General features: G+C 33.0%; 5 protein-coding genes across 7 annotated transcripts in view; 2 read left to right on the forward strand and 3 right to left on the reverse strand.

Annotated features, from left to right (window-relative positions):
• Positions 1 to 29496, reverse strand: part of LOC132701388 (protein draper-like) — a 35414-nt gene extending 5918 nt beyond the window's left edge. The window contains 8 exon segments of the mRNA XM_060669254.1: positions 1008 to 1172; positions 1311 to 1714; positions 1766 to 1977; positions 7532 to 7790; positions 7848 to 8091; positions 8150 to 8445; positions 13823 to 14003; positions 29309 to 29496. Coding sequence (XP_060525237.1) covers positions 1008 to 1172; positions 1311 to 1714; positions 1766 to 1977; positions 7532 to 7790; positions 7848 to 8091; positions 8150 to 8445; positions 13823 to 13914 — 1672 coding nt within the window. The 5' untranslated portion in view covers positions 13915 to 14003; positions 29309 to 29496.
• A 742-nt stretch (positions 29497 to 30238) lies between these two features.
• On the reverse strand, positions 30239 to 31972 carry LOC132701387 (regulator of nonsense transcripts 3B). The gene has a single exon (XM_060669253.1). The coding sequence runs from the start codon at positions 31773 to 31775 to the stop codon at positions 30474 to 30476; it is 1302 nt and encodes a 433-aa protein (XP_060525236.1). The 5' UTR covers positions 31776 to 31972; the 3' UTR covers positions 30239 to 30473.
• A 576-nt stretch (positions 31973 to 32548) lies between these two features.
• Positions 32549 to 35891, forward strand: LOC132700810 (cell division cycle protein 20 homolog). The gene is made up of 4 exons (XM_060668358.1): positions 32549 to 33082; positions 33132 to 33402; positions 34675 to 35348; positions 35403 to 35891. The coding sequence occupies exons 1-4, from the start codon at positions 32657 to 32659 to the stop codon at positions 35595 to 35597; spliced, it is 1566 nt and encodes a 521-aa protein (XP_060524341.1). The 5' UTR covers positions 32549 to 32656; the 3' UTR covers positions 35598 to 35891.
• A 1272-nt stretch (positions 35892 to 37163) lies between these two features.
• On the forward strand, positions 37164 to 39689 carry LOC132700745 (smad nuclear interacting protein 1). Of its 2 annotated transcripts, XM_060668264.1 has the most exons (7): positions 37164 to 37291; positions 38071 to 38259; positions 38411 to 38514; positions 38571 to 38793; positions 38847 to 39029; positions 39084 to 39304; positions 39364 to 39689. In XM_060668264.1, exons 2-7 carry the CDS (start codon positions 38123 to 38125, stop codon positions 39594 to 39596), a joined length of 1101 nt encoding a protein of 366 aa, XP_060524247.1. In that variant the 5' UTR covers positions 37164 to 37291; positions 38071 to 38122; the 3' UTR covers positions 39597 to 39689. The 2 variants fall into 2 exon arrangements, with proteins under 2 accessions (XP_060524247.1, XP_060524246.1); XM_060668263.1 differs by lacking the exon at positions 37164 to 37291 and having other exon boundaries at positions 38034 to 38259.
• Positions 39690 to 39828: 139 nt separating this feature from the next.
• Positions 39829 to 101098, reverse strand: LOC132700530 (proto-oncogene tyrosine-protein kinase ROS). 2 transcript variants are annotated; one of them, XM_060667909.1, is made up of 24 exons: positions 100834 to 101098; positions 83743 to 83802; positions 56544 to 56603; positions 55996 to 56316; positions 54847 to 55104; positions 52542 to 52683; positions 52373 to 52489; positions 52005 to 52317; positions 51743 to 51952; positions 51010 to 51688; positions 50813 to 50953; positions 50554 to 50743; positions 49998 to 50497; positions 49665 to 49942; positions 47795 to 47909; positions 45181 to 46471; positions 43211 to 44053; positions 42933 to 43157; positions 42386 to 42879; positions 41945 to 42177; positions 41699 to 41890; positions 41496 to 41647; positions 41278 to 41334; positions 39829 to 41114 (listed from the first exon to the last, which is right to left on the reverse strand). In XM_060667909.1, the coding sequence occupies exons 1-24, from the start codon at positions 100966 to 100968 to the stop codon at positions 40849 to 40851; spliced, it is 7272 nt and encodes a 2423-aa protein (XP_060523892.1). In that variant the 5' UTR covers positions 100969 to 101098; the 3' UTR covers positions 39829 to 40848. The 2 variants fall into 2 exon arrangements, with proteins under 2 accessions (XP_060523892.1, XP_060523893.1); XM_060667910.1 differs by lacking the exon at positions 41278 to 41334 and having other exon boundaries at positions 39830 to 41114; positions 100834 to 101097.
• Between the last annotated feature and the right edge of the window lie 14683 nt (positions 101099 to 115781).

Here is a 115781-nt window from a genome sequence, read left to right on the forward strand (position 1 = left end):
ATATATATAATATATATATATATATATATATATAATATATATATATATATATATATATATATATATATATATATATATATATATATATATATATATATATATATATATATATATATATATATATATATATATATATATATATATATATATATATATATATATATATATATATATATATATATATATATATATATATATATATATATATATATATATACACATATATATACATATATATATATATATATATATATATATATATATATATATATATATATATATATATATATATATATATATATAACTTCAATTGTTTTTCAGTTCTAAATTAGTTTCTAATTGAGAAGCATTACATTACCAAACGGTATTGAGGTATCTAAATATCTAATTTTGTCAGATAATTGAGTTCTCCCATCATACACAAATTAGCATTAATTTGGAAGCATCAATTATCCATTATAGGCCAAAATTTTTAAATATTCAAATATTATCATTATGATCCGAATGATTAGCTGATAAAATTAATTCTATTAAAATAATTGAAACAAACACTGGTCGAGAAGTTTTTGTTTAATCTAAAACATTAGATCTAATACCTATAATAAAACTACTTTTGCAAAAAAAATCACCTATTTGCAGGATGCAGTGAATTAATAACACTTATTTTAGCGGATGGATGGATTTTTTTTTAACTCTTGATTGCGTTTAAACGTTTGCCATATAACACCTTTATAAACGTATCAATGTAAGTTTTGTGATTCATTTTAACTGTTCTGTTACATTAGTTATTGGTTCCACATATACAACCAAATCAGTTTCTAATGAATTAAATATAACCAATTTCACTTAGAAATTAATAACTTTGCACTTATACATAAATAATTAATGATTTGGGTTTCTGTACATCAACCAAAAATAATTAACAACTTTCTCAATTTAACTGCAAATACTCGTCCCACAAGAGATATGTGCTGTTTGTGTATTAGTTCTCACATGATATTACCTACCTTTCCATTCGGGCTTACAAATACATTTTCCGGTTACTGCATCACATCCAACGTTGTTACTGTCTTGACATTGACAAACTTGTTCGCAATTAACACCAAAGTACCCTGGCGGGCATTTATTTTCGCAAAATTCGCCAGTAAAGCCCGCTCCACATGTACAAGTTCCTACAGAGCACAAACATGCAGAAAAAAATCATAACATCCATGCAATTAATGGATAATACCAACAACACTTAAAATGAAAAATGCAAAATATGTTATCTTTTAGTAATTTTACTAATAAACGAAATCGTCCAAGCTTACCGTTAACAGGGTTGCAAGAAGCACCATTCTTACAGACGCATTTCTGATTGCATAGCGTGCCATAAGAGTTGTTGCTGCAGGGTCTATCGCAAAGCTGACCTTCCCAACCGGGAGGACATTGACACTGCCCTGTTTCAGACGAGCATGCAGCTCCATTTTTGCAATGACAATTTTGAGCACAATCTTCACCAAAGCTTCCTTCCGGACATGTCTGACCGCAATCATTTCCCGTGAATCCGGGAGCACAGATGCAGCTGCCATTTAAAGGAGAGCATTGGGCATTATTTTTACACTTGCACAAACCGTGACACCCTTTTCCGTATGTTAATATTGGACAAGGTCTCGAGCAGTCTTTGCTGTTCCAGCCCGGCTTACAATCACACTCGCCCGTCCAAGGATGACACCTACGGTAAAGTTCGAATGAGCCGAGTTAATATCAAATTCACGAAACTTACATTTCTGTGTTCGACGGATTGCACTGACACGATTTTTGACATTTCAGTCCCCACAGACCCTCAGGACATGCTCTCTTGTTACACAATTGCCCGGTCCATCCTTTCGCACAGATACACGCCCCGTCTTTATTGGAACATTTCGCGCCATTATAACAATTGCAATTTTTTGTGCAATTTAGGCCATATTTGCCATCAGGACAAACGTCCAAACACTAAAATAAAATGATATAAAAACTCCGGAAACAGTACACCAGTTAGTCTTATTCTACAATTCAGACTGAATGTTATAATAATGATTTAAAGAAGGCTAGTAGCCAGTTAGAAGAAAGTTTTAAAGATTTTTGGAGGCATGTTGACATAATACAATACAACAACAATACAACATTTTTGCAGATTGATTTTGTGACAGTGGATGTGACATTGTTAACTTAATTGGCAACAAGTTTTTTTCGACCTATCTAGGCATGATATGCAAACTATACCTCAGTTTCATGTTGATAAAAATTGACAAAAACTGACACAACATCCATATAAGTTGGAAAGGATTAGTAAATTAAAATGTAATTATTCTTATGGTCTATTATAGTATAGTATGCAACAAGTGCGGTAAACGGCATTTGACTCACGAGTTTATTTGACACGAGGGGAGCGAGTGTTTAATAAACGAGTGAGTTATAAATTTAACGAACGTGTTACATACTATACTTTTTCTATGACCGTTAGTTTTTGGTTATATTTTCGCAAAACAACATGAATACATTCACTGACATGACTGTCAGAATTGACAAATGTCAAAATTCAAAGCGTGGGAAATGTCTCCGAAAACATCCGATTGCTCCCAAATCCGTGCGGTAAAATTGCGGAATCGTTCGAAGTTGCTCGCATTCATGGGAAACGAAACTGACGTGGTAAAGTGACACTTCCCGCACTCTAGATCGGTGGGTAATGGAAAAAATTCATTGATCTAAAGTAGGTACCTTCGGATACGAAATTCAAAAAAGTAAATTAAAATTCTCTTTTGTAAGGGTTTTTGCAACGTGGGCGTTAGTGAACGTGTTATAAATGGTAGAACCTACTAGGAATACGGTCATAAAACGGTCATTCGCAAAAAAGGCCATGTGCTTAGGTACATATTACTTTGTTATAATAAGATTATGACAAATTGGTTCAGCGGCGTATTTATACGAACCGACAAAATAAAACGCATCAAATATATGCGAGAAAACAAATATCAATTTGATAGGTTAGATGGGTTAACTTCATGTTCATGATTGGTTTTGATGTCTCCAGAAACAAGCTTATTCATTGGTCAACCGCAACACGATACAGTAAGACATAACAAGCACCCACCTAATTAATAATTTTCAGAAACTTAAATTACTCGTTCATAAAAATGAGATGCTTTCAAGTAGGGAGACAGGAAATACTTACATTATGTACAGCGTTTAAGGCTAAAAGCGGTTTCCCCGCATTTTTTTCTTGAATAAAATAATCCACAAGTTTAAATAAGGTCTTGGTCTTTTTCACCAAATTGTTGGAGCATTTTGAAACGATTTAATTAGCAGTTAAATTTTAAAATTTTGACCGCGCCGCGACTTTTGACGCGGATTTCAAAACTAATAAATTCCTGTCAATTTATGACATCCAGTAATGCAACTAGTTAAAGATGTCATGCATAATTGCTCTGACTGGACTTTACAATATAAATCTGTATTTGCAAACAAATGGATTGCAACTCTATAATTAAAAAGTGTTTCAATAGTGTGGTCCACTGGAGTCCGGCCTCTGTAGTCAAGGGCTTGAGTGTTTTATTTGATGCACGAATGACATTTAGGAATCATATTACTAATTTTGTAACAAAGGGATTTGTTATTAGAAATACTAATGATCTATCTCCCACTGGTTTTGTAACTCTATAACATTCCCTTATGTACTCTGGCAACGAATATATAATATAATATAAAATTGATATACTGAAGGAGGTCTCACCGAAGAAACGTAGTTTCTTTAATGTTCCGCAATATTACAAAATGTTGATTTTAATACGGTTAGAACAACCCGGTATTTTTCTTTGTTTTCCATAACAAGTCCTTGCGTCAGAATGATCAGATTATTTAACGCACGTGATATCGATCCATTTGTTGACACCATATAGCTATGAGATAATATAGTGGCTCTACCACGGTAAAAAGTAATTTTTCTGAAAAAATTGACTAATTTGCATAAGAAAGCAAAATCAGTCTCTGAAATTCGAATTTAATTGGCAACGCCGAGCTAGGAATTGCTATTGCCAGAGAATACTAACAGTCTGTGATATTGTTTACATTTTTGGTGATTATGATTCTCTCGGTTCTTATTTCGTGTTTTTGTGAAAAACTTGTTGTTTGTGGTCAAAACTGTAAGGAAAAGAATGTGCTAATATAATAATCACTTATCCAGGTAGTGTCATTCAATTTACATTTTACTTTTTAGTTTACCAAAAGATGAAATTGTAATTAAATAATGGATAACATTGCTTGTCAAAAATGGAGCTGCCAGGGATGCTGATAGCTTTAGAAGATTATCCATATCTGGGGGTCACATTAAGCTATAAAAGAGGTAGTAAAGTCTTGATAAAGTAGGCAGTGCAGTGTCTTTTAGGTAGATATTGTGATCAGTTGTAAATCGAGTTACTTGTTTTCTGGTCATTCTATTTGCCGATGGTACTTAAGAGCCCATATTTAAAGTGTCAAATAGTACCTTTTTTTTTCTAACCAGACTGATAAAATTTATCAAATAATTTCACATTCCTCAAAAATATTTTGTTGATAACGTTACCAACTTTTTTTCAGTCTAAAATATTGTTATTTTTTGAACATAAGAGAAATATTTGTTAATAGACGTGCGTTTTTAAGCTTTATTTCCAACAAGTCAAAATAATAATTTTTTTCCTAGGTAGAACTAGAGCAGACACCAGCAGATCTTTAATCTTCAGTGGCAGTCAAAACAACATAACAAGTCATAGAGAAACCTGGCACAGAATAACCAGCAGTCATCAGTTTTTAAAAATAACTTAAGGCACAGTAACATATTGTCATCAAGTGCTTCCAATTTAACTTTTCTTTCGAATTTACAGTTAATGAAATTTTTGTTGTAGTTATTCTATTAATAATTAACAATATTTTATTGTATTATAAATGAACATTTTTTTTTATTGGTTTCATCTTCTTGTTTGCAATTCTTAAAGGTTGCGATCCTCTCAAATCAAGTAATATAAAAGTTCCTTGAAAAATAAAAAATAAATATTATTATGCTATTAAAAAATGCAGCATATATCTTTATGTAATTTCTTATTGTTCTTATAAGCAACAATATATTTTATTCTCTTCAATAAAGGCCTTATCAAATAATTCATTTATTTATTTGTACTAACCAAAACGAGTTAATAAAACACTATATAAAATGCTATTATAATTAAAGGTAGGTTGTAGTTGTGGCATAAGCATAAATCTTGTTTAAGTAAGTTTTGGTCATTTACATTGATATGAATTAATACTAGTATCTAAAGCCCGATAGACACAATGCAATTTCTACATGTATTTTCAGCATTTAACAATTGCTGTTAAATATTTGTAACGTGGAATTTTTTGCGGTAGTCGCCATGCAATTTTTGCTAGCAAAATGTTTTTTAAATTTTGAGACAATAAACTACACTTTTTAGGGTTTGGTAATGTTAATTCTGTTACATTTAAGGCTAATTGTTTATTGACTTGTTTTATACTACTTTTGGTAGTTTTAATAATTATATGTTTGGGAGGCGGCACTTTCTGCAATTACTAGACTTGCGAAGAAAGAATGAGCATTCTGTCTATATGAGTACTCAGAAAATCCCACAATTAGAGCTGTCAGTGGTTAAAACGAAATTTCAAATCTCTCGCATGCGCATATTGAACAGACCTCAAAATTTTGTTACATAGTTGCTTCGCGAGTTCGTTTACTATTAGCAGGGCCTCTATATGTCTAGTAGCTATATGGTTGACACTATCAGTCTTTGTTGTGATTACTTGTCATTTATCCACTGTAAAAGGAGAAGAGGAAATGTTGAACAGAACCTAACCTAACATGAGAGAGTGTTAATTTAAAATCAGTGTATTCATTATTAATAAAGTTATTCTAGTTTAATACATCCGTGTGTTCGTAAATTCACATTAGGTTATGGGCCCAGAACCACGCAAGACGTTGGCTGGCGGATGGTAGATAGAGAAAATTTGAAAAAAATTTTTTTTGAACACGTGTATTAAACTTGTAACGGCAAAATGAATACGTCGTCGGTGGTATTTCCACAATTAAATGCACAGAATTATAATAACTGGAGGTTAAGAGTTAAAGCATTTCTAGAGGAGAAACAGATTGAAGATACGTTGGAGAAAGAAGTATCAAATTTTGGTGCAGAAAAAGAGAAGACAGATTTTAAAATAAGGGATGCAAAGGCAAAATCAACAGTTTTAAGATTAAATCGAGCTCTATATGGTCTCAAAGAGTCTCCAAAAGTTTGGAATGAAACTTTTAATAATTTTGCTGTTGAAAACAATTTTCAGAGATCAAGACATGATTGCTGCTTGTACTGTGGTAAAAATAACTGGATATTATTATATGTAGACGACATGTTAGTAGTGCGAAAGAATGAAAACAATGAAGAAACAGTATTTTTACTAAAGAAACATTTTCAAGCAAAAGATATGGGAGAAGTCAAGAATTTCTTAGGGATGACAATAAATAGAAAGGAAGATCAAGGTAAACTAGAAATAAAGCAAACAAAATTTATTCCTTACAGGCAATTGATCAGAGGACTGATGTACTTTTCTGTTTCATATGTAAGTAGATTTCTGGACAAGCCAACAAATGATACTTGGAATGCAGGAAAAAGAATATTGTTATTTAAATACTACCAAATTTAAAGGATTAACTTTTGTGAAAAATGAATCAAGTAATGACAAAGTAAAATTAAAAGCTTTTTCAGATTCAGATTGGGCTACAGATAAACATGATCGGAAGAGTGTAAGTGGTTGCTTAATTTTACTTGGTAACAACCCTGTATGCTGGTTTTCAAAGAAACAGGGATGTGTTAAATGATTTTAAGCTTAATATTCCCACACTGCTTTTTTGTGATAACAGAAGTTCAATATTAATGTCAAAAAGTGATGAGAATTCAAAAAGGGCTAAACACATAGATATAAAGAATCATTATTTAAAAGATTTAGTATTACACAAGGAAATATCTGTTGAATATGTACCAACTGAGGAAAATTAAGCAGACATGTTAACAAAACCTTTAAGCAAGGATTTATTTGTAAAACTTAGAGATAAGTGTAATATTGTATAACACTGCAAATGTTTATTCTTGTAATCACAATTTTCATTCATTCAAAACTTCAAATCGAGGAGGAGTGTTGTGATTACTTGTCATTTATCCACTGTAAAAGGAGAAGAGGAAACGTTGTTGACCAGAACCTAACCTAATATGAGAGAGAGTGTTAATTTAAAATCAGTGTATTCATTATTAATAAAGTTATTTTAGTATAATACATCCGTGTGTTCGTAAATTCACAATAGTCCTCAGTTTAATGTTAAACAATCAGTTCTATGTGTTTTTCACATTTTTTTCTGTTACTAACCTTTGTCTTTAGTTGTGCACTTCTGTTTGTTACGTCTACTTGTCTGATTTATCATTTTTAAATGCTTTATTTTGTTAACTCCTAAATATATAATAAATAAATAAATAAATACCCTGTCCCCGGTGAATCCCGGTTGACACTCGCAGGTTCCATGTATATGATTGCAAGAAGCACCGTTATAGCAATCGCAGGGCTTTGAGCAATTAGAACCCCAAAAACCAAACGGGCACCTATTGGCGCAAACAAGCCCGGTCCAGCCGTCCTTGCAGAAGCATTCTCCGGTCTCAGGGTCGCATGTGCCGCCGTTCTGGCAGCGACATTCAGATTTGCAGTTATCACCATGCGTGCCAATGGGACATTGCTCGTCGCATCTACAAAGAAATTACCTTGAAAGGATGTTCCAACGAAGGGTACCCATTTATTCTTACAATGGTCCCATATAGCCCGAGTGACATCTACACTCTCCGGATACATGATCGCAGTCTCCATTTTCGCATCTGCACTTTTCGAAGCAATCCTGGCCGTAGGTGCCCTCATGGCATTTGTTTTGGCAATAAACGCCCTCCCATCCTCTCGAACAATCGCAACCGCCGTTAAACGGATCGCATGTCGAGTTATTTTCGCATTTGCATTGGTTTTGGCATTCGCGTCCCCACAAACTCTGAGGGCAAGCTAAAAACAACACAATAATTTATAGCACCTTTGCACAAGGGTCCATCGGGTGACCTACATATATCACAGTTTGGTCCACCATATCCGGTTTCACATTTACATGTCTCAGGTGCTACGCAAATACCGTGCAAACAGTCTTCGGAACAAACAGGAATGCACTTATTTTCAGCTACGTTTTTCGTATAACCTTTGCAGCAGTCTTCTACCGGTCGCGTTTTGACCAAGTTCTGAGTCTTGTAGACGGTCCTGAATTTTATTTTGTACTTTGAACATCTGGGAGGGAAATTCAAACACCATACGAACTCTCTGACCTGATATGGCTGCTCCTCGGATACTCTTACAGTTACTGTAAATCTGTCGAAAAAACGTTTTGCTGGTACCAAATTAAACATTCTTGCAAAAAAAAAGAAAGAACTGGGACCATCAACAAATTTAATGGGCACGAATTTAACAATTTATGAACTACATCTTCCTGTTTTTTTTGCACTTTATTGTATTCAGTATATGTGTGAGGGTATTCTTAAAATCAGAAAAAATAATCACTGGTGATAAAATATTGGTTATTTTGACAAAAACATGCATCAACCGTAGGTCCTGAAATGTTTAGTTTCCAAAGTACAAAGTATTCAAAATTTCAAAAAAAGGCTTGTGCGATAACCCTTACGTCATAATCTGCTACATGTCTGCAATAAAGCTGATGGTCATATTCATCAAATTCTTTAGTATTATTTTTTTATATTTTCATAAAAAAAAATCCTTGACTTTTTTTTTTTGGCTTGACAGTCAAAAAAGTAAATAGGATACCTCTTGCAACGGGTTTCAGAATTTTAATCAAGTTGAAACAAAATTAGCCCTTTATCATTATAAAGGATGTTGGCAAATTTCAACAAAATCGGGTAACAATTAGTTAGTTCGCCAACTTTTAAGGAATAAACAAACATTATCAAAAATTAGTTGACATTCTTCATCTTCGGAAGTAAGTATTTTCGCACCTAGGGTTATTTCGTTTCCTTTTCTGGATCTGCAGCCGAGCATTGGCCTATATTTCTTGAAACACCCTGTATGTCAGGAATAGAATATATGATTTTAATTATTGGTCAATACTATCGAAATGAGACTAAATGTAGCAAGCAAACCATCATGGTTTAACACAAAAGTTATCTATTTTTCCTAGACTTGTCAAAATTTCAATATTTCGTAAATATTGGCATGAATGTAAAAAACTAATGTAAAAACAATGTAGAAAACAGTCATTAAATTCCAAGTCACATTTCCATTCATGAAACAACACCTGATTAAAAATTGCTTTTATTAAATCCTCGTGTCAGGCAAGCACGGCTTTGAATAATCCGGCCTTGGAGTTTACAACAAAGTCGATTCCATTATTTTAAAAAATCAATTACCCACTCACAGTAACAACAATTACTCGTGATTAATTAATAACTCTAAATAACATTATCCATAGCATTTCGTTAACCAATACCTCTGTAAAATATCACAGTACAATATACCTACCAAATTTTTTATACAGTAACGCAATCATTAAAGAAAATGCCTAAGTATTTGAAAGAAAAACTTTTTCTCAAGTTTTAGGGAAAAAAACTAAAAATTGACATTTCTTTATTTTACAACTTTTGTATTTATTTGATAATTTTATTAATATGTATATGTGTGTATATTTGATCACACACTACTTATTAGAGCTACATTATTCGTTGTAATTTACATAACATTTTCGACATTGTCATGGAAAATTTCGATGATTTTCTGCTCTGGTCTTTCCCTATTTTGCGAGATGTAAAATTTGGATCCTATTGGAGAAGTCGGAAAAAATTGGTAGTATCCTAATAAGTTAGTAAGATTTTTCATCAGCTATTTTTTTCTTACTAGCCTCTAAAAGGTGGGCATAATTTGAGCATACATATCGTTTTAACAACAGCACTGCAATATTTCGCTTTAGATTCTGCGTAAAAATTGTTTTCGTTCTGATTTCTTACTCTTTTAGAAATTAAAATTAACACTTCCGTCATATTTAAAATTCGAGGAAACTAAATTTGTTTCGAAACGTCACGTAGGTTAAACGGCGTAATATTTGCAAATTAAAAGAACATTAAACAATATTTAATTAAAAATTACGGTTCTTTTTTTGCAACAGAAAAATTAAATAAATATATTAATCCGTTATTTGTCAATCGTATGCTAAAAGTAAAAGCCACTAAATATGTTGGTTGCACTCGCGATTTAAACCTCTAATAACAAATATCGCTAAGCGGTAATTATTGCTTACAATTAAAGCAAAAACGCACAAGCATAACGTGCCGTTTATATAAAATGGTTGCATAAATTGCACCACTAAATGGGTAAAGTAAAAGTAGCGACACAAATTAAATAAAAAAAAAGATTACATATTGATATAAACCACATGCTGGTGAACACGGTATCAACACGCTACTTAAGCGCCCACGTTACGTTGAATGCCGTTATTAAGGCCGTTTCTAAGCTACCAGACCTGTTTGGAGAAGACCCTGTTTCCTGTACGGTACTAGAGCAGCGGCCTTTCAGTAAACATAACCGAATAACAACCAAAATTCATTAATATTTTCAACTTATTATTTAAAGGGGGGAATAAAGAATTACGAATGTTGATGGTTTCTTCAACATGAAAATATACAGGGTGTGTCATTATAATTTAAATTCCATCTACAGGATTTATTACAAGTTAGACATATCAATATCTGCATAGGGGTTACATTTACATTTTAATTATTCACTACGGAAGAAATATTTATAGAAGTTTCAACATAAATCTGCTGTATATTAAGTCCACGGTAAGAATATCTACTAAAAACGCATTTGTTATAGTGTTATTATTAATATTATTGCAGGATTTGCCTAGTAAATTAAATAAATGCAGTTATTTTGATATTTTGAAATTATTTAGGTAAAACAAGTACAACTCACACCACAAGCACAGTATCTTTTGTTGAATATGCATTGTGAATCTAATTTTTTGGAAAAAAAAAACAAAAAGCTTTTATTGGATTAACAATCAAGCAATTAGTCTGTAAATAGTAAGTGACTTTGCCATTTTGGACGAAATATTTTCAGTTCCGTTAAGTTGTTTAATTTTACCATCGCGTTTGATAAACCCTTTGGATGATTTATAAAAACAAAATATTCTTCAAATCTTTTCTTCAAAAGTTTCAGAATATGTGCTGTTAAAGTTGAAGTCACCGAACTAAATAGGTAAACCTACTTTATATGATGGAATTTCACAGTATTGGAGATACGTTTAAGAGAGAGGGTTTTTGTTAATACAATCTAAGTATCACATTTCATTTTGTTTGTAAAAAAAATGCCAAACTTAACGGATAACTTAAGAATAATGGTGATATTCAACAACAAACGTATTTCCTAAACCTTCTAACCAAAAAAATTAAAATAAAACCATTATCGTTATAATAGATTATGGTCAATTATCATTATCTGATTAAAAATATTAAATAGGGAACGTAGTTCTATTGTAACCATTTGGTTTATCCCTATTAACAACCCTGTGTGTCATCTGTAATGATTGCGGCTCTCCACAATCTGGACAAAAATTAATAATTTCTTACTTAGAAAATAAACGGAAGTTCAGATACTGCTCTCAGAATGAGTCACGCAATATTTACATGGACGGGAACTGAAAATAATTATTATTAACACGCTCTGGTACTTAGCGTTGTTCGTGATTTGATCTGCTTATTTTTCAGTTTAACACTATTAACGAAAAAAGGAACACAACGATACTTAGCAATTTTGCGACTTTAAACAAGTTACCCTTAAATAAACGTTATAGTTGATTTATACATTATTGGGGGAGATTATTTGTCCGTTAGTAGAAACTCTACATGAATTTAAAATGAATTATTCTTATTAGAATGACAAAAAAACGAAAAATGGGTAAAAAATCAAGTAATATGAAATATTAGTAAATTATCATTTCGTTTTTCTATTTAAAAGTTACAAGTTACAAGGGCAATTGAGCTCAGCAAAATATTAAGATATATAAAAACGCTCCAGCCGATTTTTATTGAAATTTACAGGATTTATTAATTATAATCAAATAGCTGACGCAACGAACTTTTTGTCGGTTGGTTGATGTTTTTTTTTAAAGGTTTGTATATCTATAGTTCAGTATATCTATCTGTACAAAATAAACAAGAATAATGATAAACTAGATATTGACATTGCTTCAGCCATAAATTTAGTATATTGAAATTTACTCATCAGAAAAGAAGAAAAAAGTATGTTGTTTCAACACACTATATTGACATTCAAGATCTTCCTTGCATTTTTACTGACTCTAAAAAAGAGTAAATAAAAAAAAAACAAAGTTTCAATGTACTAAATATACTAAAAACTTTCAAAGGAAAATAAAAAAAAACATCATAAAAATGCATAGCATTAGAAAAAAAAACTTTGCATCCCCCATTCAATCACTACAAATCTAAAAGACCACCTATGCCTTTAATAGTTTGGTATTGTGACACATCGGGCTGTCTTGGAATCGCGGCCGATTGACTAGCCACGAACCAGAGCTACACCACAAAGTAAGCCTAAGTACTTAAAAGCCCTTATAACTAAGGACAACCGCCAAAATTGTATGTATTGTTGGTAGAAAAAACAAATTTATTTGATAATATGCTATCTAATTGTTTGTTATATTTTCCTTCTTCATGGTTCCTGTTATAATCAATATTGATGTTAATATTTGTCTTTGGTTAAAAAAAAAGTTGTTGATTTAGTAATTTAATCAGATCGCTGAAACAACAGAAATGTGTGTAAATGTGTATCAGAGATTCAAGTCTACATAGATATCGTTAAACAAGTAATGCAGTACAAATTCCTGTATGAATCAATACAGGGTGAATGATGTAAAATGTTTTAGACATTTTATAAATCATTGTCAGTTCTGGAAGAAACGCTACAACCTATTTCTATTAATCATGGTCCATAAGTAATTCATATTTTGTTAACAGGAACAGTATTCTATTCTAAGTAGCATAGTAACAATACTGCCTCCTAAATATTAATGAATACGTGTTATTTAGTTCTCGTAGCCTATAGCAATAATACACTTCTTTGGGTCTTTGTCTTAGTCTTTAAACTTCAGCAGAATAATTAACTACCTCTCTATTCAACAATATACGGATACACGCAACTCTACCTTAATAAAGTAAATGGAGATGTATGTTTTGGTATGGTTTTATCTTCTGGGTAGTGCCTTCAATAATTAAAGGCAAATACATGTTTCTTCAAATCAAGTCATTGCAACAATGATCCACTTATTCTAACTAAATTACCCTTATTTAAATATCTAATTTTTCATTCTTTTTTGTTTAGTTTTATTTTTTATTTGCTCAATTTGATCGGTTTTGCCTCTGTAGAAGGTTTCCGAATTTTATGTATATTTTATTATTGTTATGATTGTTATATTATTTTATTGTTAATAACAATTTTTATAAGCTCCACAATAATTATAATACCATGGGTTATAATTTATTGATGACAACCAGAACTCTAAAATTAGAGCAACTTAACTTCTGAAAGAGCAAAATTCAGGTTTAATTCGAAAATTATTATTATTTGGTACAATATTTTTTTGTCTTATTAAAATGCCAATTTTTACTTGGATATCGGGGGTTTCTAAGTGGTGTGGAAATGAAACTTTTTTAAAGGTACTTACGTTTCTTGCCTGATGCATACGTTAGGTCCCTCCAGGGCCGCCAGGCTCGCCAGAAACAAACAGGATAATATAAAGAGGTTGGGAAGGAACATTTGGAGGTTTTAAATTCACAGGTAAATGCATTAGAAAATAAACGACACGAAAATCAATCTACATTGTTGTCCGCTAAACTGTTGACTATCTGCAAAAAAAAACAAAATAATTTTAATTTATGGGCAACAGTTGGTTACAAATCAAATAGCATACAGGACAGGACAATATTTTAAAAATCATACTACACTAAAGTAAATAGTTATACCTGTAACTTAAAGAAAATTTCGGAAAATTTATTTGTCTAAAAAGTCAAAAAAAAAATCGCATAGGTGGTAGTACTATCGTTTATGGGGGCATATGGCCATAACGACTAACCGTCTACAATACTGAGGACAGCCCCTAATAACTTTCAATCTGACGCCCTCTGTTATAAAAGTCGCGATGGTTTTGGTCTAAAACAATTTTGATAGAATATTGTTGAATGCTCCTTTAGTGTCGCGTATTACAGCTCGTACAATATATCCGTTTCCTGGAGACTGAATCATTCGATCGACTAAATGACCTTTCAATTTCACAGATCCCAAAAAAATTGTGTCGGCATCAAATTGTTTATTCTTAGTTGTATGAAACAATGTTATTCTTAATAAAAAGTTCTGAGTGCCTCCATACACCGTTTGTCGACAAAGATGAATTTAGTGCAAGATTAAACTAACTTAAACTATCAATGTAACATTCTTATTAAATTACGCGTACAAATATTGACAAGAATTGACAGAAATGGAAATGGCGATTGCTAGTATGCGGAATATGCGGAAGTTTAGATAAACCGTTCCTAAATTAGAGACACACTAATTTGCATGTAATAGAAAGACGAGTTTGGTGAATGAAAGTAAGGAGACAGTGGCGGTACTACAGGTAATTTATTAAAATAATAAATATAATAATAATGATTACATTTATACATATCGGCAGATATAAGATCAAATAAATAAATAAAAGTACGAATAATATATAAATAAATAAATGTTAATAAACATTATTAGCTTTAACAACTACAATTTTATTTGTACATTTGAAAATTGAACTGTAGTCGTAGAGTCCAGAGAAATAATAAGAGGCTCCGAAGTGTTGCTGCATTATTTCTCCTATTTTCATGCGTTCGATGCACTTAATTTGTCACAATTCATTCCCTTTATTCCCTCATTTTAGAAGTGCCTTATTACAAACCCTTTTACTTGATATGAAACCAGTGATTTGTCGGCGAAGTACCCTCATATTTCATTTTGAAGCGGCATTAATGGCATTGATATCTGCTTGATAGTTTCCACTCCGTTTTCATTGAAATTCTAGTAGGCCACCACCGACAAATCAACTGGAATGAAATGATCCTTGTTCATTTCAGAGATTATTTTGTTCGATATTTCTTTTTTAAGTAATATGAATGTATTATTCTTCTGATGGCAGTCTTTCTCATTTATTGCAATTTCTTTTCTTCCTGCATTTTCCCTTTGGTTTGTTCAGCTGCGTATACTCGTGCACAAGTCGGTATGTTGTTGGCTGTCGAGTCATATTCCTGAGACATTTAAACTATTTTTCGAACTGAAAATGTCGAATCCGTTTCCCACGAAAAAATCTGTCATTTTCAAGAACGAACTGTGCCAACAACTGCTGGAAAGAAACAATAGCTCTAACAATAAGGTTCAGATAGGGCAACTACCTGCCACTCTCGGAACCCTTGACAATCATCATAAGTATAGTCTGTCTCAATCTTCATCGTGCTGGCTTTTGCCCTCAATTATGGCAGTTACCTGATGACGGCAATAGAACTCGCGTCCGGTAGGTATTAAAGGACAGAACATTAGGGGCGGGCTCTCAAAGGTTTTGGTAATAATATCATTTTTTTGTGTTTATTTAGCTGGGTATAATCTTATTAAATTACAGTAAGAAAAAACAATAACAATAAATATCTACAATAAATTCATAGCTGGGAATACCTATACATAATTATATTATTATTCTAAATGTCTAAATCTAATTCTGTTTCCTCAATTCCTCAATCTTTATAATGTGCTGAACTGAATTTTTCCAGCTGTCAATTGGTATGTTATTAATTACATTTTTTATCAAGTTTATAACAATGGGACTTAAACATTTTCTGCTCGGACCTTTGATTTTACTTAGTTCCACAAATGCTCTAGGGTTAAATATGCAATGATATGGAAGACGTAAAACAGTACACCTAGCGTGTTTTGCCAAATTATCGCAGAAATCACATTAATTGCATATGCAATAGCACTTTATTGGAAATATTTTTTAAAAGATTATTTTGATAATGATAATAATGATAATCTCAGCTACAATCCTTAATATTCGTTGCAGACAACAGCAAGCAGTTTAGGACAAATCCGTTTCCTGACCCAGCGTGTATTACAGTGATGCGTTTTCCTTTATTTGAAGGTGCTTTCGTCTGACAGTTTTGTGTATCGAACCACGTTTCATAAAGGTAAATTATGGATCAGTGGTCTAATCTATATCTTATAATTGATTGAAGATAATTAGATCTCCAAGTGCATAATCTGTGCGATTCCATTACTACTTGCTTTTTGTCTATTTTGCGGTACTTAAATCCCATTTTGCAAATAACTCATTGGAGGATGGCACGGCTTATATTTATATTGGTTTCAAATTCTTTTAGCTTCATTTTGAGTTCATCCGAGGTAGGAACAACTTCGCTTTGATAAAGACAATATATTTTCCTTCCTATTTGGTCCTGATCACTATTGCCTTACATTACGTTTATTCCTTTTCTTCACTTCACTATTAATATCCCTTCCTTATCGACGATGTTGGCGTTTTTGTAAGTAGACAGGTTCCTGTTAAAGCTTCTTGTTGAATAAGTGCTCTAGGGATTGAAATTTGATACAATATTTTTCACAACCCGTTTTGCATCAAGCGACAAATGATGTCGACGCGAAATCGTTATATAATATGTATCGTAAAATAACTTTTTCAAAACGCGCAGTAAAAACGATTATTCAACACTGCAACAAATTGTCAACACTCGAAAAATATATCAGAAACAAAGAAATATACCTGGCCCACCCTGTCACTTAAGTAAGAATATTTTTTTTGTTATTAGCTTTACCCAGTAACAATAGGTAATAACATCATTAAAGTTTTATCGGGAAGGGTCCTTCGAAAGGCAACACGATGAAGATTCAGACAGACTATACACTAGGTACACTAAATTTTACATTTCAATAATGATTTATAACTCCCTCATATTGAGAAACAGAGACATAGATTATCAATGCTAATACGGAGAAGGTTATGACAGATGAATAAAATTGCAATCCAACAATAATTTTCAATAATAATCAACTTTCCTTAAAATCAATTCTAAAAAACTTCAAAAATAAAGGTACTTTCTCTTGCATTAAATTAATATTTTTCGATAAACTTTGAAGACAGCTCAACACATTTTGTATTTGATGGTTTCTTTTCATATTTTGAACCATTATAAAATCACCTAATTTTATTATTGAACATAAATCAATTTCTGGCAGTAAAAAAATTTAAAAAATTCCATATGTATATGTCTATGGTTGCTATGTACGAAAACGAGCGATTGCTTCGTAAATTAAAAAAACTGCCCAAGAATTTTCAATTAAAATATTTTTTAAACAAATTTTACCATTTTCTATATTTATATATTTACTTGATAATGAAAAGATATCTCTCGGGTCACACAAGCCTATTCTACATAACAGTAGATTAGGATGGTTCATTTCTGGTCCGTTAGGCATTTCCACCCCAAATCATTCTTTCTGTCATCTCTCCACTTTAGATGTTCAAAAACAGTTAGCCAAGTTTTGGGAAATCGAAGAGTTGTCAAGTGAGCTGATCCTGTCGGATGAGGAATTTCAAGCCGAAAAACACTTCTCTGATAATTTTAAGCGCGGTTCAAATGGTAGATTCACTGTAGCCATTCCACTTAAGAAATCATCAGAAGTTTTAGGGGATTCCAAGTTACAGGCGACAAACCAATTCTTGCAGCTGGAACGCAAACTTTCGAAAAATCACAAATTAAAGGCCATGTACACAGATTTTATGACCGAATACCACGATGTAGGTCCCATGTCAATTTTTGATTCATCCAATTCCAAACCTACATACTATTCATCACACCATGGCGTTCTAAAGGAGAATAGCTCTACTACGAAACTTAGAGTAGTCTTTAACAGCTCAGCTCCCTCTTCATCAGGTGTATCCTACAATTCTATCCAGATGGTTGGGCCTGTGGTACAAGATGATCTGGTTTCCATCATGCTAAGATTTCGGCAACACCAGTATGTCATTTCTGCAGACATCTGTAAAATGTACCGACAAATATTAGTCCAAGAAGAGTATCATCCTTTGCAGCTTATTCTATGGAGAGCAGATCCCATGGATGAACTTCAAACTTTCTTTCTTAATACTGTGACTTATGGCACGGCAAGTGCTCCTTTTCTAGCCACACGCTGCTTAAAACAGTTAGCTATCGAATACGAATCATTGAATCCTCATGCATCTCGAGTCATCAGTAAGGATTTCTACATCGATGATCTGCTATCTGGAGCTGACAGTTTCGAAGACGCAGTACGTTTGTGTCAGGACGTTTCATCAATCTTAAAATTATGCAAAATAAAGTCTTCCAAGGGACATCACAAACCTTTAACAATCTTCGAACTCCGTCATGCAAGGGAAGGTTTAACCAAGTTTTCTCAACACGAAAGCTTTTCAAGGGAAATACATGAACTTTCAAAGTCAAATCAGGTTTCCTCAAAAAGCAGACTTCTTAGTTTGACCCCTTTTCTTGACGATGGTCTAATTCGTGTAGGAGGTAGACTTAAACATTCATTCTACCCATTTCATAAAAGGCACCCAGCACTTTTATGTTCAAAACATCATTTTACCTACTTGTTATTTAGGTACGAACACAAAGTCCTTCTGCATTGCGGCCCACAATTACTTCTCTCCCATATCAGGAAAACTTTCTGGCCAGTCGCAGGTAGAAATCTTGCCAAGCGCATTGTAAGAGAATGCATTGTGTGCTTTCGATTCAATCCCAGTATTCCGACTACAATAATGGGTAATCTTCCAGAGGCGCGAATTTCACCAAGGCCACCTTTTTCAGACACAGGCATTGATTACGCCGGCCCTTTCCAAATAAAAGATCGCAAGGGACGCGGATGTAAAATACAAAAATGCTATCTCGCACTTTTTATTTGTTTGACTAGCAAGGCAGTTCATCTCGAACTTGTCACTGAATTGCCAACACAAGCCTTTCTAGAGACATTTCAACGGTTCATAGCTCGCAGGGATAAACCAACCAACGTATATACTGACAATGGTACCAAGTTTAAGGGGGCTAGTAATCAGTTGAAAGAATTGGGCGATTTTTTAAGAAACAGTTCAGATTCTGTAAAAAATCAGTGCGGATTGGACTTAAATATACAGTGGCATTTTATAGCAGCCTACTCGCCTCACCACGGAGGTCTCTGGGAGGCAGGAGTGAAATCAGCGAAGCATCACATCAAAAGAATACTATCTAATGTACTTTTAACATTTGAAAGTTTTTACACAGTTCTTACGCAGATAGAGGCCGTAATGAATTCTCGACCTCTAACGCCACTCTCTTCTGACCCAAACGACCTAGGGGTGTTAACTCCAGCTCATCTATTAATTGGTCGTTCACTTCAATCAATTTCCTATCCAAATGTACAGGATATTCCTTTGAATCGTCTTTCTCACTTTGAACAATTGGAAGTCCTTAAACAACACTTTTGGAAAAGATGGACGAAGGAATATATTGGTCAATTACAAGAAATAGTTAAATGGAAAAAGAACCAGCATAATCTTGTAGTTGGTACAATGGTTTTAGTTCGCGATGACAATTTACCCCCGTTCAAATGGCGGCTAGGGCGTATAGTTGAACTTCATCCAGGTAGTGACAATATTGTGCGCGTCGTTTCAGTCAAGACCACATCGGGAGTGATAAAACGCGCTGTCCTAAAGTTGTGTCCGATTCCAATTACTGACCTTTAAATTACATTTTTCATTTTTCTTCCTGTCACTTTGTCATCATGTTTAAGTTTCATTTGACCATTGTAATAAGTGTTTAGTTTGAACTTTCTCATTTTGAAACAACTTACATTCTTTCAAGGCGGGGGGTATGTTAAGAACCTATTTGTTTTGTCGTTGCTATATGTGAAACCCCGCTATGTGTGAACACGCCAGAGTCACGTGACTATCATGCATCAATCACGGTCCAAGTGCGTGCCAGACCGTTTGTGCAGCCGAAGGGATGCCGCCCAACGCGCCAGTACAGAACTGACCACCACAAGGGAAAGTGCGTTTGACGGTACGAGTGCAAGATACAGTCCACACACGAAGGTGTATAGAGGTTATATACACTATATATTATATATTATATATACTAATAGGTTCTTAACAATGTTTTTGTATACAAATTATTTACATTATGTAACATATAGGGTGTTCAATTTGAGAAGAAAGTATAAACAACACATATTGCTGTATTTTTATGACGCTGTTACTTTACTTTAAAAAGCCTTTGTGTTTAAAATATGTCGACAGATATTTTAGTTCAGGAAATAATCGGGCGGGTATAAAACGACTGCAATAGACGCCAAAAATAACGGACCTTAGGCGTTTTCAAGATAAATACGGAACGTGCCGAGTGTAAAAATAACTTCGCAAAATTTACACAGACGACGAAAACGAAAAGCATTCAACAAAATGGTTATGATAAAAGTATTACAGTACCAGCGTCGGGAAGAAAATCTCAGAAATACAATTGCACAAAGAACAACAGCCACTCAATGGCCTGCAAGTACTAAAAATAATGATAGTTGTATGTCTATTGCAGTTTTGTAACAATGGATATCTTATCGGTTGCAAAATATTGATATCTTAAAAATGGAAAACACTCAGAAAAATTATATATGGGATTAACGCGAATTAAGCGCGGGGAATACAGAATATGCAGAAAAATGAGGTAAAAACTAACCACATTGATTTTTGTTAAATATGTGTTTGCCAAAAACCCTTAAAAAAATTTATAAAATTTTAACCATGACCACCCAAACCATACCTAATCGGTTTTTTTTTTCATAAAAGATTTTTCTATCTTTCAATCAATTTCGATGACTGTTATTTTTCCTTCACGTTTCTTCTTTGGATATCTTGAATATTGGTACTTATCTACTGCCATTAGTTAAAAGATGGAATATAACATTCGACATTGACCTCATAATTATCCGTTTGTATCATAGTTTGTTTTTTTTTAAATGCCCTTGGTTTTTCTTTGTTGGCAATATTAGGGCAATTCTGCATGACTAATTAGCATAGTTCCCAAATATGAACTCTGGCTCATATTCAGAAATGTCCTATAATCCAAACTGTCAACGTGGATCAAAATTACTAACTTAAAATTTTATAAAGTGTTTTTAACTTTCCACAATGGTAGCCTTTATAAATGACATCAGTAATATATAAAGCAAATAAAATGTAATTAAGAGAGCAAAAAAATTAAATCAAAGCAGGCAGAATTTGCATTCACATACATACAAAAGATGTTGCCACTCGCTTTTGTAAAAATATCAAGGTATCCTATATTAACAGCAGGGCCCATATAAGGACCCTCTCTAACAAAAATTTACATCAGGGACTTTGGGTTAAGATACAACAATAATATTTCAAGAATCCCGTCCTATCCATTATAAATAATTATATCTAGATATCTAGTGTATTGTACCTCTATGTGTATATCGGTGAAGTACCGATTTAGAGGCCATAAACGTAAGGTGTGGTTGGCTCCTGGACAACGCATCGAAATGTTTATGTTATGTGGGGTTTTTTGTTATCCGATATTCACGCTATCGAATGTCTACTTGTTTTTTTGTCTTCTGCTTACAAGGAAGCCCAAATACAGAAGTTATTAACCATACATTTTTCACTCCACTGACTGCTCAGTAGGGATAAAATATCAATCTTCAGTGCGTCATATCTTGCAGGCTAAATAAAATAAATCAAAATCTCAAATATAATCAATAAATGACAAGCGCGGTTGTGGTTAAACATTAATAGTAATCGTAATGTTACTAATATCAGTTTCTCCTAATATTAAGGGAAGGGCAAATAAATTGACAGAATGCTTCAATGCTTCTGAAAAAAGGCTTTAATGAGATAATATCATCTAGAAATTAAATAAAATGAGGTTGAACGTGAAATAAAGAAAACTTTCAAAAAACATTTGGCGTCCCATTTTTTCTACAATTTGTTGTTGTTGTGAATAACTAATTAGTAATTCCTTGAATATAAGAAAATAACATTTGGCATTCGAAAGAAGTGTATTTTGAATTGGAATTTTAAAAAATACTTGGAGTGATTTTAAATTCATAAAAAAAACAATTTTTTCTGTTGAAATTTTCAACAATCAACTACAATTTATCGATCCAGATTTTAATTAAATAAATTAATTTCCGACTGTTGCTTGTCATTTAAATGTTTAATACGGCATATAAAAATGTGAGATTTACACGGCTTGCCTGTTCTCCGTTTCGTTTAATGTTATTGACCAGCATTGTTTCTCTGATACTTATTCAATATTACAATACAATATAATTTTACAATTAAACAAACAAACAATGAAAGATCAAAAATCAAAAGTATATAGCTGCAGAACTTGCAAGAACAATAACATCAACCAAATCTATACTATACTATACTATACTCCAAAATAGACCTATGAAGAGCGGACCGTTTAACCGCAGACGACATAAAGGTAATGGTTTCACGAAAATCATTTATGCTTTTGCTAAAATATAAGAAAAGGGCCGTTCATATATTGCAGTCCTACGTGCTGGCATAGTGAGTTTACCCTTAAACCCTATGAATATGACTGCGAAACCGATTTTTTTTTATATAAATAGGAAGCTTTATATAAGTATTTTATGGAAAAAACAGACAGATGAATAGCTATCGTGGATCGGCCAATCTAAGCCATCGTATGCCGAAAATAAATCGTGTAAGTAAGTCGTATACGTGTAGCTTTCGTATGCGATCAGCAATGTATTAATTAATACAAGATCCATATACGATAGCACAGAAAGTCAGGTGTGAAAGTGTTAGAGCATTACATTTTTAAATTTATATATTTAAAAGTGATGTTCTGAAAATCTGGGATTATGGGTCCCTAAGAGCACCTAAATTTCTTGCAGCCGTTTTAAACTGCAGGGTTATGGAACTAGAAAATTCTCTTTTAGAGTTCTGCTTACCATTAGAATTACCAAATAGCATAACAACAGATGTATTTGAGTTTTGATGCTTTATTATACAGTCTCTTCTGGATCAAAATATAAATACACCTGTGTCCTCAATGTCATCAGCATGCTTAATTTACTTGTATTTAGATTACAATGATCCTCTGCTTGGTCTAGATTATCTATTTGGTAATAAAAGAATGCACAAAAAAACAAAAGGGTTTAAATTACTAACGTTATAACTTGATGTATGAAATCGTCGGAAACTGGTAATTTTCCCTACCCTCATTTCCTTCCACTTTCTTAATACACCCCAATGTTAGTACTTAACAAAGGTCGTTAACTTTAATTATAGCGTCATGTTTTTATTTAATCATACATTAAGTCAACCGACCCTACAGATTTCAAACAGGAATGTCAACAAGAACATGTCTTGCTTTTACCTGGAAAATTTTGAATTATAAATTTCCTAAAAACCTAAGCTAGTTTTATAAATTCAAAATTTTGGTTTACAATTAGGTTGTGAATTGTTTGGTTTCAGACTAAATATTTAGCAAATATATCAATTACACACATACACATATCACAATTACACGCAGTAACAAAAACTCAACATTCTTATTCTATAACAGAATTAGTCGGTCAATCAAGTAACGGAACGTTAAAAATTGGTGACAGACACTACTAAATGATACCACAAACTTTCTTTAGAGTTATTAACCTTTATTAACCATATTCAATGATAACGTGAATATGCGCGACAGATCCATAAATCATATAAGAAAAACAAAATCAATTAAAGACCACGTAACAGCGTATTTCCCAAACTAAAAAACAATGTCAACAAAATTATCCGGACTATAGTTAGTCTTTACATTGTAACAATAATTATCAGTCATTTCCTGTCGGTACTCTTTTACATTACGACACATTTTTTTCATGTGAAGTATAAGATATCGAGGCCCGAGCACGGACATTATTTTACGCGATGCAATTATTTTCCAATTTGAAAAGGCCTTTTCTATATAACTTTTGACGAGAAAATCAAAACAACCACACACACAAACCATGACACCTGCATATAGATTAGTTTGACATGCCCACAATTTTAAATTTAAAAGCTAGAATTTCAAAATAGAAAAAAAACTCGTATCGTAAATTTTCAATTGTTATGTCCATGGAATTTAATATTTTAATTTGACTTGAAAACTAAACACATGCAAATACAAAAAAAATACAAAATCTCCAAGTCTACTGCAGATTTAATTTTTCCCGCTCAATAGTTACACTGACCTTTACTTCTTTTGACGGTGTAGTATTTTAACTATATTTATAAGCAGTTTATGAAACTTTTTATGAAAACTCTTTTTGTGACAGATCTTGCAATGACAAATGAAAATAATGTTATTTTAATTACCACACAAAATTTCATTTATTTGTCAATTTAAGTAAATAATATAAAGTAAAATAATTATTGAACAACAAAAACTAACAAAATTCGCCATTTTGATGTTTTTCAAAGCAATGTTTTTTTTCTTTTATTATACAAAATTTTTGAGGTTTTGTTGGCTTAAAATATTAAATATTGTTGCAAAGAAGGAAAAATAAGTACAAACCCTTTCTTGGGCGTAATTGAATAAAAGTATTAATATAGTAATAAGTTTTTTTTCTAAAGAATAAGTAAAAACCGACTTTTTTTGAAAAATGTTGTAACTATAAATAACACCATTACCAACAAATGCCAACTTTGAACTCGCATACTTCTGAAAATATCCCGAATAAAACAGTCACTAGGGTAGGGTATAAAAGACAAAGAAAAAATAAACTCTTAGGTTTGCATTTCCAATTTTTGGCTGGAATTTTCTCGAAATTTTGCAGTTATTGTGGTCCCATAAGGTGTGGAGAGAATTTGTGACATTCTGTATGAATATTACAAGGAGTATTATCTATTACATTACGGCAACGGTTATTTGAGGTAAACATGCTTATTTGCATAAGCAATAGAATGTCATACTTAACAAGTACCCTCTTAATCAGAGTTTTATCTAGCATGCATAAAGACGATTTCACTTATATCTCGTTTTCGTTGATTTACATATTTATTTAAAAGTTTTGTGGCTTTGGTTATTATAACTTAATTACCTGACTTATTTATAGTTTTGTTTGTACATTTGCAGATAATTTAACAGCTTTTTTACTAATTCATAACTCAGGTTAAATCAACCTGTACCATACAGACAAGTGAAACGGAAGAGAAAAAAAGGAATTGGGAAAACTGTTATTGGGCTTAGAGACTATGCAATTATGTATACAAGTTGTGCAACTCTAGCAGATTCAACAGTTGAAACGAAAACTCCATAGTTTGTCGCGTTGACCAACAAGGTGACAGGATTAAATAGTATCTCACTGTCATTGTCGATAGACTAAGACCTAACCGACAAACAGGCCAGTAAAAAGGACTTTCCCTAATATATGTATCAGTTTACTCAAAAAGTTATATTTTGGTTAGTATCATATCGGCAAGAGCAAGCATAAATATATAACGTACACGCAAAATATAATCGGTATCTACCAATATCACAAGTGCGACAAAGTTACTTCCAGGTTTTAAAAAATGGAAGCAAGATTGAAAATGTTAAGGTATTGTCTTTGACAGATAACAGAGTATCATTCATTACTCCTCTCTTCCATTCCGTTAGTCCCGTTTACCTGCAGAATTTAGCGCTTGTGATTGATTATATAAAAACTTATTAAGTGAATCACAGCAATAAAAACCAAAACACTAGTGCCCCTCAAAAATGATTTATACAACATTATCCCAGTAATAGTAAAGTTTTTGCTTTGGTCAGGGAGGTGGTTGAAGTTGAGTAGTGAAAGCATTGCTCGGGTTTATTGAAAACGTTGCAGAGGGCACGTCTACTATTGAGGTCACGTGCGATCTGACTAAAGAATTTGAATAACACAGAGGAAAATCCAGGTTTGTCACATTTTTATGAAAAACGAGCTATCAGTGCCATTTTGTAGGCAAATCCATAAACTCTATGATATACTCCTAAATTTTATTATTTTTGGTTTACAAAGGAGAAAAACCATGCGTACATGGAAAAAACAAGGTACGTCCACATAATTACAACGCTGGTAAGATAAAACTTTTAAATTTTAATATTTTTTTGAGCAGTCTTAGTGATCGGGTTTGCCTTTCTTTTGTGGTGTTAAATCGTAATTCAACTAATAATTAACAATAGTCAAATTTACAGCAAAAGCTCGATGAGCAAATCGGTTATTGTGATTATATTTTGAACATACCTGATTATTACCCCTGTTTATTTGATCAATTTGACTCATTTTATTTATTACGTCAAGTTATTTGTTACACTCACATTATTGCATTTTTAAGTGTAAGATATAAGTTTCAAACTTCAAAACGGCCTTTTCTCTTTTTGACTGTGTACCTTTTGACCGTCCAGTGGATCTAATGATCTTTGCGAGAAGTTTCAATATGTGTCAGCTGATAACAGTTGTTACCAATAAATAATAAACAATAATTAAAAAGCGGAGTGCCTCAGCGCTCAATACTGGGGTCGTTATTCTTTTTATGAAAGATTTACATATGTGTGTAGATAAGGAATGCTGAATCTAGTTTGCTGATGATACGAGTGTGATCTCCAAATCGACACGCGCTACTGATCTAGTTCAGCAAAAGTCAGAGAAAGCTGGACATTTCGATAAACTGGTTTCCTTCTAACAAATTAAAATTAAATCAATTAAAAACCTAGAATAATTGTAGTTCGGAATCGCCAATTAGGATTCTGGAGGGGGTGCCCTGCAATCCATGTTACAGGAAGCTTTTCCTGAAGCACAGAATCATGACGCTTCCATCCCCCTACCTGTTTGACACTCTCGCAGAAACACATCAAGGCTTGAGTAATATATTTGAGCATTCACAAATTAATGGTCATTTGATTCTCCAGATCCTTTGTCACAAATTTAGCAAACGTTCTATTAAACTAGACCGTAATCCGCAAAAATCCGCTTAGTAACATCGACAAACAAACATGAATCTAAAGAAATTTAAATGCAGATGAGTTTAAAGATGTTACCAGCTAGTTATGTTCGTGACTTCGTTCGTGTATTGTGTTATAAAAGTGTCAAAGTTTTATTTTGTTTTTTTTTGTTTCGGTTGTAGAATTGTAGATTATAGAATAAACTGACCAATTATCTTGATTTTTTTTTATTATAATATATGCATCGGTTACTAAGCCCAAATATTTCTAAAACGGTTGCTTCTAGCGACTTCTAATGCTGACCATTTTCGAGTAAAAACGATCGAGCAATTCTTTTATTTATCAAAAATATAACACTGGGTGGTACAAAAAATTGTGCCTTTCAAACTGAGCAAAGACATGGAGATAGCGCTCCTACAAATAAGAGCTAAATTAAAACTCGGACTCGAAAACGAATCTTTTTAGAACACACATTTATAGTCTTAAAAACACTTGAGAAATCACCACGTGAAATGTAGGACACCCTGTATAGTTAAGAAGAGACCTGTTAAAGCTCAACAAATTTCCTAATGTGACATTTTTATATGAAAATGCGATGCAATAGTAAATACGAAAAAATAACACGCCACCGTAACTGTTTACATCTAGTTTGTTTAAACAAACCAAATTTGTTATAAGAGTTTATAAACAAAACAGCGATGCGAGAGGCGAAATGTAACTTAATCTAACCCAGAAAGGATGTGCTGATTTTAGAGATTTAACATTGTGAGATGAGTCACTGCAATAAAAAATCGTCGCTCGACGTTTTTTATTTCGTTAGTGATAATAACCCCTGTTTTCAGATTTTCATCTCACGTGGGAATACATTTTAAATAATAATACATTAAATGTCTAATAGCAAGTAGTATGAATCGTTGAAGAAAGGAAATTTATAAATATACTTTCTTAAATAGATGTATGTATCATATATCACTAAATAATTTGTATAAAACACCACCTGGCTGAAATTAAACCGCTTTCAAATAATTTAATTTCTTTTATACTTAATTCTTATCGTTTCAACTCAAACTACTGCATTGCTGTTTATTGCATTATTTATACGTATAGTTGCAACAACTTTAAGGAAATTATAAAAATATTATTATTATCTGATGATACACTAAAATTCTAAGTAACTATTCCCGCAACTAGAAACGTATCTTTCTAATTATGGAGTTACGCTAACTTGGTGTGACAACCTAAAAACCAACCCACACATTTGAGATTTTCTATGACTCTTTCACTTCCCATATAATCACAAAGAAATTATGCATAGGTAGGGAAGCAGTTTAAAAAAATGCTTTCTCCATAATTTGGTAATAATTAGTGCGCATCCACAATTGTTTTTGTTAGTTTTCCTTGCCTTTTTTACTAATTTTCGTGAATATATAAACTGGACACCATTGCTAATTCATTTATTATTGGAGCTATGACAATTGAAGGCCGTGCGTTCTAGAAATTGGATATAACTAATCAGAACTTAACCTAATATTTACAAATCTATAATAGCTGCAAAAGAAAACAGGGGATGAGGTGTTTATCGCAGTTTTTCATATTTTCAATGACTTAAAAAAATCAGCAATGGATGTAAAATTGCAATATTTAATACCTAGACACCAATATTACATATTACATTATGAGGTGTGTGGCAACTGAAACTTCGATTAAAACTCTCCATTTTTTTTAAATTCAAATAATTGCTGCAAATTTGTCTCTGAATTCTATCTAGACGCAAACATAAAGAACAATACATTGAAGACCAGTGACAAAAACGTAACTGTCCTCATCAATTAGCATGACACAAGTAATAACAAATAGCAATAGATACAATGACCAGTCCAATGGTCAATGTCTCACAGAGGCTTTCATATAAAGGTTGAATTCCGGAAAGTTAAACCCAAAAACATAATTTCCGTGAAAACCCAAATAAATAATCAGAAAAAAATATTTTAAAACGTAAAATTACCAGCCAATACCAATGGTATAAAATCAAAATCATAAAATAAAATTTAATAAGTACACACGGTTTAATTGAACAAAATGCGACCAAACAAGTAGTGAATTAGCAATTGCAATTAGCTTACCATTTGGAATTTGTACAAAATAATCCCACAATACCCGACGACGTGTGTTGATTGTGAAAGAAATTGTGCAAAAAGCAATTATTGAAATAATATAGCAAAAATTAAAAACAAAACAGATTCAAAAAGAACACAAGATTACACAAAAACGCACATCGCAAGTTCTACTAACAAACTAAAAAATGTCATCGCTTGACAATCCGCACGGGCAGGTCAACAATGTTGCGCGATTTCGGAATAAATTTGTTGTTCAGAAGATTAAAATACTAGGTGGTAATACAATTTAGGGAATCATTTATATCTCTCTACAATATGAATAATTTTTTAAAACCATTCGAAATATTTACTTGTATTTTTTTTTCATTTAAAGTTTTAATAAAGCGACGTTGCCAGTGATGATTTTAGAAGATTTTGAGTGTATTTATACAAGTTTTGTTTACTGCCATTGCGTATACGCACAGACTTGCAACTATATATATACATGCTATATCTCCCAATCCAAAGATTATTTAGTTACATTGTTCTGTAAACGAAATTGTCTTTAATAAACACATCTCTCTTCACAACCGAACTATGACCGGCGAGATATATGCATAGATGTATGTTGTATCTATCCCATAATTTGGTGACTGTGCCCGAAGTACACTGGATATTACAACTCCATCATAAAACACTATAGATTCAAATTTAAAAAAGGTATTGACCTTGATATGATTTTATTTTAGAATCGTTTCGGAACGGTTTTAGGATGCTGTATAAATTTCCTATTAAATTCCCAATGTGTAAATCCTGCCAGTACCATTTTAAAATACAATGAAAAAATCTATTGCTTTCCACTCACAGGCCTTGAGATCTGTTGCAATGGATGGCAACAACGGAATTAAGGAATGTTGGATTGGAATCTTACTCTTAATATTAAAACCAACAGAGATATAGATGCTACTACTCCACTTTATTAGATTACAAGAATCTGCATGAATTGAAGCTGATGAAAAAAAATGAAATAAAACACACAGATCAAGTTGACAAAAAAAAATTTAGTTATTTACAATCAAATTCTTCCAACCAAACTTTACTACCCTCTTTGCCGCAAAATTAATGCTTCAACATCAAAAACAAGAAACAAAAAAATTAAACATAAATTTTAAGCAGCATTTTATAAATAACTTTAACCTTCATTTTGTTTTCTTTTTGATAGCATACCAGGCCTATAAATAGCAATAGTTGGCCTATCTTTGTTGCGAATCCTTTTTGATGATAATGATTCATATTTTTCATCTATATCCTTTTCTAGTTCCTTCTCTATATCTTTGTTAATGCATTCAGCTTTTTCTTTAGGTTCTGCCACAACTGTATCTTTATTAGATTTTTCATCTATTTGTCCTACCATTTGTTCTGACTCCACTTGTTTCTCTGGAGAGATGGATTCTGCTTTAGTTTGAATAACTATGGATGCTTCTTTAATCTGTTTTAATTGTTCTAACTTACGTTGTTCAGCCTTTTGAGCTTCAATCTTTCTTTCTTCTCTCTTTTCACTGTACTTTTTTACTCTTTTTCCTTTGGCTTCTAATTTGGATTCATCATAGAATCTAGATTTAATATTTCTATCTTTAAGCTCCTCCTTCTTTTTGTACTCTGGATACTCCTTTTTCGGAAACCTTGGCTTTATTTCTTTTCTTTTCTCTTGAAACTGGTCTTTATTCTTTTGAGTTGCGTAAACTTTTTCTGATGTTTTCTCAGCAGGTTTAGAAGTCTTATCTTCATCTTTAGCATCCACAAAATCTTTTGATATAGTCAATTTTGAACTAAAAGATTTACTAGCATAAGAATTGGAGGATCGCTCATCACTCTTCTTTAGATCAATGGCTTTATAATCGCGCTTTCGATCAAATTCCTTTCTTCTTCGTTCCCGTTCCTCCTTTCTTACTTCCCGAATTTTTTGCTTTTGAGCTTTTTTGTTTTTAAGATATTCCAATAGAGGGGTAGTTCCCTCACTTCTATCTGAAGCCTTATCAGTTAGCTGAAGTGTATATTCTGGTTTTGCTTCCAATTCCTCAGTTTTATTCAAACTGGCAACAAACTCTATGAAATATGGGTCTGATTCAATGGTGTTACATTTCGAATCAATTCTATTTTTGCCACGTTTCTTAGGAATCTTTTGAAAAGGTGCAAATTCAACAACAGCTGGATATTCGTGGCCCTTTCCATCAAGGAACACATAGTTGTCAAATCTTTCTTTAAAGGTGTAAACGTCTTCAGGGCAAACAAAATTCAGATAAACACGCGAAAACGCGTTATCCCCTAAGGTCAAGTCTCCTTTTACCATATATATGTAGTTGTAATCTGGCACAGGTGAAACTTGATTAATGAACTGCTCACAAGTCATTTGTGGTGGCAATCGTCGAATAACAACTTTAGTTAAAGGCTTTTCTCGACTATCGTTTCTACGTTCGTGCTCTGCTAGGGTCATTCTTAATATTAGAATTTAAATTAAATAAATGAATTTAATGAATGTTCAATACCATTCATAACATTTTCTTCTTCTTTTTCTTCTTGTTTCTATGGAATCATTTCTCCAACGAGACCTCCACCCATTTACTAAATCTTAAATTTAGGACTTTCACTTCAATTAGACCTCACAGTGACGGAATACTAAGAATATTGTTACAGCGCTACAAACCACTAAACGATATGTTGTATTCTGTGACATGGTCTTCAGAACTTGGAAAATATTACATCTGGCAAACGATTTTGACAGAAATGATATGGTAACTAAGCAAGAAAACTACTATAATAAACTAGGGGAGGATTAACCGATAATTAATATATATATATATATATATATATATATATATATATATATATATATATATATATATATATATATATATATATATATATATATATATATATATATATATATATATATATATATATATATATATATATATATATATATATATATATATATATATATATACGGCCTTAGGAACTTGAACGACCAATTGTGGAAAACGATTACGCAGCGAAAAAGTTTTGAAATAAAAAAAATGCAGGACAATAGCGACGTGTATTTGTTTCTTTTTCTGCAAATTTAATGGTATTCCTCCCGTCATTTACAATACTTGTCATCATGGATAAAGTCGTACATAATTAGGAACTTTTTCATTTCTTACATTGGCAATATTGGTATTGTCAGTTGTCAAACGTTTTCAAAATTTTTCATCTTAACGTTAACGGTCAGTCGCTTTTGGACCGTAGGTTTGACACGTTTTTGCTTTATCTACATCTAGTAAATTGTGAAACTTAGATATCTAAACATAAATTTATTTAGTACTGAACTAATTGAAGATGTCTCAATTTAAATTTTGGAACGATGTAAATAACATTCTGAGTTTGGAGGGACCAATAACGAAAGGACCTCAACCAAGGTGGGAAAAAAATAAAAGCAAAAATGCTTCGCTAAATAATACCAGCAATTTAAATTCGTCCAAACAAAAGTCGTTTTCATCTTCCTCAATCAGTTTATTAAAGACGCCGTCGAAAGGATCAGAAAGTGAAAAGGTTTTACGGTCTAAAACGCCTTCAAAAACTCCATTAAAGAAATCAAAAACCCCTACTCCAAATAAAGGTGCCAAAACTCCAGGAGGGGATCGATTTATACCATCAAGAGTTGCCAGTAATTTGGAGCTAGCCCAGTTTAAGTTATCCCAAGACGAAAATCAGCCTGAGAGTCCAACTTCAATGGAACTGCGTAGAGTTATCTCAGAAAACATGGTAAGTTCATATAATTAGAGTAAAAGTTTATTTCATATGACATTTTCAGTGTGGTAAAGGCGGTAGTCAAAAGGTATTCTCTTATGCACATAAAGCTCCTGCTGCCCCAGAAGGCTTTCAAAATCCAATGAGAGTGCTGTATTCCCAAACGAAGACACCAGCATCTATAAAAGCCACAAACCGATATATTCCACATGCTCCTGATAGAATTTTAGATGCACCAGATATAGTAGATGATTACTATCTTAATCTTTTGGACTGGGGTGCTAACAATATTTTAGCAGCTGCGTTAGGATCTCATGTTTACTTATGGAATGCTGGTAATGCTACTCTCATTCTTTATCACTTCAATTAATTGTGAAAGGTTGAATCTAATACATAAAATTCATCTGCTAGAACTATATAGAAAATATTAACTAAAATTTAAGGTGTAGTCTGAGTTTTGAGTTTAACTTAATAATATATTTTTAATAAATCATCTGGAAAGGGCAGCTACCCTGAAGCTTTTACAATTGCAGAGTTAGATCTCCCTGACAATACACACATCAGAAACTATGCTATTATTTCTATTATTTTTGCAAAAATTTCAAAAGATCATTTTTAGGTAAAGATAGAGTTCTTGCAAAAGGACAACATAAATTTAGAAACATTATCTCTATACAGGATGCCATCAGGGGTGTTTTAAAAAATATATTTAAAATAGAATCTGCTTCATATTTGCATCCTCTTAGACTTAGCAAAAGTATGTTAGTGATACTGATTTGTTGGATGTATTATATCATATATGTTTTGTGGGCATAACTTGCTTGGTTTTCGCTTCTTTAATTACTAAAAACTAACAATATATTGGGACAAATGTTGGAATGTTCATCTCATTTTCCGTCAATTTACCAAGCTATGAAGTTTTAAACATTTAGTTTTTAAACAAATCTTTTCAAACATGAGAAAAAAGTACATTTTTAAATTTAAATTTTATAGTAAAATTTTTAATAAAAACAAACTCAAAATTTTATAGTATGCCCTGGTGCAGTCGGATATTAGTATCCAAAAAATAGCTCCTAAAAGCAATCTTTAAAAAATCATTACTAAGCAATTGTACTTTTAACAATTAGTCATTATCGGAAATTAGACTATGCACTAAAATCCTGTATTTCATGTGCTTGTGAAAATCAAACTTTGTCAAAGGTTTTCAAGAAAATCCTGAATCATTTAAAAAAAAAAAATTCTCCCTCTATGAAATTATTCAAAAAATATATCCAACAATTATTAATCCAAGACAATATTTTTCAAATTCTTTTTTGAAAAAATTATTTAAGAATTGAATTAAATTTTTCTATTTTTGCACCTATAGTACCTGTACCATAAAAAAGAATTTTAAAATTGCTAGGTTTATTTAATTTTTTAGTCGATTTTTTTTTTCAAATTACTTATATTTTTCATATATAACAATTTATAACAAAATTATAACATTCATTCTGAAATTCTGGCATGTCATTGAATTTTCGTGAAAGGTATTTTGGTAATCCGAGTTGACTCCTTTCCTATACTGCCATAATTATTTTTTAGTTTTTTAGATTTTTATTAATTTTCAGGAACTGGGAACATTGATCAGCTCTTAGAACTGGAGGGTAATGATTATGTATGTTCTCTGTCATGGATACAAGAAGGCGACGTATTGGCTGTGGGTACAACCCAGGGTACAATAGAGCTCTGGGACTGTGCTCGGTCGAAACGACTCCGTATTATGAACGGTCACTCTGCAAGGGTTGCTTCATTATCATGGAACTCTTTCATTTTATCTAGTGGATGTCGAAGCGGCAAAATTATACATCATGATGTTAGGACTAGGGAACACATTGTTGCCACATTATCGGGTCATACCCAAGAGGTTTGTGGACTTAAGTGGTCAACTGATGGAAAGTACCTTGCTAGTGGTGGTAATGATAATCTTTTAAATGTGTGGTCCGCCGTTGGTGGACAATATTACTCAGATTTAAGTCCACTTTACTCATTTACCCATCATCAAGCTGCTGTAAAAGCTCTGGCTTGGTGCCCTTGGCAACCTCATGTGTTAGCAAGTGGCGGTGGCACTGCCGATAGACATATTAGATTCTGGAACTGTCATACAGGGTCCTGTATTAATTCAATTGATACCAAGTCTCAGGTGTGCGCATTGCTATGGGCAACAAATTACAAAGAACTTGTTTCGGGACATGGATTTGCAAATAATGAAGTTATTATATGGAAATACCCGTCCATAACAAAGGTGATACATATTTGTTTTACTAAGTTTTTGTTACTAGCATTAGGTATTTTGTAGGTAGCAGAGTTGAACGGCCACACAGCAAGAGTCCTTCACTTGGCAATGTCTCCTGATGGTTCGACTATATTGTCTGCTGGCGCAGATGAAACCTTGAGGTTATGGAAATGCTTTGTAAAAGATCCAGTTAAAGCCAAGAAGAAAGATGAAACCGGCAAAGTTAAACCAAGCGCTTTGAGACAATGTATTAGATAGTTTTTCCTGTGCATGTTTCGTTTTTGACTGATTGTGCTGTATTGTAATTTATTTTTGACAAGTTTGTCCCCATTTATGTAATGGACTGGTTCTATTCTGCTAATTGAATGAAGTCATATTTTAATAACTGTGTTTATTTTTTATTTTTGCTCTGTAATATTCACATAAATTTCAAAAATTTTAATTTTAAATTTTTATCTATGTAGCAATTTTCTATCTTTGTTAAATTGTTGTGGTCTCTATTATCGGCCCACCTAACGACTTGAGGATAGCAGCGAATATGGGTTATTTGTTCATTATCTGGTTATCTGGTCAAATAAATTCTGTTTATTACTTTCAAATGGAAGGTAGATTTCCTATTACAGAGCAGTTTTCTTTATACTCTTAATCGCGCTCATCACAAATTATGATATTCACCATTTTCCGGCATCCGCCGAGGAAAATTTACGCATAACAATTTTTTCGGGAATCGAACCCACAACCTCCGGTAAGGTGAGTCGTCATGTCTAACCACACGGACGCTCAGTTTTTTAATACAGGCCGCCTGTGCGAACCTAGTTTGTGCAGGCCTATCGTTGCGTTTGTGTGACCGTCCGGTTGACTGCGCAGACCGTTTTCCTGGCCTGCGCAAAATCAGACCGTGCTTGAATTTAGCCTGCGCAAACTTGGAAACCTGAGCGTGTGTGGGATAGTAAGCAACAAAATGACGAATGTTAAGAAACAGTTTTTCAGCGAATCTATTGAGGTATACAAAAGCTTACCATGTTTAGGGAAAATAAAGAGTAAAGAATACAGTGACAGAAACAAAAAGTGCGCAGCCTATGATGTGTTGCTGGAAAAACTCAAAGTTGATACGGGAGTAAATAGGGAAGCCGTGGTTAAAAAAATAGTTGTTAACCGCTGATGGCATGAAATTGATTGCCTCATGCATGTGTCTTACTTTTGTATTAAAGGAGAAACGAGTTTCAATAGTTTCAAGTAGGTTGTCTCGTCCATCCTAGTTAAACCAATCCTGCTTCTTGAGTTTCAAATCAGCAAGCAAATTGACATGGGAGTAATCATTTCTTTTGAGTAACCAATCTTTGGTCCATTTGCTTCTTTGAACCAACCGTTGCTTTTTTTTGCTTTTTCTTTATTGCACAGGCAAGCACAATGCAATATGATGCCGTGTCTCGAGAAGCCATTTTCTTTTACTAAGTAAAGAAAAAACGGGCCAAAACTAGTGAGTGTGAATTTACGCAGTTGGCTGTATTGAAAGAGCTGTGCTATAAAACTGCGTGTGTGTGGGACAGGCAATACTACAGTTAACCTGGACAAATTTGCCTGTGTTAAAAAACTCAGCGTCTGTGAGGGCCTTAAGGGAAAACCACAAATGCTTATAATGTGCATTTGTTCAAATCCCAAATCACCCAAGGCACCGGCGACGAACACCCGAAAGCGGCAGAAACATTTATCCAAATAAAGAGAGAGGTTAAAATACACGGCTCAGCAAATGAATTCATAAAATGTGGTTAAATTATTTTACTTTGGTTAATTATTTATACAGGTGGTTTCCACTATACAGTGTACTTACAAACAAAATAAAATTAACAGTTAACAAAATAAAGTAGAGGTTATTGGATATGATACAAAGAACAACAATTTACGCCATTGTTTAGCTAAAAAACCTTACTTCTACTACAGTGAAGGTGTAGGTAGGTATTTCATTGTCACCTAAGGGATTTTTGACAATTTGACCTTTTAAGTAATGGGCACTGTTCTTTTCTAAAATTATGATGCAATTTCAATTTTTTCATACTTGTTATCCTGACAACTACTTAGGTAACTTTTACTTTTTGATTCTTGGGTATGCTAGGTAGCTGGTTAATTTTTTGCAAAATCCAAAGTGTTTTAATTGACAACCACATCCTCAAAATAGTAGCAGCTGAAGTATTTAATAAAGATATTGATAAATCATATTGCTTATTGAATAAATTTAAGAATCATCAATAATTTTAGCTGTGAGAACAATTGGGCGTACGTTTTTATTAACCTTTCATGATTAGTTATAATCGCCGTATTGAATTTTCCTAGTAAAAGGTACCTAAATACAATTTTACTATTACCGCAATGACTTATTTAAAATAATTGATTTGATTAATTAAAATGTAACTGAATCTTTTAAGCTGAGTCACTGCAACTATTAACAGATGTATTTTAAAAACATTGCAATGTAAACATATCGTAAATATTCTCTACGAGGAAAATTACGATTTGGACAAATGAACCATTGGACAAAATCGATCATTTCCAGGTCTAACGCCTTAACAACCGAGCCATCCTCAGTTGCCGTACAGAGCAGTTACTAATACCAAATCTTTGGATTGAGAGTGCCCACATATCTTGACATGAATTTTTGTATTCTATGCTTTTAATTTAGTCCATCTATGAAGGTCGCCCTTGATCTATGCTTTAGGTTTTTGACGTTTTTAAGGTCCCAGTTTTGCAAGCTTCATATATATTATTTTCGAAAAACACCTCAAACGATGGGGTCCAGGAAGCGCGATGCTTCGTCTGCATCAGAAAGTGATTCTGCTGGTGGTTCAAATTCTGATGATAATGTTCGAAATAAGACTCTTTCACCTGCTAGAAATAAAAAACCAGAGAAAGAGAAAAGAGCCAAGTAATTATAATAAGATATTTCCCATTTAATTTAGAGATATTTAGTAAAACACTACTTTTGTAGGAATCTAATACTACTGATACTCTTTGCTTATTTTTCAAAAATATATTTTCTCAGTAAAGGAAGGAATTAAGGTTAAATGCATTTGTAGAAAGAAGAAAGATAAATCGGAAGAGAGGGGTAGAGAGCATCATGGCCCTAAGGAAGCTGGTCGGGAAGAAAGATCTAACCCAAGATCTCGTGAAAGCCGGAAAGGTTAGTTACATTATGTCCCTGTAGGCCACTACAAATTTAGTGATTTGATTTTGCAGGTCACTTCTACAGTGATCATTCAAGAAACCGTCATGCTGAAAATGATTCTCGAAGAAAAGGTTATGATGATGAAAGAAGGGTTGATAGAACAAGAGATAGGAGGGATGATAGAAGTCAAATCACAAACTACAATAATAAGCCACATAAAGATGAAAGTTATTATTCTAAAGGTTACACTAGGAATAGAGATAATAGAGAAAGTAACAGAGAAAATAGGAGCAGGTAGTATGCAAAAATTGGTTCTAAAATAGTTTTTTTTATGTATTATTATTCAGGGGAAACAGAAAAAGGAGTAGAAGCAGATCTTTTGACCATGCCAAAGCAAAATGGGGTAAAGATCAAAATGAAGAAAAAGAAAAAAACAAAGTTATTGTTAATAAGGAGAAACCAAATTTTGGTCTTTCTGGTAAATTAACTGAAGAAACTAATACTTATAGAGGTGTTGTAATTAAATACAGGTTATAATATTTTTTAGACATATAGAGGGTTATTATTACAAAATAAATTTCCAGCGAGCCACCAGAAGCCAGAAAACCAAAGAGGAGATGGAGGTTGTATCCATTTAAAGGTGAAAAAGCTCTTCAGACCCTGTATATCCACAGGCAAAGTGGGTATCTTATTGGGCGTGATCGAAAAATCGTAGATTTACCCGTTGATCACCCTTCTTGTTCAAAACAACATGCAGCATTGCAATATAGATTAGTTCCATTTACAAGAGATGATGGTAGTACTGGTATGGTATCAAAGGTAATTTCATGCTTTAATATTGAACTGTTTTATTTATTTTTTCAGGTAAAAAGGTAAGACCTTATCTAATAGATTTGGAATCAGCCAATGGGACATACATTAATGACAAAAGAATGGACCCAAAAAAGTACTATGAGCTTATGGAAAAGGATGTGATTAAATTTGGATTTAGTTCGAGGGAATATGTTTTATTGCATGAAAACAGCAAGGATGGAGGTATGGACGATGATGTGAAACAAGAAGAGGAAGTAGATGTTAAGGTCAAGAAAGAACAGTAATTTTTTTCTTTAAGATTACTTCATTTTGTAAATATTTTGAAACTTGTAAGAATTGTCTGAAGTTTAGCAATAAACTAATGGATTTGACTAAAAGTTTTTTTTATACACTGATAAGTGTTGACCATTGACTTTAAAAATATATAGCTTTATACTTCACATAATTGTAAGGGTTTTGAAAACATTTTGCATAAAAAAGGTTGTGAGGTAGGGTTTAAGAATATTGGAAAATAATGTTTGCCATTTTATTAAAGATAATCTAATTAATCTAACCTTAAAACTAGATCACAATTTTTGGTATGTACAATAAAAGGTATTTACACAGTAATTTTATATTCTAATAAAGAAAATTGAATTTGGTAAAAATATAGTTCTTTGAGTGTTTGTACACACACACAGCTAACAAAAACGACTTCTTAAAAAAACTAAAATATAACACATTTTTATAAGGAATAAAAGTTTCAGATATTGGTTGTAATCTGTAAGTTTTTATAATTTTGGACATAATGAAATTTGTTGAAAAAATCATATTTTTTCACTTTAACATTTTTATCAATTTATTTATATTTTGAATATTTCGCTTTTTTTATTTACAGGATAATGTCTGAATAAATTTATACAAAACTAATTTAATCAGATGAATGTCCACAACCAATGTAGATTTAACAAAACTAGAAACTTGATTTAACAATTTTTCTTATATTAGGTGAATGGTATCTTATGAGATAGATGATGAGATAATTGGAGGTATGAAAGTATTGATTGAACTTTTGAGATTCAAAAATACTGAAAAGGCTGCTAACATTTGTTTCTTAAAACTGCAATTAACCGTTATTTTATGGATGTTCCCTGTCTGCTTAGCAGAAAAAGATTAAGAAGCTACAACTTAGTCCCCCAGAACTATAGTACACTACAATAAGACACTTATGCTATCAGGTAACATTTCTTAAATATGAGTCTTAAAAACAATGATTTCTTTTAGACTTAAATTTTTGGTACTTGAGGGCAAGATTGTGTGGTTTATTAGTATTAACAATTTTAGTAGCATTTCTGTGAATTAATCAGGCGGTACAACAGTACAATTGTCATAAATGCTCTTCAAGCTATATGCGCGAGGTGTCAAAGATGTTATCTCTCAGCCAACTTATTGCCATTAAAGTGAGGTAGTTTTTATTTAAATGACATGAAGGCACAGAATTTGAGCATAAAAATTAAAGCTTTTTCCACTGTTAACACGTATCAAACACCAACTTGTTTACATTATATTGCTGTAAACAACTCCATTGGAAACCGTTGTATTGTCAGATGGTTTCACACAGCTTTGAGTAGTCATTTCCATGGACTGATTAGGAATTTCATATCCATCATTTTCTAAGGTGGGTGTTTCTGGTTCAGGATCATACACGAGTTCTAAATATTTGGGAACTTCTTTGGTACTTGAACTAGTTGCTTCTTGGGCTAGGAACGGCGTCTGTTCCTTGTTTGTTTCATCTTCACTTTCGCTTTTCGTCCTTGATATACCTTTTCAAAATATACATTTTACAATGTTTTTTTTTCATAAGCTCTAAAGCGAATATGTTATTAACTGCTCAAATGGTAAAGTTTAATTAATTTTTCCCAGCAAGCATATATTTTACGGAACAAAGAAAACATATATGTATCTAATAATGTTAGAAAGCTTTACCTGGATTGTTCTTGCTTTCATCGATAAAATATGCAGCATTCGATATTCCGTCAAGCACTGTAAGTTACGACATTAACACAGAATTAACATACATGCAGTTTCAAGCGGTGGTAAGGTAGATATTTTTAAGTCCAATTTGGTTAAAAAAATGGAAATTATTTGTTTTAAAGCGAATATAATGAAAAATTTGCATGCTGATATTGAAATATTAGACTTACAATTTGGCACAGTGCTTATATATTGTGAATGAGCTGCTGTTATAGGATTTCTCATGTGTTGTTGATGAGCACGATCCAAAACTTCTAGGCAATATTTGAAAGTTGGCCTATTCTCTGGTTCAAACTCCCAACATTTTAACATAAGAACATATCTGAAAAAAATTTAAGTACAAATTGGGTAAGGTCCTTCTAGGAGCACATACAAATCATCAGGGCAGTCGGTGGGTTTCCCTAGTCTTCCTCCCACTCTCACGTAATGCAGAACTTCTAAATTGCTTCTCGCCTGATAGGGTTGCTGTCCTAAGGTCATAATTTCCCATAATAACACGCCAAATGCCCAAACATCCGACTGACTGGTGAAAACACCATCGACTAATGCTTCTGGTGCCATCCATCTGAAATTTTTGGCGCAATGATATTGTTTCCTTTTAATCTGTTTTATTTCATACTTGACTGGTAATAGTCCACCTTCTTTTCTGTAATAGTCGTTCTTGTAAATATCTCTGGCTAAACCAAAATCACCAATTTTTACGATGCGGTTTTCCCTCTCAACAGATGAAACTAGACAATTCCGGCAAGCAAGATCTCTATGTACAAAGTGCATTTCTTCTAGATATTTACAACCCTTTGAGACATCAACACACATTTTTAGCAGCTCTATTAGAGTTAATGATGGTACATTCTGTAACACAGGAAAAATTGGCTTAATTTTGAAAGAAATAAATGCACATCAAACTTTTGATAATATATGAATTTTTTAATGGAGCACTCTATACATTTTTCAAAAAACATGTTTTCCTAAGATCTCATATATATTATAATGGCAGTGAAATTACTGATAGTTTAATAAACATTTTTTATTCTTAATGATGTTGCAAGTTCTTACATACATTTTGAGTCCTTGAGTTCCTCAAAAACATCAGCAAATCGCCACCTTGCATGAGCTCCATAATAATAAAATGGGGATCGTTATCCAAACACACCCCCAACAGTTGCAATATATGTTCATGCTTAAAGTGACTCATCAGTTGGGCTTCTTGAAGAAACTCGTTTTTTTCCTGTTCTGAAGCGCCCTTTTTTAGGGTTTTGACAGCAACCTTTAGATCGCTTGCCCCATTACCCAATTGCTTCGCTTCTCCCTCGTAAACTTCGCCAAAAGCACCACTACCCAGGAAATTGGTCAGAGTGATTTGATCTCTCCTTATATGTGGCAACATGGTAATTTCCTCGGGGGTGGATACCGCAGAAACGTACAATATATTAGTACTGTGTATACCCCTACGTGGTAGCTCCCTTAGAGTGGCTAGTTCCACATCTGGTCGCCTGGCTACGGGCATCACATGCTGAATTTTTTTTTGTTTACTGCATCGTCCAGAATGTGTCACTGAAACAATTAAAACTGTGCAATGAATACTATATTTTTAGACATCTCCTTACTGTATGCAAAGCAAATTACAACAAAAAGACATATAGATATTGGCACGAAAGTTGCAATGAAAATAAGGTTCATGGAACTTTGCTTCTGTAACATACTGTCAGCTTCACTTATATCAAATTCATTGCTTTCAACGCTAGGGTCACTCCAACCGAATGAGTTCAGGGAGGATACCCTAAATGCATACTTATATTTGTCACTTAGCCCATCTATTATCCATGCAGTATCTAAAATCAATCTATTATTAATCAAAGTTATGATGTTTCCTATGTACTATTACCTGTGCCATTATAAAGGGATTCCCATTCAAAACTCTCTTCTTCTATTGAGGGAGCACCATAAAACCAGGCAGTTCGGTTGGCATTTGTACTTCTTTTATCCCTAAATATTCTAATTTTTAAACCCTCCAGCATATATAGCTCAATTGGAGCTCCATTTTCTTGTGAAACTTCCCATACCACCTTGTAAACGTTTGGTTTGACATACTGTATAATAGGAATGCCAGGAGGACTAGGTCTGTCACCAAGAGTTTCAAAGGTAAACCTGGAATCTTTGGGCCAGATATACCACTCTGGATGATTATTGTATAATAAAGATAGTCTAAATTTGTAATGGGTTTTTGGTTTCAACTTTTCAACGTTAATTTTTATCTCTTCACTGTTGTCATTAATGAATTTTGCTTCCTGCCATTCGTAAGAAGAGGCAATGGATGTGTATTCAATGAGAAACTCTTTGATATGTTGTGTGACTTTCCAGCCCAGCAATAGGGTGCGGGAAGTTTTATTCACTAATATTAAATTCTCTGGTTCAGGATAGGTTGTAATTTGTACTGGGTCGCTCTCGGAAGATGTTTCGTTCATCTCGCTGTAAGCCTTAACCCAAATAGTATAAGTCTCGTTTGGGGTTAATTTTTGTAACAAATTAGTTAGCGTACTGCTGTTATCGGCGTATTGGACATACACTACGGGCTGCTCTCCCCTCTGGCGACTGAACAAATCTTGTGTTAACCAGTGAATTTCGTATCGGACTACTGCTCCATTAAGTTGCTCAGGAGGCAACCAGTTTATTCGTGCCAGAGTGGGTTGCAAAACAGATGCTGTTACGTTTTGCGGTTTGGAAGGTGCTGTAACGTTAAAAGGAAAGAAATAAGGAATGAATAATGTGAATTGAATTGAATTACACGGGAACTAAATATGTGGCCCGGTGCAGAGTATCGAACACAATTTATAAACTGTTTTCTTGACTACTAAACTTAAATAAATTTGTTTTTTATTTCGTAGAAAAAAAAATGAAGCTTTGTGCAGGGTTGGCTATCCAAAATGCGGCGGAGCATTATCACCCAACCAGGGAGGGGTGGGGGGGTATTACGATTTTTTAATATATGGTTGACCGATAAATGCGACATTAACAAACTTATATCATACCGGGTAGTGCCAAAATTTCTGATCGAACATATTTTGCAAATAAAACACTCTGTGTTAGAATAATAGATTGGATAGACGGGCACAAGTTATTAAAGCCAAAAAACGTTCTTTTTCAGCTTTGAGCTGAAACGGGATGTGTTATGGAAAACTGGGGAATTTCAATATTATTAAAGGCGATTTAATTTCTAAAACTCAACATTTCAACAGTGGCGGTCCGCGGGAAAAATTTAAGGTATTTTGCAATTCTTGCAAATAAATTTACCTTAGCCAAAAATGTAGAATCAGTAATTTCCTCAATTATTTGTTCTTGACAAACTTCAATCATATATCGAATAATTTTTTAGATGCCCGCTTAGAGTTGTATCTAATTTAGCAAAAAAATTAATAAGTCCACGAAATATCTCGAGATTCTCGGAAGGAAGAAGTGCCCTTATATTTACCCAATAAGCAGAATCTAATTGAGCCCTAATATTGGCTGAGCCTAATGAAAATTTTGTACAATTATGAATATGATTTTTAGAATTTTGAATGAAGCATTTTAGAACACAGTTTATATGAACATTTTTACTTATTTTTATCTGCTGAATACGTTGTTAAAGTATCTCCATTCTAATTCGAACCATATGCGACATAGCGCGCTTCGTAGAACAAGTTTATTTTACCTTAATTGCTTGTATCTTGTATCTTGTATCAATATTGCAGTCTGTGACCGCGCAGAGTTCTAATAACCTATACGATGAAACTAGTTCTGGCTATCAACTAAATAGAAATAGTTTTGTTGTTGGGCCATTCTTTATATCGACTTTTTGTTAGCAGTGTTACTTACCTCCTGGAGCAGTTTGAAATGTTATAGGTGGACCCACTATAATATCCCTTTCTTTGGTAAAGTAATTACACAGCGCAATGGAAACAGCATATTTGGAAAATGGTTTCAGATTGTTTATCCAAAACACTTTGTCAAAGGTTGTAGCGTCTTCCATTTTTTCTTTTCCAAACAATTCCTTGTAGACGATCGTGTACCTAACTGTCGCCATTGTTGTATTCGAACAGTTTTCATGTATAGAAAACTCCGGCATATTCAGAAGCAAAGAGCTTGCTGTCTTTGTTTCTAGAGTAGCTATAAAGTTATTGTGCTGTTGGGGCGTTAGACACTTCAGAGCAGGTTGTGGTTGCGTATGTTTCCCATAAATCAAAAAGTCTACTGCTTCTAATCTTTTTGTTATTAATGCTGATTCGGGTCTTTTGAAGACGTACAACGATCCGTTGCCATTGGTCCAATATAGGGACCCGAAATCTGATTTCAAGGTTTTAATTGGGTATGTTTTGCTGACCACGTGATTTTCGACGATTTTCTTGCAGATACAGCCGTTTTTGTCGGCCTGAATTATGTCCTTGGTTTCTGAATCGACAAAGACAAGTGAGGGTAATGCTGTTACGTCTGAGTGATCAAGTGTAAATGTAGGTTCCACATTAACATTGGGTGTGCAGTTACATTGAGACTCGTCTGAAGATTCTTCAACAATACTTCGCTTTCGTTTTAAACTTTTTAGAAAAAAATCTCGAGAATCTGAACCATCTAGGTTGCTTTGCATGATTTTGAATGTTAAATCGTCAACCGTTTCTACCCAATATAATTTTCTGGCGAACGGAGAAACTTCGATTTTAGATATGTTGGCGGTCCTGGAAAACAACGTCTTAACGTTTACGAGATTATTGTTTTCAAGGTAATTTAAATCTAATTTGTAGACGGTAGATTGTGAGATATCTTCAGATACTTCAGAGAAGTATAAACTTCGTTCCAACCAATCAATCGTTAAACTTCTGGGTGTATCTTTAATATCCATGATTTTAGATTTATTTCCCGTGTTAGAATGGTACATAAAAATCTCCTGCATGTTATTAATCCAAAATAATTTCTCTTCCCTTATCAGTAGTCCAATTTCGATGGGGGCATTTATAGCGGTCACTAAGCTGTGATTTTGATTCGAATCAGTGTCGTCCAGGGAAATAGTGTCGGTAGAGGCGATGATTAATGTGGGAATGGGCGACTCTTGACTTGTATTCACTAATATTTGCTGTGATTCAATACCATACCCAATTTCCGTGAACGCTTGAACCTTGAACCAATTTACTTTTTTAATAACAGTTTTGCAATTTATATCATAACATAACAAAATATTAAACGAACCAACCAAGCTGTTGGTATTCTTGATAAACCATCAATATTCTATATACAGGGTGATTCACATTAGTACAAGAATTAGTTATATATAAAACAGCAGGGTGACTTGTAAAAATTTCAATTAATGTTTGGGAACAAGTCTTGTTTACCTAATCCCCATCCAAACTTTTTATTATGAAGCATGAAAAAGCAGCCAAGTCAATAAAGTTGACAAAAGGGGTTTTGTAATTGAACTTTTAAAACCTATCGCTGTGTTTTAATTGATCCTTATGTAACCTGACAAAGACGTCCTGTGTTGATCTAGTAATGGTCAATGATCAAAAGTTCAAATATTTCACTGCCTTAAATTCACGTTGTATAATAATAAGAAGGAAAAGAAGAAAAAAAGTCGGACACCACTAATGCATAAACCGAGGCTGACACTTTACACCATTGTTTTAAAATGGAGCATCAGCAAGGACATGTCGGTGTTACATGTTACGATGCTAGTCAAGTCTTCTTTAGTATTCCACCTTATCAACCGTTCAGTTTAATTTACGCTGCCTTATGATTCCAAATTTAACTCTTAAGAATAAATTGTTTTTTGAACTATTAGTTAATACTTGATTTTGTACAGATTATATTAAATATGATTTTTAAAAAACATTGAGTCCTACTTTTTTGGCTTTTTTATCGTCGAGGCAAATACTTCTTAAATATCGTCGAATAATGTGTCCACTAGATACGTTAACTAAAACATGTCAGATTTTCCTTTCCAAGCCCTCCATAGCTTTTACTCAATACTGCAGTTTGTAAAAAAAGTTCGTAGTCATGAACCAGATAAATAGAGTAAATATATTTTGCATCGGTTACATAAATTAACGTGAAATATTTGACCAAGTCTAACGGGACTACATTACGACATCGTCGATTGGCAGTCTGACAGGGATATTCGACCGTAACAACGAATTCGAGGGAACAAAATATAGATTCGGCTACCGGGCGGGGTTCATAGCCCCTCATTAAATTATATGATGATGTCATTTGAATAGCACCCTGTATATAAATATGAAATGGAACATAGAACTAGCAAGCAATTATTTTAAAACTAATTTCAATTTATTTGTTATTACAATTTGCTTAATTTTAGTATCAGTATTAATAATTTTTGTTTTGTTTTCCTAATTTTAATTAGGTGACGATTGGATACTTTATGTATCCAATGGAAAACTCTAATATTTTATTTTTCACTTAAAAAAAAGGGGGGATTATATCTTACTTGAAAATATATCTGTGCGATGGACTCCACTTCTGTCATTTCAAATTCTGTTTCGTTAGCTGGTTTTTCGACAGCACAAATATCTGTTTCTACTTCATTTTCGGCATACCAACATCTAAAACAATTATAATTATATTTTGCTACAGATTGTGTCTTAGTTATTTGCGAACATTCAAAGGTGTATATGTATATATATATATATATATATATATATATATATATATATATATATATATATATATATATATATATATATATATAATTTTTTTTTCAGAGCGCGAGCATTGAAGATGCCAAGTGAGATTTTGGCGAAACGTCTGCAGGATTCCAGTCGGAGTTCAACAAGCGAACGGATGATATCCCGGAATATAGTGTCATCACATTTTTCCATCCGTGAATCAATACATGAGAATATATATATATATATATATATATATATATATATATATATATATATATATATATATATATATATATATATATATAATATATATATATATATATATATATATATATATATATATATATATATATATATATATATATATATATATATATATATATATATTCTCATGTATTGATTCACGGATGGAAAAATGTGATGACACTATATTCCGGGATATCATCCGTTCGCTTGTTGAACTCCGACTGGAATCCTGCAGACGTTTCGCCAAAATCTCACTTGGCATCTTCAATGCTCGCGCTCTGAAAAAAAAATTATATATATATATATATATATATATATATATATATATATATATATATATATATATATATATATATATATATATATATATATATATATATATATATATATATATATATATATATATATATATATATATATATATATATATATATATATATATATATATATATATATATATATATATACATATATATTTTCATATTTAAAATTGACCAGTTGAGAGAATTGCAAGATTAAGAAAGAGTTGTATGTACAGGGCGTTTGTTTATGTTTTGCACCATATCTACAGCCAAGTGTTGAAGATTTAGAAAAAAGCTTTAAGTACTAAAGATGTACGAGTTTTTATCTATTATCTTTTAGTAATTATAAAGACATAATTTGCATTGTTTTAAATTAATACTCACTACTACAATATTCACTTTTAAATTTTAGGTGAAATTACTAAAACTTAAATAAAAACAGGAAAGTTACAGTGATATTCATGGTTTTCTAATTTTTAAAAGAAATTTCCACAGACTGTGACTCTAATTATAATTTTTCTGGATTCCTCCTGCGTCGGTTGCTGATGAATCCGACCTGCTGATGTTTCGTCGATGTCGGTTTCATCGGAGCTTTACTGAAACCGTTTCAGTCAAAGGAATCCAGAAGATTTGTAAATAGCATGGATATCTACATTTAGATGAACAATTAGATGAATATTAATAGAATCCATGGCAAGTCTTACTAATTTCACCTAAAATTTAAACACGAATATTTGTCATATTGTTATTTTGATCCTGTAAATATTTTATTTTGCATGTATTGATTCAGTGTTCAAAGTGTTTTCGGAGCGCGAGCATTGAAGATGCCAAGCGAGATCTTGGCGAAACATCTGCAGGATTCAAATAAATTAAGATGTCCATCCAAAATTTATGATCGGATACGAGTTTTGTGAAAGGTACATAGCGATTTTTTTATCAATCAATTTCATAATTTTATCGGTTGTAGTGAAATTCCTATAAAGGTAAGAAGATGTAAACAAATAAAATAAAATAAATAGGAATTAAAAGAAGTTCTTAGCTTGAGCCCTATATATTTGATCTTTGACCACTGTAACTTTAAACATAGAAGCACAGCCTTAAATATTCGCATGTGATCAATAACTTATAATTTGCAACTTGCCTAATTTTATAACCTTGAAGAACCCCATTGGGAAATAGCGGCGGATCCCATCGAAATGTTATTGATGCATAATTCGAAATGTTAATGTCTTCTTTATTTTCATAAGCAACGTAAAATCTAAGATTTCGCGGCGCCGAGGGGGTGGAGGGTGGGGAATATACTTCTGCCCGTATTTGAGGAGATGTTGCCCAATAAGTGAATGCGCGAATTGCGACGTATATCCTGGTAAATGGCGCAATTGTTTTCCAGTACTGAATTGTCGGCTCATTGGTTACCACCTGCGATTAAGCAGTTTTAATGATTATATTTTCAAATGGATGTTAACTTTCTTACGGCAGAGTTATTCTTAGAGATACCGTCGATGTGAAGTTCGTAAAACACAGTTCCATAGTTGACATTCGCAATGGGCTTCCAAGTTATATTGAAAGATTCAGACGAGCCCAATACTTTTACAGATGTAACATCTACTGTTTCCGGAGTAACAATAATGTCTTCCCATGACGTGAAGTTAGCCGGTAACGACCGTAGAGTGTTGTCGACCACGTACACCATATTTAAACCCCATATAGAATTACTGCTTAGCGTAGCTAAGTTCCTTCCAACCAAATCACTAATAACGGCATTTCTTTCATCTTGTAGCCAAAGTAGGTGTTTGTGAAAATAACAAATTGGTCCTTGCATATTCGGTTTTTGCAGTAATCCTACTTTTTCAAGTTTTATTTGACTTTTGTCAGTATAACCCGCCATCGGCGCTTTAAACAAATTTGAACCATCTGATCCTCTTACTATCCAGTATACATACTTTTGGTCCATGTCCAAAGTAAGACCCATAACTGAAAAATATTTTACATTTTTTTATGCCAAAAATTTGCATTGATACTGTGAATACCTTGTTTTCCCGAAAATAATTCGACATGGTGGTACTGAACTCTATCAACGCCATTAAGATGAGTACATTCAATTACATACTCTGTGGACCAATACAAGAAAGCTTTCACTGAATCAATGTTCAGTTCTTTGGCCAATGTTAAAATTGGCAGTGGTTCTTGTTGAGTTCCGTTAAGGTTGCCTCGAATTATCTTTAAAAATAAATATAACGACAGCTTAAGAAACTTAGCAGCTAAATTGAAAAAATGGTGGAAACTTACCAACTGTTGTTTAAGATTAGACCAGTACAGTTTTTTCCCAATCCAATCCACTGCGATACTGCCTACTGAATCAATATCAACCAATCTACCTTTTTTATGCGACGTCAGATTATAATAGTAAACATGGCTGTTGTTTGTAAGCTAAAATGCACTAAACATATTAACCAATATACCAGCGGCTTAGCTATTTGACTTACTAAGTAGACCTGATCTTTATACCATGACATATCTGTAAAGTGAAGATTCCTCAGTCGACTTTTGTGGATTATGGTGGTAATATTTTCGCATATCGCGTTAGAGGTCATCAAACCATCTCCAGCGGACCAAAAGATCAATGGATTTGTATTCGAGCTTAATGTGTTTCCTTTAAATTCTGAAGACCACGGACCTTGGCCGAATTTACTGTAGGCGGACACTTTAAGGATGTACTCGGTATTTTGATTTAAATTTGCAATCGTGTATGAAGTCGTGTTTATATCTTTATAAGTCATAACTTTGTTCAAATTTGTGTCTTTAACAGTAATTTCGTAAGACCAGTTTTGCCACGCACCTTTACCTTGCAAACCCAACAAATGTGGAGGTTGCCACTTGATCTTCGCGATATTGCTCTCAAATATCCCTTGCAAACTGGTAGGTGGATTAAGTGGTACTGGCCACGGCTGGTTGCCGGGTAGATTGATAAGGATCTTTTTGTACTTACTCTTACCCAAATGAGTTATCATATTGTGAAAATAGTTCTCCCATGAGGGATAATATTCTTCGTAATAAACATTATCTCCGTCGGTCCAATAAAATTTTTTATTGGCCGTTGCGAGTGATATCACTTTTTTCAACTTGGCGTTGGCGACCTTTGGTCTTAGATTGATTATTTCCTGCCTGAAAAGCGAAAGTTTTCTCAAGGAACAGTTGGTTACTTTTTAATTTACTTACCCATCCAGTGAGACTGCTTTGATGGTATTTTCGCGTTGATACGACACCAGAAGTCTAAAGTTGGTATGGTCAATTATGAATGCGCCGAGATCTGTTTCGTTTGAAATTTTCTTAACTTTCACTTCGTGCCTGATTCCGTTGCTAATTTCGGAAATATCGAGACGATAAAGACCGCCTCTATTATAATCTTGGATGGACCAGAATAGGTAACTGAAAAATTAATTTACTATTATATAAGCGAATGTATGCTATCAAAATTTACCCATTGCAAGGATCCACTTGCATGGTGGTTGGTTGTCTGCTTAAACCAGCGAAAGCAACTGTCAAATCACCTCCCTCTAAATTGCAGCGTTTTATAATGTATCGCTCCTGATCTTTCCTTGGCGTCACCTTTCCCAGTATATATATTTGGTCATTTAACCAATCGACTGATATATTTAATGGTACAAATCCCAATTGACTCTTTGTGAGAATTAGCGTTTTATTTTTGGTCTCTTGTTCGATTGGTACTCTCCACACCGACCCATTGTCGTCGGATATAAACAGCAATTTTTGACTAATGTGAATATCTATACCTGAGCATAAGGATTTTGGTACAGAGAATTCAGTAAAGGCATTTCTTAAATTTACCTTGCAATTGTACTTGATCTGAATGTAGTAAATGAATGGGTTCCCCTAGCATATACTCTAATTCAAATACGCTGTGTTCGGTGCCAATTATAAGGATGGGATTTTGATTTTCCGTATCTGCAAAAAAATTGTATACAGTTCAATAGACGAAAGAGTTTACTGAGCTTACTGTGCGTCTCGGCTGGTGTGGACATCAGAGTCCTAGCGACGGGGCCGGGGCCGTAATTATTCCTCATTCTAACATCGACCGTGTAATTTCTTGCGGATTTTAGGTTTCGAAATATATAAAAAGTGTTATTCGGTCCTATATCCTGTTTGAGTCAAATCACATAGTTAAGCAGATTTCTGGAGAACATCTGAACATTTTTCATATTTCAATTGTTGTTATCTCTCGTGATTATGTTTTTTAGATAAATTTATATTTCTGACATACTTATAAGATGGTTATAAACAACAATGCATTAAAAGCATCAAATTAGTTTCATTCAACTTAAAAGCAGTGCGGTTCGAATAAGTTAGCTGATTTATGCAAACCGAGAACTGCTTTAATATTTAAGGTGGATTAAAGCGACGCCAATCTTGGGACTCTACGTACCTAAATGTGACAAAATTTCTAAGATATAAACTGGTGCATATTTTAACTTTAAATTGTGTTGTCTTTCACAACAACGTTGACTTTATTTATATTTTGTTTAAATTAATTTAAAACATTTCAGCGTAAATTCTTATTGCTGGGTCAGTTGTATATTTTATAAAGTTGAAATTTTAGCTGCAATTTACCAGTATCCGAAGTACTGGTTAGTTCCCTGCACCTCTGCTATGTGCAGGGTGTTTAAAAAGTTTTACACAAAATTGGCAGACAGTCATTTTTGTTTGTATATTATCAAATATTCTCACAGATTGTCAATAGCACAAACTTTTTAAGATTCATGTGTCCTAAGTTAGAATACGTCTGGTTAAACTTACATGTTCGCATTTTAATTGGTCCGCACGGCGTAGATAATAAAAAGTTCCTTCAAAATGGCGTTTCAATAATCTTTATCTATTTCAATTCTTTTTCCTTCACTATATTATGCCTTCCTAACTTTCCAAAATAATTAGGTTTTTTTAGAAAACTGCTTTTTTCTTATGTAGCACCAAAAACTTATTCAACATTCTAAGTATTGATCTCGCAGGAATTTCATGTGACGCGTTTTATATTGGTAACAAACATTTGAAAGCCTTCCAAAGAATTAAATATGTATATTATGCAACTAATTTGATAAACGCCACTTTATTCACAAGTTTGATTTAGAAACACTTAACGCACGCTTGATGCAGTAGAAAAAAGCTTTTTATTATGAACATTTTAACCGCTCATACTTTTATACTATTTATCAAATATGCACCATCACATTGATTGTAACTGTTGCATTTAAGTTTACGCTATATCTGCTATATTTTCTGATATAATGTAGTATCTCAAGATATACGGACTATATAGAAGGCAATATAGCCCAATTCTTAATTTAGAAATAGTAGCGATGCACTGAAAAATGTTCATTAAATTGTTCGCAATTAATTTAGTAGCTATTCGATATAGAAAAGTTAAGGAGGCATGCTGGTCAGTAAAACAAATAACTGTTAGCGACACATAAAGGTGGAGAGAAATAGGATAAGAGGTAAATTTTTTTTATGCTTGTTAGAATATTTATCTAAAATCTAAATTATATGTTGCGTGTGTACAAGGTGCAACTGCAGTGAATTAGGCTACAGATTGAAACAAATGCCATTTAAGTGAGGTTAAATACATTTCGGAACTATACAACCAAAGATTATCACTCTGTTTGAGGGTTTAAAAACAATCAAGAAAAAAAAGAGGACAATATCTTTCTAAAATAGGTGTGTTCTACCGCGTGATTCATTGGTGGTCGCGAGAGTTAATAGTAGTAGAAATTTCGGGAAAAATCTTAAGAAAATCGACCGACAGGAATTGATGGAAGTATTGTCTAAGTATAGTAAGTACTGCCTATGCAGATGGTCGTAAGGGTTCAAACAAAGGCTATATATATATATATATATATATATATATATATATATATATCCGGTAACGGTAGTTTTAGGTCAGTGCTTTGGTGGAAAATATTTTAAAAAAATAGAGACTATGTCAAGACATCATTAATGTATCTTGTAAAAAATTAAATAACAAACTCGGTAATTTGCGTTTTCTCGCCATATTTCCTTTAATTTGGAAGGTAAGTGACTGGATCTAATAGATTTACATATTTTAAAGTTTTGAATATCGAGGTGATAGAAAACAGAAAACTGCGGCATAGTCTATTCGCAAAAGGGTATAATTCTAGATTATTTATTTTGACTGCGGTACTACTTTAAGCGTTTTCGTTATCCTTCTGCCAAAGCAATGACAAAAAGTAGAAACTGTGCCAAAGCGATCAACATAGTGCTATTTCATTGCTCGACAACACGCGGCACACCTTGATTTCTGAGAAGGCTGACTCGGCGCCCTCCGAAGGATAACTATCGGTGATTTGAACGACATAGGAAAGGAGTGGGCCGTGCGGGAAAGGTCCGGGTTCCCAGCTGACGCTGACCGAATGGGGATCCATTGGTGCCGCCCTAACGTTGACAGGCGGCGAAGCGGGCACTCCGGAAGCCAGTGTAGAAATCACAACGCTTTGAGCGGATAGAATGGGGTCCCCGAGACCGTGTCCCAAATTGAGGGCGATGCGGAACTAAAAAATAAACGTCGGTGATGCGAAACGCTTGCTGATTGAATATGAAGGTTGGTTCACAAAACAAAACCGTCCATTCGCTAACATTTTAAAATCTGTTTCAACATTCGTAAGACAAAGTACTAATAATAAAAATATTATTTTGATAATTTAATATCAACATATTCCGTTTCGCTATCCGTAGAACCAGCACGGTGACGCCTTAACTGGGATGAACAATGCAAATTATTTTCAGCATCTGTGGCAAGGGGGGTTTAATCAACAAAAAAATATCGCCCTTGGATCTGGAATCGACAAGTTCGACCGATTTTTCAAATTTTTTTATTTCAAATAAAAATTAATGAATAATATTTATTTATTTATCAATTTTTATAATACATCATGCGACAAGTTTCATAAATGCCATTTTCGTCATCAAGAGTTCATCAACAAGAGTTCCAACTTTATATAAGCATATAAATAATACGAATTCATTTAATTTAAATTTAAAATTATAGTTCCGTATAAAACAATTTGAAACAACTCTTTAAGAAAAGAGCGTGACGTGATCCTTATTTTCATTGTTACGCAGTTTTGTAGTTCTGATTAAAAAAAAAAAACAAAGATTTTCCAACTTTTCAACGTCATAACACTTACTCCAAAATGGTTTCAAAAACCAAGCAACGAAACATTAATGGATGTTCTTTTTATATATTTCTGTTACTGTTATTGAAAAATGGGAACGATGTTTCACGCATGCTCTTAAATTTCACACACTAACCAGTACTTTGGGAATTTTTCTTTCTTTCTGAGCATATTGGCGTCATACTGTCAGAAAAATGCCATATTGAAACGGAAACCTGTCGAATTGATGAATTTTTAAATAAAAAGAGCCGCGTAATCCGGTCTTACCCTGTATTTCGTGTAGGGTTGCAGGCCTTGTACGAAAAAATTGCTATTGTCTGCATTCCAAGTTACGTTTCTGCAATACTGCCAGGTGGCGGCCAACTCTTCGTACCGCCACTGAACGTGACAGTTCAATCCAACTTTGACCGCTTCCGGAAACTTCCACTCTAGCTTCAGCGACGTGGATTCGAGAGAGCCCGCCAGTAACGCCGGTGCCGGGGGAATCCCTAACCTTGATCGCAATTCGGAGAAATATTTCGCTATCGCGTCGTTGCATCCCATGACGCAGTAAAGTTCTCGCGATGTCAAGCGGTTTGACGTTCCGTTCTGAAATATTGATCGCAATTTATTGCTAAAACTGAAATAACTTTCTAAATTGGATATTACCGATCTCCGTATAATAAAAACTAGGTCAGTGTTATACCTTTACGCACTAATGCAACTGAAGGCCTAGGTCATGCAAGTCTTAAGTGCTCAATAAAATCGAGTTAACGTTCATTAGAAATGCACCTTCCAAGTCGATAGTCGATAAGAAAAGAAAAAGATTAACTTACGCATATTCTCTGACAGGAGGACGTTAGAGCCTTTCTCCACAGTTTACAACCCTTGGCGCACTGAAACAAAAATACTAATAGCAATTTATCCAATCAAACAGCTGATAAGGTATTGATGATCAGAAATAAAAAGTATCGAGAAACCCTACTAGGCCCGGTCAATTTCCTAAGATATCCTACGCAAAAGTGACTTAGTGATAGACTACTAATAAAACCGTAGATTGTAAATAAGTTCTCAACTTCCAGTGGGCAAAGGAGATTTCGTTCACACAAAATCAATAATGGATAAAAAGTCTACTGTAGACATCTAAGAGGACTTGCAATTGTTAAACTTAATGGACTAATTATTGTTATTATCAAACTAATATTTAAAATATTTCTTCATTTTTACACTTTTCCACACGTAAGTAATTAATTCGCCTATGCTTCGTAAAGAAAATGCCGTCCAGTTTTTCCTGTACTGAAAGCAACTCGCAAAATAAACGCGGATAAAGAAATATTGTTGTTTTAGTAAGTTACAAATAAAATATCATTTAAATCATTGTATTTCAGAATTACTAGCCACTTGATAAGCCTTTGAATAAAGTATATTCGTATTTTTCCATCAGCAGTCAGAAACCGCTTAACCCGATCCATCCCGAGACTAGTTACAATGGATTGCTTTCTGTTACATTCCAATTTGAAACGTGTTTATAAACTTGCAGAATTAGCAGATAGTTTTATGCATGTGATTGTAAATGAATTGGTAGAGCTAGAATCTGCCATCTGAGATTCGTGTTCATTGTCTTCCTGTGAAAATAGGAAATATCGAGTATATTGAAGAATCGAAGACAAGTAATGAGTACCTCTCAGTTTGTTTTCACGATTTGAAGAGGGGGACAATTTTAAGTAATTATATAAACTAAACCTTCTTTTTAATTTCTTTCAAAAATATTATAATAGAAAAAACATTTTATTATAAAAATATACTGACGGATTTTGTTTTATTTTAAGAATTGGAAAATTCATTTGATCGTGTATATTCTTGATATTTTGGCTTTCTTAGACATTAACTATATTTATAACAGTTTACAAAAGTCCTAGTTTTTTTTTATTGTAAAAAAGAATTTTGTTGAATGTTTTATATAGTGCATAATTCCATATTATATTCAAATTTGTAGCGCTGAAACGGTAGAAATCACCTGCGTCTCAAGCCTAGAAACATATAAGTACTATTCCTTAAATCAATTCAATGTTCATAAAACTGGATTTGAATTTAAACTTTGCCCTTCAGATCCCCAATAATTTTTAGTTATTCTCGTTCTTTTTGTTTTGTTTTGTTTAAAATTAAAATCAATTGTAAACTACTTCGCAAGACTATAAATTATAAATAAGTTCTCAACTTACAGTGGGCAAATGAAATTTCGTTCACCCAAAAATCAATAATGGATAAAAAGCGTAGTCTACTGTAGACATCTGGGAGGACTTGCAATGCTTGTTGAACTTAAGGTACTAATTAAGGTAAGGCAAGTAATTCGCCCATGCTCCATAAAGAAAATGCCGCCCATTTGCTGTTTAAATGGGCTTTTCTCTACTGAAAGCAATGCGCAGTTGTTGTTGTTGTTGTCATTTTAATAAGTTACAAATAAGTTTTATTTTAGAATTACTAGTCACTTGAGTAGACGTTGACAATGCAGTTTAAGTTGAATATCGTACATTCGTATTCGTATATACTAACTGAAACTAATACCTCTATATTTCCGCCACGGGCAATAAACTGGTAGCCACAGCTCGTAATGATCGCATTTTTCGGCAATGATCACTTCTTAATTTTACGAATTGCATTCAATACTAAAAATAGAGCCTTGTCCTGGGATGTAATGGCGATTCGCACCGATTTGATATGGAGTATTACTTTTATAAGGTATGTAGGCCGGATAATTAGAATTAGTTCTTCATGGATAATTGGACATTGTATTGGATTAGCGGAATTCACCTAATACCTAAACTGGTCTAGTTTATAGTTGACTTCACAAAGGTGTAGAGAATTAAAATCATATTCGCTATACAAAGCCACTTTCATTATTTGGAAATAATTTGTTCAGAAAATTTTTGTTTTTATCAAGTGAAGGTATTGCCAATACCTTTACTTACGTTTTTCAATAGGGTCCTTGCAACTTTAAATTAAAAACAGGTTGGTAATATTTTACTAAAGATTTACCATGCGTACCAACTTCAAATCAGACACAGGTTTGGAATATTTCACCAATGATTTTATTTCTTGAGAAATGACTTTTATTTATTTTAATATAGCATGAATGAAGGGTTAGAAACTCTTGGTTTAAAAATCCATATTCGCTTCCAATATCCCTTCCCTTTTCCTGAATGCTACTTAACACCTGTTAACAGGTTGGTGAGTACTGCTGATATTTTTGTCTTGCCACATATTTTGCGGTTTTGTTTTTCTCAGACAAAATTTAGCAATCAATGGCTCCATTGAAATTTTATGTAGGGGGGTATTTAATCTTCGAATTTTGATGTCTTTAAGGACTTTTACTGGCCTGCTTGGCGTTTTCCTGGGAGATTCCACTTGATCTGCTCTCTGTGCCTCCCGTAATCATTCACTTCCAAACTCCAGTCATTCGGCAACATTGATCGACAATTTTTTTTACGTGGTGATCATATTTTATGAAATCGAGTCGAGTTCATATTATAGCTTAACAAAAACATTTTAACTCGCTAATAGTAGAGAATTATTGGATCTCTTCGTTGGAATATACTTATAAACGTAAGTATCTTGAAATTGCTGTGTCATTAAAGGGTCATAAATTTCCCTTTGAAAGAGGGCCAATATATCAGGTAAGATGCAAATTGATCCGAAAGAATTTCCCATTTTATTACTGCACAGATTTATTGAGCTGGAATATTATTCTGCTCCTTCGACATTTGCCTCAACTTCAGACTCTCATTGGAGCCGTTTCTGTCATTAAACGTCCCTTACGCACAGGATATCCGACTGAAAAAGCGGATACGCCATATACTCGCCTTTATTTATCAGGATCGTTATTCTTTTTTAAAGTTGCGAGGACACTATATGGTCGTGCGACTCCTTTTACAAGAATACGAATAGCGGATGCTTCAATTAAGATGTATGTGCCGCGTTTTCATTTAGTAGCTGCCCGAATGTACCGGATTGACCCGCCAATTCTCACGGGACCATTTCGTAGTTCCGGCTCTAATATTTAGACGTTTTAATTGCCGGAATAATGAGGTTAATATTTCTTTGTTTGCACCACAACACGCGTATGACAAATGACGAGTTATTTTCATTTCGAATACTCGTCTATAGTTGATGTGTAGGGAGATAATACGGGTACAACCAAAAATACAAATAAACAGTAAATCCAAACATTCCTTATACAAAAATCATCTTTCGACTTTTAAGTAGATTTAGGTGTGAAGTTAGTTATGTTATGTTGTGTTATTAGATTTTCAAATTCCAGAATATCAGCACCTATTTTTTTTCAAAGAAATTTCCACAGGCTACTGTAATAATATTTACGAAACTTAACTGAAACAGTTTCAGTTAAGCTCTGAAGAAGCCAAAAGGATGATTGGCGAAAGGTTAGCAAGTTCGACTCAACAACAACTGACGCAGGAGGAATCCAGAAGTTTCGTAAATAGTATCAGCATCTAGTTTTCAGTATCTGATTCTGATTTTTCCCCACCGCTGTTTCCTTATTTCCATTAGGTTTTAAAGCTCCAGTATGTCAGCACCTAAAGTTGCAGTCTCCGCTAGACATTCCAATTAGATTCCTCACTTTTGTCATGGTCATGCCTAACGGGCCTTGAAACATACCAAAGATATTTTAAGGAAAAATTGAAAGAAGGGGATTTCTGTATAAGAAGACTGATTTTATTCCGAGTTTATCTGATTTGCTTGTGTCATGTCAATGTTTTTAAATTGAATAAAACTACGAAAAGAAAAGAAATATCTCCTGGTTGAAATTTGTAGAAAATTGTGTGAGGGAACAATATAAAATCTAATTTCCTTTTCCAAATAAATAAATATGTCCTTTACGTTATGTAGTTTTCAAAACAGTCCACAAATTTTATTTACAAGCATTTATAATGATTGCCTGCATAAAGTCTGTTTAAACATAACTTGTGTTTGTTTAGTTTTACAGAAAAGTAAGCAGATTTCATTATTATTTATTTTCAGACTTGCTTAGAACTATCCACTTTTATTACCTTTGAACTTCATTACTATTCAATACTTCGATTAGCAATGCCTTTTCCTGTATGAAGGCGTGGTGGGTTTTAGGTGACCTTGAACGAGGTAGGATATTTTTGATTAGTGACAGGAGGGGGAGGGACGCAGAGTAGGCCAGGGAAATCCTAAGTGTTTTACTAATTCGATTTTTTTGTAATTCCAATAAATTTTACTTAATATTAATAAAAACACATCGATAAAAAGAAAGAAATTATTACGAACATCAAACTTTTATACAATATAATTATTATACAGAGTGCTCACAAAAAAAACATATTTACAAACAGTTTTTAATTAAATCATGAACCTTTTTAATAACACTACACAAAATGTAGAAACATTTTGAAATAATTATATTTAAGTAAATTTTTAAAAAATACAGGGTGTCGTAAAAGTAAGAATTACCAAAAAAAGTTATTTATTTAATGTAGATTAAAACAAAATATTGTTATCGGATTTTTTAAAATATTTAAGTTTGTTTGCTTGAAAGAAACGAAGTAAAACAATAAGAGGGTTTTTATAAATCTAAAGTAGCATTCAGTTAAGAACTTTGCTCTGTTTTTGTTACAATTTTTGCATTAGTCATAACTCTAAAAAAGTTAAACCATTGCTTTGCAATAAGAGTGTTCACTTGATTTATAGTTAGTCTTAATGTCAAAAGAGCATGAGACAACTCATAATAAACAAAAGTTATGACAATACCTGTCACTATTAAAGTGCCAAAAATAATAGCAATGTCTTTCATAAATCAAACTTAAATTACACTATCGCTCTATATAAAAAAGAAAACAAATTTATATATTAATAGTTCAAAACTTATAATGAAAAACATTTTTCTCCGTTTTTTTGCCCACCGGGCATGTTCTTTAAAAATAATTTTATTGAAATGGAGCAGGTGGGAGCAAGATTGTGTCTTACATGTAACACCACAACATGTTACTTTAATACATAGTATCAACAGCATCCCTAAATTATGCTAATAATTGCCTTTTAGAGTAATTTACTTAGCATAAAATCAGTCTCAAAACTTATCTTTACTGGCTTCCTGCATTTTAAATTTTTTCAATTTCTTTTAAAAAAATCCCCTCCACTTTTCACACGGAAAATTGTATAAATAAAACATTCTCAAAATGACACTGACAACAAACTTTACAAAATTATTGTTGACGTTTCCATGTTAACAAGACGACTTAACTCGCTTGTTTTGTGAAGGTTAATGACCTATTTAATTAATCTATGATAAGGAAAACGTTCATTGTATGAAATCTATTATGGACGTCCTTTTGGGGAATTTGGAAGTAGAATAGGCTGGAAGAGTGGCTTATACATCCTAGCCATACACATCGTGAAGGCTCTGCGGCTATAAGGAGAACCCGACTTGCCCTTAGAAACAGTTTCAGCGAAATCAGCGTAATCAGAGCTAATTGAAAGATAGCTGCGGGCAACAGATATCTTTATGGGGCACAGACATACCTTTGTCGGTTGGTTTTCTCGTTAACCAGTAGACATAGACGGATCTCTTCAATTTGGCATGAAACCTAAGACTGCAGAGTTGCAAGCAGGTCACGTCGAGTTTTTTTTTTTAACAGAAACATCAATGCTCAATTCTACAGTAATAATATGTTACATAGCTTTATTGCCAATTGAACAAGTATTGAGATGAGATGGTACAAGGCTGGTCAGGTGTCACAGTTTATACAGTTTGCACAACATCCTACGCCATCTACGCCATGAAGGAAGATTATTCTGGAAGAGCCTACCACAGGTTGATATTGATCATATTACTTGCTATGATCAATTTACTAATGAAATTTCAGAATTCCTTTCAATAATTTTTTTTAAAAAAAATCATCGATTGTTATTTGCATTTGTTTTCCAACTATTTTCAAAATATTAATACAATGCACACATACAATACAGTACATACAATAGAATACATTACTCCGAAATACTAGAAGCTTCATCATGGTTCGCCATAGACGGTACATGATACCATGTATATATTAATATTTAATGTTACATTCATAGATGCTTAGTCGTACCTTGAGCCTGACTGCTTTTTAATATTAGCTATCAGTTATTTAGGTCGAAATTATGTAAAATACTTTTGCAGTTTCAAGCAGTAAAAATTTTGATTTTTATCTGAACTGTTTCACTTCTGTAGAAACCAAGCAGACCTGCAACTTGGTTTGTATTCCGTTAGATATACTCATTTTTGTAACATCAATTACGCAATCGAAAATAAACGGAATTGATAAGCTTATTACGAAGATCTTTCACTCAAATGAATGTTTCATATACTTATAAGTAGCGTTATATATATATGATATTGACATTAATTGCCATTTAACAATATTAACATTTTATCGATTTTTTCGAAAAAGGACCACACTGATTGATGGGACCACACATATCTGCAAAGACACTTAAAAATTTTTTGCAACTCAAAGAACTAATGTTTAACTTATAACTAACTTGGAAGGTATATATTATAAATGATTAAACTTTTTTGCAATATTTAAATTATCTCTTTGTTTTATTGCAAATGACTTCTAATCACATATTACTTCAAGCACCTTCAGAACTGGCTATTTAATCCTGCTCTCACTTTCTTCCAAAAACTTCATCAAATAATTTTCCCAACTGAGTTGTGGCATTATTTTTCCAATATTTCTTTTTTTTTTGTTGGAGTTCTTCGGAATCAAATATTTCCCCATCTGTTAAAAAGAAATCCTTTGATTCAACCTGAAACAGCTGAATATTCAGCATTATCATCTTTGTTTTTAATTCCATACCTATCTTTTTGCTTGTTTTGCAATCGAATTGCATATTTCCTTTACGCATTTTTGAGTGCTTGGCAAGTATCTGTATTTGGCTATATTGTACTCAAGTTACATAAGACTACACCGCATAATTGATATTTGTAATGTTAAGACTTTTTAAGATTAGTGCCTTGATTATTTGGATTAATAAAATGTTTAAAATCCTTGGTTTAAGCCTTCCTCTGTGAACTTGAAAAAAAAACGCAAATGTTATCTATGCAGCTTTGCAAAAATAGTTTAGTCAACACCTGAGCTGTCTATTATTTTTGTTATTGTTTACGCTACCCATTTCATAACACACAGACGTTACGTGTTGTGCCCTTTTACACCTAAGGTTATTAGTATCACTGTTTCTTTATTTTATCTTTTTGAAACTACGTCTGCACACAAAGTTTGCAGATGTAACATTGTAAAACGTTAGTTATCTCCTGACTATCCTTGAATTTTGCGAGTCGTGGAGAATCAGTTTTAAGTCAGAAAAATGGTCCAAGGACCGTTTCACTCTTACGAGCATAACGGCTTAATAATTTGTTGGTAGCGTCGTTAGTATAATAGAAAAAATAACTGGGGAAACGTAACTATCTCCCCTAATTAGGAACAGGAAAATTACGCCTAGCCCGCGTTTCATTTTGTCTAAACGGTCGATAACATTTTGCGGTTGGAGTTTTTCTTTCAATCTCGCTCGTAAGGATAAACGATTGTAAATGAATTTCGAGTCGCTTTAATAAAGAACGGACAAATTAAGCCGTTGTCGCAGTGCCTAATTCCCCGTTTCCTCATTATACGCTCACATGAGTTCACCGATTAGGGTAGAACGCGATGACATTTTATGCGGCATTTATTATATAGACTAGGAAATTCAGGCCATCAACGTTTAAAATAAATCGATTTTTTAATTAATTAAAGCAACGGCTCAAGCGAGCATCAATATTATGGACATTTTGGGCTGCGTAAAATAACGATTTCTATAATTATCATTATTTTTCTCAAAACAAAAAGGGAAAAGCAAACTCAATAATGATAATCACGCGCTTTATTTTCTATGAATTAAAATAACGTTTTCTATGGTTATTTCATTTGTTGGCGTCATGTACATAACTATGTGCTTCATAGTTCTTTTGGTTTTGTCATTTCTTGTGTTGTGTTGGTACCAGAAACTACTAGAAATAAATCGTTTTGTAAAGTTTTGTGAATTAATTATTACGTAAACCATATGTAAGGTTTGTGTTATGGATATGAAGGTTTTGGATTGAAACATATACGAGGGTCATTTGAAAAGTTTCCGAAGGATACAAGACATTTTTTTCCCAATTTTTTTATAATTTTTCTACATAGTCTCCTTGTAACTCTATAAACTTTTCCCAGCGAGGTTCCCATCTCTCTAACCCGTTCATCTGCAAAGTGAGGTCGGAAACTTTTCAAGTGACTTTCGTAGCTATTAGATAACGGAAGGACCCCTAATACTATAAAATTGCTAAATACTATAAAATTGTCTCTCAGGCTCTTCTCGGGAATGATCTTCAGTAAATGTTGTTTGTTGAATCTTCAGAAGATTTTGTTCGGGAAAACCGAACAAATAAATAAATTCAAATGTTAGACGCCAGGCACGCTGGCAACCCGTGTTACACGGTTGAGGTTATGAGCAAAGGCAAGAAGGGGGAAGCGTCTCCCGCTTGCTGGCAATTAATCGTTTTCATTGATTTTTCCTTCGATGTTGTTGTGAAAGGATTTATTAATTTTTCTATTCGTAGAGTGAAATCTCGTTCCTGCTTTACGTTAAGCGTGTGTTGTACAAAAGGTGATTATAATTTTGGTTATAAACGCAAGGCATACCATGTTGGCGATAATTAGGTCACGTCATTAAAGTGCTTGCAAAAACCTTTCGGACTTTGAATTACCCGAATGTTGCAACCTCAACATTTGTTGGTCCTTCGAGCCGGATCAGCGTGAAATAAAGTTCAGTTTGAGTCCAAATCCACAATTTTACAGTCCACTAGTTTCGATGAGCGGAGTCCATTAGTTTCAATGGTTATGCGAGAATATAGCAATTACCAGTTCAAAACGGAGTAAATTCCAGTTCAAGTTTAGTTCCAGTCCAAGGCCACGATTTGCTGTCCACAGTGTCAGAAAATTGGTCCTAGAACGGAGGAGTCGATTGGTTTCGAAGCATATGTGAGAAAGGAGTGAATAGGAGCCCGAGTTCAGTTCCAGTCCAAATTCAAATTTGAAAGTGCATAAGGTGTACGCCGAAGCAGTTCCAGCCGGGAAAAACAAGGTCAGATCCATCCTTTGTTTACAATCTGTTTCTTTTCCATGTAGTGTCGAAGGTGGTGCTCTATTTCAAACATTGTTGATGACTCAAATGACTAGATTTCTCCGTTTTGCAGTTACAGTGTGGTAACTTAATACAATCTTTTCCTAAGAAATTCCTTTTCTCAAGATTTGTGAGTAGAGACACTTTGTTTTATTCCCCAATAATTGTTATTTCTATATTTGTATTTGAATTCAAGTTTGTACAACGAGATTTCCTTTACGTTAATAATCTATAAACTAAATTCTAGATGGAGACCCTAATAAAAAAGAGAGCTTCGGTAAAAGGTACCATTACACGAATTGATAATTGGTTGCAAAACAATGGAGATGTAGCTACATTTGAAGATTTAGAGATTAGATTAAAGGCTTTAGAAACTGCATTTCAAAAGTTCTGTCAAATTCAAGATGAGATCGATATATTATCTGATATAGATGACCTAGAAAGAGCCTCATATGAGGAAAAATATTTTAGTCTCAGTTCAATGTTACAAACAAAAATCAAATTATTCCAAACTGCTCATCAAAATGAAATCCCTTTTAGCAGTTCTGAAGTTCAGCCTACAGTTTCACAAACTTCACAAAAAATTCGACTTCCTGAACTAAATATTCCTCAGTTTTCAGGCGATATTACAGGGTGGAATAGTTTTTATCAGATTTTCGAAAAATGCATTATAAATAACTCGGAAATTTCTAACATCGAGAAATTAGTTTATCTGAAATCTTACTTGCTTGGTGAAGCACTTAGCTTGATAGAAAGTCTTACTTTAGAAGGTTCAAATTTTTACACAGCAATTAATATTCTTAAAAAAAGGTATGATAAACAACTTCCAATTGTGTATGCGCATTTTCAGAGTTTACTAGATAGTCCCTCCTTAAGAAAGACTCATTCTATGAATTCTAGACAGTATCTGAGTTTTATAACCCAAAACATAAATTCAATTAAAAATTTGAAAGGGGATACATGGGACTTGGCCATTATTTATATTTGTTCCTTGGGTCTAGATTCCACTACTCGTAGAGCTTTTGACCAAGAAATTGATCCTCAAACATTTCCTACACTAGACAAGTTTTTGAAGTTTTTAGAGAAAAGGTGTGACTTAATGGAGAATGCAGAAATTCCCGATTTAAATAAAGGCAAAGGTCAGAGAAGACCGCAAAGATTTCACAACGTTCATGTTTGCCAAAACATTTCAGACAATCGACCATCTTTCTCCACCCAGAAAGGCAGAGCTTCCTCCCCGAATAACAATAAAATTAGTCATCTTTCGGCACAATCAAATAGTAAACGCTGTTTATATTGCAAAATTTCTCTTCACACGATTTATAAATGTTAAACCTTTAGTCAGTTGAGTAATCAAGAGAAAACGGATTTTGTAAAAAACGAAAAATTATGTTTCAATTGCCTCGCATATGGTCATTCTGTTAAAAATTGTAAATCCACTGGTTGCATGGTACGTTCTTGTGGAAGATTTCACCACACATTAATGCATAGTGACGCTAATTATTCTCAAAATGAAAATTTACATTTTTCTAATCGTGACCATTTAGACTCAAACACAAATGTCCATAATAATGAAAATAGGAATTCCCAGTATAGATCGCGCTTTATTTCGAGAGCAAGTAATAGTTCTAATTCAAATGAGAACATTCAGACTTCAAGAGGGCAACCTTTAAATCAAAGAAATTGACTAATAGAGTCTCATACAATTGATCAGCCTTCTTACACCGAACCTCTTCAAAATTTCGAACAATTAGTATACTCCACGAATTTACAGGGTTATGAAGTTCTTTTAGCTACAGCTATAGTAAGGACTTTGAGTTACAATGGTAAACATTGCAATATAAGGGCAGTACTTGATTCATGTAGTACCACCAGCTTGTGCTCAAATTCTTTAGTTGAAAAACTTAAGTTAATTCCACAAAGAGAAACAATTAAAATTAGTGGAGTAGGAGAAAGCATTACGCGAGCTAATGAAGTGGTAACGTTCACAATTTACTCAGTTTTCAGAGACAATTTTCATGTACAAGTTAAATGTCTGATTTTAGAAAAAATAACTAGAAAACTTCCACAAGTTCTGCTAGACAGAGACAAAATTAAAATTCCAAAAAATATTAGGCTAGCAGATCCAGAGTTCTTCATCCCTTCTCAAGTAGATTTGCTTCTAGGCGCTGACGTTTATTATCAATTATTAACGGGGCGTATTATTCGAATTCGTGATAGCTTCCTTACACTCGTTGACACAAAACTAGGTTACATAATTGGAGGACCCCTTCCTAGCGAATGTATTTCATACATTCAAAGTTCTAATGAGGTTTCAGAACCTGAAACATGCTTATCCACTTATCATTCTGCTACAGATTCCTTGCTTCAAAATTTCTGGAAAATAGAAGAAGTATTTTCTCAAAGTAAGATTTTATCCCCGGAGAATGAGTTAGCTGAACAAATTTTTCTAAATTCATTCAAGATTCTTCCAAGTGGTTCGTTTCAAGTAAATCTTTCTTTAAAGAGTCCCACTGAGCACTTAAAACTTGGTGATTCATTTTGGTTGGCAAAAAGGAGATTTCTAAATTTAGAAAAACGGTTTGAGAGAAATCCAGAGCTTTTCACAATGTATAAATGTTTCATAGATGAGTATATTTCCCTTGGCCATGCTAAGTATATTCCACTTCAATATCAAAATGAAAATGGTTATAATAAATACTTCCTGCCACACCATTGTGTCCTGAGAGATGAAAGTACTAGTACAAGGTTGAGAGTGGTGTTTGATGCTTCAATGAAGACCTCCAGCGGAGTTTCGTTAAATGACATAATGTTCAAATGGTTTTCCGTTCAACCAGAGTTGTTTGACATTCTGGTTCGATTCCGAAGTTCAAGATATGTACTAACTTGTGACATCGTAAAAATGTTCCGTAAGATTTTTGTTTCTCCAGAGCAAACTTTTCTGCAGAATATTTTGTGGCGCGATAATTCCAGTGATCCTCTTAGGTGTATAGAGCTCCTTACAGTAACGTATGGTACTAACAGTGCTCCATTCTTGGCTACTCGTACAATAAAGGATCTTGCAATTCGAAACAAGGAAAAATTTCCATTAGCTGCTAATGCAGTTCTTCAGCAGTGCTACGTTGATGACATCCTCGCAACAATTGATTCTTATGAAAATCTAAAGGAGACTCACAGACAGCTAATTTCACTTTTTAACTCCGCTAATATTGAGCTTCATAAATGGTCATCCAACAGTAGTAAATTTTTGAAGTCCAGTATTCACAACAACACTCAAGAGGTGTATAATATTAAATCTGAAGATTGTTCAAGTAAGGTTTTGGGTATCGCATGGGATCCCACCAGTGATCAATTTACAATTACTCTTCCGAAGAAAGCAGAGAAAGGTCATACTACCAAAAGGCACATTCTCTCTCAGATTGCTCAACTTTTCGATCCATTAGGACTCGTTGCTCCCGTTATTATCTTGGCAAAAATTTTCATGCAGAAGATCTGGATTTCTAAAATTGACTGGGATGAAAACCTCACCCCTGAGCTTCTTTCAGAATGGGTACAATTCCTTTCGAAAATTCCCGAACTCTCCAATTTGAAAATTCCCAGATGTATGTTTTCTTCAAGTCAGTTTTATAGAGCCGAACTGCATGGGTTCTGCGACGCAAGTCTGAAGGCCTATGGTGCTGCAATCTATGTTCGAGCATTGTATCCAGATGGTACTGTTTCTTGTAATTTGGTAACATCTAAGAGTCGGGTAGCACCAATTAAAACAATCACCTTACCTCGTCTTGAGCTCTGTGGAGCACTCCTCCTAGCTAACCTAACGTCAAAGGTTCTTTCAGTTCTAAGTAATGAGACCTCCTTTCATAGTGTAATTCTTTATACCGATTCTCAGATAGTATTGTGTTGGATAAATTCTCATTCTTCCAGATGGTCTATTTTCGTATCAAATCGAGTTTCAGAAATTCAACGACTAACGTCGGGCTTTCATTGGAGACATATTTCTTCGTCAAACAATCCTGCTGATCTTCTTTCTAGAGGGATGACTCCAAATGAGATTCTACATTCAGAGTTCTGGTTCAATGGTCCAAATTTCCTAAGAAATACTGAATTAAATCTTAAGGATTTTGATTTCACAGGGACCTCATTCATAAATATTCCAGAAGAAAGAAAGGTGAAAACTGTACTCCATTTTATCAGAGGGGATCCAAATACAGAATTTTGGAATTCAATCTTCTCCAGGTACGCTTCCTTTTTGAAACTACAGAGAGTTATTGCGTCATGTTTACGGTTTGTTAATAACGCTCATCCGAAACGTTCCAAATTTGTTGGTCCACTTAAGGTTGATGAAATTCAAGGAGCTTTGTTACTCATTGTGAAAATTCTTCAAGAGAAAAATTTTGTTCAAGAGTTACGCGAGTTAAGGTCCAATAAGGTAATTTCCAATAAGGTTCTTCTTAGATTATCTCCTTTTATAGACAATTCTGGACTCCTGAGAGTGGGAGGTAGGTTGGCATATGCGGACTTGCCTTATGAACAAAGGCATCCGTTGCTACTTCCATCCAAAAATCTAGTTGTTTCATTAATGCTAAGGGAGGAACATCTGAAACTTTCCCATGCAGGTGCGCAGACGGTTCTTTCCAACTTTCGCTTAAGATTCTGGCCTCTTGGAGGCCTAACAGAGATAAAACGGATAATTCGTAAGTGCGTCATATGTTATAGATTCAAGGCACGATCCTGTCAACAAATAATGGCTAATCTTCCGATAAATCGCACGCAACCCTCTAGACCATTTTCCAAGGTGGGGGTAGATTTCGGAGGCCCATTCTTTACTAAGTCTTCTAAAATGAAAAGAGCTTCTCTAAATAAATCTTACATCTGCGTGTTCGTCTGTATGGTCACCAAGGCTGTACATATAGAACTAGTTTCGAATCTTTCTAAAGATGCATTCATTATGACACTTAAGAGATTTATTTCCCGCAGAGGTTGTCCTTCAGTGATATATAGTGACAATGCCACAAATTTCTTAGGTTCCCGCAATCAACTAAAGGAAGTGTATGATTTCTTCCGAAATGAACAAATTTCTGCGTCCATAGAAAATTTCCTTGTTACTAGAGAGATTATTTGGAAGTTTATTCCACCGAAGAGTCCACATCATGGCGGCTTATGGGAGGCAGCCATAAAGAGTACTAAATATCATTTGCAACGAATAGCTGGCAATTCTCATTTTACATTCGAAGAGCTTACCACCATTCTTACACAAATAGAAGCCATTCTAAATTCGCGACCGCTTCAACCAATTTCTACTGACTCTAGTGACTTTACGTGTCTAACACCTGGTCATTTTCTAATCGGAAATAGCTTAACGTCCTTTCCAGAGAAAGATGTGTCTGACATTGCTGAAAATAGACTTTCGCGGTATGAACGTTGTACTCAAGCTCAACAGGTTTTTTGGAAACGATGGTCCAAGGAGTATCTTAATTTGCTTCAAAACAAACCGAAGTGGCTACGTCCCATTCGAAACTTAAAGGTCAACGACGTAGTCTTACTTAAGGAAGACAACCTGAAACCCCTAGAATGGCCACTAGCCAGAGTAATAGAGATATTCCCAAGTCTTGACGGTAAGGTGCGAACAATCAAAATTAAAACTAAAAATGCTACATACATCAGAAGCATTACCACGGTATGTCTCCTACCAAATGATGAAAATGAGCTTGCTCATTAAATTAGTTTGAAAGCAAAGCTTTCAACGCGGGGCAGGATGTTCGGGAAAACCGAACAAATAAATAAATTCAAATGTTAGGCGCCAGGCACGCTGGCAACCCGTGTTACATGGTTGAGGTTATGAGCAAAGGCAAGAAGGGGGAAGCGTCTCCCGCTTGCTGGCAATTAATCGTTTTCATTGATTTTTCCTTCGATGTTGTTGTGAAAGGATTTATTAATTTTTCTATTCGTAGAGTGAAATCTCGTTCCTGCTTTACGTTAAGCGTGTGTTGTACAAAAGGTGATTATAATTTTGGTTATAAACGCAAGGCATACCATGTTGGCGATAATTAGGTCATGTCATTAAAGTGCTTGCGAAAACCTTTTGGACTTTGAATTACCCGGATGTTGCAACCTCAACAGATTTTATTGGTTCGTTTGGGTCGCAGTGGCTTGAAATCGCGTCAAATTGGCTTAAAACCAGATTTAAAATGAATGGATATTGAATGGCTCTTTTCAATATACATTTATTCGCTATACGGATTTAACAATGCCTTCTCGTTCTACCCTAGAGTTTGTTCTCTGTCGATATCTAAAACATCACCTGCGTTATTAAGCTCGATACTGTCATAATTGTGATTTTCTTGATAAGTTTATACACTACACCTAGAATATATGCATTCTCATTTGTTCTGTATTATTTACGATTTAGTTTAACTTTTGTTATCTGGGGCACTTTTCTTTAATGCCTTTCTGTTCTCTCAAATAATCCTATTAGGCTGCTGAGTGTACTACTTTGTGTATCTTTATCTCTATACGTTTCTCTCCTGCTCAGTTCATTAATTTGTACGCGGCTTTTCTCATCTTCAAATGTTTTAGTTCTCGGATATTAATATATTTTATGTAATTAGTTTACATTTAAAATTGCTAAACGTTGTCACAACTTATTATTATTATAAATTTCCAATTCCAATTCCAACAATTGCGGAAGTAAGTTCAACTAATTCGTCAAACGCGATTACGAAATTAAACAAATAACACTTCCTGAAACTTAAAGGAACTAAAATTTATGTCACACAAAATAACAAGATCACTATTTACAACTCTAGAGAGATCGAATATTCAAGCCGTGCTCTGACAGGCGGCATATGTGACCACGCTTCGATTCCCGGATACCCGAGTTTCGTGGAACTCTGAGAGTGCCGGGATTCCTCTCGGTGTGAAGTCGTATACCAGAAGCACAATTCCAATGCAACTGAAAATGACTTTTAATATGTTTTATCCAACTCTAAAATCCAGTCCGTGTATTTCACTGACTAACGTAGAAACGGCTAGCTTCTATGTGTTTCTGGACAACAGGATATAACGCAGGTCGCGTAAGGTGTCTCTCATGGTCCCTCAGCTTGGCTATTGATAGTATTTCTTTAGTAATCAGATGAAATATATTTCTATATTCTCTTGAATCTGCTGTCCAACTCTGGTATCTCTCTTTCATCTTGGTGCCAGCGAAAATTAAATAGAACCTGTTCGTGTTTTATCAGAGATTTCTCTCACAATCGTCTCCTGGGATATCTAGACTTTGTTGCGCAAATGGTCGAGCGGTATGCCAACAGGAAAAGTTGTAGAAAATAGTCTCATTCTCTCTGATGCTGGTACACGTCCACATTTCTAGCTGTCAAATTAATTTCTAATGTCTTAAATTGCACACTGCAAGCAAAATATCCAACATACAAAAGAAACAACCAATTTCACATAGGAATTAATAGCTGTGCACTTTTACTCAAAACTTTTCCAAACAGATTGGCAACAGTGGCAGATATGTCGCCCGCCACTGAAGTAGTCCATCACAACAATTTATATAACTTTTTTTATGCCAGGTGATTATTTATATTTCTGCGCCGTACGGCTTGCCATATCGATTGACACTGCACTTGCCAGGGAGCGGTACTTCGCTTTTTATAGAACGTTCTCGCGATGGTGTTCGAATCCCCGGAACATAGACATAACAAGGCCCAGTCCATTTATCAGAATAACTCGAGTAAAACCCTTTACCCTTTCTGATGCCATAGTTACACAGGATTACCCCTTAATTTTGTTGGAATTTATATTATTTAGACGAATCTGATGGATGAACCTTCGTTTGTAGCGATCGCCTAGCGAGTGGGGAAAATGATGTCTGGAGATTGAACCCTAGCAATTTTACTCATAAAGTACTACTTTTGTGTTATATTTCAAAAAAAAATTAGAAAGAAATCAATGTCTTCGTATCAGAGATTTGCATTTTATATTTACAAATTGTATTTAACACTTTGTAAGCGTATTTAATAAAATAGTTCCTGAAGTTTTTAAAGATAATTAACAAAAAAAAACACTGAACAACGTTTAATATATTTTGAGAAATAAATATATCCAATATACCATCTACTGCAAAGTATATATTTTCAAAGTATGGCATGCTATATTTATCACTAGCGTATTACATATTTTATTGTTATTCCCATTCCATTCAACAATAAACAACAGGTACCTAAATATTATTGTATGAAAAATACTATCGGCTTGCCACCCAAAATACTTTGACGACGGTTAAAAACAACTCAACAATATTTTGTCGAAATCTTATCGTACAGTTTTCGTCTGGTGCGTTAATAGACATCAAATATTCGAGAATATTTTTTTCGAATATGGATCCTGAAGATCGCAAGGGAAGGAAAAAGAAAAAAAATTCTTATGCGCAAATTATACTATGTGATTCACTAATGACTGAACATTTTAAGGTTTTTAAGAATTTTAGAATATTTGAAAAATTCAAATATCTTCAAAGTTTTGTTTTATTTTTGCACTTTTTAAATTACATTCCCTACATTTTTGGGTTGATTACATAAATATCTAAATAAAACAAAAACAAATTCAACAATTAATCACAGAAATGTGATTGTCAGGACGCTATGAGGATGCTGTAGATATTTGTTTTTTATTATTCCCTAAAAATAGCAGTTGCGTTGGATCTGATTATGATAGTGTTACCGAATAGAGTAGGCAAAATATGTATGTGCACAAAACCCATATAAATCATATTATTTTTATACAGTTATTTTATAAAACAGAACACAAAACAAAAATTTATAATTTTCAATAATTTAGTTAGTTTCCAAATTACGTATAGTATAGACTAGTTATGGTTACAAAAGTGGCGGAGGACTCAAAGATTTTTGATTACTTGCAAAATATAATATTACGTTGCAAGTACACATTTGAAATAATTTTAAGTACAGCGGTAATATGGAAAATAAAATTATATTACATTTTCACGTTCGCCTACAATTAATTGCGATGTCTTGAAGAATTTATTATTGCGTAATTAGACAGATAATGCTAGTATAGTCAAAATATATCTTAAAATAAGGCGCCAATGTTGTAAATAAGTATGTGTATATTTACTATTTTGCGTGTGGCTTGTTTCAGACTTTAAAAATCATTTCGCGTCCCGGCGATACGTTAATGGCGGCTTGATATTAAAAGTTTAAGAAAATTCTAACACTTAGATGAACTAGTTATTATCGTTCATTATGAAAATTGAAAAAATCGTTATGTTTCAATATGTGGTATTATCACTGTTAAATCAGTCAGATATGCCGATATCGTGACTGTCACATAATTGTAGTTTTTTTTACTAAAAGACCGTTTTTTTATTTATTGATTTTCTTAGTGTTGTTCAGTTTCGACTTTGTTCCGATTTTAAGCTCGTCTCTCAAAGGCACTAGACGAAGAAGTGCTGATCAGAGTATTACAGCATAATAAAACCAGCAATAGCAGAGGGACACGCTAGGACAATGACAGGTCAAGGCATTCTTCAAAAGAACTTCGGCCAAAGTTAGAGCTACAAAAACAGACAGACTACTGCCGGTTTAAGAGGCATCTATGCCTAATTTTAGTTGAAGAAATCACTGTGCAGATAGTGTTTTCATTATAGGAATAACCCCACTAAATGCAACGAGCAAGGCGGAGCTATATACGTGTTATCCCAACCAAAAAAATGGAACGAGGAAGGAATAAAAAAGGAAAGAAAGCTTCTATAACTATTGAAGAAATTGAATCGAATTAGCAATGGGGGATATTTAGTGAATTTATTTCGACAGTTTTTGGTATGAGTCAAAACATATTATAAATCAGTTACACGTGAGGAAGCACGAAGCTACAATTAGTGAAATTACTTTATCATTAGATGAATCACTGGAAAACGAAAATTTATTTTAATTAATTTTCTGTATACTAATTGTACCTCGGGAACGTTTATATTCGCTATTTTGAAAAATTTAAATTTATAATGGGCGATATATTAACAAGATATTGATAATATGTTCTTAGATGAAATTGTAGTAAATGCCCATTTGGGCAAATCCTGACGGGTTGCGCTCAAAGCCTCAAAAATAACCGTAACAGTGCAACAGTGAATTCAGGTCACACATATTAACAAACTAAACACAAAATGAGATCTAGGTACCAAAATAATTCTTTATTTCAGCTAAGCAAGATTAGCCAAAACTAAATCAAATATGAATTAACGCTTTTAAATTATAATAAAAAGAAATACTGCTCCCAAGAATGGTACTCCCATACGGTTAACTACGTTCAATAAAACGCGGTATGGGATGGGATGTTTATTCTTAACTTCCAGTTTGTCGTCTCTCATATTTGAACCATTGTCGTAACCTTTAATTATTATTGTTACTTATTGCTGCATTCGAATGCAATTTTTAATTGGTATTAACAAATGTTTGGCACTTGTATTTCAGTTAGTGGTGAGAAAAATTCTAAGTGATACTAATTATATGTCACTGATCAATTAGTGGCTATATTTGGTTCGAAAAAAACTGCATCTTAATAGGACTAAGCACGTGACCAAAATTAACCAACTGCGAATTAGCACATTTTTGCTACTCCCTATTATCTCCCCAATTATGCACTGACTTTGGCCATAGGTTTAGGAAGGATCGAATATCTTCAATTGATTTCTGTCACACGTCAAGTGTGCCCAAAACTAATGACTGTAGAAGCGTATAGTTTCTATTTAACCAAAAAAAGTGACGTTTATCAATTATTATTTTGTCCTTAGGCTATAACTTAAATTTGACTTTAAATTGGACATCAAGAGCTACTAAGATATTCATATATACAAATTTTTAGCTCATTTTTTTATTAGTTTAGCATTATAAATATATCTTTTTATTGCAAACGAACCAAGTAGCCCAACAATTTATAGCGGCAAAATTATTTCCATTTAACTTAATTAATTTACAACCACTTCTGGCATTCGCCGTCCTTTCTGCCTTTCCGTTAAATTGTCCACATGTTCTTCCCGACCGCTTTCAAGCGAAACGTTCAAATAAGATTTCGTTTTGTTGTTTTCATTAAAACAATGACTTCATTGCCTTAATTGATTTTTCTGTGAATGCCAGTTACGCATTCGGCTTTTCCAATAGCTGTTTTAGATTTGCGCTTCTGTTGATGAACAATAACACAGAACCAATAAGAAATTTATTATTAATTATTAATTAAATTTTATGAAATTTTGTTACTTTCGTAGAGCTAAGGCAATAAAGCTGATATACAGAGTGTAAATTGTGACTGCGAAGACAATTTTTCTTAATATGAATTAATATTATTAATATTAATTAATTATTTTAAATTAATTAGTTATTATTAATTTTTTTAATATTAGCTATACTTTCATTTTACTGATAATTTTTTATTACAAAAATGGACGATCAATGACCTACAGACTATTTGCCTTTTTTTATTTATCAATTTTTTCAATATTTCCTTACAAGGACAAAAATGAAAAATTTTAGTTTTTAGTGAACGTTTTTATTAGTAGAAGTAGAAGAGCAACTAAGATTCAAATAAAGAAGACAATTAAACGCTGGAAACATGCCTTATCGGAATATGGAAGAAGTTTATAATAATCATAACTAAATATAATCAAAAGCATTTCCGACATAGTATGAAAAATGTCTCTTTTCTTCCAATTTCGGTAAAACTTTCAAGTCTGACGGGATCAGTAGTTTTCCATAATTTTTCGAATTTGAAGAAGTGACACAATGGAGTTCTTGGAAAATATCCCATATTTTACCTGCATAAAAAAGACAACATTTTTGATCTAGTGATATTCTGCGAACTATGTGCAAGTAACTGCGAAACTGTTTTATTTTTTATATATATCCCTATTATTTGGAGCTTATGGGACCAGTCATAAGGCAGCATACTCAAGCAAGGTTTTGGAAATACCTCAGTGTATTTTCACTTAAATATTAAAATTCAACTGAACTAAACTGAACAACGATAACCCTCTAAGCTACAGCATAAAACAATTGGGCTTCTCTAATTCCAGACAGCTATTATAAATTAAAACATTTGAATCAAAATAAAGAATTTTTCTCTAATGATATAGTTCGAAATTGATGATTCTATTATTGAATCCTTTAAACTATCGCCTATTGTACCCCACTCTTCCAACGAGCTCGAAAGAGCTTGACTTGATTCAGAAGTTGTCTTGCATTCTACGTAAGCTCGAAGTAACTGGCTTATTCTCGAACTAATATCAAATATTTTGCAAACCCATAGAGCAGGAAGCTATGTAGTGCTCGGGTGCAGGTTGAACAATATTATATCAAAGCCAAGAACAGTCTGACAGTATAGTTATTTTTCTTACACGATACAAGTACTTAACCAGCTATAATATTCTGTAATAGAAAATTACAATATACAGGAATTTTAAGTCCCATAATAAAAGTAGATCACTAATAAGGAATAAACAATGACAGGATTTTTTTTTATTCATTAAGTGAATAAATATTTAGTTTTAAATAAGTATAATAAAATTAAAAATATTGCATTAGGGTCACAAGTGTAATTCGTTAAAATACCTGCCTACGCTAGGAACCATTGATTGTTTACCCCTAGATTGTTTTAATGTGTGCAATTCGGCGACGATTTCTATTATTCCGATAAAAGGAATGATTTAGGATAAACAATATTCTGGCGCTGAGTAAATATGTACTGACGATTAAATAGGCGATCTTGTTACCCTCCCGTTTTTATCAATTTTAGGCTGTTAAAAAAAGGTTAATAGCGTTGTTTTTAAAGTCACGCTGAAGATAACGCCGACGCGATAAGACAAATTAAAACAGCTATTAAATGCAACTAAGTGTAGTATGATATAACTTTTCTGATTGAAATTTTTATTGAATTTTTGAATTTATCATCCGCAAATGTTGATGCAAGCGATCACTGTTCGAAATGAAAAGAGATTTGCTTTTGAAAGTTATTTAGAACAATTGGTAGTCTTAAACACTTTACACAGAATAAAGTTGTTTTCCCGGAAGAATTCTGATTGATTTACCACGAGCTTACCTTTTTAAAGTATAAACAAAATATATAACTTAAATTTGACAATATTAGCTAGCAACTTTGTATTACGCCGATCATATAGCGAGAAAATTAATTATATAATGAATGGTATTTCTCGAGCTAATTTGAAAAATACCCAAACCAACGTTAATCCGCATGTTACAGAGCTCAATAAACATACAATTAATGTAGGTGAATCTATTTTTTTAGAACTTTAGAAATTGTTAGTTAAGCTTACAATATAAAACTAAAATGTGAGTAATAGAAAAAAAGAATAAAACAAGAAATAAAAGAAGAAAAAGAACCTTATATCAAACACATACCTATTATTATTTAAATAAATTCATTTATATAAAAAAAAATTATAACAAAAGAAGAACGCGAAAAATATGTATCGATTACAGTTCAGCTACGAGCAAGCTCTTTGAATGTAGTAGGAGGTAAAATTTTAGTACTAAGCAACGCATCCCTAATTCCCTCTGTCCTGTAAGGTATTTTAGAATGGTTCAATTTTCATATTATCGGGTTAATTTTCTATTAGTAATTTAATAGTGGAACTTAAATTTGAGTATTCTCATAACTTTAGAATTTATAAGGTAAAACGGAAAACTAGGGGAATAAATCCAAAACATATCGTCCCTGACTATTACAGAAGTAATGAAAACTACACCAGCAGTTATATAGAAACGGTGTTAAGATAAGCGTGTGATGTTTAAATTTCAACAAAATATCTTTCACGTAAAAAACCATCTCTATATAAACCTACATAATTCATGATAGATTCAAGAAGCGTATGTGTTTTTGATTTTTGTGTTTTATAAATATTTTTAATCACCGTTTTGAAATTCTAATAGTCTAATAATACCCAGCGAATTTAAGATACACTGTAGAGAGTATTATTACAAAAGTGGAGAAAAATTCTATATGTGCTTATTTTCTGAAAAAAGCACATATTGTAAAAGTTATTTATTTTTATCTTTATTGCGTACCAAACGATCATTTCTAAGATATAACTACTTACAAAATACTTATTGACTAAACTCTTTAGTCGGTAAACTTACTGGCCAAGCCAAACTTATTGTAAATATTCAAAATGTTGACACATGGGACAAGTTAAAGGACTCCCTCCGATGTAATTTTGCCCATCAAAGAGATGAAGCTTGTTTGAACCAAGGTTTAATTATGATGAAACAAATTCCCAACGAAAAACCATCTCAGTTTTATGACCCAATATTACAAATTTTAAATTTGTTATGTTCTTATATAGATTGTCATGAAACCACTTATGCATCTAAAACTTTAACACGAAATCTCTACAATAGTCTTGCTTTAAAAACGTTTTTATCAGGGTTAAAAGAACCTCTTGGCACTACAATCAGATGTATGCTGCCAAATAACATAACGCAGTCTTTGCAATTTGTAACCCAAGAATTTAACATTCATCATCTTCAAAACCAATACAAATCAAGTACTCCGATTGATAGAAATATTCCCAGTTTTAAACCGATTCAAACAAATTTCCCAATGTATCCATTTCAGCCAAATCACGGTATGCTCAGACTACAAAATGTCAATGCACAAAACTCATATGGTTTTCCTAGACTACCAAGTTTTAACATGCGCACACTGCGTAGTATATTTAAACCTAAGTTTCGTTCACAACCCATCAATATAAGGTCCAATTTTAATAGAAATCCACAAAAAATATTTTACTAATTCTCAAGTATTCGGTAAACCTAAGAATCAAACAAATATGTTTAAACACTTTCCACCACCCACACTTATGTCGGGAATAGAGTTAACAATATATAAACCTTTACCTAGTACCTCAAAACAAAAATTACAATTCACCAAAGTTCACGATAGAAGAAGTTTATAATGCCGAAACCGAAAACATGGACCAACAAAACCAAATTTTATATATAATCAAAATTACCAGGATACACCTACCTATCACCTATCATTATTATGCAGGTAATGCATCCTATAATTATGATACTGAAAATTGTTTTTATTTACCCTACTACGATGAACAAGAACAGACTTGTGGGGAACAACAACCTGAAAACGAAAATTTTCGGGAAATGCCTTCGAACAATCACAAGACGTAACACCTCAAATTATATCTTTTAATTTGTCAAATCTAAGCGAGCTATCATATATTATTTTTCCAAAAAGTAATATAAAAATTTAAATTGATTCTCATTTATTGATCCCAATATTGTACAAAAATTATATCCTAATAATGTAATAAATGATCCTTTTGTAGTATCTGCTGTATTTCAAAAATTAGCATATCGATACGGTCCAATGATCCCAGCTTCTAAAATTTTCAAATTACCCGAAGCTAAGTGTTTGAAATTTTATTTATTCAAATTTCATAACATATTCGACGATCTTTTAGTTCTCGACAATATTAAATTGCAATTTCAAAAAACGCAATCCGAACTTAACTGCATAAAAATTCCTACGCGAGTCGATCAAGTCGGGAGAATTAAAACGTCAGTAACACACGGTGAGATTCTTATTACACATCAAAAGTATCATAACTGCGAAATTTCAGATTGTTTATCAGTTTGTAGACATTATTTTGCTTTGACGACAGTTTTAAATAACACTTGCATACCTGTTACATTAGATTTTTCACAACCTATTACTGTTGAAAAATTTAACTGTAAAGAATTGAAAAAAATTGATTTAAATTGTTTTAATAACGGAAAAGAATTGCCTAATTTAGATTTTTCCAAATTTCGAACTGATCATCTTAATTCCGAAGAAAAATATAAAATTTTGAATTTGATTAAACAATATACCGATATATTTTGTAATGAAGACGAACCATTAACTTTAACTAGTAAAATGAAACACCCAATAAGAAACTCGCATGAGGTGCCTGTCTAATCAAAATCATACAAATACCCATTTATATATAAACAAAAAGTAGAACGCCGAATTAATAAAATGTTGTAGCAGAAAATTATTAGACCGAGCTGTTCACCCTGAAAAGGACAATCCCGAAGAAAACGGACGCATCCGGAGTAAAGAAATGGACCGTAGTAGTAGATTTTAGAGGAGTTAATGCAAAAACATTCGACGACAGATATCCCCTTCCGAACAATAATGACGTCCTGGACAAATTAGGAAAATGCCAGTACTTTACAACATTGGAGTTAGCGAGTGGATTTCATCAATTCCAAATGCACGAAGACGACATAGAGAAGACAGCCTTTCAAAGGGTAATGGTAACATCCTTCGTGGAATTCAAAACGAAAAATGTCTTGTCTACCTAGATAATATTATAGTGTTCTCAAAATCACTACAAGAACATCTAAAGAGATTAAAAAGCGTTTTCCAACGATTACGAGAATCTAACTGCAAAGTACAGCTGGATAACTCGGAGTTCTTACGGAAAGAAGTCCCTTTAAAGAAATGAAGACGTCAATGTACCTATGTCCGCAAGGAAATGTTAAAGAACTTGGACCGAAGAGTTTTTGCAAAGTTCAGTTACTCCAATCATCAAAACCAACTTCCTGCGAACAGATTTACGTCAATGTAAGTAGACCAATAATGAACCGAGTGGATAATTCCAACATATGGCTATTGATTTTGCCTAAAAGCAAGCTCGCAAAGTTAAACTGGGAAGGCCAAGAAGAGCACCAGAAGTTAGAAGGGAGTTAGTTGCTAACCTTGCCAACCGGATGTCAAATGAAAATCGACGACACAACTACTGTGAACTTCAAGAAAGGAATTACCAAAACCCAACCTATTATTTTTCCCGCTTTTGATTATACGCCCCCGAATCTGCCTGTCCTTAACTTAAGTTTTCATCTACAAGAAATTAAGTTAGACGAGTTGAATCATATCGAGATTAAGATATTGGAAGCTGATCCTGATCGATTTCCTAATTATTTGTCGAAAATACATAGCATATGGACTATTTTTGTATATGTTGTTTTAGTTGTAGCTTCTGTTTGTGTAGCCTACAAGTATTTGGTCACCAGAGGATGTTTCTAAGCGAAGAAAATGTAAAAAGAAAGTCCGACAATTGAACTACCCCTAACCAGATGTAGTTAACTCTAAGGGGGGAGGAGTTATGTTACCATACATCTTGTGACCCTGCTGAGTGCGCAAGACTCGCAACATATAACGATGGGCAAGATGCGCAGCAGTCAGCCAGTTGAAAATATTTATGTTGTAATCTTGTAAACTTGTAATTCGAAAATAAAGTTATTTTTTAAAAATCGCCAACCACGGTCTAGTTAGTTAATTTACGTAGTATGTTTACTATTGCACTCTACTTCAGTACGGCACTTAACAGCAAAGTAGCATCAACCCAAGTAATTTTAACTTTTTCGTTCAATTTCTTTTAAATATTTGAGTACAAGTGGTATAAATAATTTAGGTTAGTAACAAAGTATTTTGTTGCGAAAGTAGTGCAGTAGATAAAAACTATAAATGTCAGCATATTTTATATTTAATGTTGTATTTAAATATAAACAAATTTGTTAAATTTTGATTCTTGATAAAAGTCGCGCAGACGGAATTTGTAAAAATTGTTATTGTTATTGTAATTTTGGGGTAAAGTTCAACAACGATTTTAGTTCAACACGTGAAGGAACCACATTCTCTGTATGGTGTCTTGATTGGCGAGTATTTATTCTATTGCTAATAGATTTTTAATATTTTTGAAAAGGTAGTCCTTACCTGGTCAATATTGCATTTATAATCGCAGGCATATTCATAATGGCCGACGTCGGTTCGATTCTGAAAAAAAAAAGAAGAATTATTCATCGCCATGATATCATATATAATATATGGTGTTAATTGTTGCAGTTTTTTAAGGTTTTTTGTTTCTAAAGCAAAAGTCGCACCTTAAATTGTTGCTTTTTTTGTTAGTGGTATTTATGCGTTTAGTACAAATTTTTATGACCAGCGACAAAAGTATGCGAATGGGTCAAGTTAGCTTCAACCTCATTCTCAACAAATTTTTGTTTATGCAGGCCTCCGTTTATATTATGCTAATAGTTTGACATTGTCCTCCTGTCATTCATTCTCGACAAGTTAAAGCTTTTTGTTGTAATGTACATAATAAATTGTGTGTATTTGTGGTGTGTACCAGATTCTTTCGTACATGTAAGCAAAAACCCGCATTACATATTAACTGAACTTTTAAACTACAAGAAAAATGAAATAATTCTAATAAGTCTACCTTTTTTTTACCTACTCTTTTGGTGTTACTTTAAAAAAAATTGCTACCCGTAACCCAAATAGTGGTAATCACATTTAATTATTTATAGAAAAACGCACCGAAAGTCACTTGCCATAAGTTAGTGGTGGCGTTTCGAATCCGAATTCGAGTAACTGAAACTAGGGCAAAATTCTATATCGACGAACTCGATAATATTCCCTTGACTAATGTAGAAATGATCTTTATGAAGAATATAATTTGTCGGCGAGGTGAGCACTAAAATATCGAGGACTTAACCCCATTAAAGATTTTGGGAGACATATATTGCAGTTCTCAGAACATAAAAAGAATAGTTTTGTTTTGAAAATCTCGCACAAAATTTTCTGCAATTTTTATTGTTAAAAACTTAATCATTATTGTTGCAAATTTTTCAAATTACTTCTTGTGTATTTTAGACTTTGAAAGTAAATATAGGTTACATGTTTCGTCACACAGACCGGTTATTAATGTTGAATGTTAAGCATAAATTTGAATTCTGGGGGTGCATAAACAATAGTTTGTTGGTACATTTTACAAATAACTACAGATTTACCTATTTTATTGTTGTTGATTAGTTTACTAAAATATTGTCAACACAACTTTGATATCGAAAACGTCATTATTTTAAATAGGGTATCTACTTTAGTATCATACTAGCTATCCTTCACAACTACCACAATCCGTAATAAAAGAAAACAAAAAAAGGGCAATTAACATAGAAATTTGAAATAACGGATTTCGTCGATGTCAAATTTTTTAGTCTAATTAAGTGTTAATAATTGTGGCCAACTAACCGGAATCTTGAAGGGTAGAATTGAAATGAAAATTTAAATGGGATAAAACTAATTATAGATATATATATATCATCGAATACTAAGAACTTAGTTTTGGTTAGTTTTGTAGGGTTGGTGTGTATAACCCTGTGCGTGTAAGTATCTCTTCAACAATATTTAATGTTAAAAAAGAATGCCAACTAAGGAAGTTTCATGCACAGTAAGTATCCCACAATTTATTATTTACAAAGTGTGTTGAAAATGCAACTAAACTTTGCAAAATTTACAACATGGGTAAGGGATATTCAATTAATGTAGAATCCGAATTAGCTTGAACCCATCTAGAGGGTGCTTTTATATTTAATGAAGAACGACGCTGATTCATTCACACCGGAAAAAAGGAATTAAATTTTTTCTACGTAAAATCTGTAGTCTTGATCAACGTCGATATGTCAAGCCTTTTGCGATGATGAATTTAATATTTTTATAAGTAAGCAAAATTTTGAAGTCAAGTTTCAATTTCAATATTTTACATATCCTTGACGTCTAAAGTCTATTTCTGGATCTTCTTTCGACTGATTTATTGTTGCTTACCATTTTTTTGAAAATCTGTTGGCGTGTTTATTTCGAAAACTTCTTCTCATTCTAACCCATTTCATCAGTTTTGGATTCCACTTCGCTCCCTAAGGAGGTAAGATGTTAAGTGGTTAAAAATAACAAGAAAATCCAAAAATCCACCCATTTTATTTTTTTATTTGTGGCGTTACTTGTTGCTCTAAAGGCATGGGACACTCTGTATAATGACCAAAAGAGTACCCCCAACGTACGTCAGTCAGATTCCGTGAAGTAATGTTATCGGAACCACCTGACTGGCACTATTTACGCTCGGCTGAATAACGTGCAACTTCCTCTCGAACCCACCCTTCCGCTATAGTGGAATTTAAAACGTTAAATCTCGTTCCGTCGTATAAATCCGCCTTTTTGACCGGGTTCTAAAGAACAATAACGAAAATAACCGGCGTGACGTAAATAACTGCCACTTCCTCCGTTTAGGAATTGTCGATGACGCATGCCTGGATATCAACAAGAATTGCATCGATACAAATATTGAATTACCGTACAGGTTTTGATGTTGCGGTTCCCGGTTACTGTTTTTACAAAAACACAATGAAATTTTTATACCGGAAATTCAAGGAATGCTCTTGCACTTACTGATTATTTTAGTTTTTATTGAGTGATTCAGGGCTGCTGGAAGATTAGACGCAACATAAATTTACTACATGTTCGATTGACATTTTCATGGTATATTATTTGAAGGGGTTTTTAAAAAATGAAATTTTCATTATTTTTGTTTCCATCGGAATAATTGCACCCTGCGTATTACAAAGTGAACTTGTCTACACAAAACAATTGCATGAGACTTTCGTAAACTATACGCAAAATAAAAATTTAATTTGAGCTACGTGTTGAACAAAAAATAGGCAAAATAATTCATGTTATACAAAAATTAATTGCAGATCGGAAAATTCAGTAATATACCGGTTGTCCCATTAAAAATATCAAAGTTTTCGGAACTTTTTCACAGAAGTAGCCCCGTTGCATCCTATATGTTAGATCTACTGATCGCTCTAGCTTATGTAAACTATAAACATTTCAGAACGGTTCTACTTCATGTTTACCAAAAACCTCAACCCTGCCATATGTCATCAGTGTTTTATCATAATTTGAATCACAAACAAATATGTTAATCGTCCATAACGTTGGGTTCGGCAGGGTTCATATTAACAAATTTCGCATGTAGCAAACAATATGCGGGGCATGCGTTTAGGCTTACTTGTAGGCACAATGCTTCGCTTACGTCAAGGTTTCGTACTACCCTTGTGCTGTGCATACATTTTAAATAAATTTAAGTTTACATATATATATATATATATATATATATATATATATATATATATATATATATATATATATATATATATATATATATATATATATATATATATATATATATATATATATATATATATATATATATATATATATATATATATATATATATATATATATATATATATATATATATGATGACACTATATTCCGGGATATCATCCGTTCGCTCGTTGAACTCCGACTGGAATCCTGCAAATCTTGCATCCGACTGGAATCCTGCAGACGTTTCGCCAAAATCTCACTTGGCATCTTCAATGCTCGCGCTCCGAAAACACTTCGAACACGGAGCGCGAGCATTGAAGATGCCAAGTGAGATTTTGGCGAAACGTCTGCAGGATTCCAGTCGGATGCAAGATTTGCAGGATTCCAGTCGGAGTTCAACGAGCGAACGGATGATATCCCGGAATATAGTGTCATCACATTTTTCCATCCGTGAATCAATACGTGAGAATATATATATATATATATATATATATATATATATATATATATATATATATATATATATATAGATCCCGCTATAGAGGTACCTTGCTAGCGTCCAATATACACGGGAAAACTTTTACATTCCAGCATCCTAGCGTCCGTATGTATATTTTTCATTTATTGGGCAGATTTCTGAGCGTCCGAGCAACGTTGCCCGATTGATTGTGTATTAATGTACATATAAATAGGTATGGTCTTTAGAACACTCTTCTCCTTTTTAACATGACGGTTCACAGTAGAGAGGGTATAAGGCGATTCATATTTTCGCTATATTTTGAAAAATACTTTGTTGCTAACTGTTTTATTTTCTATTTTATTATATATGTTTTTGGTAGATTTATTAGTTTTTAAAGCTGTTTGCTAAACTTAATTTATTTGTGTAGATGTTTTCTTTAATACGTCGCCCGATTTCGGAAAGTAATTCTTTGATTGATTTTAAGGCAATATGTTTGCCAGAAATATTGCACTTGTATCTACGTTAGTCAGGCGCTGGTTGGACCTAAACCGAACCAATAACTTAATAATTGAAAGCAAATATTATTAATTTTTCAAAGAAACTTTCACAGGCTACTGTAATACTTTTTACAAAACTTCGGGATTCCGTCTGTGTCGGTTTTTGCTGAGTTGAACTTCATGACGTTTCGCCAATCATCGTATTGGCTTGTTCAGGGCTTGACTGAAACTGACTGGCATTTTACTTTGTAAGTGCTTATATATTGTTTGGTTGTTTATAGATTTCAATAAACTCTCGGATTTTTCGTTTGTAGAAGAATTGATTACATGCAAGAATTTTAGTTTTATAGAAAAAAATTTTATGCCTGGTTCCCTGATTATGTTCGGCAACAGCTGATGAGTTTATTTGTTTTACTCGTAAGGCTCTTTCGTGTTCTTTGAGCCTAGTTCGGTTTCTCCACTGTATTCTTTGCCGCATAGGCACGGAATGCTGTAAACTCCTGGCATCTCAAATGGAATTTTATCTTTGACGGACAGAAGATGTCAAGAGATTTTGGACAAGTGGTAAATCTGATTTTGAAGTTACACTTCTTTAGAACTTTTGATGTGTGGTCAGTGATATTTTGAATGTAAGAAAGGACCACAGTGCCAAGTGTAGGATTGCTTTCGGCCTCATTGCTATTGGAAGTTTGTGGTGAAGTGTTTTTTTTTTGCTCGAACGCTTAATATTTTTAATGTGGAAATTATTAGAGAGAGAGTGTTTTAATTCTGGGTTCAGTGATTCGGGCTGATATAGTTTTACGGCTCTGTAAACAAGAGCAGTGTTGAGAGTTTCAGGAATAGGAATTTTGGTAAAGAGGGATTCTTCGTCCAAAACAACTAGAATATCTTGTGTATCTGATGTAATTAACTGAATAATTAAAAAAGCATCAAACATCATTTCAGATATACATTAAAATCCGAAAATATGGAACCAACCTTAATCGAAAAATGCTTGTCTGAAACATATTTCTCTTATAACGGTCAAATTTTTGAACAAACGTCGCTATGCGTTCACCACCATCACCAGTCATCGCGAATATATTTGCGGAAGCTTTGAGAAGAAAGTTCTCGACACCTTTCATCTAAAACCAAAATTATGGAAACGCTACGTCGATGATACTTTTGTTGTTTCGCCTTATGGTCAAGAAACCCTGGTAGATTTTCTTAGACATTTAATTTTTATACACCCTAAAATACGTTTTACCATGGAGTTGGAAATTAATAATAACCTACCATTCTTAGATATTCTTATCAATAGAAAATCAGACCCAACATTGGGTCATTGTATTTACAGAAAACCTACGCACACCGACCGATACCTTAATGCATGGTGCATGCATGCATGAACTTTCAGTAGTTCAAAATTTGGTAAAAAATTCATAACAAACCAGCAAAGTTACAAATATGTAAATTTAGTGATTCAGAATCAGACGCATCGGCCTCAGACTTATTAAATTATAATTCACAAAAACAAAATAAATTTCTTAATTCAAAGAACACGGTAAGTTGTTTTAATGTTTTTTTTTCATAGTTTACATCACCTTACAATCCGTTTTATAACATCATTTATTATTGTTTTGTTACTTTTAAGATAAGAACTTCCGAAGGGGTTTAAAAGTGCAGTAGCAACCGTATTTCAAAAACTGTGGCGTAAAAACTTTTGAAATTTAATATGTTAGCTTTCTATTTTAAATGAAAATAATATGTTTTTGTTTGTAATTTTTAAAAATTAAAAAGAACGTATCTTTTAATTTAAAATAAAGTTCACACACATCACAATCCGGTCCAAAAGTCATCGGTTGTCCACTCTCTTGTTTACAGAACCGTAAAACTATCTCAGCCCGAGTCACTGAACCCAGAATTAAAACATCTTATTTCTGCTCTTCTCTCTCTAATAATTTCCACATTAAAAACATTAAGCGTTCGATCAAAAAATACACTTCAAAATGCGAGCCAGTTTCAGTCAAGCTCTGAAGAAGCCAACAGGATGATTAACGAAACGTCAGCAAGTTCGACTCAGCAAAAACCGGTACCAAATTAAGAAAAACTGGTAATTTAGAAATTAATGTAATTTTCAATTATTTTCTTTTACGAGGCCAACTGAGGCATCATATTACTGTGTTGTGTGTGTTTAATGTTGGTCTAAAATGGGCCGATGTTAGTTATTTGGAATATTTAGAAGGAATAATTAGAAGTTACTATTTTATAAATATAAATATATATAAAGAACACAGACAACTGCGATGAGAATTACTAGTCAAAAAAACATTTTCTTCAGAAAGCTATTTACAAATCTTCTAGATTCCTTCTGCGTCGTTTGTTTATAAATAAAGCTAGCTGATGTTTCGCCAATCATCCTGATGGCTTCTTCAGAGCTTAAGTGAAGCTAGCTCAGATTCTATTCTGAACCCACTGATATACTGTTTGAGAGAGACGGAGCTAAAAGGGAGACATGAACATTGTCTCGGATTTCCATATTGTTGAAAGACAGAGTCGCAGTTAAGAATGTTTGGTTGTTTAGAGCTTTCTATGGATTCTCGAATATTTTCGGGTAGAAGAATTGATCACATTGATTAATTTTTAATTTGATCGAATGAGATTTCGGTTTTATTATTGTTCTCGGCAACTGCTTATGACTTTATTTGTCATAGTCGTATATTTTTTGTTCTGTTTCTCTGGTTAGTTTTGACATAGCTCTTTCAGATATATTGCAATTCGGGAATCTGGAATCAAACCTATTCAACCGAATTGAAAAATACTTGTCTGAAACATATTTTTTGTAACGGTGAAATTTATGAACAGGACCATCTCTGAGATCTCCAGGATGGTTGGCGAAACATCAGCAAGTTCGATTTATCAACCACCGACGCAGGTAGAATGCAGAATATTTGTAAATAGTCTTACATTATTCTGTGAAAGTTTCCTTTTAAAAAAAATCTTTAGAAATCTTTTGCTAGACAAATTTGATAAACGCCAGATTAATTTATTTGGGCACGAACGGAGCGAGTGCTTAATAAATGAGTGACTGAAGAAGTTTACAAGGTGTTGCATACTATACGCGTACCTTGACCATCAGAATTGACAAACCAAAGAACTGGCAATATATCACCGGAAATATCTGCAGTGGCCCGCAGCCTTACGTAACGTCTTTAAGCCACACTGTAAAATGGGTATTTTAGAGCAGGAATTTGAAAGGAGGATTTTTTTAAATCAATTTGGGAAAAAAATTTAGATGGTATCCAAAGAACTAAAGAGACACTTTTTATCCAGATACAAAAGTTTATAGAGAATATGTCTAAAATCACCTAAAAAGATACTTTAGTTCAGAGGTTTATACACTAGTTATGTACTTTGAGAGTATATTTAGAAAAACATTGTTAGGATTTAAGTTTACGTACATTAAAAAAAGTGGTGGTGACACATTATTGTACTTTTCATCCCTCTCATTCCTTGTATAACTTTATTTTTATTTATATCTTAGGGCACAATGAAGAAAAATAACTATTAAAAAGAACACTTTTATCCAATAACTTTTATCAAAGTTCATTTCAAAATAATAATTTTTAATCAAATATAGAAATGTTACTTTTCACATTTATTTTGGTTTGATTAAAAGCAAAAGTGAAGAACTTAAATGGTTCAATAAAATAGTTTAAAATAGTTCTTATATGTTGCCGACTTTAATAGGCGACATATTAATATTAATATTAATATAATATTATTAGACGATAAAATCAAAATGCTTTATTACCCGATTATTTAGGTAAGTATTAAGCAAATGATATTTTAATTTGCAAATTCCAACAACTTCTTTTCCTATTGCATTAGACAACCATTTATATTCAATATTTCTATAATATAAATATTTATATTCGATATTTTGAATATTTCGAACACCCCTCTAAATAGTATTTAGCAGAAATTATCGGAAGAAAGTAATAAATCTAAAAATGTACCTAAAAATTAAAAAAGATTCAGAAGTTATTGCATAATATTCGCATATAAAAAAACAAAACTTGTTGGTGCCACTTTGTTTAATTAAAACATTATTTTAATAATGTTGCTTCATGGAGGTGAAGATTATATAATGCAATAATAATGAAATAATCGAAAAATAGCAATTTGTGCAACAAAATAAAAAATATATAATTTTTTTTAAGTGATCGAGGATGGCTCGGTTGGTAAGTCGTTGGACCTGCCAACTCGATTTGCAGCAGAGGTTGTTGGTTCGATTCCCGATTGGGTGTTGTTATTGAGTTTGTTGTCCGACTTTAACGACTGACTTCAATCTAAGTAAGGACAGACGCGAGCTCATTGAATTAATGAAAAAAAAATGCAACGAACGGAAAAGTAGTTGAAAAAAGAATAACTTTATGCAATGAGCGGATTTTCTAAGAACGAAGAGAGCAAGCGAAACAAAAGAGTTTCGCGACTTGTGTCACACAATATTGTTTTAAATTCTAATATCATATAAAGAGTACGGCATTGGCAACAGGATATAAATATGATTTTTGTAAATTTTGAATTCTTCACCACACATTTCAAGAATAAACTTTTATTAATTATTTAATTTTTTAATAGAAAAAAATTCTGGTGTATTTGTGTTACGTTTGCGATAATTCCAACTTAGCCTACTTCCCAATTTGTGGTAAAAGAAATAAAATTCTCTATTCCCACCGTCTCTACATGCTCGAACTATGGAGCGCCAATCGAGTTCATTCAATATGAAAAACAAAACTAGGCGATGCAGAGCCGTTACCCCACAATTTCGCGCCAGTCTGCAAAAGTTAATAGTTACAGTGTTGCCACGTAACAAAGGCGCAGAGGACGCCTGGAAATCGACGAGCTGAAAGTAGAATATATCTTGTAAAATACTCAGAGACTGGGTCTCGCGCCTCTACCGGGTATAGAGTTGAACTATCAATATACAAGAAACTTCAGTTTACTATGATCGTAGCGTCCTTCTGAAAATTTTAATTTAGACTACTTAGATCTTGTGTATACCGTTTCTGTAGCGCTGCATCCGGGCGTCCATATATGGACGCCCGGTTGTAGACGGACGCTCGGAAAATAGCAAATGGTTAATGTACGGACGCCTGGAGGATAGTGGGATATATGTCGATAGCGATATAAAATATAATCGATATCATTGAATCATTGTTAGTATTTCATTTCAAAACATTTCGAAAGTATTTTTGAAAATTATGGAAAATTGCTCCAAATTTAACAATTGTCAAAAATGATTTTTTAGTTGTACTTACTGCTGTTGGCAATTGTTTAGCTTGACAGTTCAACTTTTTTGTGAATAAAACAAAAATATGTTATATATCCATTGTCATATCAGCGGGCTTTTTTCTACGATCGCGCAAAAATTGACAGCGACAGCGACAAATTTAGTTTATTATGTTGAGTTATAATTTTATAACACCTTGCATATGTTACTTTTGCACTACAGCACATAAAATAAAATTGATTCGATAATGATCTAGCTAGTTCCTAGGATAGCAATTATTTTTTATGGCTAGATCAAACTTTTCCGCCTCCTGTTCGTACCGTTTAACAGGCAATGGAAATATTTTTGATTCGAATCAACCCGATACAGAAGGACTTGCAAAATTCCGAAGCTGTTAAATATTGCGATAAGTATGCTTTTTAACCGCGACGCGATAAGGTTTTCAAGGTTCGCTGGAAACACGATATTTATAGGTAATTAATTTAAATAAAAATAACATGGTGTTTGTGACGCACTACGAAGCGTATTGTTTTTTTATAACAGCGTAAATAAAAAAAATATATTGCTCTTGCTCATAATAAATTGTAATTCCATTTAAGCTTCGTGGAGGATGCATAGATTTACGATCAACAATTAGATTTATCTCTACCAACTGAAGCAGACAAGCATCCTTATGTACTTGCGCTATGTTTGGTTGTTGAGGAAGAAAATAGAAATTCCGAAAATACCAACAGGAATAATTAATTATTATTAAATAGTGCTTCTGTGACATTTTGTGCAATTTCCAACCACCTGCAAAATGCCTTTTTTGATATGCTCAATTTTGTTTAACTGCTCTATACCATGTATATATACAGCTCGCAACCAAAACGGAGCTACGAGAATCGTTAACTGACGACATTTCAGTGCCTATCAATATGCCGTATATAATTGAGAGCAGAATAGATTTTGATTTTTTTTTTTCATAGGTTCGAAGAACACCCGAATTGATGGCAAATAGGGTCCTTCTAAAGCTTAAAAGCGAAAAGACAATATACTAGCTTGCCATCTTGATATATTTCTCCATCTTGTGATTTTTATGAGTGTATGAAAATTATTACGAAAAACGAAGTAAAGTATGTAATATAATGGATATAATTTAATGGCCATATTAACATATGGATTCACATATTTACTAAAATTATTTATTGTGACGATAGATGGTTCCATAACGAGGGTGTTGGGATCGGCATTTGAGAGGAACGTCAACAAAGACCGAAATAAAGTTTGATATAAAAATAATTCATTAATACATTGGTACAAAATAAATATTAATATTTTAGAGAGAAAATGGGGCCCTGGGATTGCACCTCGATTCGAAATTTATATTCTCAGATCATTTGCAAAAAGCTATAAGCAAAACCCTTAAAATTCTGGATTTTTTTATCAGAAATTGCAGGGAGCCGTATACAGATTTCATTTGAATGCATATACCATCTCTTCGGTAAAGAAATTTACAACAATATATATGTATATAAGATTATAAACGTCCATATTGATCATGCCTTACTTCTTACTAACAATTTATTTTTCTTTGTCCCTAGGCAAAACCTAGGTACAACAGAAATGAAATAGCTTCTATTAGCCAATATATAGCCAAAACTAATGTTTTTTTTCTCCAATGTATAGACTGAATGATTTTTCGGAAAATAACATGTGTTTAGTAAAAATTTGGAAGCGGTGTTTTTTTTATTGTATTAACGTATATGTTTATCTAGAAAAATATTAATCCTTAATATTAATCGCAGTGAAAATAGCTTAAGATTTTTTTATATTTCTTGCTTTTGGTAGGTATTGCTTGGGATAAGATTTGCAGCGTAACGATAGAATGACTATAGTTTATTGAGCTTCGAGTAATATTATTAACATTTTTAAGATTTTTGGTTAGTGGTACTTGATAATTTGTACCGTTGATCAATAAATGTATCTATAAATAAATAAAGAAATAAATGTTCCAAGCATATTTTCAGCGGAAGTGCATGACTATATGCTCTGAGCAAGGTATGCTTGGATGATGAGGAAAAGTTGACATCCTGAAGCTTGAAAAATTGACGAACATATCCTCCCACGCAATTTTCAGTGTGCTGAAAGTCGACAAGATGGCCACACACATGAATTCTACCTAACCTACTCATTGAGACGAGTATAAAAATGGACTGTTATCTTTTAAGTACAAATTAAATTTAAGACCTTACACGTTTGAATAGTTTTCATTTGAACAGCGATAATTAGATCGATTTCTGTTTTTTTGTTTTTAAATAGGCATGAGGATTTAATTATTTACGGACTTGCTCAAAATCAGTTCCAGCGACTATTCATTAATTTAAATTGCGGAAGCTTCGAATCTATGATAAAGTCGAATAGTAATAATTTATTGTTTCTTTTTTAATCAGATAAATGTCTTATAGTATACGTATCGGAATTCTTTGTACACAACTATAATGTTACATTAATTGAAACATTTTTGCTTAAAAGGGATTCTCGTTTCATAGTCATACACGATTCGTGTGTAAATTGAGTTGGCCATAGGCCATTAACCGTCAAATATTTATTTAACAAATCTTGATCTTTTGTTTCGTGTTCCAAGTGGCGAATATTTATAAAATATTGAAGTATGTTATGCTCGAGAGTTAAGAAAGGGAGCGATTAGAAATTTGCTATTCGGCAGTATAATCGATTCTATATTATAGCAAATTGTTCGCATTCGGCATTGCCAGAGCTACTCCAAACACCGTATCAATTTTGGAACACCCTATTATACCTTATTAACCTTTCAAAACTAACCTACATCTATCAAATATATCATTTATGGTTTGGAAAGAAAAATACTTGCAGGATGTTGTATTGAAAAAGGTATTTTTATCAATAATACATTTCAAAAAATCATATATTTACGTTGAAAAGTTTTATTTGCATGGTGATTTTTTAAAAAATGTTAATATATATTTTTTCCAAATACTATATGACATTAGTATGAACATCAACATAAGTTTGTTAGGATTTTGTGCTGGATCCGAATTTAAATGTGAGGTGCTAAATTGGTTTTCGTGAGACAAATGCCTAATTTGAAGTTAGTCCTCCTCCATAACTTTTGAGTTGAGTTTGAAGTTGTCGAAGGCTAAATCTGCAAAGTTTAAATAATATTAAAAAAGGCGTAACTTTTACTCTTTCGATTCCACAATTAGGTTGACCGCTATTGATAAAGTTATAGAAGAAGTAAAAAGTATTTCCTCACGCTTCCTACAGGCCTATTTTGTTTTTTCTTCCACTCGAGAGTGTTAAGCTCTAATTTCCTACAAGCATTCGAAATTATGTTCAGTAACGATTTGAAATTATATTTAGCAAAATATAGTAATATGATCATCACATTTTTGAAAGTTAATAAATACACCTGAATCAAAATTGGTTTTCTGTTTACCATTGGCACATAATCCGTTTATGCTTTCACTCTATTTGAAAAATATTCGCTGAAAAATTTAACACGAATTTGCCGCATCGCAATGTTATTTTCGAGAAAATTACAGAGTTACCTTGAAATATGCATCCTAATTATTTATACACCGAATATATTGTTAGATATATACAACTGCTTGTGCCAGTGGAAGGTGTACTTTGACTGGTTTGTATTACTTCATATTTTTTTACCAAAAATCTATCTTGATATTAAGACTAAATTTAATTTTGTCATGTTACAAAAGAGCTGAAAATTATTTGAAACTCATTTGGCAACAATTTTTAATGCCGTTTAGTTAATTTAAGTTATAGTGACAGTTATTTAAGAAAGTTATAAACTGGGAATAATAATGGTGATGAATATTTAATCAAAGTTGACCCAGCTCACTCATACAATGTATGTATGTATGTCTTCCTTATTTATTATTATTTAAAAAAAAATATTTCAATAAGAGTTCCCTAAAATAAATTTTGTAGGACGTTTCATAAAAGCGTTGCAATACAAAAATATTTCTTTGGCATAATAAAAGAAATGTTGATTGCTTTTGATATTTGATTTGATTTAATATATATTTTTTAAAACATGCTAAACCTTAAACCTTACCATAGTCATTACTAAGAGTTTAGTAAAAAATTTTAACTTAAATTTTCTCTCACTCGGGCTCACTAGATAGCGATAAGTATATTTTTTAAATCAAAATGAATATTATGGAAACATTTATATTAATTGGTGGAGTGACAATAGCTAACTAAAAACTAGTATACATATACATGATTCACGACGAATAGAGAAGGCTTTAGTACTACTTTGGACAAAACAAGAAATTATTTGGTGTTTATTCTTAAAACGGTTATAAATTAGGGAGACATAGTAATTTGACACACTATTAAGCTACCGAGTAAATTAACCAAAAGGGTCTTAATGGTTGCGTTATTAAAATCTAAAAATGTTCTCGAATAATCCCTAGACGTAGAATACGGCTTTGTAACAGTTAACCACTTGAGGGCGGCAGGTACTCGTATGTCAAACGACGCTGGAGTGGTGGTACTTGTCTATCATCATCAACGCCGCAATTTATCTTTCAAATTTAATTACGGTGGCTGGCACGATTACAGACTAGCCTAAAACAGAAGGCCTCTGAACGTTTCCAAATATCGGCCTGTTTTTGATAACTTTGTTTACAGTGGAACGCAAAATGTGTAAACAGAATGGTGTATTTTAAACATAACAAATTAAATATTTTTTGAGCTTCTTGGCTAAAGCGAGAACGAAAATCGTAAATTGTTTTTCTGCAACAACGTGTAAAATGCACGAAACGGTCGTGAAATTATGCTGTAACAACAATTCATTCAAGTTGTTTAGTGACAATTTTCATTTGGCGCGTTTATTAATAAAAGAGTGTATATCCTTCATTCTCCAATAGAGATACATTTATTAAACAATTATTAACAAAACACTTTAACTCGATGTTAATGGGCGACCTTAAAACCGTTTTAGCTTTCATTGTAATTTATCGTGTTAGTCAACTCCTGTGCCAATCGCTTTAAACGCGAAAAGTGGGCCTAAAATTTGGGCATTCCACTGCAGATCAATGCGTTGAATAGAAAATTTGAAAGTGTACTCGAAGTAGATATCGTAGTTTCAGTTCTTTTAACTTATTTATTATGTTATTTATAGGCGATGGTCATCGGTCAGTAACTTGATAATCTTCAAATACATTTTAATGTGTTTTATGGCGTTTAGCGCTTATCTAAAACTTACTAAAAACGTAATACGAGTGCAAATCAATTAGTTTAATCGATTCATAGTTTTTTGTGAACATCTAATCTTAAAAATATGTTAGATTTGGAATTTTGGAAGTGCGGCGAGAGCACCTGCTTAAAAAATTAAAATTTCAGAGACAATACTACTGAAGTTTGTATATATATATATATATATATATATATATATATATATATATATATATATATATATATATATATATATATATATATATATATATATGCAACCAATTTCATAACATTTTCTTAGGTTCATTGGCACCTAAGACATTAAAGGGAAACTAGAAAAATAATTATGAAGTTAATTAAAAAAATATTACACTCTGTAATTGCGTTAATTTTAAGTTTTCGAAAAAATACTATAAGATCTATATTCTACTAGATTTTGCTTTAAGCTATCTTAAGAGTTGATTCACACGTGTCTTTAGAGAGTTGCTTATTACATGTATACAAACTAATTTTTGTGTTCAATTAAAACCGAGGTTGAAATTAGTGAACAAAATCGCATTTCGGATTCATTTTTTCCTAACAAATTTTCTTCTTCTTTCTTCTTAATTGAAAATGTCAGTTTTTAAGATGTTTTTTTAAATTGGCATTGGCATGATTCTAGCCATTTTCGCTGTGACCATTTTTATATTATTAAAAAACGCCAATAAGAAAAATGTTTGGATATTTGCAGTGTTCTATTTAATGAATATAATTATTTGTTGCGATCGTATTTAACAAACACCGCGAGTATGGAACAACTCGCCTTAACAGATTTTATTAGTTTATTTTTGCAGTTGGTTTCGGTGCTTGAAATAAACCACGATTATTTATATTATTCACAACACTTTGAATATCTACACACGTTTGCCGCTGTTTGGCTTACATGCTGATTCATTCGAGAACTATTCAAAGTGTCTTCTGGATCTCATTTCATCTCATCCTGAGCTGTTTGCCGTTTTGCGATTCCTAACTTAACCTTGTAGATGGTTTGTTTGGCTCAACCAGGTTATGAGTACTTCTGGCTAGTCCTGGTCGGGATGATTGAAACAGATGCCAAAAAAAATTACACTAACATGTGACTTCAAGATTGATTTTATATTAAGAATTACATTATTAGCAAAACGTAGTTATGCTTAATCCGGCCACAAATTTTCTTTCCCGGTTAATTCCAAAATCAGACTTGCATAAAAGCGATTTCATACTTAATTGAGGAACTCTGCGTAGTTGACTACGGAAGTGCCATTGCGGGCATCGTAATCTAAAATGAATATTTTCAACATCCCAACACAACGCTAAAAATTAGGTTGTTGATATAAGCACTGTTATTCTTTCAAACTAAAATATTTTCAGCAATGCGACATTATAATTTCCTTTTTGTTGCCATAACAGTATTAACCGCAATGTTTGACCTTTCGGCAAGACAAAGTCACACCACACATCGCTACACTTATTAAAATCATTCTCCGATAAACTAATATACCTAACACTTCTTTTAACTATTAACTTTTTAAGAATCGCTTTGAATACTCGTAGATTTGTTTATATTTACATTTATCCCAACTACTTCCTAAAATATATATTTACACGTACCGGGTGTAATTTCAATGTCATACATCATATATGTTTCTGCAGCTAAATGATTAGGAGTTGAAAATAAAACAAAATTCCTGTAAAAATCTTCTGCCAGTTTTGAGTCGAGTTACAACTGGATGGAGCTCCGATAAGTACTGTGGAAGTAACAACAGAGTTAGGAACTTAAGGTGACGTTAAATTATTCCATTTACCTATATACTTTTGTTAGCTATGGGTCAAATGTAAGTCAAATTTTGTGAACCTTGTTGGTATCTAGTTTTTCAATATATTAAATGACCCGGCAAAACGAAGAAATAATTAACTTTTGTTTTGGGAAAATTACCATGCAGTCAGCGAACATGCTGGAATGTCCAATTTGCTGATGCTGATGTGAACTTCACAATTTTTTCTCTGGCTAATCTTATGCCGGACCGCTTCCTCCACAGCGGATATAAAGTTTTAAGTTCCTTTGAGTGTAAGTATGTTTGATGAGCGTCTTAATACTTTCATTTCCAACGGATGGCGCCAAAGCAATAAAGGAGCCTAACCGGTACCTAGTCAGTTCAATGAATCCTAACTTTATAATGTGACATTATTTTTGTAGGTACTTGGTAATGTATTATGATGGACTTAGGCACAGGTGGTGTTCACGCTTTGCTGCCGACGACGTCGATAGACCAAAATATAAAGCACGCAACATACACCTGTAGCTCGAATGTATGGCGCTCAATATCATTGACTCAGATATCATCGATTTAGACTTATAGTGCTCTCAACATTTTGTTGTTTCCTACCTGCAAGGGGCAATGTTGAACGCACTGTAGTTCAACCTTTGACTTGACGTCCTCGTAAACATAATCGATGTTCCCAAGAATACTTTTCACAAAACAGATCACTAGGACAACGCAAATCCTGTAAATCTTGTTCATTTTCCAGCGAAAATGTGATTTCGCTAACCGAAAAACATCTCGTTAACCGTCAGTTTAAACCGGGCTTGAAAAGAGCGCGCTAATTTAACAGCTGCCCACAACGTAGTTAAAGAATTGACTGAGGCGCGTTCCGCGGTGTCGACGAGAGTAGGAGAACGCGAAGAGTTAGGGACCGCCCCCACTGTACTTACCGCGACAAGTGCATAACATACAAAAAGTAATTACGTTGTCAAACAATGCTTATAACCACTTCCTCCGTTTTGGGGCAATTAGATGGGACGAGGGCCGGTACTTTTTGAGGGTGTTGCCGCGAATTGAAACGGCTAGACCAACCCCTTGTCTTTTAAACGTCGTGAGAAGCGTCATTTGCAAAATATAATATGCACGATGTTTTTTGCTCCGCTAATTTCTAGGGCTTCTGAAAACGCTTCCTTCAGAAGGCTCTGTAAAAAAATCTTGCATTATTATTATCTAAGATAGTTGGTTCTCATATATGAAAATTACTTAAAATAATTTATGAATTGGGCAGCCATTTTTTTTTACTTTAAATACATTTTTTATGAAAACCTGTTTAGTTTTGTTTAGTTTCAAAAATATTTTATTTGTTCAAAAAAAGTTTGGGGATCCCCTCAAGCGAAGGTCACATCCAAAAATTTTTAATTTTTTCTGCAGTATAATCTACAAGGTTTGAGAAACAATGGAAAAAACATTTTTCAGGACACCTTTTATAGGGCATCTGCCGTTGTCGAAAACATGTTTATTAACCAAACTAACGTAATTTTTTAATATTCTATTTGCCCTAAAACATAGGAACGTTTTTTGAAACACACTGTATACTGAACCCAAGATAAAGTGGGACACCTAAGAAGTTTTGAGTATAGGGATAATTTCCACATTTTTATGCCGATATTTTATTTTCAGCCAGTATATGCTTCTGTGCTGTCTTCAAAATCTATCTCGTTATATAGAAAAAATTAAAAATACAATACAAAAAATTTTAATTTGTAATAACTTGTAAAGAAAATCAACACCACAGGGGTGCGGAGCTTATGCAATGAGGCAGTTATTCAGCCTAGTGAAGGGCCAAATCCTTACTAAGAGTAGCAAATAAAACTAAATATAATGCTAAAAAATTACAAAATATCTTTTCCTTTGCTAATTATTTATTATATATGGAGTGAGGGGTTTTTCTTTTCGTTGATTATCCTTTATTTGGGGGGACGGATGCGGAGAGTGACTCTAAGACGGGGGCGACATGAATTTCATTCAGTGTGGCTTGTAATTGATAGAGGTGTACCACAGGGCAGCGTTTTGGGGTCGCTCCCTTTTCTAATTCGTATTGATGACTAAATAATAATCCATCCTTTTATTATGCACATATTAACTGCACACTATGTTATGGTCGCTTGGGGTGACAATCGGGCAAATCGGGGAGGTGATTGCCCAAAAACGAATCATAAGAACGATAACATTTAAAAATAATATGTTTTCCTGTAGAGACCTCTTGGGAGAGCCAAAGATACTTACTGTGATTTCATTATATGTTTTGCATTGTCCCACTTACGCAAGAAAATGGAACTTTTTAACATCTGCTAAAGTTCAGAGTTATATTATATTATATTTAGCGAGTTGCGCCTGAGCCGCGTCAGTTAAAGAAAAACGATTTTGAGTATTTGTTGCAATAGAGATTTTATTTTTTCCTTCCTTCACTTCTTAATTGTTTCAGTTGTTGATGATGCCTTATGTTATGGAACAAAAATTCCCTCCCGCCTTTTTCGAAGATAAATTATTAGCAGTGAATGAAAAAGCGTAAAATGAACGAGACTATTTATTACTACATATTATGAGTTATTAGTAACTCAAAATAAACTGGCGTGATTACAAGTTATGCTACGTCACACAATTAAAAATGAATTTCTTTTAACTTTAGTGAAAATAAGGAAGAGATATTTTGCAATTGAAATTTTTGATGCCCAATTTCTTTGTAAATTTTCATTAAAAAATCGAGTATACGCGCTTCGTCCTCTACAAAACCGCCTTTAACTTCAAAGTTATTTAAAAATTTTGAAATTAAAAAAAAAACATATTTTCCAACAAAATCTTTACGATTTTTCATTTACGACTAATAATTTATCCTCGAAATAGGCAATTTTCAGGGACTTTTTTTGTTTCATAACCGACGCAGCTTCTACAGAAAAAAATCCAGAAATAAAGTTATACCCCCGGACCTCCAACGGTTTCCGGTTCAAGAATTTTTCCGCTAGGGGAAATAGTTTTCGAGAAAATATTTTTTTTGTCAGGAACCCAAAACAACCCAAAATATTTTATCATTTGAACAAAAAAACTTCCCTGCCGAATTTGAAGTCAATAGCTGCAAGTTTCGCGCACAAGCACGGAAGATTTTTTTCGAGCACCAATCAACGTTTCTTCGAATTTCTAAATATACTTCTAATTGTGTGATCCCGCTTAATTTCAATAAATGTTCTATAAGGAACGATATCTACCTCTTTGCCAAATCTCACCCCCAACTGCAAATTTCGGACACTTAGTAGATACTTTCTAGTGTGGCACGAAAATAGAAGAAAAATGTATGCAAAATTAGACTTCCCGTGGTCGTATTGGGCTCATATTTTGTGGTTCACACGCTTCCTGAGTTATGGCTAATTCAGTTCCGTTACGCAGTAACAAAAAAAAACTGTACTAATGGGGTTCTCGTACCATCTACCGTTGCCGAGATTTAGTGAAGATGCTTTCGAAAATTTTGATTACAACGACAAGACAAGCAAACTTTCTTAACTCTTTGATAGTAATTTTATCATAAATATTATCTCAAAGCATGAATAACACGCCACAAAAAAATGAGTACAGTGCTGTTAAAGCCGTCAGCGATGATGCACTGAAAACCGACTTAAATGAACCCCGTGGTTGATTTGAAATTCCTCATTTGTCCGTTTCCTGTCCGGTAAATATTAGAATCGTCCTCCTAATTGTTTCATATGTAACCCTTAATTAAGGGGTAGTTAACGGTTCAGACAGTCTACTAATTCGATACAGGAGCCGACAAGATTTAAGTGATATCGTCTAACGTCTCAGCGCAACGAATGTGTTAATAGAATTAGATAAATTATGTTTAATAGAATGTTATTTACAAGAAACGGTGGGCAGCGCTCAATGCTATTAAGAAAAGTACCTCAATCTAATATATATATGAGCTATATGCGTATAATTAAAATATGTTCGAATTTGTAAGTAGATCGCAAATTTAAATTCTACAAACTCTACACCGTTGTTGATTCGATTTAGATACTAAGTATAAGAATACTAGTAAGTCAAAATATTCATTTGGAGAAAAACTAAATTTCTAAACAACCTACTTATTCGACAGAAGATTCACGAAAATTTTACTCATCAAAAAGAATATGTTAACGAATATTGTTTTGGTCAGATTTTTTTTGTTCATTCTTTGCACCACCTCACAGAAACATAATTTTGACAGTTTGCCTTAATCGTATTTCACACGATCATTATTACCTAGGGTATCTTTATCTCATTCATCCAAGGGGAGGTGCAAAAGTGTAGTAAAGTAATTTACCTCTATTAAAAAAAATGTTTATAAATAAAATCAAAAGAGAAAGATTTTAATACTATATTATGCACCAAGCTGACGGCATTTGACATACGAGTTTACTTGTCACCAGCGGAGCGAATGTTTAATAAACGAGTGAAGTGTACCCACGCGGTAATATGTCGGAAATATCCGAAGTGGCTCGAATCCGTGGGACAAGAAACTCACGTGGTAAAGTGACACCTTCCGCACGCTAGATCGGTAAATAATTAGTGATTTTACTAAGTGTTACATAAAAACAAAAATACTCTTTTTAAATGGAAAACCTTATATATTTTTCAATAGAGAAAAAATAACCTTATTTTTCTCCACGCGCAATTAGTTGTGGTGGAAAAACAAACGTATATGTTTTAAATAAACACTTTATATATTTTTCCTATATGCCTGCCTGTATCACACGTGATAAATGTAGTATGCAGGTATGCTACTGTTTGCTAGGCACATTAATAATAATACAAATAATACAAATCTAGTTCTTACATTTCCCTTAAAAGCTCATTTTAATCATAGAAATATAGAAATTTGAGCTTTTCACCACTATTATAGCCCATTCATATCATTTAATCCCTTTGATTTTTTCGAGAAAGAACATAAAAATGCATAGATTATCAGCAATAAGAAGATCACAATATCTTTTGTGGAGCAGCGGATAGACCTGCCGGTACAGATATTATTGAATTATCATAATTTTTTAGCTGGTGTTTCCTGACTTTGATTTTCAAAAAGCAAAATTACGACACCAAAGCAACGTTGACATTTAGTGGATTGGTGACACAAGTCACTAGATTTGTCTCCAGAATTGCAACTTACAGGCAACCTGGGAATTATTTAGTGCGCCTTGCTTTGACATGCAGGCTTTATTGCACCTAGGGAGTAAAAGATAAAGTTATATTTGAAAACCGCAATAATAATAATAATAATAATAATTTTATTTATCAATCAATACAAGCCACAATATCACAATATACTACAATATAACGCAATTCATACTAATACCCGTAAATACATAACCAAAAAAAATAAACGTTAAAAAAATAAAATTAAACCAAAGATTATTTAGCAGAAGTGGGAGTAAAATAATTATCATTATTTGATAAATAGACTAAAAAACACCAAAGAAATAATTCTTGTCGGTGATTAAGTTTCGATATATTTATTATTACTAATAAGAACACTTTGATTTATTTAAATTTTATGGTCACTAGTTGGGTTATTCTTTGTAAATTTATATGTTTTATATATATTAAAACAGTAAAAAGTCTCTTTTTCTACTCTCTTCTCTAAAATGCCCAATTATACACCGATCTAACATGTGGAAAATGTCATTTTACCACCTCAGTTTCCACGGCGGATTCGAGCCACTTTTATATTACCAATTCCGACAGTCAGGTCAGTGAATGTATGCTCTGTTACACAAAAATGTCCCAAAAACTACATGCAACACGTTTGGAAACTTTATAAGTCACTCGTTTATTAATCACTCCCCTGCGCTCCTTTCGTGCTCCTGACATAAATGCCGTTTCCCACACTTATATATATTGTTCAATTGTTTTTATTTTTTTTGGTAAAGTTGCTAAGCCCTGGTTTTGTGACCTAATTGGATGTGGGTGACTGAATGGTTCAATTTTCATTTTGTTGTTTTAAATGTTCATGATAAGATTAAAAAGCTAGAGTAGAGAATGTTTTTTCATTAATTATTTTTAACAGCCTTTTGAAACTACTTCTAAGGAGTTTCTGAGCTGTGATGCTCTAGGTGTGTGATCTGAAGTAATGATCGTACTTTAATTCTTCCTGCGCATTCGCCTTTGTCTAACTAATGGTAAATTTTGAATAAATGGTCGTAAAAAAGGGTATACATACATTGATCAACTACTTCGCTCCGCTCGTGCTAAAATGTCGTTTTTCAACTTGTTGAAACTATTTCCAATGGTGATTACCATCAATCGTCATAAATTGCTTTGGCCAATATTATATATATTCAACCAAAAAAATCAAAGAGAAGGATGCTTTAAGGAGATCAAGATACAAAACACTGCTATTTCTGATCTGGTTTCTAATGGCTATGAGATTATTTTTTGAATATGTTAATCGGTAATTGCAATTGTGTGGTTACATGTGTGCAGAACTCTTCGAGTGAAAGTGAAAGCATTTGGCTAAAAGAACTTAATATAGCTTAATAGGGCTCCATTCCAAATACGCGTTTTATCTGTTTTAGTTAGTGTTTCGTTGATCAATAAAAATTCTGATTTGTTAAAATGTAGTCGATCATCTAAAGAAAAAATTCCCATTGATCTTGACCATGCTAGTTTCTCAAGTAAAATATTGTCAGGGTTTCCAATTTAGTTCTGCGGGTTGTCTTTTGTTGTTATTAGAGACAGAAATTTGGACATTTCGAAATCCAGATCTTTCTCGTAAAATGAAATATGCCAAAGCAATTCTCTGTTATGGTGGCAACATACCGTATTTCGGTAGTGCTTTTCTCATAACACAGCTTCTTTTGTTAATCTTTAAATTAAAACAAAAGAGCTGCTGCAATCCTTTGATATGTCGATTCTGCATCCTTTTTTGGAATTTAAATAAGTAGTTGTGCTCCAACTTTTAGTTTCCAGTTTTTACAAAGTCACTGAGTTAAAAACCAATTAATGGTGATTCCTGGACAAAATATTTTCTCATTATTCAGGTTTACGTTACGTTTAACATCTATGTTAACGCAAACGGCATAAATAAAAAGAATTATCTGTGGAAATATTGAAGGTAGCGACCTCGATAGTCCGTAAAAGTGTGTAAAATGGGATATGCTATAACTACGCCAATCGAGAATCTCAAATTCAGGGTACCCCATCCCTCAATTTGAGATATTTCGGCACCCCGAATAAACCCGAAATTTCAAAAAACGTATTTTTGTGTATTTTTAGGATTGACAGATCACTGACGAGATATTTGAGGACGGCTAACAAGCAGAAATAGTCAATAACATCAATATATAACATACTAAATTACGAAATAAAAAAAAACAATTTGCAACAATCGCCAATTAACCTTTGACTTGCAGGTGAGAGATGCAAACTTCCATCACTGGTGTAAAAACTTGAAATGGTCATTTTCAAAATCGATTGATTGTAATCAATAAGTTCTGAAGGATCACAAGAAATAGTAATAGGACGAAATGAAATGGATAAGTTTCAGCATTGATCTGAGCGACATTTGCGTTCAAGAATCTTGGGTTTGCTTCGCAAAAATGTCAAGGCGAAAACAAAATGTTCGCCACACGCTCAGATTTTTTATCAGAGGTGATTAGATAAATTCACGTGATACATTCGAAGTTGACCGGAAACGCGTTTTATGAGGACCGCAAAACGTAAGGATTATTCATTTTAAATTGTTATACCAGGTAACGTAAGAATGAATAATATATATACAGAGTATCTCATTGTTGATGCACTCTTAGGCGCTTTAGGAAAACGAATAGTAACAATTTTCTGAAAATTTCTTCACTTAGGTTTTGACTCTCTCAATCAAAGTATCGCCAACTGATTTTTTAAGTGGGACAACCTGTATATTATTCCATTTGTGTAACATATTTCTGTAGACCTACCTCTAACGCTTTTCAAGATATTAATAATTTTCGATGTTTTTCTGCCGAAACAAATCCCAATTTAAATTCTCGTTGGTAGATTAGCTAAATATGTAATTTCTTATTATGCTTTTCCGACTTACACAAAATTGAAAACAAGTCATTTTTTAAAATGGAGTAACCTGTTAATTTCCAATGAGGGTGGAGTAGAGTCAAAATATTTTCAGTAAATTCCTAATTCTCGTTTTGTAATAACGTATACCCATTAACCGTCCGAGACACTCATTGCATTTATTTTTTCTGTAACTATTATACCATTGGGACTAACGATTTCATGTTCTAAATATGGACTGAATTTAAAATTATTCAACTTTATGCAGGGATGCAGCCATGAACGCAAATGACTTTTGATTTTTTCTTTACATTATGGAGTTCAGCAGATTTTTTACGCATTATATTATCATTTTTTCTTTTTAAATTTATTTAATTTTTTGAAAATTGTGAAACGATAGCTTTAACTTCTACGACTATCCTTTTGCTAATATTCTGCAGAAAATGAATACTTTTTGCACAGTTCATCTTGTCAAATATTTTAGTACAAAAAAAATAATTTCATATAATTATTTTTCGTTGTCTGTTTTTCTTTTCTAATCCTTGCACACTTGTAAAAAATGTCTTTAAACTGAAATCATATTTTCCAAACAAATTTCCAAAATGTATATAAAACATGCAAACAAACTAACAAGCTAAGAACAAGATTAAACAAATAAATTGATCTGTTAAAATACATTCGATTTTAACCAGCAGGTTACACTGAGTGCAAGTAATTTTAGTACCTTAATATATATGTGGTATGGCCAACCGAAATCATAAAATAAATCCGTAAATGTAAATATGAATATAAAAAAACCTAATTTTTAAAAAGCCGAATTTTCTCGACCTCTAAGTTATCATTCACGTGATGCAAAAAAAAAATGAGAAAAAAATCTGCATATATTCAGAATTTCCTTAAGTAAATATTTGAGTAAAACACAATTTAATAGCAATCTTTGCAAAACGTAGATATTAAATAATAAAAACCTTGGAATAATTTGAAAAATGTGTTTGATTGTACCCGAGGTTACTACATACCAATACCCAATGAGTGGTGAACTTTCCCTAAAACTTAATTTTTATTCAAAAATTATGTATATCTGATTAGTACCCACAGCAACGCAATAGCGAAATATTTGCAACATGTGTGACTCGTTCGCTACCTACGGCTGTAAGAATGCAATATCTTACCTTTTATAAACCGAACATATAATTATTCACACATCTTACATGTGGGAGGTGTAACATGAGATAAAATGCAAAAAGATGAATACACTTAACCAATTAATTTACATCCAATAACGGACATATTAATTGAAATATTATGAATACCCGCTTCAAACAACAGTGACATCGGTCCTAAATTTTCTCTCTTTTTTTAGATTATAAAATAAATATGACTAGGCGTTAATTTTACTTCCATTTCTTCCTTCGGCAAAATAAACCGAAACAACTAAATGTGATAGGTATTTTTTAGGTCTTGCTCCAAAAATATCAGTCAGCGTTTCTTAAAAAAATACTCTAATTAATGGGAAAGCTTAACGATCTAGAACGACCATACCACAGAATCTGGATTACATTATGGATGTTGGTCTTCCTGATCTCATTTATATTATAACGATTTTGTTTTTTATTTATTTGGCTGACATATAGGCAGAGACGGAAGGTTTCCTAATCACCATTATCATTATAATGAAGATGCAAATGCGACAAGCTTAAAAAAAACGAAAGTATACTTTTTCTACGAACGTCATGAAATGCAAAGCGATCAGAACCAGAAATCGGAAACCTCGAATTTGTTAGCGACAATGTTTAATAAAGGTGAAATCTCAAACTGGCAACTTCTGTACGCCTAATTACTCCATAATTGGGTATAAACATACTGCAACTTCAGGAAAAGTATATTATTAGTTATTAATACATATTTCCGTCCCTCGACCACCACCATAAATACAAATGGGCACTGATCTGATTTCTCCCCCTTTAAATGAGCATCTATTCAGATTCAGATGGATGTGCTTTTGCCGTTCCTGGTGGGGAGCGTTAAGAGTTTGAGGTGTATTCCAAGGATTTGGAGAGAAGTAAAGGTGGTGTCCTTACCAATACCAGGAAAGCCATTCCCAAAAATTTACCTTACTCCATAAGCCTCACTTCGTGTTCTTTGAAAATGTTGGAGAAAATATGCCCATTGGGGTTGCCGGACTAAACTTTCTGTCTGTTTGGCGACGTTATTCATTATAGGGCTGATAAAAGAAAACTCCCGGAAAGGATTTCTAAAACAATGGAATTAAAATGAAAACTGTGAACTAGGTAGGAAGCTATTGACCTATTCAAACGAAGCAAATGTTGTAACCTCTCGTTTAGTTGAATGAAGCAAATACTTGTCGAATCATATTCATCCTCTACGGTAAGCAGGAAGCCGGAACTGGACTGGAACTGTCATCACCTACATGGAGGCGCGAGGCTTTATGTAATAATATTTGTTTTCGAGATTTATTTAAGTTATTTAAGCCTTAACTGAATCAGCCCAATATTTTGGATCATGTTTATATTTTTGTCAAATGTGTTTCAATAAATTCTAAATTCTAACAATAACAATAATAATACTATCATTTATTGATTTTGCTAGAAACCCCCGTTACGAGTAAGATTGGTTACGAAAAATTACAAACATAAAATATTTGCTTTATAGGAGAGGAAAATAATTTCAGCAATACTATTTACAAAACTTCTGGATTCCTCCTGCACCTGTTGGTATTGAGTCGAACTTGCTAACGTTTCACCAATCATCCTGTTGGCTTCTTCAGAGCTTAATAGAAATTCAATGTTTGCTCTGTTGTAAGCGGTGAATAGAATTATAATTAAATTAAAAAAATATCATTCTTTTTATATTATGTCATTTTTGTTGAAATTGCCATATTCCGGCATTTTTGACCAATTATTTTTTTTTAATAATAAATAAAAAGTTTCAGTTATGCTATACCAACGTTAGCACGTTCGACTCAACAATAACCAACGCAGGAGAAATCCAGAAGTTTTGAAAATAGTATTACAGTAGCCTGTGGAAGTTTCTTTGAAAAATTTCAGGAATGGATTGTAAGTACATATATAGATATTAGCAACAGAGGTACAAACGTTTCAAAAGAAGTTGATATTACAGACACTTTAGGCAAATGCCAAACATAAGGAAAAATAGAAAAAAAGGCATTGTTCGAATTTTTATTAATTTAACATATACTAGGTACAATTACATAGGTACGAAACAACATCTTTGCATTAATAGTCTACATCATTTCCAATATTTACTTTCCTTCAATGTACTTGTACTGGCACTTGCCTTTTAGGAGTATTTTTTTAGAAACCCGGATACCACTTGCCCGGTAATAGGTTGTGCAAATAGTAATGTGTAAATTTCGCTATAAATAATTGCTTGGGTATTCTTTCGTTACCTGTTGCGAATTTGGATGATTTTTTTTAGTTTTAATGCCATATTTCGAATTTATAATGATGCAACGTAAATTATTCGACATTTAACCATTAAGACAACATTGTGAAACATCTATGTAATTATGTCCCAGAGCGTTTAAGTGGGTTATAAAATGTATGATAAATAAATTGAAAATTTTTGAAATAGATAGTAAAATGCAACTTCGTATGGAAGCCTACTTCAGAATAGACTCAGGAGTTCCTGTTAGCGAAATAATTACTCTACCAGGGTTAATTGTGTAATTTTTGAGCTTGCTTTTGGTCAACCTGTTAATAATCTATGAAATCCCTATTTTTGTATTCTTAAATTTGCTGTATTAACTGAACAATGGGGAAATTAAAAAGTTTTTTTATTTATTAATACGATGTTCGTTTCCTGTAGATTCTTGTAACATACGGGGTGTTCCAAAAAAGATGCGGCAACCAAAAAATGAAGATAAAAAGTACTTTTTCTCAATTTTTTTTAGATCGGTGGCGTATATTATTCGTCAATTTTAATTTTGTTAAAGCATATTGAGCCCTTTATCATTAAAAATGACGTGCCCAAATTTCACAAAAAAAAATATTGGTAAAAAAACCGTTTTAAAAAAAAAAATTGAACATCCCATTTCAGAAACTAAACATGTCCAGACCTATGTTTATATGAATTCTTTTTCCGTTTTTCATGACGCATCTTCAGAAGAGCGGTGGCGCAGGTTTTTGGAAACACCTTGTATAAATATAAATCTCGTATCATTAAAATTCAATATTTGCTCTGTCGTTAGCGGTGAAATCCAATTGTAAGCACGAGCAAATATCTTCTTTGTAGTTAGTTATAGAATAGAATTATAAATAAATTTAAAAAGCGTATGTAAACGTGCATCTTGCTTAGTTTCGTTCTCTTTATACTATGGTATTTTCATATTCGATGCACAAATTAGACTTCCTTTTGTTGAAATTGCCATATTCCGGCATTTATGGCAGCTAAATTTTTTTAAAATTAATAAATAACCTCTTTAGTTGTGTTTTTTCTAGGCAAGGAATTAAGTCAAATAAATTTAATAATTTAGTAGCGAATTGACTACTATTAACTACCTTTGAACAGAATAACAAGTTATAAAGGAAATTTCAAGCACACGTTTTTTCTTAACTTAATCAAAATGAAGTGAGAACAACTTATTTTATCCATGTGCAAAGTTTTCTCTTCAATTAATGGCACTGAATGTTTACAGTATACTTTGTGCCATTAGAAATTGCAAAAGCCAGTATATGTTGTAAAGTAAACATATTTGTCCCGGTCTTGTTTACCAATAACCAGATGATTTTTTTATTTCACATAAAATTGAACAGGTTTTATTAATTCTTTTTCCTTTTAATAAATTGCTTTAGAGGAATTGGAACAGTGATGGGAAGTTAGGTAGAATAATCTGACCAGCACTGAGACTTTAAGATGCGATGGCGAAGGATCGGTCTTAACACTAGAGACCGTTTGAGCAAAACCAGCGCAATTCGACATGAGTTGGGGGTAGTTACTAGAAAAATGGGTCACAAGATCACCAGACTTATAGCCTATTGAATATCTACGGTATATGCACTTTTTTTGTCGATAAATTAATTCGAAAATATAAAAATATAAACCGGTTGCCATTTGAAAGCTCACTAAATGGTGTTTTTAAAAGTCCTTATTTTCAAATAATGATTATGCCTGAATCTTTATATCAACTAGCTGGAGAAGTTTTCAGTCAAATTATAAGACATGATTATTTTGATCTTTACACGAATATATACAAAAAATAAATATTGCACCATGTTTGATAAAATAAAAACCATAATACTTAAGTAGTTCGGTACAAACAAATATTTTTTCACAAATTCCAAATCCACACTCTCTAATAATGAATTGAATTCTTATTGTAACTGCAGTGTCGAAATAATAACAACAGTTTGGACAAAATCTCTGTGGAAAATTAGTCAATGAAAGTTACGCTCATTAGTCATTTAAATGGCAATCTTACCAAATACCTAGCCTACATTTTAACTACAGTTGATTGTTTGAAAAAACATGTAAGGTGCACATCTGCTAATTTGTAGATCGTGGCGATTTTTTACGTGCGACCTTTCGAAAACGGACGGGAAGCAACAATTAAACGAATTATACAAAAGAGTAAGTGTTAAACAAACACTGGCACATAGCGCTAATTAGGTGGAGTCAAGGATACATTTTTACGATGTTTTTGTTTCGTTGGGATTTCTATAGAAAATGAGGCATCCGCAAATCATCCGCTGTGTGTGTGTGTTTGCGTTAACCTTCGCGAATGTGCCGCGCACATCTGATAATGAGGGACCACATGATGTGTGTTGTGAACGATACGAAAAAAGTATTGATATTGAAAACGAGAAACCGATATCAGTTTTCAAAAAATAATTACTGAATGAATATCAATGTTTTTATAAATTCTGATAGTAAATATATTTTTCTACTCCCGTCTGTAAAATGCCTAATTACACACCCATCTAGCTTGCAGGAAGCGTCACTTTATCACGTCAGGTTAGCACGAGTCAAAATATATTTTTTTTATTACTAAAAACAAATAGGGTTATTAACAATTACCACATCAGCACTTATTTTTTAATAATGGGTATGACCCTCTCTTGCCCTAATAACATCCCGTACTCGATTACGTAAGGATCTAATCAAGTTGGCTTAACATTTTTGTGGAATGTTAAGCCACTCTTCCTCTAGTGCAACACTAAACTCTGGGACCGAGGTGGTATGAAGTCTAGCTCGAATTTTCCGTTTTAGCTTATCCATAACTCCATAACTTGAAAACCAACTTCTGTAATGTAACTTTGCGGCGTGCGGCCTAGAATTGTCATGCATAAAAACTAAATATTCTTCAATGATAAAATAGCCTCGATGTACATGGCACCTGTCCCTCGTCTACGGCCGTCCCCACGGAGGAAAACAGGGTTGGTTCGTGCGTCCATAGAAATTGCACCCCACATCATGCAGGAACCACCTCTATAAGAGCTCCGCTCTTCATTGCAGCATTCTGCAAATCGCTCTCCTGATCTTCGGTACACTTTTTTTCATCGGTCACTAACAAAAAGACATATTCTGGTCAGAACTCCATTGGTCCAGTTTCCAATTCAGATGATCCAGTGCAAAGCGTAGGCGTGCTTGTCGATGAGCTGGAGTAAGTTTTAGACCAAATGCAGTTGTTTTTGGGGTCAGGCTATTTTTTTTCAGTCTTCTCACTGTCCACTGACTAATAGCCACTCTTCGGTACTTCATGGAACTGTTGTTGCACTTGAACCGCATTAAGTTGGCGATGTCTTATTATTGTTTATTATTAAATAGTTTATTAAACATTCGCTCTGCTCGTGTCAAATAAACTCGTGTGTCTAATGCCGTTTATCTCATTTGTTGCATAATATGTATATATTATTTCTACGTGCTTGTAATATACGGGTTAAATTCAAGAACAAGTTTCTACTTTAAATTTTAATACTCTCTGAAATATTACAATTTTTATAGATTTTCATTTTGGAAACAACTAGGAAAAACGAGTATATGCTGTTACAAAGTCTAGTTTGGTAGATAATATGAAACCGATCCCTTTACTTGTGAGAAGTTGTAAGAAAGATGATTGTCAAAGTAAATAATGGCGCTGTCGAAGGAATACACAAAATTGATTAAGAGAGTCTCTCAAGTGCTCTGCATAATTTATTAATTTTTACAATCAAAATTACAAAGGATACTAAATAGTGTTATCTAGTCAATATCCATATGGATGCTAGTTAAAAATAAAACTTTTGTACATTAAAATCCAATTGTTCTTAGAGAATCTATGCTAAATTTTATAAAAATATGAAATTATGAAAACTTTGATAAACACGAATTTTTTTCCAAAAATTTCATTTAAAAGTAAGTTGCCTAAAAATTTAAGAGATCTAATACATATGCCTCCTCTTTTTCTTAAAATTATAAATGTTAAGCGCATTTGTGTTTCACAGTAGCAACGTCACATCAAAAAATGGTGCAAAATATTAGTG

Source organism: Cylas formicarius, unplaced genomic scaffold, assembly GCF_029955315.1.
Source record: "Cylas formicarius isolate icCylForm1 unplaced genomic scaffold, icCylForm1.1 PGA_scaffold_4__25_contigs__length_36172078, whole genome shotgun sequence".
In the NCBI taxonomy this organism is placed as follows: domain Eukaryota; kingdom Metazoa; phylum Arthropoda; class Insecta; order Coleoptera; family Brentidae; genus Cylas; species Cylas formicarius.

Bases quoted from the DNA above. Each gene is read 5' to 3' on its own strand.
- LOC132701387 (XM_060669253.1), bottom strand. From the start codon at position 31,775: ATGACCCTAGCAGAGCACGAACGTAGAAACGATAGTCGAGAAAAGCCT.
- LOC132700810 (XM_060668358.1), top strand. From the start codon at position 32,657: ATGTCTCAATTTAAATTTTGGAACGATGTAAATAACATTCTGAGTTTG. The intron at 33,403-34,674 runs GTAATGCTACTC...ATTAATTTTCAG, and splicing joins TGTTTACTTATGGAATGCTG to GAACTGGGAACATTGATCAG. The intron at 35,349-35,402 runs GTGATACATATT...GGTATTTTGTAG, and splicing joins AATACCCGTCCATAACAAAG to GTAGCAGAGTTGAACGGCCA.
- LOC132700745 (XM_060668264.1), top strand. From the start codon at position 38,123: ATGGGGTCCAGGAAGCGCGATGCTTCGTCTGCATCAGAAAGTGATTCT. The intron at 38,515-38,570 runs GTTAGTTACATT...TTGATTTTGCAG, and splicing joins ATCTCGTGAAAGCCGGAAAG to GTCACTTCTACAGTGATCAT. The intron at 39,305-39,363 runs GTATGGTATCAA...TTATTTTTTCAG, and splicing joins AAGAGATGATGGTAGTACTG to GTAAAAAGGTAAGACCTTAT.
- LOC132700530 (XM_060667909.1), bottom strand. From the start codon at position 100,968: ATGAACAAGATTTACAGGATTTGCGTTGTCCTAGTGATCTGTTTTGTG. The intron at 52,490-52,541 runs GTAAGCTCAGTA...ATTTTTTTGCAG, and splicing joins CACACCAGCCGAGACGCACA to ATACGGAAAATCAAAATCCC. The intron at 50,954-51,009 runs GTAAGTCAAATA...AGTGCATTTTAG, and splicing joins ATAAAGATCAGGTCTACTTA to CTTACAAACAACAGCCATGT.